This window comes from Clarias gariepinus, chromosome 14, assembly GCF_024256425.1.
Source record: "Clarias gariepinus isolate MV-2021 ecotype Netherlands chromosome 14, CGAR_prim_01v2, whole genome shotgun sequence".
NCBI classification, from domain to species: Eukaryota; Metazoa; Chordata; class Actinopteri; order Siluriformes; family Clariidae; genus Clarias; species Clarias gariepinus.
The window spans coordinates 6,571,372-6,713,480 of NC_071113.1; the positions used below are offsets into that span (position 1 = coordinate 6,571,372).

General features: G+C 37.5%; 12 protein-coding genes and 1 long non-coding RNA gene across 17 annotated transcripts; 6 read left to right on the forward strand and 7 right to left on the reverse strand.

The window, feature by feature from the left end:
- The first annotated feature begins 1,718 nt into the window (after positions 1-1,718).
- rfng (RFNG O-fucosylpeptide 3-beta-N-acetylglucosaminyltransferase) lies at positions 1,719-10,564 on the forward strand. Its single transcript, XM_053512312.1, has 9 exons — positions 1,719-1,992; positions 3,762-4,240; positions 6,841-6,889; positions 7,031-7,133; positions 7,321-7,474; positions 7,605-7,690; positions 8,455-8,620; positions 9,076-9,161; positions 9,322-10,564. The coding sequence occupies exons 2-9, from the start codon at positions 3,848-3,850 to the stop codon at positions 9,386-9,388; spliced, it is 1,104 nt and encodes a 367-aa protein (XP_053368287.1). The 5' UTR covers positions 1,719-1,992; positions 3,762-3,847; the 3' UTR covers positions 9,389-10,564.
- A 1,143-nt stretch (positions 10,565-11,707) lies between these two features.
- dcxr (dicarbonyl/L-xylulose reductase) lies at positions 11,708-17,443 on the forward strand. The gene is made up of 9 exons (XM_053511380.1): positions 11,708-11,845; positions 11,944-12,070; positions 12,184-12,281; positions 13,596-13,750; positions 13,832-13,874; positions 13,964-14,063; positions 15,476-15,540; positions 16,173-16,290; positions 17,178-17,443. The coding sequence occupies exons 2-9, from the start codon at positions 12,019-12,021 to the stop codon at positions 17,279-17,281; spliced, it is 735 nt and encodes a 244-aa protein (XP_053367355.1). The 5' UTR covers positions 11,708-11,845; positions 11,944-12,018; the 3' UTR covers positions 17,282-17,443.
- A 2,765-nt stretch (positions 17,444-20,208) lies between these two features.
- On the reverse strand, positions 20,209-32,229 carry lrrc45 (leucine rich repeat containing 45). The gene is made up of 18 exons (XM_053511381.1): positions 32,150-32,229; positions 30,107-30,402; positions 29,714-29,775; positions 29,465-29,535; positions 25,528-25,706; positions 25,190-25,318; positions 24,351-24,463; positions 24,199-24,257; positions 23,803-23,880; positions 23,521-23,656; positions 23,108-23,185; positions 22,908-23,019; positions 22,692-22,762; positions 22,516-22,608; positions 21,917-22,009; positions 21,579-21,752; positions 20,994-21,141; positions 20,209-20,738 (listed from the first exon to the last, which is right to left on the reverse strand). The coding sequence occupies exons 2-18, from the start codon at positions 30,336-30,338 to the stop codon at positions 20,542-20,544; spliced, it is 2,025 nt and encodes a 674-aa protein (XP_053367356.1). The 5' UTR covers positions 30,339-30,402; positions 32,150-32,229; the 3' UTR covers positions 20,209-20,541.
- Positions 31,557-42,050, forward strand: cabp5a (calcium binding protein 5a). Of its 2 annotated transcripts, XR_008365623.1 has the most exons (9): positions 31,557-31,745; positions 36,119-36,311; positions 36,480-36,561; positions 36,830-36,860; positions 38,859-39,002; positions 39,244-39,353; positions 40,801-40,948; positions 41,048-41,148; positions 41,193-42,050. XR_008365623.1 is itself a non-coding variant. In XM_053511382.1 (8 exons), the coding sequence occupies exons 3-8, from the start codon at positions 36,526-36,528 to the stop codon at positions 41,074-41,076; spliced, it is 498 nt and encodes a 165-aa protein (XP_053367357.1). In that variant the 5' UTR covers positions 31,557-31,745; positions 36,119-36,311; positions 36,480-36,525; the 3' UTR covers positions 41,077-42,050. The 2 variants fall into 2 exon arrangements, 1 of the variants encoding a protein (XP_053367357.1); XM_053511382.1 differs by having other exon boundaries at positions 41,048-42,050.
- A 2,425-nt stretch (positions 42,051-44,475) lies between these two features.
- Positions 44,476-54,533, forward strand: nif3l1 (NIF3 NGG1 interacting factor 3-like 1 (S. cerevisiae)). Its single transcript, XM_053511615.1, is given in 8 exon segments — positions 44,476-44,570; positions 46,602-46,702; positions 47,978-48,553; positions 48,656-48,812; positions 49,668-49,791; positions 51,143-51,281; positions 52,904-52,987; positions 54,244-54,533. Coding segments are annotated over 8 exon segments (1,461 nt in total). The 3' UTR covers positions 54,429-54,533.
- A 12-nt stretch (positions 54,534-54,545) lies between these two features.
- Positions 54,546-59,279, reverse strand: gdpd3b (glycerophosphodiester phosphodiesterase domain containing 3b). Its single transcript, XM_053510866.1, has 10 exons — positions 59,135-59,279; positions 58,918-58,960; positions 57,442-57,577; positions 57,311-57,356; positions 57,104-57,222; positions 56,924-57,013; positions 56,662-56,795; positions 55,105-55,164; positions 54,799-54,850; positions 54,546-54,724 (listed from the first exon to the last, which is right to left on the reverse strand). The coding sequence occupies exons 1-10, from the start codon at positions 59,277-59,279 to the stop codon at positions 54,599-54,601; spliced, it is 951 nt and encodes a 316-aa protein (XP_053366841.1). The 3' UTR covers positions 54,546-54,598.
- A 3,520-nt stretch (positions 59,280-62,799) lies between these two features.
- tbx6 (T-box transcription factor 6) lies at positions 62,800-67,270 on the forward strand. Its single transcript, XM_053512255.1, has 8 exons — positions 62,800-62,869; positions 63,642-63,852; positions 64,237-64,504; positions 64,654-64,797; positions 64,942-65,012; positions 65,098-65,162; positions 65,252-65,513; positions 65,659-67,270. The coding sequence occupies exons 1-8, from the start codon at positions 62,800-62,802 to the stop codon at positions 67,268-67,270; spliced, it is 2,703 nt and encodes a 900-aa protein (XP_053368230.1).
- Positions 67,271-70,172: 2,902 nt separating this feature from the next.
- prodh2 (proline dehydrogenase 2) lies at positions 70,173-76,012 on the reverse strand. Of its 2 annotated transcripts, none has more exons than XM_053512028.1 (11): positions 75,897-76,012; positions 75,343-75,697; positions 73,414-73,604; positions 73,192-73,318; positions 72,515-72,586; positions 72,333-72,413; positions 72,118-72,261; positions 71,713-71,879; positions 71,516-71,626; positions 70,988-71,076; positions 70,173-70,362 (listed from the first exon to the last, which is right to left on the reverse strand). In XM_053512028.1, the coding sequence occupies exons 2-11, from the start codon at positions 75,595-75,597 to the stop codon at positions 70,181-70,183; spliced, it is 1,419 nt and encodes a 472-aa protein (XP_053368003.1). In that variant the 5' UTR covers positions 75,598-75,697; positions 75,897-76,012; the 3' UTR covers positions 70,173-70,180. The 2 variants fall into 2 exon arrangements, with proteins under 2 accessions (XP_053368003.1, XP_053368002.1); XM_053512027.1 differs by having other exon boundaries at positions 75,343-75,708.
- A 1,367-nt stretch (positions 76,013-77,379) lies between these two features.
- Positions 77,380-91,290, reverse strand: eif3c (eukaryotic translation initiation factor 3, subunit C). Of its 2 annotated transcripts, none has more exons than XM_053511675.1 (22): positions 91,161-91,290; positions 90,482-90,599; positions 90,315-90,380; positions 89,969-90,158; positions 89,747-89,872; positions 86,044-86,095; positions 85,558-85,679; positions 84,744-84,868; positions 84,353-84,616; positions 84,116-84,257; positions 83,883-84,008; positions 83,002-83,095; positions 81,300-81,487; positions 80,960-81,184; positions 80,494-80,685; positions 80,184-80,355; positions 79,789-79,948; positions 79,294-79,359; positions 79,110-79,197; positions 78,849-79,014; positions 78,228-78,269; positions 77,380-77,792 (listed from the first exon to the last, which is right to left on the reverse strand). In XM_053511675.1, exons 2-22 carry the CDS (start codon positions 90,580-90,582, stop codon positions 77,716-77,718), a joined length of 2,784 nt encoding a protein of 927 aa, XP_053367650.1. In that variant the 5' UTR covers positions 90,583-90,599; positions 91,161-91,290; the 3' UTR covers positions 77,380-77,715. The 2 variants fall into 2 exon arrangements, with proteins under 2 accessions (XP_053367650.1, XP_053367649.1); XM_053511674.1 differs by having other exon boundaries at positions 83,002-83,098.
- Positions 91,291-93,236: 1,946 nt separating this feature from the next.
- On the reverse strand, positions 93,237-102,480 carry ppp4cb (protein phosphatase 4, catalytic subunit b). Its single transcript, XM_053511654.1, has 9 exons — positions 102,357-102,480; positions 99,734-99,940; positions 99,476-99,527; positions 97,551-97,601; positions 97,076-97,177; positions 96,538-96,711; positions 95,622-95,748; positions 93,729-93,918; positions 93,237-93,570 (listed from the first exon to the last, which is right to left on the reverse strand). The coding sequence occupies exons 2-9, from the start codon at positions 99,829-99,831 to the stop codon at positions 93,441-93,443; spliced, it is 924 nt and encodes a 307-aa protein (XP_053367629.1). The 5' UTR covers positions 99,832-99,940; positions 102,357-102,480; the 3' UTR covers positions 93,237-93,440.
- An 874-nt stretch (positions 102,481-103,354) lies between these two features.
- On the reverse strand, positions 103,355-119,742 carry si:ch211-136m16.8 (trichohyalin). Of its 2 annotated transcripts, XM_053511389.1 has the most exons (7): positions 119,378-119,742; positions 111,042-112,686; positions 105,763-110,897; positions 105,437-105,644; positions 104,289-104,377; positions 104,055-104,146; positions 103,355-103,614 (listed from the first exon to the last, which is right to left on the reverse strand). In XM_053511389.1, the coding sequence occupies exons 1-7, from the start codon at positions 119,432-119,434 to the stop codon at positions 103,551-103,553; spliced, it is 7,290 nt and encodes a 2,429-aa protein (XP_053367364.1). In that variant the 5' UTR covers positions 119,435-119,742; the 3' UTR covers positions 103,355-103,550. The 2 variants fall into 2 exon arrangements, with proteins under 2 accessions (XP_053367364.1, XP_053367363.1); XM_053511388.1 differs by having other exon boundaries at positions 105,763-112,686; positions 119,378-119,741.
- A 5,824-nt stretch (positions 119,743-125,566) lies between these two features.
- Positions 125,567-127,547, forward strand: LOC128541719 (uncharacterized). Its single transcript, XR_008365651.1, has 3 exons — positions 125,567-125,856; positions 126,614-126,668; positions 127,256-127,547. It is a non-coding gene; the product is annotated as an uncharacterized LOC128541719 (long non-coding RNA).
- An 890-nt stretch (positions 127,548-128,437) lies between these two features.
- Positions 128,438-141,372, reverse strand: si:ch211-180a12.2 (uncharacterized). Its single transcript, XM_053511014.1, has 13 exons — positions 141,290-141,372; positions 138,981-139,274; positions 137,356-137,655; positions 135,916-136,221; positions 135,595-135,705; positions 134,779-134,940; positions 133,205-133,480; positions 132,952-133,002; positions 132,607-132,864; positions 131,333-131,686; positions 130,366-130,632; positions 129,477-129,725; positions 128,438-128,649 (listed from the first exon to the last, which is right to left on the reverse strand). The coding sequence occupies exons 1-13, from the start codon at positions 141,339-141,341 to the stop codon at positions 128,624-128,626; spliced, it is 2,706 nt and encodes a 901-aa protein (XP_053366989.1). The 5' UTR covers positions 141,342-141,372; the 3' UTR covers positions 128,438-128,623.
- Between the last annotated feature and the right edge of the window lie 737 nt (positions 141,373-142,109).

Genomic DNA, 142,109 nt, shown 5'->3' on the forward strand with positions numbered 1-142,109 from the left:
ATGTAGATCTATATTTTAGTTAGGTACATTATTTTCCGCCAAAACAGGCTACTAGGCAGATTTGTTACATTACGTTGCCCCTATGTGTGAGTGTGTAAAGGTGTGTGTGCACAGTGCGTTGTTGTGGACTGGCTTCCCACCTAGGGTGGATCCTGTTTTGTTCCTGGTGTTAGGAAAGGCTTCAGACCTACTTCTACCCTAACCAGGATAAAGTGCTGACTAAGGAAGAATAAATTAATTAATTAATAGACTGTATTTTTTTAAACATATATCTACGCTATATGGACAAAAGTATTTGGCCAAACCGGCAATCCCCATTCCAGTTTATCCCAAAGGTGCTCGATGGGGTTGAGGTCAGAGCTCTGAGTTCGGGCCAGTCAAGTTCTTTCACACCGAACTCATCAAACCGTGTCTTTGTAGTCCTTGCTTTGTGCACTGAGGGACAAAGGGCTTCCCCAAACTGTTGCCACAAGGTTGAAAGCATAGCATTGTCCAAGATGTCTTGGTATGCTGAAGTATTAAGGGGCCTTAAACTGGGGACGAGGGACCTGATTAAAAAAAAACAAAAAAAAAACAGAATTCAATAATTCACTAATAACAGTTTGTGGTTATTAGTTTCCAGCGCATTTAAGTGGACTAATTTTTAATCCCTAGTACAGCTTGTCAAACATTATATCGCTGTTAATGTCACTATATCTTAGAACTTAGTGGCTTAGTGGTTAGCACTGTCGCCTTGGACCTCTAGGGTTGGTGTTTGATTCCCTTCTCGGGTTTGTGTGCACAGAGTTTGCATGTTGCATGTTGGTTGGTTTTCACCCACAGTCCAAAGACATGGAGATTAGCTTAACTGGCGTTCCCAAAATTGCCTGTAGTGAGGGGGCCCTGTGATGGATTGGCACCCTGTCCAGGTAACCCCACCTCATGCCCTAAGTCCCATGTGAAAGGCTCCAGACCCCTGCAACCTGTACACAGTATAAGCGATATAGATGATGAATGAATATCCATAAAAAAAATTTTTTTTACTGTATTTTTATCCAAGTAATGGTGTCACATAGACTTTTGGTCCCACGGTGCCCCCTGGCGGTCATTACAGCGTAGTACCAGTAGTGCTTTAGGTGGTGTTGGCAGAGATGAACTACAAATATGGGAGATAATGCAAAAGCGAGCTAAATCAAAATACTTTTAGGTATTCCATCAAATTTAATAAAATATCACTTATTATGATGAGCTCAAATATTTCAGAGGAAATTTATGTTTTTCCCATTAATATTAAAAACACAAAAACTTTCAAGTGTTGCAAGTTGCTCCTTTCTTTTAACTTTTCTGAAAACATTTTTTAGAATTTACCAGTTCTGATTTGCTGCTAAAACACCTATATATTTTCTCTAAAAAAAGAAATCTCCACAAATATATTTATAAAATACTATCTAATGATAAATAGAGTACTATAAATAAATAGACTTTTTTATTTACATTTTCTGATTGATATACGGTACGTGTACTACGATTGGCCAATCCTGACCCAAAAGTCTAAACTTAACCTTGTATGATTGGCTGATGTGTCAGATGATCGACATTCCGTCTGCTTGTCCCGCCCATTACTTTTCAATATGCTGTTTAAAAAATAGTGCAGTAAATACGGTAAACAGGGCTTCTACTGTTGGACTGCATTACCGGTACGATGTAGTATAAGCGCACGTGTATTCAACACAGAGGGCATTTAACACTCAAGAGGCTCAGAAATGAATGCCAGATATTATGTAGATACCGAGGGGTTTATTCGGTGAAGCAGGAGGTGTAAGTTTGTTACAGGTCCTAGCTTAAGATAAGAACAATAAGTAACCATTTCAAAGTCGACTTTTAATCTAAGATAAGGGATTTCTTTCAGTTCTTTTCCTCGGGCTTTGTTTTTAACTTTTTTTTTCGAGAGAGAGAGGATGAAAACAGATGACCTGATGAAGAAAACTGCTCTTACACACATGCTGTTTTGCGGTAAGGTTAACACTTTTTTTTAACAGTAATTATCATTTAAATTTATTTTAAGTTCTTTTCGTCAGCCTTTGAATTGTGAAAGAAGCAACTGCTAACTGGTTTAGCGAGAGTGAAAGGAGAATTGACTGGACGAATCCCAAACGGGATACACTCTTCCTGTTCACGTGCACTCTGTAGGGTGTGTTCTATAGGAGTTTCGCTCACTACATAGTGCCCTTGATGTCCGTTTAAGATTCCGAACGCACAGTTTAGGCGTTTGTTACTTTGTTGCTTTTGACGCGTCTGATCTCAGAAAGTTCTTTAAGATGATCTGGGTCTTTGCTCAGCTCGTGCACAGGCTCAGTTCCGCTTTATTTCAGCGTTACTTTGTTGAATCTGTTGTGCAATCCTTGTTTTCCTCTCGGCTATGACGGGTGCAGTCCCAGCACAAACGCTGCATCAGTGCTAATGCTCTCACTCAAACCCAGGTCTTCCCACATTTTAATATCAGTCGCAACAACAACAAAAAAAAGTGGAAACCGCTTCGATTACACTTTATGGCAAAAGCAGCCATGTTGATCTGACGTCACTTGCTGCAGTTTTTCCATTTCGGGTTTCTGAGGTCAAATCCAGCGTTACCTGTTTTTTTAGTATTATTTATTATTTATTTTTAGAAAGCCTCTAGTTGAATGCAAGCATTATTTCTTGGCCCTTAAGGAATCCAGGCTCTCAGTGTGCAGGGATCAGTTCAGGAATAACACTTATAGGTACACTATATGGAGAAAAGTATTTGGTTAATTATTGAATTGAGAATTCAGGTGTTTCAATCAGGCCCCTTGTCTCTAGTGAAAGGTAAACGTAACGCTTCACCATACCAAGACATCTTGGACGATTATATGCTTCTCCAACTTTGTGGTGACAGTTTGTGGAAAGCCAGCAGCACTGCGCCCAGTGCACAAAGCAAGGGTAATAAAGACATGGTTGATGATGAGTTCGGTGTGGGACGCCACTTCTCTGCTCCTTGCACTGGCTTCCTGTAGCTGCCCCCATCAAATTTCCAAACGCTGACACTCGCCTACAAAGCTGAAAACGGCTCAGCACCTACTTGCATTTTAGCTCTAATCACACCACGCACCACACCACGTTACCTTTGATTCTCCAGCAATCCTAGACTGGTCCCACAATCTCTAGACTGTTTTCTGTTCTGGCACCTTGGTGGTGGAATGTCCATACAGCCGAGTCACTGGCAATCTGTTTCTTATCCCCCCCCCCTCTCTCTCTCTCTCTCAAAAAAAAAAAAAAAAAAAAATATATATATATATATATATAAACTTCCTAACAGCTTTTGACAGATGATACTTGGTTAGCGACCCAGTAACCAGTGTAAGGAGCTATCCAAGGATGAAATCTTTAAAGCTACTCTGGATAGAAGCGTCTGCCAAATGCCTAAATGTAAATGTGTGGAAGAACTTGCCTGTCAGAGCCCTGACCTCAACCCTTATTGAGCTCCTTTGAGGTGAATTGGAACGAAGATCCCTGTCATCATAAATGCTCTACAGACTGAATGGACACAAATTCCCACAGGAACGGGCCAAAATCTTGTGGACAGCATTCCAAGAAGAGTGGAAGCTCTATATTAAAGTATTTGTATTTTGATACAATAATGTTATTGCAGGTTTCTTCAAAAAATACTTTTGTCCATGTATTATAGATAGCAGACACTTAGTTCTGCTGCATCCTAATCTGTAATAGTCATTTTCAATGTTATTGGTTTGCTTCATTTTCTACAGACTACGTCTCGTTATACTAAAGATGGGCACAGGAGAGAAGAGGTGGCCGAGCCCAGGTGGCTGAGCTGGCACTGAGCTCAGGAAGAATGCAGTTGTCTCCTGTTGGCACGAACAGACGTTGCTTCTTGGCCTCCTCGGCACTCTGCGCCATCGTGCTGCTCCTGATCCCGGCTCTCCAAACGACGCAGCGGCCGGGCGAGCTGCCCCGACCTTTTCCCCATACCAGGCCTGCCAGAGGAGAAAACACTACAGTGTACAAAGGTGCCAGTAACTCTAAGCACAGCAGAGTATCTGGGATAACATTTCCTAGGGACAAATCCCAGAGACACTCGATAGATGCTGACTATCGGGTCAGTTCACGGTCTAAGGAGCCGCTGGGACTGAAAGACATTTTTATCGCAGTCAAAACCACCAGAAAGTATCACAAATCACGGCTGGAGCTGCTTTTTCAGACCTGGGTGTCGAAAGCCAGAGAGCAGGTAGGATATAGACTCAGTTTAAACATGGTAGGATTGGACTGCAAAACCTAGAAGTGAGCAGTCTGCAGTGGGTGACATTCCATTTCCATGAGCTGCGAGTAGGAATGGAGTTTATTTGGTTTCTAGATTCTTCTTCTTCTTTTCTATTTTTTTGATCCATGCATGCCTTTCCTGATTTCCACTCCTGAGCTAAACACTAAGCTTTCTCCACAACTACTGATGTTCATTTGAATTAATAAAATGATTCAACGTTGGCCGGGACTGAGGCTGGAGCAGGATGAATACGGCACTTTTAAAGGTGCCGAGGGGGGGAGGACAGGCAGCTGTTGTTTGGTAGCTGAAAAAGTTGGGAGGGAGGGTTGGGGGTGAAAGGCCAGTGTGTTTGCTTTTGTGCAACATGTATCGTGTGCTACGACACCAGCTGGGGCACTTTTTATCCTGAGCAGGGTTTGTCAGTAGAATTGACTGTAGGTTTTTATTACTTAAGAGAACCAAATGATTGAACTGACGAATCAAACGTATCAGTTAGTCCCTAATTAGCGAACTGGTATAGCAAAGACTGTTATAAATGCCTACCTTGCCTGCAAACATTTGTATAAGTGGTCAGTGTTGAACATCTGCACAATCCAGAGAGAACTGTTTCAGAGAGAATCGGCTGTTTTTGAGAGAATCAGCCTCCTAACATCCAATTCAATTACATCAGCTTGACAAATACAAAGGAGCCTTTCATTGTTTTTTTTTGTTTTTGTTTTTTCCAGCTTGGAATGTCTGTTGGTTCATTTCGCTGTATAAAGTCCTTTTAACAATTATATCTATAATCAAAAACGTATTTCGTGTTTCATCTGAAGCAGATCTAGATGTGAGAAGAATACTGGCTCTCATAATGGTATTAATTTCCTGTAAAGTCTAAATCAAGTGCATGTCAAAGTGGCAGGAGGAGGCACTCTGAAAGAGGCTTTTGTTCAGATGTTGTTGTTTTTTTTTTGCCCCACAAAGAGTAATAAAATTGCCAAATGTGTGCAGACCTGACACTTATTTGTGAAAGAAAAGTGTTCAGGATTAAGGATACGTTGAACGTACTAGCTCGGACATTCCAATCCTGCCACAAAAGTTTCCATAATTCACTGCATGATGAGATCTCAGTGCTACACCACAGCAGCTCTGATCAAAGTTGCAGCAGCTAGATAAACTCCTGGTTTATATTAATGCGCTCAACAGAATACATTATTTAGGGACTCGGATGGCGGCGCCATCCACATAAGCAGATTAAAACCATTTGTAATTGTTTATCAGCACTTTGCAACAGTGAGAGGTGTAAAATTGTAACGTTGCGATTTCTCTGCTTCACATTGTGCCGCTTCTCATCACAGAGCTTTATTGGAGTGAGAGAACAATGTGAAAATGTTTAGTCCATCATTTATTAATAATAACAAGCCATTAAAAAAAATTGTGAGGTGAGCTGTGGTTGTTTAGCAACATAACAAGCAAAGTGAACAGAACAAATGCATAATAGTTATGTTGGTTTAAATTTGGTGCTTTCAAACATAAGACTTAGTGATGCGCACAGCGTCTACACCGCTTTATTCTGTATACAGGGTCAGGGGGGCCTGAAGGCCATCCCAGGATACTAGGGGTATGAGGCGGGGTAAACGCTGGACAGGTTGCCAATATATTGCGCACACTCTTACACTATGGACAATTTGTGACTGTGGGAGGAAACCCACTAAGTACAGGGAATACTTGCAAACTCCATGCACACACAGGCTGAAACCGAACCCGGACACTGGAGGTGCAAGTCGACAGTGCTAACCACTAAGCCACCATGCTGACTTCCATTTTCAAGAAAATAATCATTTTTTGAGATTGGAACACACAAACATATGTGCTTCACATTCCACACACTCTCTATATGATTAATCTCAATCATGTAGCTTTTACAGTACCAGACACAAGTTTGGATTTATTTTCTACATTCTAGAACCGTACTGGAAGTTCATTTCGATTTACCAGTCTCAGAAATCACCAATTAACAGCACCTCAGACTAGAGCCATTGGGAAGGCTTTACAGACCATAAGTAGCGGACATCAATCTTAATCCTAATATCAACTGTTCAGAGGAGATTATTGCACATTTTGGAATGAAATAAAGATCACTAAAGAGCATGGAATATGGAACAACAATATGGAAGTTGTGTATCACTAATTTCTAATCTGAGCGATTTCTTGCTCACTCAGTAAGAAATTTTGGAGAATCTTATTTTAGTCGGTGTACAACCAGGACATGGCCCACATATCAGGAGTGACTGTTGCATCTTAACACTTGTGCTGATCTACAATTTCTGATGATTTTCTGATGAATTACTATGGTGTCTTTCTCAAAAATGAAGTGATGCAGTAATACCAGCTGATCATGTTGAGATTTTTCAGTGACTGGTTTGAGCTGGCTGAATGCCATGGTTTGAATACCCAAGGCTTCCACAGCACTGAAATGTTAGAAGTGCCGTGGAAATGCTAGACAAGAACGTCTCGTCGCTCCGACACAGGATCTGAAATGTATTAAACACTATTGCCCTCTCTCTCTCTCTCTCTCTTTCTCTCAGACATTTATCTTCACTGATGGTGAGGATAAGGAGCTGAAGCAGAAAGCAGGTAACATATTAACCACACAGGGCTCTTTTTAAAAAAAATTTAAAATAATTGATAGCTAACTAAGAATTTAAGGCTCCAGTTTGGTTAGCGTGGAAATGTCATATAAAAGCTTCATAATACTGTGTGGTTTCTTCCTGTAAGGAGGCAACATCATCAACACCAACTGCTCAGCTGCTCACACGCGACAGGCGCTGTGCTGCAAGATGTCCGTGGAGTACGACAAGTTCATCGAGTCACAGAAAAAGTTGCGTCTGGTTATCTCTGTGCGGTATCTTGTTTTTATGTATAAATGAGAATAAGGTTAAGATGTATGGAGATGTGATTACCATCATAACATTTTGGATGTATGGAGTGTTCTATATTACAATGTGTAATTGTTAACAACATAATAGCAGTAATGTTGTCTTTATCCTCCTCCCTTTTCTCAATAGGTGGTTCTGTCATGTGGATGACGATAATTATGTCATCCTGCCGAGTTTGCTGAAGTTGCTGTCGTACTACTCCCACACACAGGATGTGTACCTGGGCCGGCCCAGTCTCGATCATCCTATAGAGGCTCCTGAGAGGGTCAGGAGTGATGGATCGGTGAGTAATTCCAACCCATGAAAGCGATGTGTAAGACTGTCAAACTTTTAAGAATGTCACTGATAAATGATTGAAATTGGAGCCATTATGGTCAGCGTCTTTTAACCATGTGTATAAATTTTTTTTCCAGACATCTGTCAATTTCTGGTTCGCTACTGGAGGTGCTGGTTTCTGTATCAGTCGAGGGCTGGCACTCAAGATGAGTCCGTGGGCAAGGTATTCAACAGTATAGTGTTCAACATTTCCTCCATGTTTATGCATGTACACCATCAGTCAAAAGTTTGGACAAATCTTTTAATTCCATGGCCTTTGCTTATCTTTATTTCTTTCTAAACTGTAAAACGATGCAGCAGAAGGTTAGTTTTGGTCTTGCTTTCCTCGGAAGGTCTTCATTGACCAGTTTCATCAGGGTGCTTCATGGGTTTTGCAAATGCACTTGACAATACTGTTCTTGCAAGAACTGTTCCAGAACAGCTGAACTTGAATAACAGTAACAAGTGACAAATTACTTAATTACCTAATGACATATTTCATGATTTTGGAAAAAAAAATTCAATAGTATTTTACAATGTGTTTTGGAAAAATAATTAGTAAACTTTTTACTGGTACTGTATATCCTCACATTTCACTTTATTGGGAACACCTGTGGACTTACCCTTTAATTTTTGGTGGTAAGTTTTAGGCAAACATGTGGCAGTGCAGTGAATAAAAATCTTTATCAAATCATAAAATCGTGTGAGATTGCACAGCATGTCCAAACTTCAGGTGGTTAAGTTCCAACAGCTGTAGACCATATCAGGTTCCACTCCCGTCAGCCAAAAACAGGAATCTCAGTCTACAGCAGGCAGAGGCTCACCCAAACTTTTTCTAACCTTAAGCTGTAAATCTTAAGTATCCTATGTATATGAGCAGGCATTCCTATTTATGTGACTGATGAGCCTGGAAGTATTAGCATTATTGATGATGTTTCATTGTTGCAGTCTGGGGAACTTCATCACTACAGCAGAGAAGATCCGTCTCCCAGATGACTGCACGATTGGTTACATAATCGAGGCGCTGCTGGAGGTTCCTCTGATACACAGCAACCTCTTCCACTCACATCTGGAGAACCTGCAGAGAATGCGTTCAGTGGACGTCCTTCAACAGGTCCTACTCGCACATTATTCTCACATTGGCTTGACTTTACAGATGTAATTATGGACAGGGAGAGGATGGGAGCTGATTACCAGATCAGTACAGTACAGATGCTAATACTTAATACAAAGCATCCCAGAACAGAAACTTTACAATGATTTGACTAAACAGGGTCAGAATGACGCAGCAGAATGCACATTAGTAGGTAATGATTATGTAATGATGACGCTTAGAGTTCTCTTAACTTTGCATTAATATTTTACATATTGACCTACCACTATAAAATGGGTAAGATAAGCTCCTTATTGGGTTGTAAAAGCACTGTGCAGTAACCGGAACAGTCTCTTTATCAACATCTCTTTTAATAAACATAATTGATCTTTCATAATCCTGCAGCACTTGCTATAAAAGCAGAGTAATCTTTCATTACATCTTTTCTCACTGCATTCGTTTGTTCAACGCTGTAGGTCACCCTCAGCTACGGTGGTTTTGAGAACCGGAGGAATGTAGTACCTATTGCTGGGGTGTTCTCCTTAGCTGAAGACCCTTCACGGTAACATTGTACAAGTTTGTTACTAGTAATTACTTTCAATAACAGAATCTGGAACATAAGTGTGTTACAATAAAAACAATGCTGATATTAGTGTGATTTATTTTGCAGTATGCTACTTTGACTTCTTTATGCCTTATGGATTTTTCCCCCCCTTCTATAGGTTTAAGACCGTTCATTGCTTGCTTTATCCTGAAACTGAATGGTGTCTTCGCAACAGCCGTCACTGACTGCATTCTTCTGGAGGCAAAGCATATTTGCATTGTATTTACGAAGCATGGAGACATAATTTCACAACTCTCAAGGCTTCTCTTGTGCATTAATGCAACTGACTAGCAGGCTGTAGACCATCTCATTTTAGCACATCCTGCAGCCTATAAATATCTTTTTTTTTTTTTTTTTTTTTTTTTTTTTTTAAACTTATCTCAGATAATTTCCATTTTTGTGGATCTGGTTTTATTCACTTTTATTTAAAGCCTTGTCAGCTCAAGGCTTTAAAATGCTGAACTGAGCTATACTAGTAAGCATACCATGCAAAGTGTAAATATCAGTTTAATCTGTATGAGGCGTCAGGTTGCACCTCCAGACAGACTTCCAGACAAAAATAGGAGCAGTTTTGAAGAGGTACATTTGAGTAACATTTCATGGTGGCAATTCAGACCAAGAGCTCGAAGAAGCCTGGAATTTAAGGCCAAGGATATCTTAAGTAGATTTTAGTAAGTAGTGTGTTCACAAATTAATGAAGGCTCTTTTTTACAAGGTTAAGTCAGAGTATGGATTTATATGCATCACCTGAAAACTGTAAGCAAAATGAACTTTTTTAAAAATTTTTTTTTACAAATAATCCCAGCCCTACTGTGCATTATACACAAATCAGTCCTAATATTAAAACCAGCTAACCGAAATTTATCCAGATCTCAGCCGAATATCTCCCTTTTCTTGAAGACCAAAGTCAAGCCAGGGCTCAGACAAACAGATACCTTTTGTTTCTTTTGGTTGGCCCATGGTTGTCACCAGTTTACCGGAGTATAGTTGGTGACTAAGATTGTTCACCTTGCCGTGGTGTTACATTTTGGCTGATCAGTGTAATTATGGTTGAAGACAAGATGCCGCAACAGTAATGCATTAAAAAACTTTTTTTCTATAATTTTTTATTTAAATCAAACTATGATGCATCTGCTCAGTGATGCACAAACATGCCTTTTCACTGCAGGTCAGTGATTCATGAGAACTTGCCAAAAAAAAAAAAGACTAAAGTATTACTTTAGTAGTTAGCAATGACAAAAATGTTGAAATGTGAATTGAAGAGTTTTGAGCAATGCCATGCTGCTACCAAATAATGTTGCTGTTGTTTGACTCTTATCCTGTACTTCTTTTCCCATGCAAATAAACCATGTTGTTGGTTATTTAAGTGTCATTTTATTGCAGTGGACATTTTGTCTTGTATTTAGTATTGACTGCATTAGTAGAGTGGAAATATTTTTGCCTTTAGAATAAAGAAGGCCAGGTTTGATTCCACTGACACAAATCAGTGCACTCTCGATGCCATTTCCAATAAGGGTAAAAAATTGGGAGCATTACAACGTGGAGGGCCTGTGCCAAAACCTATGCCAAATTAAATATGCAGGCATGGTGCTCGACTGTAAATATCCCTAATGGGAGCAACTGGAAGAATTACATTAGTAGTGTATTATATATCTGTGCTGGCGGTATGGTGGCTTAATTGTTAGCACTTTAGCTTTGCACCTCCAGGTTCTGGATTCGATCAGGATTAGTTATCATTGGCTTCCATGATCCCTAGTTAGACTACAAAGGTTCCTAGATGGATGGATATATCTATAATATGAAAAATACATAATTATGTAATATTAATTACATACAGTTACTAAGAAGTAAGTGTGCATGTAAACTTTTTGAGGGTCTACATACACACTTTAAAAGGAAAAACTCTACACCCGCTTATTTGTGCGTCTATCTAATCGGACAATATTGTAGCAGCAGTACAATGCATGAAAAACGTGTTTTTTTTTTAAGTCAACTGTTTTATTATAAACAATTTGGCACTTCTAACTGTAGCGACATTTTCAATATATTGTGACATTGGCAGTTGGAAGTGTGTGGTATATATTAGGCGCACGTGAACCTTTTTTTCCCCTTGAAGTCGAGGTGTTGAAAGCAGAAAAAATGGGTAAGCGTAAGGATTTGATGACTTCGACAAGGGCCAAATTGTGATGGCTAGACGGGTGAGTCAGAGCAACTCCAAAACTGCAGCTTTTGGGGGATGTTTCTGGTCTGCAGTGGTCAGGACATACCAAAGGTGAACGAAGGAAGGAAATCTGGTGAACTGGCGGCAGGGTCATGGGTGGCCAAGGCTCACTGATGCACATGGGGAGTGAAGTCTGGCCCGCGTAGTCTGATCTAATAGAAGCACTAGTGTAGATCAAATTGATAAAAAGTGACCTTCTCAATAATAGGTACAGTAGGTGGTCATATTGTTATGATTGATTTTTTAATAATCCTTAAACCAAACTGCTTGGTACCAACAACCATGCTAGTCTTATGACAGAGTGTGTTATATTTTATGTTATACTTTGACCCATGAACCTTCCCCTGCACACTGGCTTCCTCCCCCTGTATACACCCTGCTCTCCACTCCTCACTCCACAGCTCTCACTGCCAGAGGGAAGGTACTGTATACAAACCCCGTCCTTTTATACGTGGTTAATGCTTTAAAACATCCAAAAGCAGCGTAAACTGCAATTCTCTTACACTTTGTATACTGCAGTGTGTGCTTCCGTGACTAAGAAAGACGAAGAGTGAAGGGTTTCTCGGCGTCCATTTCCACTTTGAACTCGTAGTCATGGAGATCACGTTCACTGGCAAGCGCGCGCTCGTGACAGGAGCCGGAAAAGGTACTTCGTTTATTTATTTATTTATTTTAGGGTGCATGGACATATGTTGTCTTATTTACTTTAATGCACAATAAACTTATTTATCTGTCTGCAATGCACCGTAACTTTTCCAGGTATCGGGAGAGCCACAGCTCTGGCTTTAGCGCGCGGGGGAGCGGAAGTGACGGCGGTCACGCGCACGCAGGCTGACTTGGATACGCTCGTGCACGAGGTAAAAGGAAGCTGCTAGTCAAGATTAGCAAAGATTAGTCTTTATCTTCTCCTCACAGTTACACCTACTGCAGTCCTTCATATCATGTCACCCCCAAGGAAAAAGATTAATAGATAAATTATAAAAAATCTTATATAAAGCGCGTTTTATCCTATTTTTTCCATGTCCCTATTTCTCCCTGTTTACTTGTTGTTGTTGTTTTTTTTTTCATTTTGTCTTTTGCTTTCTTTTTTTTCTATTTGTCCATATTTTTGTCTATCTCGTAATCTCTCTCTCTCTCTCTGTTTTTTGTCTGCGTCCATTTTCTGTCATTCTTTCTTTAGTTTTCTGTCTTTGACTTTTTCAAGTATTATTTTGGTCAGGTACAGTAATCAGTCTATCTATTTATCTATCTATCTGTCTATTACATTTTTCATTTTTCCTTGATTTTTTTTTTCTCTTTCCTTCATTCTACTCCCCCCCCCTGCCTAATTCATACTTTCTTTCTCTCTGCCACTCATTTTTGTTTTGTCTTGTCCTTTTCCTGTCATTCTTCCTTTGTTTTTCTCTTTTTTAGATATCGATCTATTCTTGTCATTTTTCCTGTTTTCCTTTTTTCCTCTTTTCTTCTGTTTTTGCTGTCGGTTTGTCTCTTTCTCGCTGTTATTCTTTTTTGTCTGTCTCGCAGGCTGTTTTCTTGGTCATTTTTAATCTGTCTAATTCCTTTTTATTACTCATTCTTTCTTTGGTTTTCTGTCTTTCTGTCTTTTTTTCAGGTATTATTTCCGTCCATCTTGCTGTCTTCTTGCTCTTATTTATTTATTTTTCTTGCTTTCTGGCTGTTTCTCATTCTTTTTTTCCTTTTGTCTTTCTCTTTTTTTGCCAGTCCTTCTGTATGTCTGTTCTTTGATTCTGTCTTTCTTTCTTACTTTCTTGTTTTTTTCTGTCTCATTATTTTTTTTGTCTCTCACATTTACTGTCTATTGTCTTTCCCTTTTGTCTATCTATCTATCTATCTATCTATCTATCTATCTATCTATCTATCTATCTATCTCACAACACTGAATAATAATATTTTTATAAACTAATTATTTTTGTGTAGGAAATCATTAGTAGTTAAACATGTTTTTAGATTATAGTTCCACCAAGATAGTGAAAGATCTATGAGTCAGACTTACATCTCTATTCAGACTGACTTAAAGAGTTTATCAAGACATTAATATGTCCTCTTGACTTTTTATTCTCAAACATCACTTTTGTAATTCCTATTAAACCTAAAATTGTAGGGTTGCAATATTTTTCTCATCATCCATAGAAGTTATTTTTTATCTTCAGTGTCCTTCTATTAAACCTGTGTGTGTGGACTTGGCGGATTGGGATGCCACAGAGCGTGCGCTGAAGGACATGGGGCCTGTTGACCTTCTGGTGAGCAACGCTGGGTGCGCCATGCTGCAACCATTCCTGGAGATCACAGAGGATAGCTTTGATATGTAAAGACATTTTCACTTCCTTACTTTTACTTAAATATATCATTCTAAAATTGCACATGCTTTAACTGTAACTGTAAACAGGTCTTTCAATGTCAACGTGAAAGCAGCTCTTCATGTTGCACAAGTAAGGAGAGGGGAAAAACAACAAAATATAACCGGTTCTCGCACATTAAATTCCATATGTTGGCTTTAAATGGTGATTTTTAAATGTAGATTGTAGCCAGGGGCATGAAAGCCAGAGGAAGTGGCGGCTCCATCGTGAACATCTCCAGCCAAGCTTCTCACCGTGCCTTTAAAGACCACGCCGTGTACTGTGAGTAGAAAGGAGCTCTTTACTGATAGGTCCTTCAGTTTAAATGCTCATCGTATTCACCTTTTTCACAGACTAAGCATAGAATTTAAGTATGTTTCGTTAAATTAGAACTATAATAGTCATTGGAATATTTAATAATTAAAGGTGGGTTTGGGATTTGGGGTGATGTCGGTGTCCCACTTATGTAAAATAAAGGGGGATCACCCCCCCCCCCCCAGAAAAAAACATCCCATGCAACAACCTAATAATGAAAGGTAATATAAGGTGATGTACAGATTTAAATTCCTTGCTCAAGTTAAAGTATAAAAATACAATACAAAAAAAAACCTGATGTCTCTCTTAAATCACACACACGTATTCGTTATGATTGAGCTTGAGATTTTTACACAAGTCTGATCTGGTGGAGAACACAAATGTTATTTGCTATAGAATAAAAGGACTTTGTATCTAATATCACTGCATATCCTTGTTACAGTGATAATAGATACACAATAAATAGATAAAATTGTTTATTGAACAGAGTTATGGTTGGACTTAATCATAATATTATGATTATTTATAGCTCTACTTATTAGCCAATTATTTTATGGGTAATTAGGTACTACATTGATGTGTGTAATAAACCACTAACTTAGCATATTTAACGCTCAGTACATTTTAATGATTTTTAAGGGAACATTTCATTTCTATTTAGTAAGGGTAATTTGGTTAATTTAGGATAATGAGTAATAAGGCCAACTGTAGCCAACCCTGCTGCTGTAATGAGACCAAAAGCGGGTCCAGAAACACAGGTCCAGAAACAAAGCAAAAAAAATTAACCAAAAAATAAAAATAAAAATATGGCATGCTTGGGAAAACAAAAAAAAAGTTATGATTTTTAAAAATGTTATAAAAAAAAAAGCCTGTTAGGAATCTACAAAAAACGGCAACCAAAGCCACAACTACATAACGAAAATCACGACAGCAAAACCAGAACCTGTACAACAAAAAGCAAAACACAACAGCGACACCAAAAACATTACATTAGTTCAGAAACACAACTGCAAAACCAAGAACACAACCACCAAAACCCCAAACATGACAGTCAGTTCTGTGGATCTTCATATAAGCAGGAAATATAAGCTTAAATTTAAATAAATTGCTTCAACCTGCTTATTTTTGTCACAGAGATCAACATAGTGCTTTTTCTCCTATATCTTTTCAACTTTGCTCATCTTTAATATTATATAATATGCAAATACTTACACCCCACCCCCTCTCCGTCACAAAGAAAGCATAATCCAACAGCAACATAAGACCCGTCCTTGCCATGTTGAGTTTGTTTTGCTCCTGTCACATCCTTCTGTGTAGTTTTGAGCTTAGAAAACTATTTTAATATATCTCACAATGATATTTACTCACTGTTAATGAAGGTGCTACCAAAGGCGCTCTTGACATGCTGACCAAAGTGATGGCTCTGGAGCTGGCTCCATACCAGGTGAATTGTGGTCACCTCATTAATACATACACAGAGGAACTTGAACAGTAAACTTAACTAAATAAGTTGAGTATTTCCAAATATAATATTACAGAATAAAGAGGATCACCCAGTATTTATTCATGAATTTATTACTATAAATGCATGATATAATAAATAATGAAATGAATAATAAAAATTTACTAAAAACCAGTATTTATTAATTCCTTTAATTATCATTGAAAAAAAGTACATTGTGATCAGCAATTACTCCGTATGTCTTATATGGCCTTAAGGGTCCTTGTTCAGTCCTGGTCCATCAAGGCTAATTGTACTAGCTGCCCTTGTGATAACAGAATTTTAAAAAATTATTAAAAAGCTGCTTGATCTCCAATACCATTTAGAAAGTCTTATGTGATCCCAATTAAGCCAGTGTCATTTATGTAGATGAACAGTCCTCATACTGCAAGAGCCAGCCTAGTGATGTCCTGATTGTTATTATAAAATCATATCTCTTTCTCACAGTACACTGGGCATTCCACAGACATAATATACATTTTCTGATCAGATATTTTTTTTTGCCTTAAATTTGGATATAAATGTAATTTTTAATATGTGTCATTTATATTTTTTTTATGTTCAAATTTGTGCAGATCAGAGTAAACTCTGTAAACCCAACTGTAGTGATGACGGACATGGCAAAAATAGGATGGAGTGACCCTGTGAAGGCCAACGCCATGATATCACGCATCCCAATGGGCAAATTTGCTGGTGGGTTATTGTGAGATGTTTTAAGAGGGAATTTATGTACACAGCTGTATAACAAAATAATTAAAGTCCATTAGTTTAGTACAGTGTTTTGAAAAAGTATTTGCCCCTTCTTGATTATTATTCTTTTTTTTCTTTTTTTCAGATTTTTCCCACTTAAATGATTCAGGTCATAAAAAAACTAATTTTGATATTACACAAAGATAACCAGAGTAAATAAAAAAAAAATTTTGAAATTATGATTTCATTTATTAAGTCAAAAAGCTGTCCAAACCTATCCGGCCCTTACTGTTTATGCCACCCGTGCCAAGCTTTAGTTATAAGTGCCAATAAGTCTTTCACATCACTGTAGAGAAATTTTGGCCAACTTTTCTTTTCAGAATTGTTTTAATTCAGCCACATTGGAGGGTTTCGAGTATGAATGGCCTGTTTAAGATCATGCCTCAGCATCTCAATTGGATTTTATTCCAAATTTCACTTAGCTTTCCAAATATGTAACTAATCACAGCTAATTCATGCTTTAGCAAGGGTGCAATTACGTTTTTACATATGATATGGCCAGGCAGGACTGCTCGGACAGCTTTTTTTTTTTCCTTTAAAAACTGCATTTTGTATTTACTCAGATTATCCTTGTGTAATATAGAAATTTGTCAACATAGTGCACTATGTTTGATGATCTTAATTTATTGTGACAAATATAAAAATAAAAATCAGGAATCGACAAATACTTTTTCACAGCACTGTTTATAACATTGGCATGTCCTGTATTTTTACTTATATGGAATATGTATTAAAATAAGTTGAGTAGTGTTAGACTCAAAAAGTCATCTGGTCTTCACAGTACTACAGTACATCTGATAAAACTATCATCTACTGTTGTGTTTTTACAGAAGTGGAGGATGTGGTCAATGCCATACTCTTTCTGCTCTGTGACAAGAGCGCCATGACTAATGGAGCGTTCCTGCCAATAGATGGAGGCTTCCTGGCCTGCTAGGTTGGTGTCAACTCTCAGGATTGACACAGCGCGAAGGAATAATATTAAGTGCAAAAGACCTGTATATGAATGCCTAACAGTGCATGTGTACTCAAGTAACTGGTATTGTAAGCTCTTGCAAGTCTTTTTGGCCCGTGATGATAAAGTTGGATCGATAACTCATTTTGTCTTACTAGAAAAATTTTATTTTGACTGTAATGTTGGCATATATATATCAAATAGATTGACTGAATTCAGTTCTTCTCGGGGGGATATTTTCTGGTAATGCATTATTACAATTCAAACTGAAGAGCAGGAGAAATAAGGTCAAACACATAGAGACCCATTTCAAAGTGTACTTTGTCTGTCTTTTGTATACTATAGTCCATAACCCTAGTCTTATTTTATTTAGGCTTTTATTTTCTTTGGCAAGATACCACCCTGTGTCAGGACAGATGTCTAAATATTATAAATCCAAGGAATATAATTTTATAGCTTCCATGTTGGGCGGCACGGTGGTGTAGTGGTTAGCACTGTCGCCTTGCACCTCAAGGGTGCAGGTTCGACTCCCGTCTCTGTGTGCATGGAGTGTGTGAATGAGTACTGGTGTGTGCCTTGTGATGGATTTACACCCTATCCAGGATGTACTCCTATCTCGCAACCGAAGTCTCCTGGCATAAACTCCAGGCTTTCTGTGACTCGGTACAGAATAAGCAATATACTGTAGAGGAAAAGACAGCAGGACTTAAGCAGACAGTCAAAAAGGAAATAATTTGCTGCCAGTTTATTGAGTCAAGTTATGTTTCAGGTGTAATCCAATAAAAATGATTAAAGTGAAACAGAATTAATATAAAGATACTGGATTAAAGTTTGCTTACATAAAAAAGCAGAGATACAGGAGACTGAAACTGAAATCTTCATTTTATTTTCATCATATATTGTTGTCTAAGGGACAACTATACCATTAATTAAAAGATCTCTTTTTAGATTTTATTTCCCAACGGGATGAAAAGAGCATAATATAAATATTATGGGATCAAATGAGTCATTTCAAAGAAAACACACCATGTCGTTGTCTTCCTGTCCTGCTGTGGACCAAGAGCCAAGACTGACACATTTTCCATCCTTCACTAGGCAGTTAGAATACTGATAAGCACATCGACCAAAAGGCATTTCCATGGAGCTATGGAATGTGCTTGGAATTTTGCTATTGTGACACTTGATTTGTGTGGAATTCCAACATCTGACCCTCACTTCAAATCACTGACCATGTGTGAATAGTAAAGAATGAAGAGTGAAAGCCTGTCACACATTCCAAACATCATGAAACTAATTCTCATTTGAATTTGACCAATGATGATCAACTCAATAGAAGTCTTTCTGGTTTATTCGAGGTAACGCTAATCAGCATTCCTCCAAGCATGCTTAAGATTTTAGATTCCCGAAATGTTCATTTAAATTAACGTGAGTGCGCAGAATAGGTTTGAGCAATACTGATCTGTTCTGTTTACTGCCTGGATGTCCTACTGACCGGATCGTCCTATTTAATTTATTTAATATATTGTTCCTTCTTTTATTTATTTATATTTAATCAGCACTTCTGATCAGGGTTGCGGTGAATCTTAAAATTTATCCAGGGAATCGTTTATCCAGTGTAAGGTTGAAATACACCCTGGAAGGATACCAGTTCATCGCATGGAACCACACCACACACACCAGACACACAAATGTTTACACACATTTACAGTAAGGGTCAATCATAGGTATGCATTGGAGGAGGAAACGGAAAAAAACTCAGGGGACGCCCCCACATACATGTTGAAACTCAGCCACGGTAAACTGACCTTGGGATAAAAAAAACATTAACCCTGGAACTACTCTCAGATCAATAGGACCCAAACATAATTGTTATGATTTAAAAAAGTTTTCCATACTGATATTAAAGAAAGTGAGAGTTTGCAGTCTTCTTGAGCAGAGATACAAAATGGCGCTTAAGTAGCCAGTTTAATGTCTTGTTTTGTACATTTGTATTATATTATGTTTGTAGGCAAACACTTTACAGGCATCCGTGGCACAGTGACATGCTTCCGACCTGCCATGCAGAAAGCCTGGGTTTAATACCCAGCCACTGGAAACAGAGCATTCTTAGTGCGGGTCCCAAGTTTAGATAAACTGGGAGGGTTGCATCGGGCCAGCCAGTGTTAAACCTGTGGCAAGTTGTACTGTATCTGCAGGTCAGATGTTCTGCTGTGGCGACCTCTTAGCAGAAGCAGCCAAAAGAAGAACATCAGTATGTAAACACTGACAAAAAAAAAATGGTCATTTACTTTTGTCAACTTATTCGTACAAAGATTTTATTGTATAAAATAAAACCAGTCAATACAACCAGTACAAAATAAAGATGCACCAATACAGTATGCACCAAAATATACAGTACTGAAATGAAAAGACAAACAACCTTGTTGTAATCTGTGAATTTATTTCTAAATAAACTGTTGGTGTGTTGATTTACTATGGTATGCGTAATGTAAGTGTTTCGAAGTGTGTGTACACGGCCTCGCTGTAGACAGTGTTCATATCGTTCATGCAGATTCTTAACCCGGGTTCCTGGAACAAAGGTACTGCAGACTTCAGCGAAAGGAGACAATTTGCTTGCATAATGCAATGATAGCTCACAGTTGAACACACTCTCCTTGAACATTCCCCACACGTTGGCATCAGGTGGTTTTCAAACTCGGGTCCCCGTTCACGACCACATACTCAACTATGAATAATTTTTCCTCCGTGGAGAGACCCATTTCCAACATTAAATGCACAACACGACTTCCTTGTCACTACTGGGAACACGTGTGTCTGCAGCTATGCCCTGTTTACAAGCGCAAATGCGTGTCCATGATGCGCAAGTTTCAGTACTGTATATTTTGGCACATACAAAAAAAAAAATGTAAAAAAATAAAAAGTGTCCTGGGATTTACTACAATTTCCTGTTCCTGAGATACTAGAAGGCTGGTGTAAACAATTAATACAAAATAAAACGTTTGTTCATTCTGAATAAAATCATGCAATACCACAATGAGATACAAACATGCAAAGTCAGCTCAATACATGATATCTTTAAACCAACATGATTAGAATTTTAAAATCTTTTCCAGAGATTTTACTGTTGTAACTCAGAGGCGTGATCAAGGCGACAACATGTCCAAGTCTCCATTCAAAATGACCTGAATGACTGAAGACATAGTAAAGGAATTAAGAAGGCTAAATTATGGATTGGGTAAGGGTCATTTTTTCGGGCTGTGGTGTCCAAGAGGGGAACCTTGAACGTAAGTGAGGATGGCACTCTGAAGAAAACTAGCTCTCTGTGCCTCATCGTCTCGCATGCGTTGGATCTCCGCTTCCCGTGTGCGCAGGCGCTCGTGCAGAGACGAGATCTCGCTTTCTTTGTCCAGAAGAGCCTCTCGGTGAGTGGTGCTAAGTGCTGGTCCAAAAAAACAGTAACAAGAAAACTATATATTTCAGACAAATAGACATGCTGTATGTACACGTACACTGATGATTCTCAAAACAGGGTTCATGCCTGTGCACAGGGGTTATCATATAGCTATTGTCTGGTTTCTAGATTTTACTGCCAGCCAGATAATAGCCAAATTACTGCACATGTATGGAGTAGCATAAAAATAGCTCTTTTTATTAACAGCAAATATGATGAGCCAACTTTTATCTGATTCATTACCTTTTATCTCTCTCTCCAAAGCAGCGATCTTCTCCTTTAAGCCGCTCTGCACTGTCCTCTCAGCTTGCAAGTGACCGATCTGCTCCTGCAGCTCTACCTTAACCCTCGTCACCTCCGCCACCTTCTCCTGCTCTTTCCCTGCAAGCTCCTGTGGGCAAGAAGGGTATGGCTTTATAACACCTTATACACAGCCTTATATACAGACAGCAATGTTGTTCTCATTAATGTAATAACATTCATCAGGGTTCACAGAGTTCATTCATTCTAGCTTGATTAAACCCTCTTTATGTCAAGTAAAAATAAAACCAGAATGTTTTTCAAATATTGCCAAATATTTTGTCCTATTTAAGGTCCAAGATTTCTCTGCTTGCTGTTTTAGGTTGCAAGATAAGAAGAAAGCATAATACTGTGACCTACAGTGAACTCATTTAATTTAATAAAAAATAGCAAACATGCGGTGCTACCACCCATATGAAAAGAGGCTCGAAGAATCTATGCCAAGGTGCTATCAAGCTGTTTTGGTGGCCCTAACTAATCCACATCGTGTTGCTTTTTCCTTCAATCTGTAACCCGCCTGCGCCCCACCTGCTGCAGCTCATCTATCCTGCGCCGTAGGCCGTCCATCTCTATGCTCTGCTGGCCGACTCGACTCTGCAGCTCCGTGACGGTCTGCTTCTGTTGTGTGCAGTGGCTCTGAGCCTCGTCACGTGCCTGACGTAAGCTCCGTAGTTTCTCCTCCATGATATTTAAATGCTGCTGCTGCAGGAGTTATATACATATGGAAACATCTCATCAACGCAGAAGAAACCAGTAATACACTGTGAATACACGTTTAGATAATCCTATAGTGATTTTTTTTACATATTTAAAAATAATTTAAATCATCCATGCATGGGCCCTACATTTCTGACAAAGATCAATACCTCTTCCAGTCGTACTTGTGCACGCATTTTCCCAAGTTCTTCCTCAGCCTGAGCCCTCTCGGTCACCAAAGCAGCCTTCATTCGGCTTAGCTCCTAGCAAGTAAAAAGGTTAGAATCAAATTTCCTTTTCTCGTAATCGTTAAAGTCTAACTTCTTAGGTCTGAATTAAATTCCACTTGCGCTTCTTGACTTTATACAAACTTTCTGATGAAGAGCATTGAATGGACCAAAAAGTAGGGGGAGATATTAGACTAAATTCATACAACATTTAATAATAATTACAACACTGAGATCTTGTCAATATTTGTACATTACAAATGGCCTGGAAGATACATATCCTCAGCAAAAGTTTATTAAGTACTGAGAAAATCCACTTGAATTATTTTGGAAAAATAACTTCCAATGGACTATGTAAGATCTTGGGGGTGGAGCTTTGTGAACATGGATGTAAATCATTCAATAGTCAAATTAATCTAAACATGAAACACCAACTCTTTGCGGGAAAATTACCTTGGTTAATACACTTTTAATATCATTATAATATGATCAAACAAAACAAGGATTTTTGGATTTATGGTGTAAAGATGAGTCGATCGTACCTCCTCCAGCTGGAGCCGCTGTCCTTCAAGTTTGAGAATACGGTCTTGTAGGGCTCTCTCACTCTCCTCCAGGTGCTTATTGACATGATCGACCTACAGAAGGGAGAACACATTCTCATATAACATATTAAGAACACAATCATGTGTGATGTGAGTTCACTGTATGTAAAGAAAACCTCTTTCTGATGCAAACTGTCCATGTCTTCGAGAGCTTGTTTGGATCTTCTCTTCTCCAAGTCCAACCGTTCTATTTAACGTAAAAAAAAAAAACACTGTCAATGGTAGAGCTACAGAGTGTGTATATATGTGTGTGTGTGTGTGTGTTTGTGTGTGTGTGTTTGTGTGTGTGTGTGTGTGGGTGGGTGGGTGGGTGTGTGTGTGTGTGACGTTACGTTCAGTTTGGGAAAGGCGTAATTTCAGCTCTGCAGTGGAATTGGTCAGCTCCTGCTTCAGCTCAAAGATCTGCTCTTGTTGCCCTTTGCAGCGCCGCTCAGCCTCCTCTAGCTGTACACAGATGATATGGACATTAACACACACTCTACACTTAATGATATCTCAAGCTGATATCAGTGCAGCCTCTCAGGCAGTGTACCTTGTTTTTTAGTTGGTGGTTCCTCTCGGTTAGACTACTGACTTCCCTCAAAAGCTTCCCTTCTCGAAGAGAGCTGTCCTAAAAATCAAACATTACTAGAGGTGGGCTGTTATGTAGTGTGATCTGACCTTATGCTGTTGATTATTTTCCAATACCTGCAAATCACAATGGTTTAATTTCTTTTATACGACAGCACTTTTCTCATAATTAATTCTTTCTAATTTGCTGTGAATAAAAACCGCTGTGGAACATGATACTATACCTAACTATAACTAGTTTCTGTTATCAGTTACTTTATGTCAGTGATATATAAAAATGTATCCAAGAATTTTTAACCAATCAAAATTGAGAATCCAAATAGCTATGAAATAATTAGATTTAGCATATAAATAAAGCAGAAAAAACTCCAACACCTCTTGCAGCTTCTTCATCTCTCTAAATTGCTTGTCCATAAGTTCAGTCCTCTCAGTTTTTGTTTTTGTCAGTACATCTCCCAAGTTATTGACTTTCTGCTCAGACAGAGCCAAAGCAGCTTCGGTCATCTGTAACCTGAAAATAAACAGAAATATACATAACGTTACCTCTGAATAAATATTGGTGGTCAGAACATAAAAAAGAACAATGAAGTCTTATGTGCTTAAAAACTAAAATCTAGATATTTCTATATGCAATAAGGAGGATGCTGGCCTGCTTACTTGGCTGTGAGGGAGTTCACAGCTGATTTGCGTTCGTTCAGAGCTTCCTGAAGTTGCCCCAAGCGAACTGATGAAGTTCTGAATCAGATTTTTTAAAAAGTGTCAATTAGTTTAATAATAATAATCATAAAAAAACAGACAGTTAAACAAATACCTCAGTTCACACGATTCTACAGGCACTGTTTTTTTTTCTACATCCTTCACATGTTTTAGCATCGGTATGATTTGGGGAAACGGGAGAAAACTTGAGAGGAACCCAGATGCAGAACTTCAAATAGAGCTCAGAACTCTAGGTGTTCAGGTGCTCGAATAAAAGGTGCTCAGAACGCACCTTTTATTCGCTACAAAATGGACTCAGAGTAATTTAGAGTAAAAATCATTGAGGCAAAAACTAACCTGCTGCTCCTCCCCATCTCATCTCTCTGTTTATCTATGGTCTCCATTAGACCTAGAAACTAAACGAAAGCAAGAGAACATTTTTTTGATGTATACAGAAAAGTAAAAAATTTGAAGCCAGAGGATTTTTACTACTTCTTGGCAGGTCTGACCTGTCGGTTCTTTTCCTCTTTGAGGATCTGGATCTCCTTGTTGAGCACCTGAGTCTTGGTGTGGCTTTCTCGCAGGGTTGAAATCCTATCTGTATTGTGATCCATAGACTGCTCTAAAAAGAAATGTACTAAATTGAAATATGGACTCCATTGCAAACAGAATCACAATTATTAATATTAACATATTTAAAGGTGGCATCAAGTATCATCCGGGAGGCGTCTATGCGAATGACTTAGCCACTATTGTGCCTCCAACTTACATTGTAAATATAATATTTATAAGTATAAGTATTGAATAAGTATAAAGAAAATACAATCTGGTGCCGTCAGGCCATTGAGGCTCTGGCTGGCTGATCGGAGGGTAAAAGGTTTAAGCCACACCACCACCTGGTAACTACTGCAGGGTCTTTGGTCAAGACTCTTAAACAAAGACATCCCATAAAACCCCATAAAATTCAGCCCCTACATGTATGGGAGGGTTGTGACAAGAGGGGCATATAGCATAAAATCTGTGCCAGATATTGAACCACAAAAGAAACAAAGCCCAAAGAGACAAAAAAATAAATAAATAAAAAATAAAATAATCATACTTAATTGAACAGTCTCTTAATAATGTTCCAGGTTTAAAAATATTTTTTAATTTAACCCTAATCTTTAGCATTTGTTTAAGGTTTTGAGTTGTTTCTCTTATTTTGGAGTTTGAGAAAACACAAAAGAATGCTTATGTATGTAAAAAAATAAAATAAAATAAAATAATAAATACAAAATTCACTATATGCAGTTTTATTGACATTTGGCTTTCTTGCTGTATAAGAACTACAAAGATTCTGGTATCTGACCAATGGCTTTTAGGGTGTCACTAGGGATGTTGTTGCCAGCCATCTCGAGCTGAAGGAGAGTGCGGTTCTGCAGTAGAGCGTCTAGCAAAGCTCGGCCGCCCAGCAGGCCGATGTTATTCCACCGCAGGTCTGTCTCACGGCCATCCGACATGCATTCAGAAAAATGTAAAATTTTAGTTTATCAGAAACAGAGGAGATATCTCGACATACAAACAGCATAGTGCTGTTGTAGCTACCAAATCACTTTTTTTTTGTAACAGAATGGAGTTACTTACATTCTAAGAGACAAAGAGAGAGAGAGAGAGGAAATGATCACTGTGTCTACTGTCAACACCCACCAAGCTCTCGTAAGACCGAGTTCCTTTTTAAGGCCAGAGCAATCTCAACTGCTCCCTGGTGGTTGATCTGGTTGTTGCGCAAGTCTAGCCGGATAAGGGAACTATTTGAAGCGAGACCTTCGCAGAATACAGAAAAGCCTTCTTCCCACATTCCTAAAGCATTCCACTCCAACACAAGCCTGTAAATTAGATTATGAAATATAATATTTAAGCACTGCAAATAACAACAGAATTCACACAAAAAATCTTAGCATTTAATTCATAATTCTGTTTAGCAAAGACTTGAGTTTTTTTTAGTAATAGCAGTAGCTCTGACTATAAGCAAATTACATGTTTCTATTAAAGGACTAGTTCTGATATTTAATCATTACTATAGTAACAGCTCATTTACAGGGACCTGCAGATGCTCCACATAATCATAATAATTCAAATAAAATAGCCGATATGGTAAAGGTTTTAGTATTTAAAGAACAAATCTCCAATGTCAGCACTGTATAACAGGATTTTTTCCATTAAATAAATTTCAGGGCAGATGACTATAAATAAATGTTCATTATATTAAAACTTCTGTTGGCCTCCCTGTCTTATCAGCGCTTTCCGTTCAGGGCTATTGTCTTCCTAGTCACTGCTCCATTGGACTTCCACTTGTTTGGTCCCCTGAAATCAGCCCTATGAGGATGAATATTCACTACTTATCAAGAAGACAGCAGTGCATTTGTGGCTCACAGCTCAGCCTAAAACATTTTTAATGTGGGAAAATAAAAGCTTGTTGGCAGATGGACAAAGGGTAGCAACGCAAGAAAATTATGTTGAAAAATTAAATACAGTTAAACCTTGGATTGCGAGCATGGTTTGTTCCAGAAGCGTACTTGTTTATCAAATCACTCATATATCAAAGTAAATTTCCCCGTAAAAAAATCCCGATTCATGGAAAATCAGAGCCGCCGAGTGGCGCAGTGGTAAAGTGCTCGCCCTATCTTCTGGAGATCACTGGTACGAACCCCGGGTGATGCTGTTTTCCTCTCACAGCCAGAGGTCTAGAGAGAGCTGATTGGCCGAGCTCTCTCAGGGGGGAAGGGATGAGAGGTACTCGCGCTCCTACAATAATTACGGCTCTACAGCCAATCAGGGGCGTCTGTGAGCTCACGCACGCGGAAGGAGCGGCTAACGCTTTCCTCTGAGTGTGAGCAAGCAGTTCAAAAAGATGCGGTTGGCTGACGTCACGCGGTTCGGGGGAAACACGTCATAGTCTTCGGCCCTCCCGGCTGATTGGTACTAGTAGCCTTAATGTGGGATCCTCCCAGTGAAGGGGAGGAATTGGCCACGACTAAATTAGGGGAGAAAATTGGAAAAAAAATCCAAAGGAAAAAAAAGAAATCATGGAAAATCTCAATCCATAGCCCAAAATCATTCAAATAAAATCAATTCATGCAAAATATGAAGTAAAAATAAAACAAATTAACATGCACTTTACTTTTGAAAAGAATCGTGGCTGGTGTAAGACGAGAGAGGAGAGGAGGAGAGGGGCTACTGGACGACTTTCCCACACACACACGCACAAATACACGACCACATGCACACACTAATGGAAACAATGCTTTGTTGGCAAACTTCAACATGGAATCTGTCTATTGATACTTGCTTTTGCAGAAGATTTTGCAGAAATGTGATGTTGCATTGTTTTATTATGACTAGGCAAGTCCTCTTTAAGGATAACTCCTATTCCATTTCTTTTCCTATTCACACCATGGTAAAACAACTTGAACCCTGCACTTGAAAGCTTTTAGCCTTGCTACCTTTCCACCTGGTCTCCTGGACGCACAGTATATCCACCTTCCTTCTCATCATGTCAACCAACTTTCTTGCCTTCCCTGCCATAGTCCCAACATTCTTTGTCCCAACAAAGTCCATCCTGTCACTTCTAAACTCTTGCCTTTCTTCTTCTCTTTCTGCCTATGAACACGCCTTCCTCCTCTCCTTCTTCAACCAACAGTAGCCCAATTTCCACCAGCACCCTGTAGGTCAACAGCACTGGTGGCAGTCGTTGTTAACCCGGGCCACGACCGATCCGGTATGGAAGTCCTGTTAATGATTCACATCATTTGATTTGGAAAATGTTTTACGTCAGATGCCCTTCCTGCCACAACCCTCTGCATTTATCCAGACTTGGGACTGGCACAAGAAGACACTGGATTGTGCCCCCTTGTGGTTGCTTTAAGGATGCTGATGGAAAAGTACAGAGATGGTAATAGGGAGTTGCATTGTGACTTTGTAGATTTAGAGAAAGCATATGACAGGGTGCCGAGAGAGGAGCTGTGGCAGAGAAGTTTGTTAGAGTGGTGCAGGACATGTATGAGAGCTGTAAGACAGTGGTGCTGTAGATGTGACAGAAGAGTTCAAGGTGAAGGTGGGTCTGCATCAAGGATCGCCTCTGAGGCCCTACTTGTTTGCTCTGGTGATGGACAGGATGACAGATGAGGTTAAACAGGAGTCTCCATGGACAATGATGTTTGCAGATGACATTGTGCTTTTTAGCGAGAACAGGGAACAGGTGGAGGAAAATCTAGAGAGGTGGAGGTACGCTCTGGAAAGCAGAGAAATGAAGGTTAGCTGTAGCAAAACAGAGTATGTGTGGAACCCAAGTGGAACGGTAAGGCTACAGGGAGCAGAGTGGAACGGTAAGGCTACAGGGAGCAGGTTAAGAAGGTGAAGGTCTTTAAGTACAGTACTTAGGGTCAACGGTACAGAGGAATGATGAGTGTGGAAAGGAGGTGAAAAGGCGGGTACAGGCAGGTTGGAATGGGTGGAGAAAAGTGTCAGGTGTGTTATGTGACAAAGGAGTGTCAGCGAGAATAAAAGGTAAAGTGTACAGGACGGTGGTGAGACCAGCGATGCTCTATGGCTTAGAGACAGTGGCACTGAAGAAAAGACAGGAGGCAGAGTTTCAGGTAGCAGAGATGAAGATGTTGAGGTTCTCTTTGGAAGTGACAAGGATAGAATGAATTCATCAGAGGGACAACCCATGTTAGATGTTTTGGAGATAAAGTCAGAGAGGCCAGATTAAGGTGGTTTGGACATGTTCAGAGGAGAGATTGTTAGCATATTGGTAGAAGGATGTTGACAGTGGAACTGCCAGGCAGGAGGTCTAATGGAAGACCAAAGAGGAGATTCATGGATGCAGTGAGAGAGGACAAAGTCAGTTGGTGTGAGAGAAATAGATGCAGAAGATACGCTTAGATGGAGGCAGATGATTCGCTGTGAAGAAGAAGTGACGTTGCATTGTTGTTAAACAGATTCATCTCCTGCACTGATACAGAGTTTTAAGTTGCAGTACAGGACGGTGGTGAGAATAAACAACAGTCACTACACTTGGACAGAAAAAAAATTCTTTACACACGAACACACACACACACACACACACACACACACATGGTTACTAAGTAAACATTAAACGTGCGCACTGATACACAATCGCACTGCACAAGAGATAGAAGAACCATTAGCTCAGTTGTGATCTGATCACATAAAGCTCGGCAGACGAAGCGCATGTGTACTACTTATTTATTAAGTTCAAATTCAAAAAAAATTTTTCCTCGTTTTGCAAAATGCTTGCAGACCAAGTTACTCGCAATCCAAGGTTTACTGTATTTGTCTTGCCAGTATTGTAGCCAGAGTGCACATCATTTTGACTCACCCTCGAAATAAATGGATAAAATTACAGTAAATAAAATTCTTTAAACAAATATTTAGTTAAAATAATAACTTTTGTGTTGTAACTGTAACTCTACTTTAGTTTTGACCATATCCAAGGTCAATTTAATAGGTATATAATATAAAGTATTTTAAAAAATCATGTAGAAAAAGAAGAAAGGTTTTTCACTGAGATATGCAGTTAACTACAAAAAGTAGAGTGCCAAATACACATTTTTACACTGACCTTTGCAGCGTCTTGTTTCTCACCAACATCTTCCCCAAAGCCTCTGCTCCTGCACCTCTTAAGTTGTTACCCTAAAAAGCACAAAGACATGTTTTTTAAGATAATACAAACTGTTGCAGAGTGGCTCTACATCTCCTACTTAGTTTTAGGTGTGTTTACAGTTGTTGAAAATATATTACATGATGTGCACTGATGTTATATTAAGTAAAAGAATTATAACATTTTCTTAAAATCCAATTCTTACAGTACCTTAAGATCGAGAAGCTTTACCGTGGTGTTGGAACACAACCCCTTCAGGAGAAGCTTGATGCCTGTGATCAACAGCAAAGGTGTCATTTAGGAAAAACAACACACCATTAGCACCCTTAAAGCCCAAATGAATCAAATGTACATCATGCAATACACAGTAAAGTGCAAAAATCTGTACAACTGTACAAGAGGTGAAAACTCTGTGTGGCATTTCAGTTTTAGCTGCTTGGAATTTATTGTTGATTAAATAATAAAGGATCACGTTCCTTGTTTTAACCAGAAACCACTGCAATCTTACAACCAAGTATTAAAAGATAAATCCATATTCCAGATGGTATTATTAAGTATTAGAGATCACACAGATCGCATCACTTTCACCTCATCAGCACTCACCTTCCTCGCTAAGCATGCAGTCACTGAGGATGAACTCAGTGAAAAGTGTGTCATTCTGCAGTGTCTTGCCCAGCATGGAGCAGGACTCCACTGTGAGACTCTGGCCGTTCAGGTCCAGTTTGGCGCCACCGGCCGCAGCCCGGACCTCCTGCAGCTGAGCCAAGACCGACTCCTGGGGCTCCACGCCTGCTTCCTTACACAAACGCTGGTAGGTTCGTCTAAAATTCTCCATCACTGGATAAAGGAAAAGTGTCTTGGTGTGAAGTTCTTATTCCCTTTTACACCAACCCATGGACCTATAGAAGAAAAAAAAACACAAGAGATGGCAAGACAGTTTTGGTAAACTGGAATGCTTAGATGGTGACGTCTCACCACTTCATGACATGATCACTTGGGCCTGACAGTGCTGGTGCAACAGCCTTAAGATTCTGGCTCTTGGTTTAATTCAAGTTCACCCTTTTAAACACTACAGGTTCTCTATCTTTCTCTCACTCTTTCTCCTGCATCAAACTTTTTGCACTTTTATATTTTAGGCCTCAAGTGGATAATCTCACCTGGATACTGTAGGTTTGTACAGATAAAGCCAGTTGCAAAGCCATTCTACGCTGGGGAAATGTTCACTTCTTATGGAGATCAACTCAAGGTTGCCCCTATTTAACTTGCACCTAGTTTAGGACTATTCTTTTAAGTACAGCAGGCCATACCATGAAAGATCTATGTTTTCGAAAATGTCTCTTGTGACATAAGCACCACTTCAACATGCCTTAGGAAATAAATTTGATCTTTTCTTTGAATTGAATCTTGATCTTGGTATGCTTGCCTTCACCGTAAACGAAGCACAAAATGGTGATCATCCGATGGAGCCATGAGAACTGCTGCTGTAATCATATATGACAGGCAGTGTTCAAGTCACAGACCAAGTCAATACAAGATCAGGATAGGAAGTATTAGATTTTTTTAAGAAAGGCTAATCAGGAAGATTGGCTTTAAGAGGCTGGTGTTATAGTATGTCTGCACGACAATTCCTGCTATCCGGTATTACCCAAATGAGGATGGGTTTCATGTTCCTGGTTCCTTTTAGGGTTTCTTCCTACTACCATTTCAGGGAGTTTTTCCTTATCACCGTGCTCATCAGGGACAATCCGATCATTCTGATTTATACACATTTCCATTATTTTCTTATTTGAAAATGATGGTTGATCATTGTTCAAAGCGCTCTACAAATAGAATTGAAATGATATTTAATTGGAAAGATGAAGGAGAACGAGACCTACCTACTGGATTCTAACTGCATGTTAAACAGCAACAAAGAAGATGAAAAAGAAGAAGCTCATACCAGACATCCTTTCCAGAGACATAGTACAGTTTGTCTTGACATTTCTACATCGGTATGCTATTATGATTTATAATCTCACTATACAGCGTCACCCAGACGAGGACGGGTTTTTTTCTGAGTCCAAGGTTTCTTCCTCATGAGACAGCGTGCTTTGTTAAAAGCGATCTACAAATCATACTGAAGTGAACAGAAGATTGATCACACAGAAGATTGATCACAATGCTGATCAGGATGAAGCTCTTACTGAAAGCAGTGGATGGAGTGCCATGTTAGGAAGTCTTGTATCTTCTGGATGAGTATGAGGTTCATTGCAAGGCTTCTTAATATTCCTAAGAAACTTTAGAGACTTTTGTTTTCTTATCTTATCTTTTGTTTTCTCATCTTATAAGTTATTTGTTTTCTTATCTTATAAGTTATTTGTGATGTTTACTGTTAGCTTTAATGATACATTCGTGTTATAGTTTATACCAACAATTAGAAGTGAAATTTGTACTTCTGCATGAATGAAAATACATTCTTGTTTTTTTTATAGATATAATCTAATAAACAAGTGTTTACTCATGGTAATATCGACTGCAAGTAAACAAACACTTCGCTACGCTAAAAGCGAACAATTTACAAGATAGTTGAACAAGTTATGAAATTAAAAGTTGGTTAAAAACACATTCAGCAATTCAGGAATGTTTAGTTTTTAAAAGAAACCTTACCGTATATTATTAAAAGACATCTCTATGTTCGAGGAATCGTTTCTTTTGACAGTTGAAACGTAACCAGGAAGAGACGCGTTAATATCCGCAGCACGGAATTCTGGGAAATGTAGTACTAAAGTGTAGTCTGGCACTCGCGCTAATTATTTTTTGATATCTTTTACGCTGACTGGTTTATTACTTTTTTCCCCTTTTTTTTGTAAATATGCACACAGACAAAACAAATGTATCATTAATAATGACAAATATTAATTTAAAATATTCAATTTCATTTAAAAGTCTGCTGCTTCAGTATTTTTTTTACATCTTTTTGTCAGATGTTGCCATGGTATACTGAAATATAATTACAAGCATGTCATAAGTGTCAAAGACGTTTATTGACAATTACATTAAGTTTCTGGGAAAAGTCAATATTTGCAGTGTTGACCCAAATTTTTCCATTCTCCCTGACATGGTGTCAATCACCTTTGGGCCACATCCTGACTGATGGCAGCCCACTCTTGTATGATTAATGCTTAGAGTTTGTCAGCATCTGTAGGGTTTTGTTTGTCTACCCGCCTCTTGAGAATTGACCACAAGTTCTCAATGGGATTAAGGTCAGGGGTGTTTCCTGACTTTGGACCTAAAATGTTGATGTTTTCACTTTTGCCTCATGGTGAGGTGCTCCATCATGCTGGAAAAGGCGTTGTTCAAGTTCAAGTTCAAGTAGGCTTTATTGTCACTTCAACCATATACAGTTAGTACACAGTGAAACGAAACAACGTTCCTCCAGTACCAAGGTGCTACATGCAACATAAACTTACAACATAAATCAACAGAGAAGCTAAACTAGCTAACTAAGAGGTCTAGTTAGCTGGCTAGCAGAGACAAGACAGATAGTCTTCTTCTTTGTCTTTCGGCTGTTCCCTTTCAGGGGGCGCGTCACAGCGAATCATCTGCCTCCATCTAACCCTATCCTCTGCAACCTCTTCTCTCACACCAACTAACTTCATGTCCTCTCTCACTGCATCCATAAATCTCCTCTTTGGTCTTCCTCTAGACCTCCTGCCTGGCAGTTCCAACCTCAGCATCCTTCTACCGATATATTCACAATCTCTCCTCTGAACATGTCCAAACCACCTCAATCTGGCCTCTCTGACTTTATCTCCAAAACATCTAACGTGGGTTGTCCCTCTGATAAACTCATTCTTAATCCTATCCATCCTTGTCACTCCCAAAGAGAACCTCAACATCTTCAGCTCTGCTACCTCCAACTCTGCCTCCTGTCTTTTCTTCAGTGCCACTGTCTCTAAGCCATAGAGCATCGCTGGTCTCACCACTGTCCTGTACACCTTTCCTTTCATTCTCGCTGATACTCTTTTATCGCACAACACACCTGATACTTTTCTCCACCCATTCCAACCTGCCTGTACCCGCCTTTTCACCTCCTTTCCACACTCTCCGTTGCTCTGGACCGTTGACCCCAAGTACTTAAAATCCTGCACCTTCTTTACCTCTGCTCCCTGTAGCCTCACCGATCCTCCTGGGTCCCTCTCATTTAAACACATGTATTCCGTCTTGCTGCGGCTAACCTTCATTCCTCTGCTTTCCAGAGCATACCTCCACCTCTCCAAATTTTCCTCCACCTGTTCCCTGCTCTCGCTACAGAGCACAATGTCATCTGCAAACATCATAGTCTATGGGGACTCCTGTCTTACCTCATCTGTCATCCTGTCCATCACCAGAGCAAACAAAAAGGGGCTTAGAGCCGATCCTTGATGCAGACCCACCTTCACCTTAAACTCTTTTGTCACACCTACAGCACATCTTACCACTGTCTTACAGCTCTCATACATGTCCTGCACCACTCTAACATACTTCTCTGCCACTCCAGACTTCCTCATACAATACCACAGCTCCTCTCTTGGCACCCTGTCATACGCTTTCTCTAAATCTAAAAAGACACAATGCAACTCCCTGTTACCTTCTCTGTACTTCTCTGCCAGCATCCTCAAAGCAAATACTGCATCTGATGTACTCTTTCTAGGCATAAAACCATATTGCTGCTCACAAATGCTCACCTCTGCCCTTAACCTAGCTTCCACTACTCTTTCCCACAGCTTCATTGTCTGGCTCATTAGCTTTATACCTCTATAATTGCCACAGCTTTGCACATCTCCCTTGTTCTTAAAAATTGGCACCAATACACTTCTCCTCCATTCCTCTGGAATCCTCTCACTCTCCAAGATCTTGTTAAACAAACTTGTCAAAAACTCTACTGCCACCTCTCCTAAGCACTTCCATACCTCCACAGGTATGTCATCAGGACCAACAGCCTTTCCACTCTTCATCCTCTTCAACGCCCTTCTCACCTCACTTCTACCAATATTTGCTACTTCCTGTTTCACAACAGTCACCTCTTCTACTCTTTGTTCTCTTTCGTTTACCTCATTCATCAACTCCTTAAAGTACTCCTTCCATCTTCCCATCACCCTCCTGGCATCTGGCATCCTTACTGTCTAGCCTAGCATACAAGTCCTCATATGCTCTTTGTTTGGCCTTTGCCACCTCTACCTTCACCTTACTCTGCATCTCCCTGTGCTCCTGTCTACTCTCTTCAGTCCTCTCAGTGTCCCACTTCTTCTTAGCTAGCCTCTTTCCCTGTATACACTCCTGGACTTCCTCATTCCACCACCAAGTCTCAGACAAGAGACAAGACAGATAGTCCTAACATAAATTACAACATAAATTAACAAAAACTAACTAACGAAGAAAGACTATCTACAGGTTTTACAGACAACAGACAACATAAAGTGCACGTGCAAATGTGCAAACGAGCAACAACAAAGTGACAGTGCGACAACGACATATCCGAACATAAAAATATGGTGTTGAGGTAGTAAACACAGCAGCAAGATTTGAGGAATTAGTGCAAAAAGTAATGAATATTGTGCAAAAAGATAAAAGTAATGAATATTGTGGAAAAGAGATAAACAAATTTCATCACCAAACTGTTTTTTACTATTCTTTATTCAGTAGGTTGGTGAGCGCTATAATCAGTCCTGTGTCATGCCAACAGTCATGTTATGAATAAAGAAATGTACAAAAGACACCCTCCAAGAGCAACTTCACCCAGCCATCCAAGAACAGGTTGGTGATAAACAACGCCTTTTCCAGCATGATAGACCACCCTTACATGGTTAATATGTTTGTCCTTATCAAAACCTTGGGCCACGGCTGTACATGTTGGCAGATTAACACAGAAATTTTGTGGTTAGTCATGTGAGTCATCTCTAGGTTAGGGAGTATCTGTCATCGGAACAAAATGCAAAAAAAATTACATCTTTGACTACCACTTTTTTTCTTATCTCTTACCAATCCTTTAACATTTTTTGCATCAGTAGTTTGCATATAATACAAAATAATTCCAAAACCAGTATTACAGTCGTCAATGCCAAAAATAAGGATTAATGAAGTGTAATCATACATTTATAAAACCATGCAGGAAGAGTTCTGGCATATGCACACACACACACACACACACACACACACACACACTGAAGGTCACAGTAGAGGACAACACAGTGAGGTTTAGTCACGGTGAAGTACGTAAGTATGGAAAATGTGAGAAACAAACATTGGAACTGCACAGTCTCTGAACGCAGGACACCTCAGCGGTTGTTAGAGCATCTGAAAAGATCATCAAGGTCCCTCTACACATTATCACCACCTCGTACAACCACTGCATCCACAAAGCCATCCATTCCATTCCAACTCTTCAAACTCCTCTTTCTTTCTGTCTTCTCTAGGAGGAATAAAATGCCTTCTACACCTCATGAACCCATAGCAGGGCCTTGTTCAATTTTGTAGGTGTGCAATATGAGTAACAAAAAATAAACTGTGTGTCATATACAGTATGTACTGCTTGATAACAGGCCTTGTCATGGTGAAAGGTTTTTTTTTTTCCTCTCCTCACTGATCGGATTGTAGATCATGTCATCACGTCCCCTCCTCCTGCTGCTCTCCTATTTGCCAGAAACTCACATTATAGAGACACTCACAGGCGTTCAGCAAAGCAGAGACAGGAGAGACAAGAGGAGGACAAGGGAGGACAGTTCAGCGGAGAACACACAGCGGAGTTTTATATACATAAAGCTTCCGCAACAAGAAAGATAACATATAGGTGAGATGGATAAACTTTATTTTAACATATTATGTAATTAAGATCAACAATTTACAATGTACTTTACATAATAGTCATTTTACCTGCTAATAATGTATTATAGTATCTAAATTTAAATACTTGCTTACCTAAATTTTGGACATAACTACAAAATAATGCTTTATGCAGAGGCCAAGCCGAGCAAGTTTAGTTGAAGCCGAGCTTCTTCAATATCATGACTGCGTGCATCTTCATACGAGGAGGAAAGTTTGTAAGTAACCTCACATTCTTTAAACATTTGACGTAATAACTAATGGATTAACGATCCTGGATATGTGTATTTATTTATTTGATATCTGATACATATGTACAAGAATTATAACACTAATACAGAGTGTAGTTTTGAGACCAGGAAGAGTTTAGTATTAGTATTAATTAGTATAAATTAATTAGTATAAATATTGTACTTATACTATATGTATACTAATACTTATTCTGTACTATTATATCTACTTATACTATTATATTTTATTTTTCAGGAGAGAGCCCTCGCAGATGATGAGATTGCAGGTAAAAATCACCATGTTCAACTAAAGTAAAATAAGAACTTAACATCTACTGTACATATGTAACTACCAAATCAAACCTCTAATTCCTCCCATAAAGAGCACATTGATTTTAACTTACTAGTAAAGATTTGCAAGAGGTACTTTATCATTCTGTGTTTCCCAAACCGTTGCATTTCATGTATCAAGACTTATGAAATCAGGAGGATTTCTAAATCCTTTTAAATCCTCTATGTCTGCGTTTTTGATTTTACCACAGGGTTGGACATATGGTAAGTTTATTAGCTACCTTATGGAGTGAGTAAATGCCTGGAAGAGTTTATGCTTGTGGTAATGCTGTCGAGACTTGTTGTTGTCACCTGGAAACTTAGTTGATTTGGTTCTATGTTTATGGAATGTTATATTAGATTTTGATCTAGCGAACTAAGGGAATGAATACTTACAATATAGTGCAAAAATCTAAGTACATGTAATCCTATTATTTAATGCTACATGAGTTTCTTTTCTGATTTCTGCAACATTGAGTCAGTGCAAAAACATTTTATAATTCCAAGCATTAATTTAGCAAGAAGAATCAGTACAGATAGTTAAATGTTATGCATCAGACCGCTTTTCAGACAAAAATACATTATTCTGGGATAATTTTTGTGAAATATAAGAAAAAAGCGACTGCAACAGCCATGAAGGAACTATCACAGATTCTCCAATATGCTCAGTAAAACCTACCAAAAAATTATTTTATAAAGCTGCACAAATTGTCCCTGAGGCAAGTAATGATATTTTAATAACAAAAGATTATTACAATAAACATTTACAAGGGACGTTCAAGTCAAATTGGGACTTTTGATTATGCGGAATAACAGAACACAGTTTTGAGAGTAAAAACTCCCTTTATTTCTCTTATAATCCCCTCTATCACCACCAACTTTATACCATCAAGGCAGAAAGTTTTGATCACTTTAAGCCTGATCACTTTGGAGTGAGCTCAGGACTGTATGGAGGCAGGGGTAGCTCAGTGGTTAAGGCATTGAATCACAGTTTGGAAGATCCCAGGTTTAAACCCCTCAACCACCTCAAGTTGCCCAACAGTGGAACTTGGTTGAGCAAGCCCCTTAACCCTCAATTGCTCAGATGTACTGTATAATGAGATAAAAAATGTAAGTCGCTCAGGATAAGGGCGTCTGCCAAATGCCTAAATGTAGATGTAGATGTCAGGAGAATGTGGCAGTAACTCACTACTGAGTTTCTGTAACGTGCAAGTGGTGTTGGTGAATGATTGTGTGTACAGTTCCCACAGACAGATGCGTCTCTTCAGCAAGTTATCCATCGATTTTCGAGGAACAGGCATTTCACTCGCTAAATGTTCACGGGAAGGAGTGGATCCAGGATCATTATTTACAGATGTACAGCCTTCTTTAAAACCATTAAAATTTTTACTGCGGCTAAGATTCTCATCACTCTACCATACTTGAAGCATTCTGTAAATGTCGGTCAGTTTTACGCCTTCATGAGACATGGCCTGGTTTCACTTGAAGGCCCCTTAGTTTTTTATGGGTAGAAACAGTTTAATTGAATTATTATTCAGTGAACTGTTGTGCTGCGATGGATTGGCACCCGGTCCAGGGCGTACCCCGCCTCAAGTCTCCTGGGATAGGTTCCCGGCCCCCCTGTGACCCTGTAAACAGGCTAAAGCAGTGTAGATGATTAATTGTTACATTAGAGCATTTCTTAGCATGTAATTTTTTGGAAAGCTTCTGCCCAGTATTGTATATGACTGTGTGTTCTAAAAGTATATTCGCACACTTAAAAAACTGTCAAAAAGTAATTGACCATAATTTCACCTACCATTCTGTCCACACATCTCATCTTATCTACTGTAGTGTTGTCTTTTTTTACCCTATTCAACCCTGTTTTTTTGTATTTTATTTTAAAAATCTGTTTTTGTAAAATAATAATAATAATAATAATCTTTTTCTGATGTATTTGTGTGTTTTTTCTGCAGAGCTTCTTGAGGCCTTTGAAGAGTTTGATAAGGATAAGGATGGACTGATCAGCTGTAAAGATCTAGGCAATCTGATGAGAACTATGGGTTACATGCCTACAGAGATGGAGCTGATTGAGCTGGGCCAGACGATTAATATGAACCGTAAATTCTTTGGTGTCTTCTTGTGGCATGTTGCAAATAAATATCAAAAATATAAAATTTAAAATATCTGTATATCTGTATATATATATATATATATATATATATATATATATATATATATATATATATATATATATATGACGATTACAATTATACATTGATTATATGAAAATTATTAAATTATTATTATTGTATTATATTTTGTTGAATTCTAACTATAAAGTTTTTGTCTCCCTTGCAGTGGGAGGACAGGTGGATTTTGAAGACTTTGTGGACCTGATGGCACCAAAACTCATGGCGGAAACAGCTGGAATGATTGGCATGAAAGAGCTGAGGGATGCTTTCAGACAGGTCAGTAGAAAATCTGACAAAAATTCATAAGTCTATATGTTAGGTATGCCCGGTATGATCTTATACTACACTGAGTTAGAGCACATGGTCTGAACCTTCTGTCAATATTTATAAAGGGCAAGTTGGGTATGTTCAGAAATAGATTCAGCATCTGCCTTTCTGAGTCCAGCGTTTTGATCATGAAGATCACCTGCATGAAGTTCATAACTTCATGTTTTCCAGATTACACTTGCCTTTAAGCCCAAAACCATCAGGAACAGAAAATTAGAACTAAAATCTATTTTTTCAAGATGTCAATTTCAATATAATTAAAAAATGTAAAATGTAAAATACTAATGTAATGATATACAATGAGATATGATTGTAAAAATAGCAAGCATTGAACTAAACATCTACTCTGTATGTTTACATAGTCTCAGTATATTGCTGAATAAATAGTAGTATAAGTAATCACATTCATCCTGAAAAGTTGGTTTAATTTAACTCAATTTAAGCTTATAAAATAGTCTTTAACTTATTTATGACACAAATTAATGACCAGAAAGAATCACAATAAATATACTATCAAGATATGTATTTAAACAAGTTGTAAAGAACAACAAATTACTACAAAATATGTGCAATAAAATCTTTTTTTTCCTGAATATTTCTGAACATTTCTGAACAGTGTGCTTGGTAATGTGACTGGGGCTCATTATAATATCTGAAGAAGAAACATGGCACAAAAAAGAAAACATAAACAGTTACATATTCTGTGAAGAACTGAAGCAAAGTGTCACAAACACTATTTAATCAAAGTAGAGCTCAAATAAAAGGGCAGTTTAAAAGATGGCCAGTGTGTGATTTTTTATGCAATTTTTATAAATTCACCATAATTTCATTTTTGCCAATATTTCCAGGTTTGTTTTGTTTCGCTTGTACTTTTATATGCTTATATGTTTTTTTATACTGTTACTTTTCCAAAAAGCATTTGACGTATCTTATTCCATGCATACATGTGAAAAAATCTTATATGGTCTAAAAATCTGTAAGATATGCCTTAAATAAATCCATGACACCATACTGTGCAGCCAAGGGCTACAATATCTTGTGCATGGGATGTAACCTATTTTACTGAATGTACTGTACAAAACCACGCTGTGAAACAAATTCAAACTGTCGAACACCGGCTCTAGTCGATATTACACAAAAAAAAGATCCTGGTTTTTTTTTTTTTTTTTAAGTCCATTCCATGTCCAACTCTCTCAGTAGTATTTAAATCTGTGACTGCATGCATGGGCGAATTCTGAATACCGATGTGCACATTTTTTATATTAAATTCCTCTTAAGCATACCTAAATACAGTGAAGCCAGCCCACTCTATACTTGACACCTAATAAAATTCATTAGAAGTTGTAGAATGGTTTATTATTTATTCAGTTTTTTATTTGTTGTTGTTCTTCTGCAGTTTGACATGGACGGTGATGGGGAGATCACGACAGAGGAGCTGAAGTTGGCCATGAACAAGCTGTTGGGGGAAAACATGAATCAAAAAGAGATTGACGCGGTGGTTAGGGAGGTCGATAACAATGGTGATGGAACTGTAGACTTCGAAGGTGTGCACCATTGCTAATAATCTTTATCATAAGAAATAACATTTCAACTTTTTATTTATTTATTTTCACATTATGCCCTAATCTTTGCCTTTTTTGCAGAGTTTGTGAAAATGATGTCAAGCTGCTGAGAGGTGCAGAGGTGGAACATGATGACGTACAATTACTTTGATACTGTACTTTATTTGGGTTTTTAACCGACTGTACCGTTCTTTCATTCACTTAATAATGTTCAAATTTATCCTTAATACATTTTCAGACTACATCGCTACAGTCCTCCGTAATCGTACACAGGATTTGGATAATTAGAATTAAAATTCATAACAAATATAAACTTAAGCATACTTAACAGTGAGAATAAAACCAAATCATCAATATTGTAATTTATCTGTGATCTACTATAGACTGATCAGTCATAACATTAAAATGCAAGACAATATGCCCAAGGTTCCCCCTTGTGCCACTAGAGTAGCCCTGGTCCCTCGGGGCATGACTCCTACGCAAAACCTGTAGGGATGTGCTGTGGTGTCTGGAACAGGGACGTGGCGGGGTGTGGCATCCATGGATCAGGTTTGTTTTTCCGGCACATTCCATGGATGCTCGGTCAGATTGAGATCTGGGGAATTTGAAGGTGAGATTAACAACCTTAAATTATTTCTTCTGTTACACCCCATACATGGCAGGCTGTGATACACTGGCTGTTCCGGTGCCTTTCTGTAATGGTCAGCATTAACTTTCCTGTAATTTGTGCTAAATTAGCTTTCCTGTGGGATCGGACTGGATCCTTGGGTGCCTATGTCACCTGTTAACTGGAATATAATTGATAATCAATATTAGTCAATTCACCAGCCAGTGATGTTAATATTGTGTTTTTATGTTAAAAAAAGGTATCATTAAAGTATCATTATTGCAATTCAACTATCTTTAACATTAAACAATTAATTATACTAGTTAACATTTGAGAGATTGAAAGTAAAGATTTTTTTCTGCATTCCTTGGTTACTTTATGCTTAAAAAACATAAATTTCCAACAAGTAAATGAAATCAGAGTGCGGCTTGAGCTAGATTTTGTTTGTTTTTTGTAAATCTTTCTTGTACTTTCATACTTTAATAAAACTTAAAAGATTAAACTTTTCTACTTTTACTTGAATTAAGAATTCGAAGTTTTACATTTTTATCAGATAATGTGTTGTATTGCACTTTTACGTCTAGTAAAGAAAGATCTGTGCAGTGTGTATTTAAAATAAAATACAATATATAGGAATAGCACAAATTAATTGACATATTCGTAGTATATATACTGTACATATAGGGATAACAAAATTATATATAATAACAACTGACAAGAATCATGGTTATAATTGGCTAAAACAAAATTACAGTGCTGTTCACCGCTATCTTTCCTATAGAGCTAAATCCAAATCCTACTTTAATCATTTCTCTTTTCATGACTCTGAGATGGGTACAGGTCAAAGGTTTCCTTTAATCCTAGCAGACAAATTTAAAATACCAAGCGATAGTCAAAAAAGAAACAGGCAAATAGTCAAGCAATGAGCAAGGTGGTATAAACTGGGCTATAAAAATATGCATAATAGAACAGTTGCTAAATTGAGAATTAATAAGTTGTCAGGTCTCAGAGAAGGGGAATGAGTATGGTTAAGGCTCATTTATTAGAAAATAAGGTTGTCTTTTTTTTTGGCTCACTGGAACTGTAATATAGTCCACCTGGCCGTGTCATGGAATAAGACTGCCGTGAAATTCCCACTGAAAGGTCATCCATGCGCCAATAATGTGTCATCTTGGTCTAAAATCCTTTGCTGAACCTGTCTGGAAACATTGTGGTATTTGTATTCATATTTTCAGTTTTTTTTTTCAACACACTTTTCACTATTCAAAAGTCTGAAAATGTCTGGATTAGTGTGTGTTTTTCTTTTATAATTATTCATATTACACAATGATACAACTTGTGTACCGTACAGTATATGAGGCTCAAAGCATTATGTATTATACACTCAATGATGACAAAACACTGTGTTTTGGACATGTATTAATAAATGCATTGCTTTTAAAAAGTTGAGCATCAGCGTTCTCACCTCGAGTTTAGCTTTTTCCATCAGGCAACAGATGTTAACTGATACTGAGACTATTCATACCACTCTACAGTAAGCACCTCAAATTAAACTGCAAAAACACTTTCTATATATACTGTATGTATACAATTTTTTTTTTTTAAATATGACAATTTACTGACTTGTTTATTTTTATATATGAAGAATACAAACAGAAAATACACAGAAGTCATCCGTGATTCAGGAAGGAAGGTTATAAATTTAAATAGCTCAGGTCAGCCATGAACCGTCTGCTAGCTGCATGGAGTCGTCTGTTAGGGTTCACTATATTAAGATTGTGTCTGTTTTAGAAAGTCTGTTTTAGTAATTTGATTAATATAGAGACCACAAATTCAAAACACACTAAATACACAGCCAACACCTCTGATCTGACGCTCTGTTAAATCACTGTCTGTTAAATATTAGATCTCTTGTATCTAAAGCAGTTATTGTTAATGAAACTCACAGATTAGGAGTGTTAAACAGAAACCTGGATTAAAGAGAACGAGTATGTAGGTCTAAATGAAGCTAGTCCCCCTGGATACAGCTACACACAGAGGAGGAGGATAATCTGACTATCGTACAAAAACACGGAAACAAATTTAATGCATTTGAAGTTGTATATAGTACCATAAAAAGTGTACCTACAAATATAAAGTCAGCTCAGTCGATCCCACTAATTGTCATTTACAGGCCTCCAGGGCCGTACTCTGAATTTCTCTGTGAATTTGTCGGTTTTCTCTTAAACCTGGTCATTTCTGTAAACAAAGTGTTAATTGCTGGAGATTTTCATATTCCTTATTTATTTTGAGAATCCAGAAGACCCTCTGAGAATAGCATTTATGTCTATACTGGACTCAGTAGGAGTAAATCAGTTTGGATAAATGTTTTTGCAGCTGCACTGAGAATGTGAGACTAAAACCAATAATAAGACATATCTGATCCCAATCTGGACAATGATTAACTAAAACGTTTTTATGCTGTAATGCTTAAATCTAAAATCTAAACACATATGCTGTAGTAAACGTTGTGTTCTATTATTTATAGTACATCATCCGGACACGGTTATCAAATGACCGCAGATTAGATAAGTACAGTACGTTTCAGGATTTAAAAATAATAATACTGGTGACAGTGTCTGCATTTGTTTTGGGTCTCATGTCCTCAATCCAGGACATTTCTGTTCTGTCTCTCAAACTCATTAATCCAAATTAATCCGCCCTTGTCTCTGTCATGACCTAGCATCATTCACAGATGCAGCGCAGTGAGAGGCAAGCTCTACTGTGTAGTGACCCTTTTCCCAAGCAGTTACTCTCCTAATCTTCTTCTGAGACATGATTTGATTCACAGAAACTTGGCACATTATCTGTGCCAAATCCAAATCACTGGCTATGATTCCACAACCATGAAAATCAATTTAGGATGTGGCTCGGAGACTTGAGGAATGACCCTGATGCTAGGGTAAAAGTGTTCCTAAAGAGGATTGAGTGTAACAGGAAACTGAGAAATCTGTCTCTGTGAGTATAATATAAGTGAAATCTACCAATAGTTTGTTATATTGATTACAATTCCGGTCTAAATATAAAAATGCACAATTTTGGTAATAAAATGTATAAAAAATCCAAATGCGATAAAGTACAAGTATTAAGTACAACTTCAGTTATCCATATACAAGTGTCATGGGTGTCTCTTTCACATCTGTCATGCACATTTGTCATGATCCATCCAGGATGTTCCTGCACTTTTCGTTCTTTATCTCATTAATCCAAATTAATCTGCTCTTGCCTGTCTCATGACCCCACGTTATTCAGCAGCACAGCAGGTTCAGTGTCACGCATCGCTCTCAGATATATAAGATGAGTAGCGCAGCCACACACCATCAGTACACCATCACATTAGGGGCAGCATGTTGCCTTGTGCTTAGCCCTGCCAACTCACACCTCCAGGGTCTGGGTTTGATTCCCGCCTCTGTGTGCATGGAGTTTGCATGTTTTCCCTGTGATAGCTGGGTTTTCTCCGGTTATTCCTCCCATAGCCCAAAGACATGCAGATTAGGCTAATTGCTGTTCCCAAATTACCCACAGGGCATGACTCTCTGGAGACCTCTGGGGGTGTGCTGTGGTGTCTGGCACCTGGACGTTGGCAGGGCCATGGATTGCGGCGTGGGGCCTCAATAGATTGGATGTGTTTGTCTGCCGTATTCATTGGGTGCTTGATAGGATTAGAATCTATAGACTTTAGAGGCCGGGTCAGCAGCATTGGGCTTTTTGCCTGTCGGACGCCGGGTGTGTGGTGCACTGGGTGTTCTAATGCCTTTCTATCATGGCCGGCGTTTACTTTTTTGGTGAGTTGTGCTGCATTAACCTTTTTGTAGGATCAGACTGGACAAGCCCATCCGCCCATTATCCTGTCACCAGTTTACTGCTGTATCCAAATACCAATTCTCCCAAAAAGATTCTACTGCACTTCTGTGGTCAGAGCTGGTGTGAGAATGAGATGAATCCAGCATAAAAAAAATTAAGTTGAAGCCCGCTTCTTTCTCAAACTGAAGCTTGTCTGAGCTCCTAAGCATTTCAGTAAATCACACAACTCCACGTACTGGCCATGCACAGTGCTACATTAAGGATTCTCTCTCTCTCTCTCTATCTCTCTCTCTCTAAAGATTCAAGATGCAAAGTTGCTTTACTGGCACAACAAATATGGACATTCATGTTGGCAAGGCTCCACTGTGAAGACTGTTGCTTCACTGTGGTACACATAAACCCAAGTTTCATCACTGATGATGATCCTCGACATGAAGGACGGATCATTCTCGGCACGTTGACAGAGTTCTTGACTTCTTTGGCAGCAACACTGGACATGTTCAAGTCACACGTGTGTATCGCTTGGACTGTTCTGAATGACACACCGACAACTGCAGCAATGTTGTGGATTGTTGAAGGTCTTCCGATCTCTTTTTGATCTCGTCCTCTAGTGATATTCTTCTGCTCTTGAAGCATGCATGGCACTCAAAACACCTTAAACGACTTGCAGTATCGCCAGAAACTTGACGAATCATGTCAAATGTCTCTGTGGCAGATTTGCTCTTTGTTATAACTTTAAATTGCATATCTAGTAATGCACAGTTACCAGTTGCACTGCTCCCAATGTACTGTACACAGGACGATGTCTTTTGGCACACTGACTTATTAATAAGGTCGGTGCTCCCAGGGACTGTGCCTTGTGCTGCCATCTATTGGCGTGTTACAAAACTAGTCTCGAAACCTTTTGGTCTTATATATACACAAATAAATAAATATGCTTATTATCCTGTTACAATGTTGATAATATTAAAAAAAAATAGGAGAACCAGGGTAATAATATAATATAATAATAATTAGAACGCTCTCTCTCATTTACACACACACACACACACACACACAAACACGCCAAACGGGAACAACAAATACGGACGATGAAAATACAAAAAAAATATATTTATTAATTAATTAAAAATAATGAATAAATATTAAATGTTTTTTGTATAAATGGATGAATTATGAATAAAGGAAAACAAGAGAGAGGAGGTGGTGCGCGTGCATTCGTCCAGTCACAGTTGGTGTTGTTTAAAATAAAACGCCCACCGGAAGTGTTAGCAGCGTCACTGCCGGTAAGATGGTATTGTCATAGTAGTATTTAAAGCTGTTTAAGTTTTAGATTGCATTTAAACATGCTTTAACTGTAATACTAATATGAATCCATGTTGTGTGCGAACAGACTGTTAAACACTCGCTTTATATGAGGCTAATGTTAAGCTCGCTAACGGATGTTAGCCACCGTGAACTCGCGAGCTACTGAAGTACGGGCTCGATGACAAATCACTGTGTACTTCTTGTGCACGTGTACTGCGTAGGCGGCCATGTGCACTGCTTTTACACTCTTCATAGTGCACTAGATATTCAGTAGGAGACTAAATGGCATCCAGCTACCCTTATTCATACCTTATACATGTGTGTGTCGTCAGTCAGTGAGTCAGTCCTGCAGCTGTTTTGATGGTTTTAAACAATATAAAAACAGTGGTCATGTTGTATATAAAAAGGCTGTTATATTGTATGTTTAAATAATTTTTCTTCCTGCATTATTTCTAGTAAGACAGATCCATCGTAGTGTAGTTTAAATACACTGATTAGCCATAATATTATGACCACCTGCCTAATATTGCCATTAAAACAATAATGACCTGTGTGTTCTGACACCTTTCACCTATTACAACCAGCATTAACCTTTTCCTCAGTAGCTCTTGTATTGGATCGGAGTGCACGGGCAAGCCTCCACTCCCCATCAGTGAGCCTTGGCCACCCATGACCCTTTCGCCAGTTCACCGACTTTCCTTCCTTTCTTGAATCACTTGTGGTATGTCCTGACCACTGCACATCTGAGAACATTCCACATAAGTCATCACAATTTAGCCCTTCTCACAGTAGCTACATTATCTATATCTTGTTATAATGACGACGGGAAGTGGTTGGGTTATATTAGACAGCAAGTGAAACTTTTTCCTGAAGTTGATGTATTGAAAGCAGAGAAAATGGACGAGTGAAAGGATTTGAGTGATTTCGACAAAGGGCCAAAATTGTGGATTAAATCAGAGCAACTCCAAAACTGCAGCTCTTGTGGGATGTTCCTGGTCTGCAGTGGTCAGGACATACCAAAAGTAAAGGAAAACCGGTGAACAAGAGACAGGATCATGGGTGGCCAAGGCTCACTGATGCACATGGGAAGTGAAGTCTGGCCCATATAGTTCGATCCAATAGAAGTGCTAGTGTAGATCAAATTGATGAAAAAGTAAATGTTGTGTCAGATAGTAATAATGTTGTGGCTGATTGGTGTGTGTAACTAAATATTTCTTCATATTATTCCCTCATTGTTTCCTATTTGTCCATAGAGGTGTCTGCATCCATGATTACTAGCTTTATGAACATCTCAAGAAGATTCTTCACGTTGAACTGCAGCTTGATACGGTTTAATCTCCTCCCAAACACTGCCCTCAACAGAAAACCTCATTACCGAAAAGCAACCTTTGCTCAACATTCTTCCATTTGTCATCCATTTCGCATCCCTGCTTCTGTTCTTTCTTCTCGTTTTTTCTCACACCCTCCTTCCTCCATGGATTTAAAGACAGTCCTGGATGTTCTTGAGCGGCTTGCACCACTCTCCTTGGCTGAATCTTGGGATAATGTTGGCCTCTTGGTGGAACCGAGCAAACAACGTCCAATCAAGACGATCGTCCTCACCAACGATCTCACAGCTGACGTTATGGACGAAGCTGAAGCGGCGATGTGTGACCTCATCGTTTCATATCACCCGCCTCTTTTCCGTCCTTTCAAGCGACTTGTACAGAAGGACTGGAAACAGCAATTGGCCATCAGAGCTATAGAAAGCGGTATAGCTGTCTTCTCTCCGCATACGTCGTGGGATAGCGTGAAAGACGGCCTGAATGATTGGTTGATAGAAGGCATAGGTTGGTTGTTTTGATTAAAATCTTATAATCTTGTGATTACAATAACATGCTTATTTCTTTCTTCTTATTCATATTAATTATTGATTAATTTATTATCTACAGGTAGGGGACAAGTGACGGTGTTAAGACAGGCTCTCTGTAGCGCATATCAAAATCACAGACTGGAGTTCTCAGCAAAAAATCAAGAGGAGCTTGAAAAAATCTTGACTGAGTTGAGAAAGACAGAAAATAGTGACACCTTTCAGTACAACATACTTCGGTATGTGGGCATTCAATTAATATTGTTAATTTAATTATCATATTTAACATTATATTTGGTAGAGACAAGGTGAAAATCAATTAAGGGATGTGTTGTGATTCCTTTGTGTAGCAATTCATGTATCACCACATTTTTTTACCTTTTTATTTTTATTTATATATATTAGCATGTGAGATTAGGTAAATTGTTGCAGTTCTTTTATAATCCTGCAGGTGGTGCACTCTATTCACATACTATTCACACACTGGCAGGCAGCTCAGCATGCTGCGTGGCAGAAGTAAATAATTTGTCAAGTCCAAAGACATGCATGTTAGGCTGTCCAGGGTGTACCCCGCCTTGTGCCCTAAGTCTCCTGGTATAGGCTCCAGGCCCCCTGCAACACTGAATACAGGATTAAGCGGTATAGACGATGAGTGAATGAGTGAGTGAGTCACTCCTCAAGCTGTTGTGTGCTGGAACATTAAGATGATTGAGTGATTTGAGATCTAAGAAGCCGAGTGATCTGCACAGAGCTCTGACCAAAACTCCTCGGTTATAGAGTGAGCATTCGAGTGTGAGGGCCATATAGTACATTTAACCTGATTTAAAAATTCATTCTGCATATTTAGCGTTGACCATGTGGTGGCCAGTTTATGTGTGAAAATGGTTCCTCGTTACTTTTGCTATTTGTGACCTGGAATACTGTATGTCTGTGCCATCAGGAAAGAAAAACTAGATGTAATAACCTGGTCATTCAGGTCAACATAACGTTGCTAAGTCTTGACCTGAATCAAGATAGTTCAATAAATACAAATTGGAAACAACAAATACAGTACAGTACATTTCTGTAAAGGATTTGTTCATGTGTGTTTTCAGGACTGAACGAGAGCTACAGCATGTGATCCTGAACTGTCCCAGCTCAGAACTGACACCTGCTGTTCAGGTCATATTAGGAAATGCTACAGCCAGCCAGTCTCTTAACATCACACAGCCCCAGCAGGTAAAAAGACCTCTTTACATCATATACTGTATACTCTGTTAGGTGCTTCTACCCACTTGTGCTTTGTAATAATCCTTAAAACATTTATAAGACTGATGCACATCATCGTCAGGCTGTTTTTGGTCACAGAAGTGAAAAACATAAAAAAAAAAATGGTTTTGTTTGAAATAATAATTATAATAATAATAATGATAAATAAGTAAGCTCAAGCTCCGAGCACTGGGTTTTAAGCGTTCTTTTGTGTGTAGCGCCCCTAGTGGCCAATTTATGTCCTATTATATAGAACAGTAGTGGTTGGCTATGGACATACAATTTATGTTTTGTAGCGATTGCAAGTTAATTCCCACGACTGCATGCTGCAAGCTGATTGGCCAATGCAGGCAACTAATGAAATCACTTGTGGAAATTCCAGTGAAAGTTGTCATCCGTAAAATAGAGGTTATAGTGCCTCCTACTGAGATATTTTGAATCGGTAACCTCCTTAAGGGTTACAGTATATACCGTACATGTGCAGTAAATTTGGTGAATATAGTGTTTTTATGGTCATATTCATGGCCCATCTGAGACAAATGGTTTTGAGGATCTCTAATTCAAAGTGTATGTAATTTACAGCAAGGTTTTCTGTGTTTCTTTTTTGAGTTTTTTTTTTTTTTTTTTTTTTACGTAAAGCAACAGTGCAAAGCAAAGGGATGACACACTGATACATTACATGGATGCAAATGTCCCTCAACACAAAGGGGTTTGTATGCTTGCGGTCAATATTTAGGTTAATGTAAAAACCAGTGGTTATCAAATCAGTTATTGTCATCAATAGTGATGACAGCCAGTAAACTGTTTTGGTTTATTTTTCGTCAGTAGCCTTAGGGCACATTTGTTTAATATCAAACCTAAATAAAAAAAAATATTTAATGTTATTAAATTCTGCTTTAATATAGAACATTTAAGAAATGTGATTTTTTTTCAATATGGATACTTGGAGCAGTTTATAGTGTACTAAAAAGAGATTTTTTAAATTGTTACATTTCACCAAATATTAAATGAAAGTATATTTTACATAAATAAAAACTATAATACAAATTGTTAAAGGTGTGATCCGCAAGTATAGTTGATTTTGATATTAATAGCATTTGATATTATCATGTTTTTATTAAGTGCATGCAATTTTTTTGTATATTTACAAAAAACAATGCATGTATTTTGTCTTGAAAAATGACGGCATTTATTGTGATATTTACTAAAATACTGTAGTATAATCTTCTAAGGGATGTATTTAGATTTTTTTTACTAATGTACATATTATCATGTGGCCAGTGGGATGAGAAGCCGTCCCTCTTATTGTGTTTGTCTCTAGCCACCGTTACTAGGCTGCGGTCAAGGTCGGCATGCTGTGTTGGATGAGCCGATATCTGTAGCTGAGGCGCTCCAGAGAATGAAGAAACACCTCGGCCTGCCTTACCTTAGACTGGCTCTGGGAAATCACAGAACATTGGGTAATAATGATGAATCATCATTCATATTAATCCTTTATTTAAATTATTATTATTATTTAGGTAATGTCTTTGTAAGGATGAAACAGTGAGAAGAGACGGTGAAATTATGACAAATATGTGTCATTTGTGTTTTTACAGGCAACCTTTTAATATCCTTTAAACTTGGTCTTGATCTAAATAACTCGTTTATAAGGAATTCTTCAAGCAAAGTTTGCTCTAAATTTATTGGATTTTTATGTTAGTAATCTGTACTAGTCGTCACTTCTTTGAAACACCGAAAAACCCTGTAAGAAATTATACAGACTGTAGCACTAAGTATGGCTGCACGATTCTTGCCAAAATATGAATCGTGATTTTTCCCCATGGAAATTGAGATCATGATTCTCTCACACAATTCTTTTCTTCTCTCTCTTTCTCTCTCTCTCTCTTTTTTTTACTTGAATCCAAAACATTGCACTCAAGCAAAAAAAAAGTGCAGTCTACACAGAACTGTCTACTCTTTTGTATTAATAAAAGTTGCTTTTCGCTATTTGAAAGTAAGTAACACGAATAAGCTGTGGAACATAAATAGAATGTAAATAAATACTATGTACAACAGTATGTACACTACCGCAAAAAAAATTTGGGATCACTTGTAAATTTCTGTGTTTTTGTTTAGTAGTTTATTTTCTACATTCTACAACAACTAAAAAACTATGAAATTAACCCATTAGGTTATTATGTAACAACAGCAACAGTCAGGTGTTGCAAGAACAGTATGTCAAGTGCATTTGCAAAACCCATTAAGCTCCATGATGAAACTGTCTCTCATGAATACCATCGCAGGAAACCAAGACCAAAACTTACCTACTGCTGCAGAGGAGAAGTTTATTTAGAGTCACCAGCCTCAGAAATCATCAATTAACAAACAGCACCTCAGATTAAAGCTGTTATGAAGGATTTACAGAGCAGAAGTAGCAGATGCATCTCAATCTCAACTGTTCAAAGGAGATTAATGTGTATTTTGTACGCCTTTAATGTAGAAAGAAATAAAAATCAGGAGCAACCATAAAGTTAGAAAAGAATCCTAGACTTTTGAGCGGTAGTGTATTGAAGTTTTTAGTGTGTGTGTGTGTGTGTGTGTGTGTGTGCATGAGACATTTGCCGTATGCTGATAAAAACAATACCGATATAAACTAACACATGCAATGATAAATGCAACAACAGCAGAAAATGTAAAAAAAAAAAAAAAAAAAGGTTTGCCACATGTCCATTGAGAGGCACAGAGCGTATCGAAAGGAGCTAATCAGAAACAGGTCATGAGAGTGTACACTATTTCAGCTGATCTCTGGCGTGGCTTCGTCTGGTGAATTAATAGTGTTTCTGTGTGAGTGAGCAATGAGTGTAACTGATATAGCATTTAGGAATTATCATCAAGTGAATAAGAGAACGAGTGAATGCAGTGTGATCTAAAGGCAGTAAAAATATGTGTGAGAGATGTATTAATCAAGTTTGTGGCTTTTTTTTATGTTTTTTTTTTTATTAATCTTGCAGCTGTAGCACTGTGCTTAGTCTGTGTTTGGTTGTTACTGCCTAGAGAGACTGTGTGGATTTATTTGCCTCTATGTACAATATTTCCCAAGATTCTGAAGTGAAGAGTGTAGCTGTGTGTGCTGGCTCAGGAGCTTCAGTCCTGCAGGGTGTGAAAGCAGACCTCTACATCACTGGTGTGTATACTCTCACTCACACACACACACACACACACACACAATTTAGTTTTGTAACAGCATTTATTATTGCCATATAAATGCGAATTTTAATAAGAGAGAAAAAAATAGAAACAAAGAAACCGAAGGGATTTAATATTGCATTAAAATTTTAATGCAAGATGGGTGGGGCAAGAGATTTTCTGTATCTTTAAATCCTCATTTTGGGGATCTAGAACTGATTTCATTGACTATTTTAACAGGATGATGTCCTTAAAGGTGAATTTGGTGAGAAGGCTGAAGTGTGAAATTTATTTCTTCTCTCTTGAAGAAATTAATCAGAAATGAATTATATGTTGGAGCATTATCCATTTGTGTGTGTAAATTTTTCAGATTCATCTCCACATTTAAGAACGATTAAATTTATGAAATTGTAAAAAAAAATTGCCACATTAACCAAGATGAAGCAAAATAAAGATATATACTTTAAGGTGACTTTATAGATAAAAATTGTGAAATCCAAGTCTCAAAACAAACATATGCATATTTAACATAGAAACAAAGAAACATAATATTCTAGAGGTCTTAATTTTAAAAACTAAATTTATAGCATAATAAGATTTGGGGTGGGAGGGTTTCCTTGGTGTCCTTCAAACGCTGTTTAGAACAATAAAGATCTTTTTTTTGGATTGGACCCAGACCCTGGTGGTGCAGGGCAAGAGTGTTAATAACTAAGCCCAATGATATCATTTATTATTAGTATTATATAATTTATATTTAGTATTAGTATGGAGAAGTAGCAAGATTAATCCATGCTTTTTGGCCAAACAACCCCAAATGGACTTTTAGCTTCAAGCACTTTTAATTTTTTAATATTACAATGTTGGGGAACTGTTGTATTCCAAGTACACTAAATGGGTGGAATAATTCAATTCAGTTAAATTCAATTTTATTTGTATAAACTTTTAACAATTGCCATTGTCCCAAAGCAGCTTTACACAATCAAAATAATTATTTAATAATAATAATAATAATAATAATATTGCCGAGCTCCTGCACAAATGCAGCAAATCAGGATAGCGATAAAATCTAAAAATCAATCAGTATGGCATAAAATTTTGCATTAGAGTGACATTTGGAGTAATAATTAAAGTTAAATAATGAAAATTTTATTAATTAATTTAATTTAGTTGTCCTGAGACCCACTGAGTATTAAACGCTAATAATAAATATATAAACACTATAATGAGTAATAATGTGTAATCTGTTTCTCTTAGGTGAGATGTCTCATCACGAGGTGCTGGATGCTGTCTCTAAAGGCACAAGTGTGATTCTGAGTGAGCACAGTAACAGCGAGAGGGGATTTCTCACTGTGTTTAAGGAGCGTCTGTCTGCACATCTTACAGACTCCGTCACCATAATCATCTCAAAAAAAGACAAAGACCCTCTGCAGGTCATGTGATCGTATTATGTCATGCTCATCACACTGTGCAAAAAAAAGTTGCACCTTTTCAGATAAGTACACTGCGATTTCTGGATTGCAAAATGATTAAAAAGAAATAAACCTGATTCCTATTCGATACTGGAATGTTGTCGTGTTTTGGTTCTCAGATGATTTGCTATATGAAACTTTTAAACAGCTGGATGTTTTTTCAAGTAGTCTGATAGGATGGTGGGATAATCAGACATCACTCCAGTGGCTCCGAATGCGAAAGCCTCAGCCATGTCCTTCTCGTTGTTGCACACGAACAGATGGACCTAAAAGTTTACAGAAAGTATTACGTCTGTATGATTTAATCTTGATTAAAGAGGAAAGAAATTGACAAACATACCTGCATGCCTCGCTTCACCAAGTGCTCAAACAAAGACTTTCTCATAGTCAGTCTGGAAAAAGGAAACAAAACACCTATCAAATACTTCCTTTTAATAATTCATCCTCAGTAAGCTCTTTTTTCTGGAATAGAGGTGGAATAAGATGCTACCCCATCACAAAACATCATACATAGAGACACACAATCATGCAGTCATTCAAACATTTAGAGAAGCCATTGCACTGGAGGAGGGAACCTACACAGACACATAAGAGAGCATGCACAGAAATTCCACACTGGATAACCAGGATAGAATTTATGACTTACTTTTCAATGAGATAGACTGCAAATCTGTTCTTGAAAATAGCCTCCTCTGGTATATATCCCCTGTAAAAGTATATACATTTGGCATGTTAGCAAAACAGACTGTACACATTTTTTTTGCATGTGTGTCCTGTATATAACCATCACCCTTTTTTTGAACATTCCATTCCATTACAAAAATTGTACTACTACATTACACAAATATGTTCTTAAAATTTTGTGCGAACAGTTTGGGGAAGAACCACATACAGTATAGGCGAGGTCATATAGTGTATCCATCATCCATCCATCTAGCAACCTCTGCAGTTCATCTAGGGGCCCAGTAGGCCAATGGTGACCGTTGTATTTATTCCTCTGGTCAACATTCACATGCGCATTCACACTCTAGGGGCAGTTTTGGAATGCCAGTTAGCCTAGGCTTTTTTCCAGGTTTTTGTGGGATGAAACCGGAGTAACCCGAAAAATTCCGCCAGGCTCGGGGAGAACATGCAAACTCCATGCACACACACCCCGAGGTGGGAATCAAACCTGGGCAGCAGAGGTGCAAGGTGACCCCCAAGGCAACGTTATTCTATGGTAAAAGCTTTTCTATCCTGATGGTTGTGGTCTATGCTTGGATGGCTCCACCCCATCTATGAGGGGCTAATACAAGGTGGTGTTTACAAGCTCTGTTTTTTTTTGTCATTTTTTAGTCGTGGAGACGCCATCTTCCACTGTGAAGACTGTTGCTGTAAAGACTTCCACTCAGAGTCGTACCTGTACACTCAAGTTTCATCACCGGGTCATCCACGGCACGCTGATGGAGTTCTTGGCGGACTTCGACGCAATGTTCCTTTTGCTCCTGGGTCAGCAGTCTGGGGACAATCTTGGCAGCTAAACACAGCGCATGTTCAAATCACATGTGAGGATCACTTGGACTGTTCCGTATGACACACGGACAATGGCAGCAATGTTGTGGATTGTTCTCTGACAAGCATCATGCACAATTTGCCGAATGGTTTCAACATTTTCGAGGGTTAAGCTTGTGGAAGGTCTTCCTGATCTCTCTCGTCTTTCAGTGATGTTCTAACGCTCTTGAAGCAGGCATGCCAATCAAAACACCTCAAATTACTTATTGCAACATCACTGTGAACTTGATGAATCATGTCAAACGTCTCTGTGGCAGATTTTTTTCAGTTACATGCGCAATTTCATGTTCACTCTTTGTTCTTGCTGTCCATGATGAAATAGCCGACACGGTAACACGCATTTTCAGAATATAACCAGTTGCACAGCTCCAAAATGTACAAAGGACGATGTCTTTTGGCACACTGACTTATGAAGATCGGTGACTTCATGTCAGCCTTGTGCTGCTATTTATGGCGTGTTACAAAACTAGTCTCGAAACTTTTTGACAGCTCCTTGTAGGTGAAGTATGTTTATTTAACAAAGATATTTTCATTACTTTGCACATGCTAGCCTTAATGCAATCCCATTCAAGTTTTCTGATTATTGGTTTACACTAATTCAGATCTTCAAAAAAAAAAGGCAGCTAGACAGAAGTTTTTAAGAGCTACTGACCTGTTGATTACACTGGGTAGGTAGAACTGCAGTAGGCTCTCTCCCAGAGGGCAGAAGGGCAGAAGGCCTGTGTAGTAGAGTACTAGAAGAAGGATTCCTCGTCTCGGGGTGAAGCTGTATGGCATATAGGGGTTCTATGCATACAATTTCAAAAGTCAGTGAATGGAATACTAAATCCTTTATAAATCATTAGAATCACTGTTGTTTCAGATATAATTGTAGGCTCATCTAGGTCACAAACGCATAAAATGCGGTGATGTACCTGTTTTCGGCATTTTGCCATGATTTCAGAATCATCAGAGGCCCAGACAGTGATGGTTTCCCTGTCATATTTTTTCACCAGATCAGAAACCTAAATAACACATCACTCTTACTTTAACTACAGGTATAGAAATATCATTTATCTTTTGTTAATCAGCCAAGCAGAGTGTGGAGTAAATACCTTTTGTACCAGCAGGTCATTGTTTTGTTTAACCTCGATGTTGATTGGCACTTGGGGGAATTTCTTGAAGACGTCCTCGAGCAGGGCAATTCTCCTGTCCTTCCCTGTACTGTATTGCCCTGATGGAGATTTTCAGGTGTTCATGTTTTTATTTACATCTACTATAGAGTCTAACATTTTATTGCACTGGATTCTGAACCAGCTTACCAGCACTGAATATCACCTCAAGCTTCTCTTTATAGAGTGGCAAGTCCTAAATAAATGATTAAACATAAAAATAAAGCTGTGTCTTATTAAATATTTATTAAAGCAAATAAGCATATTTCTGTAACACCTACCTGAAACTTAACTGAAGAGATGTTCACATCAGATCCTGTCAGTATTTTAAGGTTTTTGTCATGGCACACCACAACATAACCGTCTAGAGTTAAATTACAGTCCAGCTCCAGCATCTCCGTTCCCACTTGTACTGCACTGGTGAGGAAATCAGATGACTTTTTATTATGACTATTATTATTATCATTATACTATCTTCTCGTCTAGCTGTTCTTTGCACAAATACTATTATCTGCACTGTTGTCATTTTGTCGCGCAAACAATTGCACATCAAGGTTGCCCTGCATTTAACTTCATTTAATGTTTTTTTTTTTTTTTACTTGTGACTCATATACTTTAATTATATGCTTCTTATAGTTTCTTAGATTTTCGTTTTTAGCATTGCACTTGTAACTTTTGGTCAGTTATCATATTACCCTGTGTGCGTGTCTACTGATTATATGTAAGATATACCTTTGTGCACCTACAACCAGTCTTTGTCTTACTGTCTCTACTGCTGCTGGATGTCTGGAATTAGATTTAGGATCAATAAAGTGTCTGTCTGTCTCTGTCTGTCTGTCCGTCCGCTTTCCTTTCCACACAATGCAATATTCTGATGCTGTATAACTGACTGCTTCACCTTCACATCTTTAATACTATGGCTTTCAGCAACTTCCTCTTTCATCAATCCTTCAGTTGGAGTTCATTGTTTCATTAAAATCCCACCTGTAAACTCATTAAAAATAGTTTGAACTTTATACATGCTTCTGCTGCCTGCTGTTGCTATAAATAAATAAAAAAACTATAGTTAAAAAAAAATCCAAGGCCTTTAGTGGATTGTGTAACAACATAAAGGTATTATTTAAGCTGATAAATTATAAAAATAACAAATATAAAAAGTCCACACAGGTTGAAATAAAGTATCTTAATGCACTTAGGTAATGTAAAGGATCTAGATTTTCCTAAAATATAAACATGGACACCATTAATTAAAGGGTTAAAAAATGTAGCACCGTACTTTACACTATATATAATTTATTTATGTTGTGATAGACAATATATTACATACATACTATATCTCAAGTGTGGCCAAAACATGAATACACACTTCAGAAAAGACAAATAGTATGATTTATACTATAATAATATAATATTCATAATATTATCATACATATCAATATATAATGTACAACAATACATTTTTACATGTTAAATTATTTATACAAGTTTTTCTTTTCCTGAAGTGTATATACAGTAATATAAACAATTCATTAATAATTATACTGTATATTGGTTGTCAACAAACTAAATACGTTTATGTCATGTAATGTAGTTATAAAATTGTGTTGATTAAACCAACTTCAATATTATAATATATAAAATTTCTTATTTAAGACTGTATATTTCATTTCATCATATTATATTTGCCAACACATAGGTTAACACATTTAGTCTAAGAGAGAGAGAGAGAGAGAGAGAGAGAGAGCTGCCTTACGTACTGTGTAAAAGCCTCCATAGTGTTTTCTATCCTCTCACCTGCACCTGGGTAAAAGAATAAGAAAACACATCTAAGCACTAATCATTGTGATTAGTATTGTCATTACAAAATGTAATATTATGAATTTATGGAGAAAGCAAAAACTACTTTTTTTTTTTATAATACTATCGTTGTTCATCAAATTCATAATGGAAAAAGGAGAAATCAGAATAACTCACCGCCTCTGTGAGAAATGTGCCTGCTGTAAAAGGCTAAAGATTTTTTCTTATGGAGAAGAAGTGGGTTATGTAGCAGATAAAGTGAGCTCGCGATGTACAATCCTACAGCCACGACCACCACTCCGACTCCCAGCTCAGCCTCCATGGTGTGCACTGGTACGCTGTTTTGTTGAAATGATTCTGAAACGGCTCAGTGGGTCAATTTATCTTTACTGGTCTCCTGGTCTCATCACGTTGTTCATACATGACTAAATCATAGGAGTATGCATATGAGGGAACATGTGAGTGTATGTGGGTGTGAGGGAGTGTCAGAAACGTCTGTATGGTCAGGGATGAGATGATTGAATCACTATACTGGATGAAAGTATAATGTACTGTAGTACAACAGTGATTAATAGAACAACAATATGACCCGCTCAGTGCTGTGCGAGACATAGAGATGAAATAAAATATAAGTAGAAATAACCCTGTAAACTTTGTAATTTTGCGGGAAAAACATCTCCATAGTCTTGAGCTTGTGCTGAAAAGACCAGCCACAAAATATCATTTTTTTAACGAGACGTCACATGCTGACCTTGTCGTATCACTGACATCACTGTACGTATCTGTGATATCCTCTTTCTAAGCATGTTCTGGACATATCGTGGTGTCAGTGTTTGGTACTGTGTGTCACAATGAAGACCACAAAGCAGCTTATGCTTCCCAAAATCACAAGGACTGAAACTAATCATGGTATAATACAGATCACCTTAAAAGGACTTCCTCAGCTGAAATAGTTTAGACGGATCAAAAGTACAGTCCGTACACTGATATTATATCCTGATCTTATTCACAGGAACGACTGAACAGGTATTTAGCACTCATGTGTTATATGTAAGGTGTTAAAGTTTTAGTTTGCAGTTAAGCACACTGTAAAGACATTTAACTTTAGCACAATTCGCTGGTCCGCGGTATAAAAAAGACCCACAGCTCATTACCACTAATATCATCTAAGTGTGCCTGTACTGCTACTGGTTCCTACAGTGGGACACCTGTCCACTCGTAAACACATTAAAGGTCATTACATTTAACAATCCCTGATCCCACACTCCGTTACACACACACACACACACACACGTGGGTATGTAATGACCTTAAGCCCAGTAGACCAAACTTTAGGAGGCAGAGCATTCACACCTCAACTTCCTCTCTTGCCCAGTTTGTCTTGCATAACCCCCCATCAAGCAGCAAATAAAAACGACAACTACAACAACACTGGGCTTAACTTTAACCCGTGTCAAAATGGAGAAGCTGCGTGTAACCAGAGGGGGTCTTCCTAAGATTCCTCCTTCCTAAGGAGGTTTGAGCATGTCAAGGTCAGCACATCTGAACTTGTGTTGGCAATTCAGTTTGATTTGTATAGGGGTTTTTAACATACAGAGTAACAAAGCAGCTTTATAGAAATCTAGCTAAATCCTACGCAGACTTCTTTGTATAATCTCACATTGATACTGTAGACTTGTACCTAAAAACTTATCATGTAATCCCTTACTCATTTACTCTTTATACCGCTTATCCCGTACAGGGCCACAGAAACTCTGGAGCCTATCCACGTGGACTTGGGAACAGCCTGGACAGGTTCAGGGTATAAGCATGCACACACATACACAGTCATTCACACACCACGGGTAATTTGGAAACGCCAATTAGCCTACTCTGCATGTCTTAGGTAACCGGAGTATCTGAAAGAAACCCACTAAGCACAGGGAGAACACGCACACTCCATGCACACAGACTTGAGGTTGAAATCGGACCCCTCGACCCAGGAGGTTAAAACTATAATGTTTATACTGAACATTCTTAAAAAGCATATATTTTTGCTTGATTTTATAGTATAGAATCATTCACAATCACATTATCTTGCCCCTCGCTACCATACTGTATGCGAGTCTTGTGCCTCTTGAGTTCTCTTCCTCATTTTCCTTGCCAGTGTCACCAAATTTGGATCAGGATTTTTCATTTTTATTTAAGCTGCTTTTGACAATGTCACGCCTTGCACCTCAAGGATCCGGGTTCAATTCCCGCCTCGTTCTGTGTACATGAAGTTTACATGGAAGGAAACAAGTATATTTCATTGTACTATAATTGTTATCTGTCAGGACAATTTTTTAAAAAATCCTGTTTACTCCTTATTGTGAGAAATGAGAATTAAATGCACTAACAACACACACCAAACTATTCACCTGACTAAACAAACTAAACTATTAATGCCTTAATGGCTGTGGGAAGTTGTTATTTCATCCAGCACCTCGGTGGTTGTTACTCTCCAGCTCCGTGTTATTGTAAGGCTGTTTCTGAGACATGTGTCAAGCAGTGTGTCTGAGCTGCAGTGTTTACCTAGAAGACCAAACTGCAGCAATAAGACCAAACTGTGCCACATGCTTGAACCTCAAACCCCTGCCCTCCACACCTCCACCGGAGAGAAGGAGAAAGACAGAAAGAGTTGCAAATGATGTTATTCCTGTTTTGCCTGATTTCAGATATTTGGCATTTGTCAGAACTTGACATGCTAAAGGAACATTTTATGGTAAAATACATATGGTATATATATACACCTTATTTGAAAAAAAAACAAACATCAATGAACACAATGAACTTTTTTTTTTGGTTGTTAAACAAAGGAACATTTAACTGTGAAATAAACTCCAAACACTTCTTGTTTATTTTATGACCATGACCGAACTATTTAGATATTACACTTGTAATGTATAATATAATATTATATTGTAATATGTATACAAAAATTATTTGCCTGTTGATTGGAACTATAGTTTTTTTTTAATCCTGAAGTTTCTACACCCATTACATAGAATACACATTAATTTAGATTTTTTTAAATTGAATAATAATTTTGATGATTTAAATTAACATTATTTGTTTTTGAGTTTTTGATTGATTCTGTTTGTCTAATATCACTAAGGACTAAAACAAAGCTTTAACAAAGTACTTTACAAGAAATTTACAAGCCCCTGGCTTTGCTTCATGAACCATTCTGACCAGCACTGATGTACACACTCCAATCATACGGTCCATTTCCAGGTCACGTCTAATAGCCAGAAGCACACATAACCTCTATATTGTCACCAAGGTATCTATTTAATCCACATTTTAAAAAAAATTTGACCACAAATTAGATGCTTTTTAAACAAGTCAGCTGAATTATGTTACCGTCCCTATTATAGAACGCACTTACAGAGTTGCATATCTGTATAACATTAATTACTCCATTTATTTTTTTCTTGTTGGTTGTTTTGGTATCCCCAAAAAGTGTACAAGGATTTCGTTTGTCTCAATAGAAATTTGCATGCATGTGCATGTGAATGGGTATCTGTTTGTTTGCTTAAACTCTATGTGAAGGACAGGAGTGTGGTCCTTACAGGCCTGATGGAGACTGAAGGTATGGGTGGGAGTGTGAAAACTTTGCCATTTGGTCAATATGCTAATATACACTCACCTATATAACACAGAGAGACAGAACCACTGGCTGTAAAAAGAAGTAAGACCAGACCAAGAGAATAAGTTACTGAAGCTGAAGATATATTAAGACATTCAGGATAAGACTGGACGATTTGGAACAAGAGAAGGATTTACTGAATTTGTGAAAGGAAACCAGGACAGGGAAAAGGATGTTGGGAGTAGAGATGTACCCCAGTTTAGCTCTTGCGGCACAAAGACTTGGAGACTGCTGTTATCGAGGTAAGAGACAAATAAAGCCTTAAAGCCAGAAATAACCATTGGAAGGTTTATACTGTAATTTTCAGAATCAGTTGTGCGAATGAGTCAATGAAGAAACTGCATGTGCAAAAAAATTTACACGAAAAGGGAAATTTCTGCCACATGCTCCCAAGTGTTTCATTTGTGCATATTGGTTAAATATCAGAATATAAGAACTGAGATCAATTTATTTTAAGTAGGATTGTACAGAAGTAGAAGTGTAGAAGTAGTACAGTATATTTCTATTTCTATTTTTAGTTCTATTTTTCCTAGCATATTTCTATTTTTATTTTTAGTTCTATTTTTCCTAGTTTAATTTAATTATTCTATTAAATTTTTCTATCGTATTTCTTTTATTCATATTTATTTCTTATTGTAAACTTTAATTCTCTTTTAGGGTCACTGGCAGTCGTATAAGCATTTCACTACATTTCGTACTGTGTATGACTGTGTATGTGACAAATAAAATTTGAATTTAATTTGATTTGCAAGTTAAGACTTTTTAATAACAGCTTGTTAACACTTTGGGCAAGGAAACACTACTCTTTAATAATTTCCATAATAAGCTGTATGAAGACAAATAACCCACGGCAGTCCTGTAACACTAAAATAAGAATCCTGTGATGCTCTTCATTCAGCTATTTATCAAATTATTTCTTAAGAACAAGCCATAAATTTGATAATTTCCTGATTTACATGATTAAAATGTGCCAGATTTGAATGCATCATATATTATCATTATTCTATCCTCCAGATCGAGAGCCACCAGCACATATGCCCCTGTACCCATCATCATGTGACACAGCAGCCCGAAGCCTGCCTCCTCGACTTCTACCCCCGCCCCCGGCAAAAAGAGATACTTTTGGGAAATCTGAAGACAATATAAAGATAGAGCTGGAAAATGTATCCCTGTGGAAGCAGTTTAGCACAGTTGGCACAGAGATGATTATCACCAAGAAGGGCAGGTAGTGCATTATTTTTTATTCGATGCATGAATTGACATAAAAGGTTGTTTTATTAGTTAGTGGAGTATAGTTCATTTTAGCACCATGAGAAACAGACTTTTATTTCTAGAGCATAGATATTTTACTTTACTTTACTTTTTACTCTGTAGTTTTTGTAGATTACTGTTTAAGGCCAATTTGTTAATATTTGAACTCTTTCAGAAATACATAAAATGGCACTGAATTCATTTAAATACTTTATATATCTTCACATAGAAATGTGTGCAAAGTACTTTGCATGATTGTAAAAAAAAAAAACCTGGTAAGGATTTAATGCTTACTGAAAATGAATAAATAAACTTGGTAATATGATATATTTATATAATCAATTTTTTTTTCAATCAGACGGATGTTTCCTCAGCTAAAAGTGAAGGTGTCTGGCTTGAACCCATCTCTGCGTTACATCCTTCTGTTAGACATCATTCCTGTAGACTCCTTTCGCTATCGTTTCCAAGATGACAAATGGCAGGTAGTGGGAGGAGCTGAAGCTCGACTTCCAGACAGGGTGTTCATCCACCCAGACTCCCCTGCAACTGGTGAACACTGGCAGAACCGAAGCATATCCTTCCACCGAGCCAAACTGACCAACAATACACTGGATGGACAAGGATATGTGAGTATATACTGTACATGCTCATCATTATGAATCTAAATTTTTTCTATGAATCTAGTCCTTAGTAATTAAATAAAATGTGTAAAAATTTAAACTGTTCCATGAAAAATCATTTTGTTTTCCTTTGAAATCTCAAATCTGTCCACAAGATCATTCTTCACTCCCTGCACAAGTATCAAGCGCGGGTACACGTGGTTGAAACGAGAGATGTAATGATGTGGGGTGGAGCCCAACACACCTTCACCTTCCCTGAGACACAGTTCATCACTGTTACAGCCTACCAGAACAACAGGGTATACATATTTTAGGAAGTTGAATGTTTAAGGACCACAAATTTTATGTTGACTGTAGAAGTGTTTTATGACATGTTAAGGTACAGTACACATGTAGAGATGGTCTCACTTTAACAATACTTGATTTTTCGGTAATTTCCTTAGATAACTGAACTGAAGATTAATGCCAATCCGTTTGCCAAAGGTTTCAGAGAGAATGGCATGAACAGCAAGAAGTAAGTTAATATCCGTCTCCAGATAAGCATAACAAGAACATGCTTGCGGAATACCTTATTATTAATCATATCCTTTATCTTTCAGACAAAGAGAAGCAAGGCAAAAGAGGAAATTGAACCATCCCAATCAAGAGGAAACTTTAGACATAGGTAAACAAACTTACTTAGGATTTATCATAACAGACTAGAAATGGCCTGATTAGATATTTCTGTAACTCTGTGTTCTGTCTTTCCACCAGAATCCTGTGACCCATGTGATTCCACTGAGGTGTTAACACAACCCATGCAACTGGAAAGCACCAGTCTGTCTCTGTCTGATTCGGGTTTTTGCTCTGATGGGACATCTTTACCAGAGCAGACCGTACAGCAGCATAGCTCCGGTCAAGCATTTCTCAGTTCCCAGATGACCCAGATGCCAGATATTTCAGAGATTCCCAATTCAGTAGAGAACCAATCTCAGTCTACCTCAAATAATGAGGTGAACAATGGATTGCTTAATGGGTGAGTCTTATACCTCTACAATTAAACCATATGTAATCCATATATAAGATGCAAACTATAGTTATAAACTACTTTAAAACATTTTAATAAATTTTCAAAATGAAAACACTCCCAATAAAATGTCAAAATTTCTGTGTTTTTACAGGTCTAGCCAGATGATAGGACTTTCTTCATACACCTCATTTCCAGATCCTTCAATTACACCCTCATCTCATCTACCAGTGTCTCTTTCACAGCCTTCATCTCTCTATTCCACTCAGACTGATCTACCATCCCATCCCAATCCAACATCGGTGCAAGATTATTCTTCCATAGCTTCATCCCACTACCCTCCCCTACATTCATCTTCTCCAATCACATCTTCCTCAACATCTCTCCAAAATTCTACACATACCTCCATCTGTCATTCATCCTCTTCCCCGCAAATGCCATCTTCCACCTACCACCCCATTCTTCCACCCGAAGAAAACCTAAGCCCTCACACACCTACAAACCCACCCTTTCATTCTCTTTCTCAACCTCCTTGCCAGTCCATCAACAGTTGCGCTTCTGGTCATTCTGTTGATACAGCTCAAAACCAGGCTATGAATGGTTTGTGTTCATCCAGTTCTACACCCTCTGCTGTCCAAGACTCCACTCCAACTGCATTCCCCTTCCCTCCAGTGCAATCCTCCAACAATCCAGATTCTACTACACCCCCATCCCAAATGCTATCCCAAACTGCCTTTCCCTTTCCTCCTGTGGAAGATCCAAATGGTCAAACAGATCCAAATCAAATCCCTACAGCTTTCACATTTAATTCAATGCCAGAATCCACCTCCACCCCTCTAAATACCCCGTCAGATCAGGATGGCAACACTACTGCTTTTTCTTTCCCACCACAACCGGGCAATACAAATTCTTCAACTTCCTTGCCTGTACAAACCCTAGCACCTTACTCTTTCCAAGCATCTGCAAATTCTCATATGAATCCATCTTACCAAAACCTGTCAAATTCAGCAACTGGATCCTATACGCAAATGTCTTCGAATTCTGTAAATGGAGCCCGTTCACAAATTTTTAGCAACCCTATAGTCAACCCCTTTCCTGCTTCTTCTCTGCCTACATCTCTGCCTGCACATGTAGTGCCTGGGTCCATTTCTAACTCTATTCAATCTACTCACATATCTTATGGCTTGCCCCCTTCCATCCCATCTGCTCCTCCTCCCCTCCAGAATGTAGCAATGCCAACTCTTGGGTCTTCTCAGATTATTCCAGCACTTCCAAATATAGCCCAGGTCCAGCCAACTATGCCCCAGTCATTCCCATCCTCCACTTTTTCCCATATCCCTCCCCAATGTGCAACTTCTCAAATCCAATCGCAGCCTTTTGCCTCTACAGCTTCACTCCTTTCACATTCAACCCTTCAAAACCACCCCATGCCACCTGGATCAACCCATACACAGTACCCTGCCGCTTCCACTACATATCCCCCAGTAGCTCCATCGGAGATAGGATCCTTTTCTCAGCTTAATCCAACTGCCCCCTACCTTCCTGATATGGTATTGCATCCTTCTCTTCTCCCCTCTTTAGATAACACTCTGTCTTCTTCTGCTACTTCTCTCTACAACCCATTTCCTTCTTATCCTCTCCGCCTCTGTCAGGACCCACGATCCACCTTTCATTTACAGCTCAGACACCTTTACAGGCGGCCCCAACATGTACATGCTAACAACCAGGGGTCGTACCTAGATCTTGGAGGAAGGCCTGCATTTTGAAAAGTGATATAAGTAGCCATAAATTAGATCTATTAATTTTTGCTGAAATCAACACATTTAGAAGTTACAGCTTTAGAACTCTATGTGATAGATTTGTTGTTTATTTTTGTAGGATAGCTTAATCAAAATCAGTATAATTTTTGATGTATTTGAAAAACAATTGTATACTGAATCTAGCAAATAAAGTGTTTTTGTGAATTCTGTTTAACATTTTCTTTTTGACTAAAGAATTACTTATTATGAACTCAACAAACAAAAAAAACATATGAAATACTTTTATAAATGTACTTTGAGATAAGGGAAAGCAATTCTGATGTACACAATTAACTTTATTTGCTTTTAAACAATTTTATACAGAAAACAATTAACATTCTTTCAGTTTACATTAATATACAAAATTTAGTAACACTATTTAAATCATAATAAAAATGTGATACCATAAACATTGACAAATAAAAAAGTAAAATATTTGCACAAACATCATCTATTCAAGTAGATCATTTCTGCAGATTCTGCAGCTGAGCACTTCACAGCTTCAGGGTTTTAAATGTTTCCACCAGATTCTCCAGTGTCCTCCAAGCTCCTAAAAACACAAACAAATTGACCATGGTGTTAATGTGTAAGTGTTTGTGTAAATTTGTGTAAATTGTGCCTTGCGATGGTTGGCTTGCCATCCAGGAGGCATTTCCACATCACACACATTGTTCTCAGGCTACTCTTCATATCCACTATGACCCTGACAGGAGTGCGTACTAATAATAAATAAATGAATGAATGCTCCATGACTGCTGTGAATGTTCTCACTTAATTTTTAGCTTGTAAATTTGTCTAAAAACAAATGTCCAGAACATTTCCACAGTTTTCAACTAATTCACTGTAACTAAAGAGGCCTCAAAACCTGTTCCAGCAAGCTCCATGAAGAGGAGGGGTCAGGGGTAGCTCATTGGTTATAGCACTGGATTACGGTTCAGAAAGTCTTCAAACCCCACAACAACCAAGTTACCACTGTTGGGCCCTTGAGCAAGGCCCTTAACCCTCAACTGCTCAGATCTGAATAAGGGTGTCTGCCAAATGTAAATGAAGACCAGATTCTGTGATCACCCAAATAAGGATGGGTTCCCTGTTGCGTCTGATTCCTCGCAAGGTTACTGGTTCTCACTAATCTGGAATGGGATGTTCAAAAAGCACAAATGATTGTTATGATCAGGTATCCACAAGCATTTGGTCCTATGTAGTATCATTTCAGATAATTTCAATTGAAATCCTCCTATTTATAATATACAGTATGCAAATTAGAAAAATAACAAAATTTTTGGAATGCATCAATTATGCTAAATATTCAGTGGTGTAAAGATGTGTGAGACCACTGAAACTGAAAACATAAAAAACTAAAAATATATAGAAAGTTAGCATTTCTGGGGGGAAAATGTGGCAATTAATTTGCACATGGATACTAACTAACTATATTTTATTTTCACTAGTGCTCTCAGACATTTGGGTCCCATGTGATTTTTTTTTTTCCTTCGGAGAAAGATGCTTATTTGATACAGATATTAGGATATTGCAGTGACGATGCATATTTCATTGATGGACCAAAAGTTGGGAAACTCAGAGAAAATGTTGCATTTTTTCCTGTACATTTCGCAAAGGTCATGTGTCATGTGTCAAGTGAGGGTGAGTGTACTGGAATGCTCCGGGCTAGCTATAAAATTGCTCCTGTGTATTTTTGTTCATTGTGCAAAGTGTGTGAAACCTTAAATCATATATTGAGATTAACATTTTGAGAATAGTGCATTCCGGATTATATTGGATTATTATTTAAGATTCAGACTCAGAATTATTTGAGATTCAGAGGAGTTTCAGTTCCCTGACATGGGGGTGTCAAGTAGAGATTGCCCGAAACAGCACTCACACAATGTACTGAAAGAACTGTTCGCAAGGTTCGGATGTCCTTTTTCTGTTTTAGCACTGTTTTTACTTTTTTTAGATTTTGGTCTCCCTTAGTGTAAGTAACATTGACAAAATGGATAATTTTGCATTTTGTCCCCTCTCCTTCATCATCAGTATTTTTGTTATTCTGCAGAGTAATAGAGTATGTGGCCATTTGCCCAAGAACAGGTTTTCAACGGGAGTGAACTGGCTGGCTGTAGTGCTGAAATTCATTAAAAAGGTGATAATAATTGCAAACCCCTCCTCTTTTTTTCTCTCCATTTGGTGATGTAGTGGACAGGAGAAAAGTCAAAGGCTAGGTAAACAAACCCTACTACAAATTAATTATCTTCGAGGGGAAAAAAAAACATTCAGAGGCCTGCAAGCTGAAGAAATACAACACATGAAAATACCTCAGTGAGTTTTTTATGTGTTATGTTACATTACATTTTACAACCATACTTATGCAGTCTATTTTGTTTAATAAAAAATATTGTTTTTTATTCTTTTTTAAGATATTATTTCTACTTCTGTTGCTTTTACTTTAACTCAAGACTTAGTTACTCTAACACACAATCAAAAACTAATAGTTTTCCATAGATACACTATATGAAGAAAAGTATTTGGCCAAACCTAATAATAATTGGATTAAGGTGTTACTGAAGTAATGTTATTTGATTAAGTGTTAAGGGCCTTTAACCCTGACCTCATAAATACTCTACAGAATTCCGCAAATTTCCACAGAAACACTACAAAATTTTGTGGACAGCCTTCCAAGCAGAGTGGCGGCTGTTTAAGCTGCACAAGGGGGACAAACTCCATATTAAAGTAAAGATATTTGGATACAAGGTCATTGCAGGTTCGGCCAAATACTTTTGTCCATATGGTGTATGTCATAGTTCCATATTTGTCAGATATCTATGTGTAACTATCATAACTTCCATAAACCACATTCACAAACCTTTATCTTCTCTCATTTGTCTACTTGGCTCGAGTGATCTTCTCCCGAACTCTTCGTCGTAGCTCTTGCCTCAGCAGGTCTCTCTCTTTGCGGATCCCCTGCAGCACGGTGCGGTTCTCCTGAGCACGTCGAACCAGATATGGCAGCGTGTCATCCACTGAGCCGTAAGGCACAGACTTGTACACCGAGAAACCCTGCTGAGCTGAGGTAAGTCCCATAGTCAAAAAGAAATATAAAAGCATAATAAGGATATACAGTAGGCAAAGATTTGCGTTTAAAATATCTTTCAAATATGACTAGTCAGAAAATAGCAACAGAAGAATAACAGAAGTGCCATGTGTAATTCAAATTTTTATTTTATATATATATATATATATATATATATATATATATATATATATATATATATACAAGATTTTGAATTACACATGGCACTTTTGTTATTCTTCTGTTGCTATTTTATTAATGTGTTTAATCTAACATCATATAAACGGACTTGTATAAATCCATATAATGCATGCTTAATAATAAACAAAGTAAAATGTGATATAAAAACATGATTTCTATAAGGAGCCTCCAGTGTCAATTTGTAAAAATGGGAAGCTGCTTGTTTTCTGATGTCCCCTTACATTAAAAAAGTACAAAATGAAAATAAAAGTCATATCATGTCATTTTGTAACTAACATATTAATATTGTAATTGTTGAACCTGCTGTAGAATAAGAGAAATAAATCACTTAAGAATAACTTTGGTGTGGTAACAGTAAAGAGTTTTTAAATAAGCACTGGGTGTTTTCTTACATATTAGAAGTAAATGATGATATTTACCCAGAGTGAGAGACACATGATCACACATCCCAAGAAGTTGACCAAAACACACCGAACCCCCATCTCGAACAATCTCTAACTCATTCATCCTGAAAAAGAAATTAATTTCCTAATTAAGTAATTTTTAAAGAGACAGAACTTAACATTTTTATACTAATTATAAATATTGCTTAATCAAAATCAAAGCACTCATTCTCTTTAATGCTTATTCAGGGTTTTGGGATGCCTGGGGCCTACCCCAGGAGACTGGGTGCACAAGGCAGTATACACTGTGGACAGAGGGCCAGTCCAAAGCAGGGCACAGGCATGCACACACTCACACATTACTGGTAATTTGGAAATGCCAGTTGGCCTCATTTGCATGTCTTTGGACTGTGAGACCTGACAAAACCTGAAGGTGGGACTCGACCCTGGAGGTGTGAGGCCACAGCGCTAACCACTACGCCCAACAAAAATGCTGACTATAGTTCGTCACTCTAGCAAGAGACATCATACATAGCCTCTTAACAACCATAAATCATGTCATACCATGTCACAGCCTTTCTAACAGATTCTTCATTGTGCGTTGCTACAATGATCTTGTAGCGGTCAGGCTGCTGGGAAATCAGGTTCAGCATCACTTCCAGAGACTCATTGTAACTGCATAAAAAAAATATAGCATGAAGACAAACCAGTTTTCGGCACATTACTGAATTCTCAATATTCTGACTGTGTCATCCGTTCACCTGTCATTTGTGTGCTCCCAGGACTGGTGAATGGGGTCCGGTCGTCCTTCCTTGCTTGCCAACTTTCGCTCCTTGTCCATATATGCACCTCGGACAAGTTTAACCCCAAGGCAGAAAGACTGGTCCACAGACAATCGGATAGCATCAAACAAGAGTTCTCTGGACTCCTGGTGGGAGACAGAGGATCATTCATTCATTCTATCATTTTCAGTAAGTGCTTTAAGCCTGTCAGGATCATGGTGAATCTAGATGGCATCTTAAGGACATTGAGGATGAGTCATGGACACAACCTGCGTGAGATACCACCAAGCACACACATTCAAAACTACTTTAGTGGAATGTGTGGAGGAAAAAAGGAAGATCCAATATGTGTGTAAACTGACCTTGGCATACTTGGCAACTAACCTTCAGGTAGCACTGGTACGTGTTCCATATCCAGGCGGTATCTCGATTGAACTTCTTCATCATGGCCATAGTGACGAGCGTGAGCGCAGGATTCATATATGTGTACTCGGCATCCACTAGAACTCTGACTTTGTTAATACTTGCCTGTTGACAAAAAAAACAGTTATTCAGTTGTAATTTAAACAAAGACAGGTTAACATCTGGATCTTTGATACCTCTCCAATTTGGTTTAGTCTGTTCAGTCCAAGTAGAAAATGTGCGTTTTCAGTTTTACTAAGTCCAGGAAATGTAATAACCTGGTCCAAAAACATAAAACATTAATCAAATGATTATTGGCCTCGAAAATTTCTTGTAAATACGGAACAAGAGGAAGAGAATACAAGGAAAGCCTTTATACCTCTTTGTCCATTGCTCTAACCAAGAGGTCAAGATCATAATGTTGGCTCTTCAGCAAGGAAGTCAGCTTAACCTAAACGTTGTCACAACATTCAAGAATGCAGTAAATAGTCGATAGCGAGGCTGAGATCTTCCATCTACACTATCTAATTTGCTGTTAGCGAATATTGTGAATTATTATTTTTCAGTAATCAGGAACAATTACATCAATTATTATAAGAAAACATGCACATACAGTATAAAACACAGTCTGGTCCCTACTAGTTTAAACCTATACTGAGACTTTGCTACAAGGCTAATCCTATGGTTTTATAATCTCAGCAGCAAGTAGAATTTTTCGTAGTCTCTCTTTCAATGTTAAAATCAGCCATCTTTGGTAAACATGTGCAAACATCATACATAAAGGAAGAACTAATTAGGGTAGGGGTAGCATTAACTAGGGCAGATTAATTGGGGCAGAGGTAGCTCAGTGGTTAGGGCATTGGATTAGTGATTAAAAAGCCCCAGGTTCAAACACCTTTCCACTGTTGGGCCCTTGAGAAAGACCCTCAACTGCTCAGATGTATAAGGAGAAAAAAAATGAAGTCTCCCTGAATAAGGGTGTCTGACAAATGCCCTAATGTAAATGTTGATTGGTTTCTTACTAACATTAAAATCCGATAACAGTCAGTCACCTACACAAAGCTCGGGGCTGACCAAGGCAGTGATCTTCAGTTGCATCATGGGATCTTTGCTCCAGGCGTTGCTGTGAGACATGCGCACACACTCCAACATGGCTGCCAAGTTGTCATCGTACCTCTTCTCTCTAGTTACATTGGAGCAATACAAATATTTAGGCACATTCTTTCATAATGGTAATATATATATATATTGATGCATTATGTAAATTTAGTTTCTAACCCAGAGCTTTCCCCTAGATCCTCTTCAATGGGAACAGCCAACATGGGACGTAGTCCTAGCGAGTTCATCTTCTCCATAGATGCTGCAATTTCAGTTTCTGTTTCCCCAGCAACAAACTGAGCATAAACAAATGGCCGAAGGACCATGGCAAAACCTCTTTTGCCCAGGATGGACCGTGTAATTGACATAAGCTGAAAAAAGGAGGACATGCACGTGTGTGTATGCATGACATGTGCCATATCATAGACTTTAAGGTATCAAAATGTAGGTGTTGGATTCCATAGATATACATCATACTATACTGTATATCTATAAACCTGCGTATGTTTTGGAACACCATGGCCCATGTTATTATTATTTTACTATAAAAAGCCTGGTTTGAGATCAAAAGATAAAACAGTATATAAAACAAAAGATCAGAAAATCAACATTGATTTTTTTTTTGCCTATGTACAGCTAGATGTGTCTAAAACCTTCTGTTTAAACTTATCCACTTTCTAAGAGATGAAATGTCAAAGCCTAGTGTTCTGTCTGCCTCATTAGATTAATCGTTTAAACAATTAATAGCTTTATGTGTCTATATACTTTATACTAGAGTCTATGTGTCTTGGCTACATTTGAAAGATATACTACCATAAAGAGAGCTGTCTATGCGAGAAAAGGAGGCATGAATTGGCCATGCTGTCCCAAAATTTTTAGCAGAGAATATATATTACACATACATGTATAAGCAGGAGGGGCATATCTTAAGGAGATACATCAGGCACAATAACATTTATTCAGGGATGTGTATGCATCTTTGTGTCAGTGTACATTTGTGATGCCTTGACGATGTAGTGATTATTTAAACAGTACATAGTATACAATATATACATATAGTATACAAAGTACATTCATAAAGAGGTAGGCAAAGTAAAACAATAATCTTTGTTATGACATTTGGGAGAAAGCTGGATTATTAAAAAGAAAAAACAAACTGATCAGCCATGACATTATGATCTCCCACCTAATATGGAGTAGGTCCCCTCTTTGCCACCAAAACTGTAATGACCTAGTATGTGTTCTAACACCTTTCAATACGAACCACCCTTAAACTTTTTCTCAATTTGATCTACACTAGCGCTTCTATTAGATCGTACTACATGAGCCAGCCTTCACTCTCCAAGTGCATCAGTGAGCCTTGGCCACCCATAACCCTGTCACCAGGTCATCAATTTTTCTCCCTTGATTACTTTTGGTATTTCCTGACCACTGCAGGCCAGGAATATTTCACAAGAGCTATAGTTTTGGAATTGTTCCGACCCAGTTGTCTAGCCATCACAATTTGGCCCTTCTCACTGTAGCTACATTTTCAATATCTTGTCACAATGGTGGCCCGGAAGTGGGTGGGATATGTAGGGCAGCATGTGAACCTTTTTAATGAAATTGATGTATAGGAGGCAGAAAAAATGGGCAAGTGTAAAGATTTGAATGACTTTGACTAGGGCCAAATTGTGATGGCTTGACCCATGACTGGGTCAGAGCAACTCCAAAACTGCAGGTCTTGTTGGATGTTCCTGCATACCAAAAGTGATCCAAGGAAGGAAAACCAGTGAACTGGTGACATGGTCATGGATGGCCAATGCTCACTGACGCACATGGATAGCAACGAATCGTCCGTGTAGTCTGATCCAATAGAAGAGCTACTGTAGCTTAAATTGTTGAAGGTTAATGCTGATAGTTTGTGATAGAAAGGTGTCAGAACACACAGTGCATCACTATTGCACTACAGCACTAGCATTATTGATATGTTCATTCATTTAAGTTGAAGATGTTGTTCTGCAGTTTAGCCTCTATTAAGATCCAGTGTGCTTTAGCCACAACCATTTTTAACTGATTGTCATTTCAGAGAGATCGATGCAATCATAACTGAGGTGTAGCAACACTCACCTTGCCACAGTTATTGACCAGCACAGGGTAAGAGCAGAGTCTAAAAACTCCAAGCGCTCGTATGAGTTCCCACCCACTCTTGGACTGAAACGCTCGTGGATCCTTAAATGTTAGCAGGGCAGGTGGAACCGGTTCCCTGAGCTCATGATTCGAGAAGGATGCAAACCCCACACGTTCTGACGACAGTGTCCTTACGCTTATTATACGCAGTGCCTGGAAATTATGTAGCATACTCGAGCGAAAAACAGAGGACATCTTTGTGGATTTGGCACAGGATTTTCTTTTGCAGACTTTTATCCTCAAGCTGAAATTTAAATCACTCCAAATCAGTTGTCTTGTACAGCGTTCCAGAGATCTGTACATGAACTGCATGTTAAGTGAAAGAATTGGTAAACTGTACAGTTACATATTATGATAGATACAGTTTGAGTAACAAAAACTTTGCTGTACAAATCTAACAAAACACTTATTTGAAATACAATTTTACTTATTTATTCATCTATAAGTCACAATAATCAAACAGATTTTGACGTTTCTTTCATTAAAGTTCATACCTTCTCAAGACCAGTTACTTCCAGAAAGTCCAGTAATTGTTTTGTGAATGCTGTAACTAACCCTGGAAAGTGGGTGAATGTTCAATGAAACAAAACTTCCGATGAAAGAGAAGAGGATGGAGGTTAGGGGTTTATGTTGGGTCTCATGGTTAATTACTGACTAACAGAATGAACTTTGGGTCGAGCATTGGGGAACACCTCAAGCAGCGAAACCTCGGTCTTGTAATTTTGTAAATTACAATTATATATAAAAATGTATCCAATCATGGTGTAAAAGTTAAATGCACTTTAAAATAACTGAGAAAAACTGTCTTCTCTGACCCTTTTACAGCTATATTCAAATAAACCTGGTAGGAGAGAGAACGTCAAGGGGGATGCAAGTATATTAAATAAAACTCAGGCTTCAAAATCAGCTGAAGCCATTGATTCCACAAGAACTCTGAAGTAAATCTTCCCATTATAACCTTTTTATAATTTGGGGACTCTGTGGATTGGACTTGTTTGTCCTGCACCTCTCACAGATGCTTGTGCAGATTTGAGATTTTAAAAATTTTAGAAGCCAAGTCACCACCACAAACCTTATGCTCCTCTAACTATTCCTGAACAATATACTATATTGCTGAAAAAAGGCTACTATCATTAGGGAATACGGTTGCTGTGAAGGCACACACATATGCATGCTTGTAATCTATTAGACCAATAAATGTTATATTCACATGAGTAGTTTTAATATTATGGATGTTATCAGTGCATACTACTGCAATAAAATATTTTCAAAAGGTACAAAATTATATAGGTAGGTATAACTGCCTTAGAAAAACAGTAATCATAAAATCTGATTACCATAAAACCCAAAAACCCAGGTTAGACAATATCCACAGAACAAGATGAATCCAATTGTAGACATAGACTTTGATCCAAAACTGACCCAGCAAACAAACCTGGGGCCAAAAATTAACTGAACTAAAAAACATGATCAGACTGCCCTAAATAATTTAAAAATGTTTCCCCCAAAAAAGTTTTAATATTAAATGATATATTGTAACCTCTGGGAGAATTATATCAAATACAACTTAATCCTTCATCCTAGATAAATGTCTGTAGCCAACTAGTTAACCATCTAGCTAGACAGTGAGGTGGACAGGATTTACTCTATTTAAAAACAGAACATAATAAATTTGCTTATATACAGCTGTGCTCAGGTAATGCTAATATGGTTTCAAACAGTTGCTGACTCTTGATTTGCACACATGGGTCAGTTGTAGAGGATTAGGCAAATATTAAACATATTTGAACTCTGTGACATGCACAGTGACCTACGTGTGGCAAGAGTTCGGCTACATGCAAGTAGTGCTTACTGTTTACATGGGAATGCCCTCAAATAAAGAAAACAGCTAATACATTTTTCACAAACGTCTCAACTAAAATCAGGTGACAAACATAAATAAATCAAAAAAACCTACAACAAAAATAAGCACACAGATTTTTCAACTGAACAATATTTATTTTGTCATTTGTATTGGGCATCACAGAGAAAAAAGAAAGAAAAAAACACTAATGAAATGCTTCCCTGTGCCATCTTATTTTTTTTTTACTATTAAATCTGCTCCACCCTTAATGCATTTAAATCAACTAAGGTGAAGGAAATCTTGTTTGAGGATAACTTTAAATATCTGGATTGATGTTTAATCCAGCTGCAAACCTGCGCAAGAATAAAAGCTGTAAATAAGATGACATTACTGCTGTAAATACTAGCGCAGTGAAGATGACGGAAGTGCACAGAGGTGAGAATGGAATGAGAGATTTGCTTTAAATGAACTCAGTAAGAGCCTTGGTTCTGGTTCCGGTAGGATCCTCTCTGGTAGTTTTGTTTCTGCTGGTAGGAACCTTTCTGATCTAAGGGGTCATAAAAAACAAACATTTAGCAATGACAGCAAAGTCAGAGTTCAGGTTAATGCTGCCACACTGACGTTCCTGATTATGGGTCACAACAGATATTCTTACCACTTAAATAAACACTGTTGTAGGAAGGTAACCCACAACAGATGATCAACTATGCTTTAAGTCGAAACTTTACAAAGGCTATATTTATACATACATGTACTTTTCTGTGCAAGATCTCATGCAACATTTAGATTAGCCAATCTACAATTGCTAATCAATTCTCTATACGACTTATCCTTTTGGGAATCTATTAAACAGAAGCTCAGGGCACTAAGCCAAGGTACACCCTGGACAGCACGTGCACACACAATTGGGAATTTGAAAATCTACAACGCTGCCCAATTAACATCCAAAACACAATGCCACATTCCGTCCAAATACACCCACCTCTCTGGTAGCCTTGCTTCTGCTGGTAGCCACCTTTTTGATCTGTTAAACACAACAAGGAATTATATTCAAGTGTCTTGAAATGTCACAGAAAATCTCACTTCCCATTCATTCAAGCAAACAACTTGCATTACGATCTCCAAACGTATTACATTTTGCTGCTAGTCAAGACCTTTTCCGATGAGAAATTAAAACCTAAGCAATTACACATGGACGCCGATTTGATACGATGCATAAGATACATGCACAAAGCATTTAATCAGAATAAGTTTTTTTTTGACGTATGCAAACAGGTTGTGTGCTGTGAAGCATTTTGTCTGACCTACATATATATATATATGCGCATGCATTGGACTTGGTTGTCCTCTCACCGATGCTTGAGCAAATTTGAAATCATTAGGATTGAAAAATTTGAAGGCTAAGTCACCACGTTCAAATCTTTCATGTTGCTCCAACTGTTCCTGAACAGCTGTTGCAATGTGCAGGGTGCATTATATATTAATATTATTATACCGTATTTATTAAAAGTGCCTTAACTGATTTGCATTTATTATGATCAACATGAATTCTGTTTGACATGACCAAAGCCTATTTAAGACAAAAATGGAATTTGCTTCTCACCCCTGTTGAAGTAGCCTCCATAGACCCCCTGTTTAAGATCAAAGACGCGTTCGTTGTTTTCTACCAGGCCGCCCAGCTTCTCTGCCAGCTGCAGTGCCATGTTCTGCAGGCATGTGGGCTCGGTCCTGTGCATCACCACCGTCTGAGTTGGCTGGTCGAGAGATGCCTAGAAGAAGCATGAGGCAAAGGTGTAAAATTTAACCTAAACGAAAAAAAAAAAAAGAGCAAATCCATGATAACACTAAGCGGTCTGGGTTTTACCATAAGCTCTTCATTGATGATCATCTTGCTGATGATGCTGTGGACCATTGGCAACTCGAGCTCAAACATCTTGGATAGGGTTGCCATGCTGTGGAAACAAACCCACCAGCAGATGTGTTATGTAGCATCATCAACACAGAACACACTGAAATTTAGTTGGATAGATGATTTGCTGTAGCAGTACCTGATGGAGTCATACACACTGCTGTAGGTAAACAAGTAGGTACGTAACGATTCCTCCTGAATTTTCCTGCAGGATTAAAAAATTATTGAAAATGTTAAAAGATGGCTTTTTATTGTTTAGAGGCTGATAATGCAAATTAAAACAGGACCAAACTTGCTTCAAGAAATTAAATGCAACTATAAATTGATAGTAAAATCATTTAATACTGGAAATTACCAACTTTTTTTCTTTTTTTTATGTTAGTATTGTGATAGAAGTAGAATAAAACCAGTTAAAAAAACAGAAAAATAATCAGTTACTTCAGGCTGGTAAAAGTTACTTAAATCAGCCTGCACCACAGAACTCTATCATCCATTATTTTCCTTAAACATTATGCCCATAAGCACTTTATTGTATCTTGTCCCATCTTATCTACCTATCCAGCTGGATATGTTTACGCATGTGACTGATGCACTTTATCTTGTAGGCCATAAAGCTCATGAATGTAGTCTTTACCTGACGAGCATTTCACGTACACGCTGTGCCTCGGGGAACAAGTCCCACACTTTACTGTTCATCTTCTCATTAATGATAAAGGAGTGGCACGTGCGCCAGTCACCCATCTTCATGGCTTTACTTGCAGCCACGACGTGCTCCCTCATGCTCTCAGGGGGTCCTAGAGATAGTCAATGGGTCTAATTTTAGTGGTAACGCAACCTTTTATTTCTACATAATGTATATGTGAGGATGTACATTATGTAGAAAAAAAGGAATTAAGATGATTAAGCCTTCTGGGAGTGTTAATGGAAAACCTGTTACACAATTGTATTCTAACTAGAGCACTTTTAAAATACAAAAAATAAAACAGCAGCAGCAACACTCAAGAACTCAACATGCACTCGGGTGCTCACCGAGTAAGGGCTGTCTCTCTCCCACACGCAGCTGGTGGTGGAACTGTTTGCTGATCATACGGCGACGGGCATCAAACTCGTGCGCTGCCATGTAGGGGATCTCTAGCAGCATGGCTGAAACCAAATACACACACTCCAGCAGCTCCAAGTTGATGTGCATGTGGAATGGCACCTGAGAAGAAATGCAAGAAATAGAGGAAATGTTATGCCCAATTTTGCTAATCTTGTCTTCTTTTTTTCTGAACAGGTCAGTAAATGTCTATTTCTACAGTAATAACTCATTCAGAGAGAGGCGCCATAATAATCCTACCTGTCGCCTCTTCTCGATCTTCTCTTGCTCTGCGTTTCTCTCCTGCATGTTTCTCATGAGCAGACCCTGACCAAGGAGCTCCTTCGCTCTGCCGCTTGACTGGATGTCTAGCAGAGCATTGTGAGCGTCTTTGATCATGCCCTGGCGAAAGGCGCAGATGCCCAGCTGCACCATGGTCCTATTGTAGAGGATCTGTGGCGCAAAAAAAAAAAAAAAAAAAAGAAGAGCTGAATAAATCAATCGCAGTTTTTATTTATTACATTATGTCTAATAATTTTATCATAAAATGATTGCATGATTGACTGGTTTATCTGGCTGTTAATCTTTAATTTACTTTCAAACATCTCAAACACTGTTCATATGCCAGACCTGATTATCAACATTTACCATCTCAGCAGTTTTTGCACACTGAAACTGCATGTTGTCCTATCTATAAGAATTTATTTGTGTGTGTGTGCGTGTGTACCTGTACAGGAGGGTCAGCATGCTGAATGTTATCCTGCAGGTGACTCATAAGCATGAGGTCACGAGCCTGGTACCACCGGCTGTGCAGAGCATGGTGGTAGATGTGACACAGAATGGCGCAGGTGCGGATTCGGTCAGTGCGGTCCTTGGCGTAGATGAACTTGCACAAGCGGTCCATGAGGACCGCACTGTCCTCTCCCTCGCTCTCTTCCTGGTCCTGTTCAGACTGAAGAAAAAGATTAGTTTAGTCATAATCCAAGGACTAAAAATGCTTTCTTTAACTTTGTGTATGAGCTGATCACAATGCCAGGGTATTTATATAAAAAAATCTGCTCACTTACTTTGCTCTCCCCCTGCAAGCCCAGGCTGCGACGGTGAGCCTTGTAGTCAAACTTATAGTAGGTGTGCATGATGCGGCGCAAGTAGACACGGCACACTTCCTCTGTCGTGCCTTTGGTGTCCAGGTACTGCACCAAGCGATCGATGATGGCGCAGACTCGCCCCTCGTCTTTCAGGTTGTCCACATACTCTGGAAAAGCAATGACAGTGTATAACTCTAAAAATGATAAAATGTTTTGCTGCTGTAAAGCCAGAATAATTTTTTTTTATATATAACGTATCGTTAATGTAGTAAGGTTAATAATAGGTGTGATGACCCATTGCATAAAATCTAGTTGTGGGTATAATGTGTGCAGTTTTATTAGGAAACTAGCTGCTTAGTTTTACTAAACATCCTGCAGAACCAGCCGCAGTTCTTCTGAGGACTGTCATACCTGCTCCTTTTTTTTCACGGACGTAAAACCCAGAAGTTTTTGTTTTGTCTAAAAACATTCTTTACAGATATTTCTGTAAAAGTATTTTTTTTTTCTGCTGAAATATTCATAATATTTACAATATAATAAGGCTGCAACTAACGATTTTAATAAATCAAAAACAGAACTAAAATCTTTAGAAAATGCACAAACATGTTGCTCCTTGAGCTGTTATAATAATAAAATAAAAATGGGGTAGCACAAAAAACAGACATGTATGCTTTATATCTGCCAAATATATACAGTGGACCTTTGGATTACGAGCATAATTCGTTTCGGAAGCGGCTCGTATTCCAAAACACTCGAAAACCAGATTAAATTTTTAAAAACACACACTAACTGAATCACTGCTGTAAAGTAAAAATAAAACAAATTAACCTGCACTTTACCTTTACCTTTACTCGTAACAGAGCAGTGTTTGTGTAGAACAGAGAGAAAGTGCGTGCGTGTCTGTGAAGGGGAAAGTAGGAGGGGTCTGTGTGTGTGTGTCCAATGGCATGTGCGCGCACACAGCAGCCTAAGCCTTGAGCAGAGAGATGAAATGGATTTTTAACGTCTCTAATGAGACTTGCTTTTGCTTTACACGCACGTTGTACACACACGCATACAAACACATACATGTTTTGTATGTGCACACAGCGTTATAGTAAACAGTACACGCATGCATGGATGTTGATAACGTCTTTGTTTGGATGTTGATAGGTTTTTTTTTAAATAATCAAATGTCTCCGCGTCTTCGTTGTTGCAGCCCTATAATTTTCTAGTCCTGTCACCCTTAGAAAATCCATCACTTACTTTACTTGTCTTTCTTCTCCCTTTTCTAAAATAAACCTTTTCAAATTCTGACAACGACCCAACCTGCCATTCAAATACCATTTTCAAACTGAGTTGAATGGTGAGTGAACATGGACAGAATCGAAAAGAGACTAACAGAAGAAGTTCATAAGTATGTATGCTTTATGATTCATCATTGGCACAATAAAGACTTGGAGATGGCAGCAGATTTGTGCCGACTTTGGTTTGGTGTCTGTTATTTGCTTAATAATAATTTCCTTAAACGTAACCGTTCTTGAAGCTCAAACTTCAATAGAAGCTATGGGTTTAGAGTAACACACACCAGCCTACAAGTATAAATGCTCATAACTTTGCATAGACTACAGCATAGGTTCTGTGTAGACTTGAAACAGAAGGATAAATCAAGCTTAACTGCATGTTAAAATAATTAGCTCACCCTGGGAATGGGGGTCTGTGTTCTGCATAATCTTTGTGAACTCCTCGTCCATTCTCTCCACAAGTGTCAGGATGCAACCACGAACACGGAATGGCTGCTACATAAAAAACAAAAAAAACAAAAAAAAAAAAACATGAATTTGCATACTAGTCATGTCCATAATGCTACCAACTAGGGATAAAAAGCCTTAACCAGATTTCAAGTAAAACTAACAAAAATGATACAATTTTGTTTTTTTGTGTTATAAAGAAAGCTACTTAAGTTAATGCCACCCCACCACTAACAATTTATGCAGGCTAGCTTGGATAGAACCTTACCACAGTACGAGTTCTACGTCCGGGAACAAGTTAGTAAGTCTAATTTGTTCTTAGGTCTGACAAAGTGAATCTTGTATGCCTTTGACACGAATATAGAATGTAAAGCATACCAACCCCCTTGACTAAATCTGTTGCCTATCCCCACACGTAATAGGGCCTATGGAAACAGATCTTACAGTGGAATTTAACAGAGTTGTCTCCAATTTTCCGAAATTAGCATTATTCCCCATTAGGACAGCCTTACAGGACAGACATTTTCTATCATCGTGCTTCTGGACTGATTTATTAAAACCGGTGAGGCCGATTTCTCCCGCACCCCCACACAAAATATCAGACATTTGATATATTCATTTACACACAAATAATATTGCCATCTAGTGCAATGCAGTGTCTGTTTTCTTTGTACAATACACGCGAGATACTTCTGTGATTAAACTGGAAGTAGAACCACGGTCCGTTCGTATCTGCGGAAATTAGTACCTCAAATGTTTTTAGGTTTGGGACTACCTGTATTTGTTTTTCCAGGACCTTCTTGAAATAAGATGAGAGAAAAAAAAAACTGACCTGGTCAGAGACAGCCAAGCTCTCACTGTCTTCAGCGATGTTTTCGCCAATGAAAATGTTGTTGTTGCCAAACAGGATGTCCAGCAGCTCGTCAATGCAGTCCAGGCACTTCTTCCACATTTCCGCCTGAGAATGGAACAGACTTTAGAAAAAGGAAAACTGCTGTACACATGTCAAACATAAAATCAAACTTTCCTAGACACTGAAGTAAAGCAAATGTAAAAACCCCTCACCTTCATGAAGGCAGCCAGATTGGGGTTGTAGTCGTATAGGGAGGCAATGATGTTGAACTTGATTTTAACCATGATGCCTTGACCCAGGTTGTTCTCTTCAGCGATGCCCGCAAGAGCATGGAGGAGCTCAATCTGAGCAGCTCTGATACACAGGTGTACACACATACCATAATGAATCAGTATAAAGAATTCAACAGCACTGGAAACTACCATGTGGAGTAAAAAGACAATACATACCTGTCAGTTCCCTTCTTTCCTCGTGCCTGAAGGATCTCGTTGAGTTTCTTCACAACCACAGCGACATTAATCTCTGTGCCTTTGGCGAACATCTTGGGCTTCTCCTTGACCAGAGGAACTCCTCCCCTCACCTGCTTCCAGTCTCCTTCATCACCTTCTCCACCCTCCTCCTCTCCTTCATCATCAGCACGCTCCTTCTTTTTGATCTTTTTCTTCCTGTCGTCCTTTTTGCGGTCACCCGACAGTTTATCTCCATCCTGCGCCCTAAGTAACACACCTAGTGTTTACAACTTTGGCAAAAAAACAAACAAAAAAACCCTACAACACACTAAACATACGTTTAGATATTAAATAAGTCGAAAATGAATTTTATGATGCAAAAAGGGTATACTTTTTGAGGAAAGCCGTGGCCAGGGATGCAGTGTTGCCTTCGTTGTCGTCACTCACACTGCTGCCATCCATGGAGTCACTGCCCCAGTCTGCATCATCCTCGTCGCTGCTTTCCGATTCATCGTCCTACAGCACAGAAAAGTGGGGTTACACTGGATAACTCCACGACTGTGCCTCAAGATGTGTGATTTTAGTTAGAGCCGACATTAAGACCAAAGCTACTATTAAAGAAAATTAAAAAGGGGTTTTCAGGATTTTTCCAAGTCTGTCTTAAGTTAATTACCAAAAAGGTCTTGGTTATTTAAAATTTTCCTGTTCCACAGGAACTAGCCATATAGGTATTTAAAATAAATGAATCATGTTTGTACTAGATACCTTTATTTTAAAAAATACCAACTCCTTGTAAAACCTTCATAGGAGTCTCAGGTGAACTTTGGAATGCATTTTTGCATGGAGACAAAAATCGTGGAATTTGGCCCCAAGCACTCATTTTCCACTCACCTTGCGGGAGATGAACTTCATGGCACCGTTCATGGTGTCCAGAGCAGGAAAATTTATAACGACCAAAAACTATGGTAATATACTCATATGCACCTCAGTTTTGATTTTTAGACGCAAACCTGAACGATCCCCCTAACCAATACTTCTGACCAGAATTCAATCGCAGTGGCAGCATGCACTTAACAGCACTCATTCTCTTGGTGTCTTTGATCAGAACTTCTAAAATTTTTATTATACATAAAAAAAAATTAAAAAAAAACTATATATGCTCTTGTATTAGCTCTTATGAAATATAAATAAGGTCACTGGCTTACAGCAACTGCCCCCTTGAGGAACTTGCTGGCGTCAGGAGCTGGCTCAGCTGCAGGCTTCTTCTTTAAAAAACTCTTTGCGACACTTTTCCCTGCTCCTTCGTCTTCACTGTCCGATGACATGCCTGCACATCAGACACACACACACACACAGAAGGTGTGTGCTAAATTTTAGTCATCACATAAAATCAGGAACATTAAGTTTGATGATGTATTGAACACTTAAATTTGAGATGCTGATTTTGGAAAACTATTGCTGAAACTTAGATGTTCATGATATCTAGTCAATACAGTAAATCTATTACCTGGAAAAACAATTCAGTTTTTTTTGGCAGCAGGAGAACTGACTGTCACATTTGAAATATAATCTAATTCATATAATATAATACACAAGATGATTTTCCAAGCTGGCTAACAGTTTCTCCATGTGTGGCAGATGATTATTTCATATCCTGACCAAAACAGGCAGATTCCAGCTTCATGACATACCAGATCCAGCTTCCTCCTTCTCCTCCTCCTCATCAGCAGACTGTTCAGGGTTCTGAAGACAAACATAATCAAAAAAAAAAAAAAAAAAAAAAAAAAAAAAAAAAAAATATATATATATATATATATATATATATATATATATATATATTATATACACACACCATTATTAAAAAAAAACACTTAGTACAGGTAGTCCTGTCTTAGGAACAAGTCCTGTTCCAGAAGCATGTTTGTAAGTCAGATTTGCTCTTAAGTCTGACAATGTGAGTCATACGCCTTTAACACGAATACACAATGTAAAGCATACCAATCCATTTGATAAATCACTGTCCCCTTTCCCCACACTGTGGGCAAAAACCTAGCCCCTAAGTCAAATGCAACAGCCAATCGTCTGTGGCTTTAAATCGCGGGGAGAATCCTGGGTGGCACTTTGCCTCAGAGCAGTTTTCCACTGTATGGACTATGAACCATGTTTTGAGGATTTTCTGAATTAAGGATTATTCACCCTCAGAACAGCCAATCACCGTGCTTCCTGACTGATTCAATTTCTCCCTCGACCACCCAAAAAAATAAATAAAATAAATGCATAAAACACCACACATGGAGCAATGACGTGATGCCCCCTTTTTCTGTCCGGGTAAATTTTATTTTGCAGAAAAAACTTGTTATACATCTACTTGTTATACCTTCTTTACCTACTAAACCACTCTAACTTCGTCAAATTTTTAAGTTTTTCATCATTCTTCTGCTATCCGAAGTGCCTAAACATCATATGGGGCGACCGTCCGGCCTTGACTTTTGTTAGGAAAACTGGTTTAAAAACACTTTAAATCAACTTAAATATCTCCCTTTTCCTAGTTGGCATAATTTCTAACATGTTTTACATCCACTGAAAAAACTATAAAGCATCTGCACATATATTTTTATCATGATATACAAACGAATGTTGTCCGAATTATGTTGGTTCTATCCATATCATCCGGGGCGACCATCAACAAACCACAATTTTGGAACCTTTATTTAAAAAAACATCCCAAGGATGGGATACTGCATCAGCCAGACACAAGTGAAGACCCCCTGGAAACAACTGTAAGTGTATAACAGTCTCTCTCATATAGTAAGAAAAATCTGTTTTTTAACTGCTGTAATGTCGTAGTCACTTTTGGTCATCATGTGGGGCGACCACCCCAAAACTGAATTATAATTTTTTCCCCACAAATCTATATTTTGATGATAACTTTGAAAGTGCTTTGTCACTAGCAGAAGCTTGTTTGGTTTCTGAGGCTAACCGTTAGCCTGTTATACTTGAGTAAACTTGAAAACATCATATGGGGCGACCACTGCTGAGTGTTTTAAATGATAGATATATGTCCTATATTTGTAGTTTTCATATTCTAAACATCAATTATATACATAGAGTTAATTGTTTATGCATAATTATTTGTATATTTTATCGTTTTCCTTCTAAATTCAGCCATTTCCCATTCCTTTTATATGGATAAACATTTATTTTTTTGTTGTAGTACAATCCTACAGGAAAAATGTAAAAAACAAAACAAAACCCTACACTGACATTCTATTTATGTGACTATACATGTATTAGTCATTTAAAACAAGTTTTAACCTATTTTACCTATTTCCTAGATGGCACGATTAACAAGCAAAGAGAAGACTGCTCGTCATAGACAGAAAGTCAACTCCGACCCTGCAGCAAGAGCAGAGTATCTTGCAAGGAAAAGAGAGAGGTAAAGAAAAAAGAGCATCTGTAGCAGTGAGCTAGAGGTCACAGAAAGTAGGAGACCAGGGTAGATCAAATAAACAGTTTAGACTGTATGCTACAATGAGCTATTAAACATTGGTCACCGAAACAGCTGTTCTCTAAATAGAGTAGATTCAGGATAAGGAGGAAAGAGCACAGGTGTAGAATGTTTATCTTGTTGATAAAAAACTCTGTACACTATTGTTTTAGCTACCAAAAAAGAAAGCATTAGGGGAAGATTCCATATGTGAAGTCAGATGAGTTATCAGAGAGGGAGAGGAATAATCTGAGAAACAAGTGGAAGGCTGCATCCAGAGGATACAGGGAGAGAAGAAAGATGGAGAAGGCAATGTTGGACCTGACACCTCAATCCATAGAGAACACTCTGTCAGATCCAACAGGTGTAGAAGGAGTGGAGGGGCAGCAAGAGAGTCCAGGGGGGCGGGGGGGGGGGGGGGGGGGGGGGGCATAAATCCACTGTAGTCACGACAAGTCGTTTGCTGTGTTCTGTAGCTTCGGTAGGTAACAGTTACAACAACTTATTTTACTGTATCCTTTAGCTTACAGTATCACGGTCAAAAGCTTGTGTTCTCCCCACCTTTCTGTATCCTTCCGTGTCTTAACAACTTACAACTAACGTGCGTGATAGACATGCAGCTACACAACTTGTGGGATGATGTCACAGAACAACTTGTGGGATGATGTCACAGAACAACTTGTGGGATGATGTCACAGAACAACTTGTGGGATGATGTCACAGAACAACTTGTGGGATGATGTCACAGAACAACTTGTGGGATGATGTCACAGAACAACTTACGAGTATAATACTAAATGCTTAAACTAATAAACTCAACGGACTTAATGTATAATGCCTAACTAACAAATTAAAATGAAATAAACACAACAACAAATTACAAGAATGAAATATAGCCCTTACAATGAGAAAAGAAAAGGGCCAGAAAAAGAAACTTATTATTTGTGATATTTGAATGTTAAATGGTTAATTGAGATGCAAGTAGTGTTCATCCTTGTCCAATAAATCAAAAAGGTTCCAAAAAAGAGATTCTTTACTCAGCTTTTTAAGTTCTTGAAGCATTTATTGTGTTGCAATAAAAATTATATAATTTGTTAATGTCCTTCTGATTTGTTATATTTAAATGTTGAAATGTTATTTGAATAAAAAGAGTTAAATTTTCTTTCGTCTTGAACTCGTGTACATTTTAACTGAAATTTTTATACCTGTGGTTTTCTTATCATTTGGGGCGATCATATGTCATGTGGGGTAACCAACAAATGGCAATAATTACACTACATTCATAACCAAATATCCATCAGTTTAGCCTCAAATATTAATCAGTGGTATGCTATTGTTAAATGAGTAATTGCTAATTCAGTTTTTTTGCTTTTGAAGTAAAAATCAGTACTGTAACTGGTACTTACAGTTACAGTACTGGTACTGAGGGAGACTCTGATATTATAAAATAAACTTGTAAAATGATGGTTTTCATAAAATGTAAGGGCACTAAAGTTTCTTTCTTCATCAGTTTATCTACTTACTGATACGAGTTCAACTAGTCTTAATGATACATAAAAATGTGAATTTTGAGATATAATACGGTCGCCCCATATGACTTTTTTAAGGCTATGTATTATTAACTTAAGTGTAAAAACACTAAAATGTCATTTTTTTTACTTTTCTTTATAAAGGCATGTGTACACTACATTCCAAATGTTTAGAAAATGGCCAAACATATCCATATTTGTGGTATTTTAAAATTGTCTTATTAAAAAGTCTTATCCGTCAATGACCCACATACAATATCCCAGACTTAAGACATAATAAGACATGCACAGTCCGTTCAAATGTGCGGAAATTCGTAACTTAAATGTTCCTAAATCTAGGACTTATTGCATAACCATAAGAAACTTTTGAGAACTGACCTCCTTGTAGGTGTTGATCTCCGTCTCAAAGTCACGGTTGTACTTGCGGATCTTCTGCCGCAGCGTGCTCAGAGCTTTAGCATTGTTTTTGTTCATCTTCTTTTTACCCTCCTTGTCCTCCCATAGCTGCAACAGAAAACCACGTTTCTGTTATAGTCTCAAAACAAAATGGTATTAAAAGAAATCCATTCTGGAATTAAAACTGAACTAAAAATCTCGTACTTGGTTGAGGTAATCCTCCAAGTCGGCCAGCAGGCGAACGTAAAACTTGGGAACTCCCTCTTTATCCACAATTGCTTTGCTCTTGAAGAACGCTCGGCATAGTTGCTCGAACTCCTCCAGACATTTGGCTATGTCGCGAATTTTCATGGCATTGCGGATGGTTGTAATAAAGTTGGTCAGCTCCTCAAACCTAAAAGCAAAAAACAAAAGGATTCAACAAAAGGAATAACTGTTTGAAGTATATTTACACCATTACAAAAAGCATGCTCAAAACCAAACACATTTTGCCCAACCATACACTCTCTACACCGAAGGGCATTCTTATACACACCAAACAGCTTCTCACCTTTTATCCTTGGCGCTGCGAACCACTCTTTTGGTGTCTTCTTCATCATCGCTCAACAACAAGGCTCTGAGAAGAAGAAGAAAACACAAATGTTAAAATAAAAATTAAATCAGAAAAAGTGTTAGAGTTAAATAAATGAAGTAAATGAATATAAATAAAGTACTGACTGTTTGTTGAAAGTAGTGCCGGTCGCTTTAGGGGCGAGCTCGTCCGAGGATGAGGACTCTTCCGACTCGCTGTCGGATCCGGTGGCGAAGAAACGGGACATGGCAAAGGCTGTTCACGCTGTATATTTGGGAGTAAAATGAATAAACGTTACATTAGCCATAAGGTTGTGGCCTAACCTGGTATTTCATTTGATGAACACAAATAGGCAAAGGTGTTAAACATTATTTCAGAAAAATTGTACTGTCCCCCTGAAATAACGTGATAAATGACTGTATATGTGCGGGCAAAGAACAAGTGGTTTAAAAAATTTATAAATAAGTGACAAAATATGAATACCTCGTTAAAAGTTAGTAAATTAACCCTGCAATGTGTCACCAGACAATCTGCTAATCTTAGCTAAATAATCTAACTGGCAATTAACTGGAACAAATGTCCTTCCTGAACTACATCTAACTGCAGAAAAAAAACACCTCTGCGCCTCAGGGGTAAACAGGCAATAAATATTAACAAAAATACAGCTATTAAGGCGGCTTGGCTAAGCTAAAGATCTGCCGCTAAGATAACTAGCATGCTAGCTAACGCACGAGAGACTGTGACGACACGACGCCGGCTAATTTTTGCACACGAAAATGAACCGCGGCATATTATACAAATTGATCAATCGACACAGGATCTTACCTGTTATCTGATACAACAGTTCGAGTCCTGTTTTGTGAGGTTAGTCTGACTGAATTTAATATCCAGATTGGCAAACTGGTCAGCACAAATGACGGCGTGCTCGTGAGCCTTTTTGGCTATTTCCGGCGAGAAAGGAAGTGACGCAGCGTAGCGCGCACTATCTGGCGTGGCGGCGCGTGAACGATTCCTGGAGGAGTTTTTTTTTTTTACTATATATGTTGAAGGTGGAACTATTTAACAGATCATGGCAACTTTTAAAGACACATGTAAAGGATAATTTTAATATACAATATGGCCAAAGGAATGCGGACACTTGGTCAATGGTCATTACAAATCCTTAGTATGGAGTTTGTCCCCCTCTTGTGTCCTAAATGCCTCTCCCCTTTGTGAAGAACGACTGTGGGGATTTGAGTACAATCAGCCAGAAATCATCAATCAAGCTGATTCCAAAAGAAAAAAAAAAAGAGGGTCGTGTTAAGGTCAGGGCTCTTTGTGCAGATCTTTCAAGTTCTTCCATTCCAACCTGGTCCAATTTACTCACTCACCTACCATCAATCCACTTTATCCTGTCTACAGGGTCCAGGGGTCTATCCCTGTAGCCTTATGGCACGAGGCAGGGTACACCATGGACAGGGTGCCAATCCATCACGGGGCACACTCACACACTAGGGGTAATTTTGGAAGTCCAATTAGCCTCAACTGCATGTCTTTGGACTGTGGGAGGAAACCAGAAGGAAACCCACCAGGCACAGGGAGAACATGCAAACTCCATGCAGACACAGACCCCGAGGGGTTGTTTGAACCCGGACCCCAGAGGTGAAAGGCGACACCACGCCACTCCTTAATTCCAGTAAAAGCAAACTTTAAGGCTAAATTATACAAGGACAGCCTACACATCTGCACGCTTCCAATTTTGTGGTAAAACTTTAAGGAAGAGGCAACACGGTGACAGTGGTTAGCACTGTCGCCTTGCACCTCCAGGGTCCGATTTTACATGTTGACCCTTGGCGAGTTTCCTCCCACATGCGGATTATGCCAATTGGCATTCCCAAATTGCCCGTAGTGTTCGAGTGCTCTGTGATGCATTGCCACCCTTTCCAGGTGTACCCTGCCTCGTGCCCCAACTCTTGGGATAGGCTCCAGGCCCCCAGCGACCCTCCCATAGGATATGTTCAGTCTCTAAATGTGCAAAATTTGCTTGCAAACTGTAAAATTATTTTACTGTGTATATCACTCTTACACTTTTACACAGTAAGGGAACAATGTAACAAAATGACCATGCTCATGGATATAACTGTTCTGGGTGCTTGTGCGTACTTGATTTGTATTTTATTATTATTTTTAATTGGCTAATTTCATACAAATAAGCAGTTGTGTGTGTGTATATATATATATATAAAAAATATATATATTAGAATGCATAGGGCAAACAGCAACACAACATTAAGTTCATACAAAAGTACAGTTTATTGTCACAAATAATAATAAAAATCAACATATCTTCTATTGAGAGAAGTCTGATGAAAGGAAAACAAAAAAAAGTATTTTGCCTAAAACAGTTTGGTTTTGTTCCAATACTTTCCAGTGTGGCTGTTGATCACTGCAGGGAATGCAGAAATTCCTTCACAAAAGTCAATATCTGTAAGACTAGGGGGCTTGAGAATTGGGGGGGTATAAACTACAACAATGGGCAGTAGTGTCACTTTTGATCGCCCACATTTTTAAACTAAATGGTATGGAACATGAAATGAGTTAAAAAAAAAAAATATATATATATATATACCATAAAAAAAAGAAAAGAAAGTTATGCAGATATCCGGGAGCTTTCCTTTAACATAAATGAAGTCCTTGTGACGAGTCTGCAAAACACCATATCGGTCTTTACCTCCATTCCATTTCCCTGCTGCTTTCAACTGACCATAGTGCTATTCACATTGGTTAGAATTGCGTACAGCTACAGTGTATGTATGAGAGCAAATGACTTTACAGCAGCAAGAGGAACTACAAAGCCAGTCTTCTGTGTATGTGTGTAAGAAACAGAAGATTAGCTGACTGTGTGTGTGTGTGTGTGTGTGTGTGTGTGTGTGTGTGTGAGAGAGGCTAAAAAGAGAAAATAAGCAGAAAAGACAAAAAAGTAGAAAAGTCTTTTAAAAAAAAAAAAAAGAAAAAAAAAAAGCACAATTAAGACACCTGGGCAGGGAAAGGTGGGAGAGAGAGAAAAATACAGGTGAATATATGACGACGCTTTCTTCAGAGGGTGGCGTTTTCTTTCCTCACAGCTCACAGGAAATAATCGGCCACTGGCTTTTTCGAGGGAATGCCTCTGGTTTCCTGCGGGGCAGCTTCAAATATAATAAACTCTTTCTGCAGGTGCTCGTCCAGCTCCAGGATGGCGGCTACGTTTCCACACCTGACAGGGAGAAGAGAAAAATTACTCGGCATGAATAAATGAGAGCAGGTTTATGCATAGCACAAATGTTCTCTTTACACACACACATTAATATTGACCTTGTAAAATGTGAGTTTGTATGTAAACAAATAGAGATGCCTGTATATGAAGACACATACCTATAGCAGTAATTGGGTGCAGACCACACAGTAAGCACAGTCTCATTGAAGTGCCACTTGTAGCCCTCCATGACGAGCTGGTGGGCTCGACAGATCATATCTATGTCATTGGCGGCATTGAACTGGGCCACTACATCGCTACCGAACAGATATCCGGCTCCTCTTGGGCTCACTCCCCAGCCTGTGGTATCTGCACACAAACAAGTCAAGTCAGAACATTTATGCAGAAATTGTAATTGTACGTGCATGTTATTTACAAGTTCTGACGCGTGTCTTTTGTTACACAGCTTCACTGACAACCCCAGACGTTTCGTTGATTTCTTTGTCTCTTGTTTATTTTCAACATCAAAGTACAACGGTTGTCACAGTTTCTTGCATAAATCCACTGTAGTCACGACAAGTCGCTTGCTGTGTTCTGTAGCTTCGATAGATTACAGTTACAACAACTCTTTTTACTGTATTCCTTTTAGCTTACTGTCTTACGTGGCTCACGGTCAAAAGCTTGTGTACTCCACACCTTTCTGTATCCTTCCGTGTCTCAACAACAACTAACAACTACCGTGTATGATAGACATGAAACTACATAACTGTGGGATAATGTCACAGAACACTCATGAAATGATGTCACAATACAAATTATAAGCATGATATTTCAGTTTATTATTTAAGCATTAAGTAAGATAAACATAACAAATCACAAGAATGAAATATGGCCCTTACAGTAATCTTTGAACATGTAATTGAATCAATCTGTACTATAGTTTAAAATAAGGGATTATCATTGCACACCAGCTATATTACCAGATTTTTTTTCCCCTCACGCAACAGCTATGATTTCAATGATTACCAGTGTTACTGCTATACAAAGTGTATTTTAAGCCATTTATAAATGTGGAACACCCACAAGACTAGTTAGTTCTCCTTATCGCTTATAGAAGCTATAATAAGTGGTTCCTTTTTTTTCTTTTTAAGTTAATAAGCTAAAAAAAGGAAACTTCTCTTTTTTTATTAAAAAAAAAAGCATGTAACAAATTATTTCTCTTTATCTCTACTCCTCAAGTATTTTCTAAAACTTTTCTTTCTGAGCAGTTAGTCTACATGAAAGTTGCATTTAAAGTTTGTGGTATTATTATTATTATTTTTTATAACGAAGGAGGAAAAGGGCTGCAAACCAAATCACAGGTTTAGATTCATGTACATTTTAATACATAGCTACACAGCCGTGGCCAAAAGTAAAAAAATAAAAAATAATAATCTCCTGACTGATGGCAACCCATTCTTGCAGAATTGAGTTTTTTTTTGGCCACCTGCCTCTTGAGGATTGACCACAAGTTCTCAATTGGATTAAGGTCTGGGGAGGTCCCTGGCCATGAACCCATGTTTTTTTTGCATTAGTCCCGTGTCATGCCAACAGTAAAGCATCCTGAGGCCATTTATGTGTTCATGCACAATCTTGCCTAACACAGCCATTGATAAAGAATGGTACAAAAACATCAGAGAACAACTTCTCCCAACTATCTAAGAACAATTTGGTGACAAACAATGCAGTTGCCAACATGACTGAGCACCTCGCCATAAGGCATAAGTGATAACCAAGTGGCTTAGGCAGCACATCAAAATTTTGGGTCTATGGCTGGGAAACTCCCTAGACCTTATTTCCATTAAGAAAAGAAGCTGATTGACAGCATGCCACGGAGAATTTCAGAAGTTCTAAAAAAAGAAGGTTCAACATTAAAGCAGACAACTTTGTAAAAATCAATATCTGTGTTATTCCGAAAAAATTTGGAGACGGCTGTACGTACAGGTTAACATCTCAACGTTACTGTACTCGGACTCTAAACCGAAATCCTAATAAAACTGCAACTGCTGTGACTCTAAAAAGTACCAGCTTACCTTCAGGGTCTGACCACAACAGGTCGCACATGGGCCCGTCATGCGGCACCTCCTGTTTCCTGTCGATGGTCCGGATCTGGTCCAAAGTCTGGATAGAGGGCGAGAGGCCGCCATGCACGCAGAAAATCTGCAGAGTAAACCAGAACCAGAAAATTGTCCATGACAGGTTTTGGTGAGTTATTATCGACGACTGATAACAAATGCTAAACGTTCAACATCAAACTAAACACCTTCTGTAAAGTAAGGTATAAGCTTTTATAACTCAGCACACTGTAACTATTATGTTTATCAATTAAAGAAAACACAATAAATTAAAGGTGATGTAAATAGTGGTTAAAAGCAACAACAATAAATAAAAGGTGATAGACAGTGGTTAAAAGCTCTGTCGTGTAAGCTGTTGCACAGTGGAAAACAAGCAAGTCATGCTTTCCTCTTGTGGTAAAAGCTGTGTCTCAAAATGTCTTTACAGTCTGTTCAAAACAGGTAATGGCTATGTTTGTGTTGTGCTTCTGTGTCTTGTTTAGTCTAATGTTGCATTGGAGAAACAAACTGCAGCTGTGCTATTTTATAAACAGGACGCTGAATCTGGCATGTTTCTTAATCACCTACCCACACACATTTTAATTTAATTGTTTATGCACAAAATCAAAATTATTTATTGGCGGTTACTGGTCTAGACTGTTCTCACTGTGTTCTTAAAATTAACAGCTGGTTAACATGATCATACAAGTATAATTATATTGTGATAAACTGTGACACCAAGAACAATTTTTGGAAAAAAAAGCCAATAGTGCTATCCCAAATCCTCCAAAGTAAAAGCACATCTTTACTTCTCTTTTCACCCTTTGCTGTCACAAGCTGTTTTACCCCAAGAACACCTTTATAAAGCAAGCTAGCAATGTACGTTTAAACTGACCTTGCCGTCGATGATGGCCGAAAGAGAGAGGTAGTCAAAGATCTCAGTGCAGTACCTCCACACCGTGACAGAGCCATACTTTCTTAAGCATTCGTCGTAAAAGCCGTACACCTGCGTGATCTGTCTGGACTCGTGATTGCCTCGGATCAGTGTGATTCTGTCGGGGTATCGCACCTGAGGTGTACCATGACAAACGTTACAGTGAGAATTCATTTTAATCCTTCACACAGGGATTTCATTAACCTTATTAATTAATTTCTAGTTCTTAGAACTATTAGAACTTTATCTATCTCTCCCAGCACATAAGCATGTCGACACTAATGCATGGATAGCTTTTTCTAATTCTTGAGAAAACTTGCGCAACACCATCTCAGTTGCAAGATGTACATTTAAATCCCTTTACTGCCATAGAACCCCTGGCTACTTAAGTCTGTAATCAGAAACGCCACTTCTTCACTTTCAAAAACTTTAGATAAATGCTTAAGCAAAAAAACACCTCTTAACTAAACCAAAAAAAAAAATAAGAACAACTACAAACCTTTAGAGCCAGAAGCAGCAGAAACGTCTCAACACTGTAAAAGCCTCGGTCCACAAAATCTCCCATGAAAAGATAGTTTGTCTCTGGAACATCACCTCCCACCTGGAGAGAAAACAATTTAAACATGCTTCAAATGTTAGAACCATGCAACAAGACTTAATAAAAAAATTAAAACTAATTTCTATTTTTATACATCTTATCTATCTTAACTCTAACCTTACAATAAGTAGATATAGTTCATATTTCAGGGAAAGACAAAAGAGTTAAATGTTGGATAGACTATAAGGAAAGCAAAAAGTCTTTAGTGTCTTCACTTGTATGGAGATTGTATGTTGTGTTTGCATTACAGTTATATATTTTTCCAGCTCTCGAGCATTTTTTAGTTGTTTATAAAAAAAATAAACAAAAAAATAAACAAATAAACAACAACAAAAAATTAATAAAAAAAGGTGCCGTGTTTGTGAAAAAGACTCACCCTGAATAACTCCTTCAGGTCATAAAACTGTCCGTGGATATCACCGCACACCTGAGGGAGAAAAGATCATAAGACTTTACATGAATCTGCATGATTATACAGGCACAACAGAAACAAAAAAATGTGATCATATACAGCCATGAGCATAGCATTATTCAAAGTTTATCTGAAGAAATTCTCAAAATATAAATGTTTTAGTCATAAGACACAAACAAGAAATACAAGCTGAAAGTGGCATTTGCAGACAATAGCATTTTACAAATCCACAGAACGAGTTAGATCTGATAAATTAGTGACATTTTAAAAACAAGCTTAATTTGCATGACTGCACGATTTACCAAAAGGAAAGCAAAAAGTCTTTAGTGCTTTCACAAACTATTAAAAGTTAATGTTAAATCAATGTCTGTATTGTTTTTTTATATATATATATATCCACCATCAACAGCTAGCGTATTATAAACCCTGCATATTGGGCTATGAACAACGGTAGTGCTGTTTTACACAGCATGGCATCTTCATGATATTTATCACTTTTTTCCACACAGTCATATAAAACCACACTTCCAGGTACCTCTTCGATGCAACCCAAACGTCTTCTAAACCCAAACCTGAGGCACAACAATTTTCTCCAGTGTTACAAATGAGTGCTGTCATTGCTGTGTTTTATCACTATGGTTACCGCAGCATTACAAATGTCACAGAACATCTGTGAGACAAGTTATTTCCTGTTAATAAACAAACAATCTCTCATCAGCCTCTCTCTTTCTCCCTCAGCTAGCATTTTTCCATCCAAAATAAAAAGTGTAGGCATTTCATGGGGAAAAGACGACGCATCAGATTGGGCATTCTACCGCACAGTGGTATAAATGGAGTTAGACATTTAATTTAAAGATTGGACAGTATTTAATACCAATACAGTGTTCTAAGTGCTTCAGAGCTTTTACTCAAATCAAGTGTTGAGCAAATCAACATGTCTTCTACAAACATCAATAGTAAACAAAGTCTTGCTGTACAAATATGTGAAATCAGCCACTTTTTTTGCAAGCTGCTACTGAAGCTATTTTACTGGGCAGCGTAATGTAATCAGAAGAAGGTGCTATCTGCCCACATCTGGGAACTTGAGCCGAAAGACGAACATTACTCATGGGTGGCAGTGACATTATTGGGATTTAAATAAAAAGTCTCCTAACAAAATCCTGAATGCATTATGGTTCGATTAATTAATGATTAACGTATCGCCACACTAACTACAAACTCGAATATATTTATAAAAAAAGATAAACTGCTCGATCGGCCAGTGACCATAATTGGCTGTTTTTCGGTTTGATTGTCTGCAAGCGGTCATCGGCCCCTATCAGGTGCCACAGAAAGGAGAAACTGCACGCTAAACAACTCCAATCTGCTCTTTTCTTGAGACTCTGTAAGCGTATTAATCTCAAATCCATTCATTACACACGCTTACATCAGTCTCAAATCACCTGGAGCGCAAATTAATATTGGAAATTGTGTATATTAAAAGCCGTATGAGCCCAAATGCTCAAAGCCACTCAACCCGCGCGCTCACGGCCAAGTTGAGTTTTGAGACATTTGAGGAGATAAAATGTCACTGCTTTTTAATAAGGATGTCACACATTTTAATCCCGTGTGTAGGAGTGAATTATTAGTTTTTTTTAGAAATAATAATTATGACGGCTGAGATACATTCTGCTCAGTAAAAATTTTGCTTTTTTGCTTAATTTAATTTAAAGTTAAATCCGAAGTCTTGTACTTGAAGTTAGCTCGTATTGTTTAAATGCTGCCTTAGTGAGAAAACTAATGTTAGGGTGCACGAAAAGAGTGAGGTCATGTCAATAATCCAGTTGCACAACTCATTAAATTCCAATGAACCATTCATCACAATGATCAAGATGATTCCCTTTACTTACTGTAACTGGAGAATCCACCCTCTGTACATTACTCTCTTCTACAAGAATTTCTCTAAAACAAACAAAGCAAAACAATATGACTAAAATGGAAATACACACAGAGTGCATACAGGAAATAAAGCTCTCTTATTTTTAAGATACACGCAATACAATGTTGTTTATCTGCACCAGCATAACTTCGACCACTTCGCAGCTTTCTGTTATGATGCACAGCATTGCATCACTGCTTAACTCAGCAACATGACTGCAGTTTATTACCTGGCTTTGGCACACAGGGCCTTGACCTCGTTCTCCTTGATGAGCTCACATCTCCTCAGCTGGTCGATCTGCCGGTCCAGATCACTGATGTCACCCATAGTGAAGCGCACAGAGCAAGCTGAAACGTTTCTCCTCCACACACACACACGCAAACACCCTCACACGGAGACAGCACCGGGAAGGCAGGGACCCTGATGGTGAAGAAGTCTTTCAAAAAAGAAAAAGAGAATAAAACCATTACATTACAGTTAAGGACCAGGTTAATACGCATGTCATCCGTAAGTGTGAACTAGTCTAATATTCAGGTCATAGAAAAACAAGAAATAGTGCGTTTGCTTCTATGAGCACAACAGACATCAATAAAGCCTGGGGGGTAAAACAGGTGTTGAGTTCAGCATGTAATAGACAATACACACCACATGTCCACTACCAACTTCACCAGGGCCAGTCTCTAAAAGATTTCCTGATGGAAAGAGACTTAGACTAAACTATGCTCCAGAGCACTCTATACGGCACTATGATAGATTTTTATTTAGGCTACTTTCCAACCCTTTCCTAGCTGTCTGTCTCAGATAAAGACGCTTAACAAGGAGGAGTGTAACAAACCATGAAAACCTTTCTTGCCATTTTGATCTCAGAGTAAATGTCAGAGTGTAAGAAAAAATGCCTGTGGCGCTTATGTGCCATCATATCAAAACAATGATAAGCACTTAGACACACTGTCTAGCTGACACCAGAGCACATTTTTAAATGACAAAGACATAAATACATATTTAGAAAACAGAGCAAGAAAACAATGTGTCTAAACACAACGTTTAGACACTGTTTAAAACTTTGCTTCTGGTTATGATAATATGGAAGAGATAAGATTATACAGACCAAGTTATATAATGTATTATAACATCATATAACCACATTCTGTACTTTAATTTAAGATAAATTAAAGATTAATATAATAATAATAAAAAGAAATGACAGACCGGGCTATTAAATCAGCTGTTACGTGACTAACCCTGATGTGCCATAATCCCCTGTCTGACGTAATTGTAGTTATGATGGGAGTGTACTGGGTGTATTGGATTCAGCCCAGGACTGCCTAACATAACACTTAGGCTTCTCAGGAGGAGAAAGAAACACTACTACTTTGTCTTTGTATGCACAAGAAACAAAATCACCCAAATCAGGATGAGTTCCCTGTTGAGTCTGGTTCCTCCTAAGGTTTCTCAAGATTGCCATCCCAAGAGTTTTTTCATGCCCATATCGCAATCGGCTTGCTCACCAGGGACAATCTGATAATTTTGATTTTCACATAATGCATTTCATACTCATTTTCATAATTTTCTTTTGATTCTGTAAAGCTGCCCTTTGCGACAATGGATGTATTATAATGGAAGGTGTCATATAAATAAAAGTTTATTAAAACATAAGGTTGAAACAGAAACTCTCTTTTATTTTATTATTAACACCGCCGTTTTTTTCTCCTTCGTATTACCAGAACGCTGGCAAATCGAATTGATACACAATTATCTTGTGCCCTTATCTCAAGAATACTTGTGGCAAAGAGATTAATGCAACTGTTTCTTTAAAAAAACACACTAACTAGATTAGAAAAACATACCACCATACTGTTTTGCCACAGGTATTATACAGATTACATATGCAAACCCATAAAAATTAAAAGATTATGGGTCTAAGTCATAAAAACGATAATTTACAGGTAAAGAATTACCAAGTTGAACCCTGAAATGGATTTCTGAAGAAGTAAATGTACATTTGTCTCTCAAAAGACGAGTAAATTAATTTTACAACACCATAACTTTACATATAGTGCACTCGCTTAACTTGAAAGAAAAAGACTATTTTTTTATCCGCGAATCTGTTGAAACGCGTAAAACATTTCAATAACCACGAAAACAAAATGTACTACAAAATTCGACATTACTCATCTTAAACAACTTTTATACCAAATTAGTACATTTTACAATAATATTAATCACTTATTTTACCTAGTATTAAGAATTACAACGTTAACCAAACACGAAAGTGCTTGCTAGTGATTGCTAGAGTTGTATGAAAAACCAGTTCCAGCCAGCAGAACCAAACTGACGCAAACACTAATAATTAGCATGCTAGCTTAGCACGCCTATGCCTTACGATGGAGACCAGATACGCGTTCGCTATCAATTCACACCCGTCGTATTTCATTATTTATTAAGTTACATGGATGTATAAGGATAAGGATGGATAATTATTAAATTAATTTGTTAAAGAATATGCGATGCTAACCGAGGCTACTCAGAGCCATGTTAGCTTACAGAGCCAACCTTATAAGACAGGTTAAAAACGTTCTAACGCGTTCCAGACTTTAAAACAAACACCCTGCGTGTTCTTCACGACCTGCAATTATTTTTACATAAGCCCAAAAGACACCAGACGTTATAGGGCATACACATATGAAATGTCGGCTCGTGCGCTTAAGTAAAGGTTGTGTTAGCTTAGCTTAGTTTAGCAGGGCCTGGAACATTTTCACGACTACGGTACTTCGGTTAAAATCAAGACCCGCGTAACACCGAACTCAACACGATTACGAAAAAAATTGATTCAAAATGGTCGCTTATATTACCTGAAACACTTTACTCGGATTTAGGCGAAGTTCAGAACAACCGAGTAAACTTCTCCCCGTGCAAGTCGTTCTCTTTCAGCCGGCTCGCCGTTTTTTTTCATTCGACACCATCAACCGGCGCCTAGCCCCGCCCCTCTCCCTCTACCGTCATCACTATCACCGTCATCACCCCGCCCAGACCAGGATTACATCCCCTACTGGACATTTTAGTATATTGCAAATGTTTTTTTTTTTTTGTTTTTTTTTACTCCGCCCGTGTGCATATTGCAACAAGGAACACGACCTTTCTCAGGATTTCTGAATTTAAATTATTGCGGCACGGTGGTTTAGTGGTTAGCGCTATCGCCTTGCACCTTCAGGTTCCGGACTCGATTCCCACCTCGGGTCTGTGTGCATGGAGTTTGCATGTTCTGAGTATTCCGGTTTTCTCCCACAGTCCTAATTGGTGTTCCCAAATTGCCTGTAGTGTGTGTGTGAGTCTGCATATGTGCGATGGATTGCTACCCTGCCACATGCCCTAAGTTTCCTAGGTGACAAATGACCTTGTATCCAAATACATACACTTCAAATTGTGTGGTTCAGTCATGTTCTTTTACACAGAACTCATTAAACCAAGTCTTTATAGTCCTTGTTTTGTGCACTGGGGCACAGTCATTTCGGAATAGAAAAGGACTTTACCCAAACATTTGCCACAAGTTAAGAAGCATGGAATTGTCCAAGATGTCTTGCTATGCTAAAGCTATAAGACTGCCCTTCACTGGGGATAAGGGGCCTGATTAAACCAGCTGAATTTAATAATTAACTTGTTTGGCCAAATACTTTTGTCCTTATAGTGTATATGAGGCTCAGGATTGTGCAGTATAGATTGGCATATCCTTTTTTTTTTCAGCACAACATGGCAATATGATGAACTAAGTTTTATTTCATTTTAACCAACTAATCTAAACTTCACTGAAAATATAAAAATGGGTCACATAAGCAAAGAACTAGCACAGATACACACAATCACATGCCTGATCTATTGTATTTATGTCTTTAATTCCAGTTCAATAGGGTACAGTATATAACTTAAGCACATAAAGGTATTACATACATTGTATCTTTTTTAAAACACAAGTTTATTTACAATGCACAGATGTGACATTAAACTTCATCATCCTTTGGTATTTTATTATTATTATTATTATTATTATGTTACTCTTTTGCTGGTTTTCTGAGTTTGCTCTTCAGCTCTGCCATCATCATTGGGCTGCCCATCCTGTGCACACACCACCAAACAGAACATTTGTTGAGTCGAAAAACAGTAATTTGCACAAGAAAGTCTATTTTTTAGTCTTACCAGAGATGTTTAATTTTGTGTATTCTTTTTAGATAGATGACAAAGTTAAGTAAAAAATAAACAAAAGAGAAAATTATTACATATAATTATTATTATATTTTTACAATTTTAGTAACATTTGACTATAAATAACCTTAAAATTTTAAATCTTCTATTTATTTTTTGCTAATTTTTAAAAAGAAATTATAAATAGTTTTAGATAGATTTAATATTTTCATAATATTATTAAAAACTTATTATATTAATATATTAATAATTAATATATTACTAAGATGTAATTTGTTTGCAGTGGAAGACACCTATTTTTATTTTTATTTAATTTGTCATCCATCTATACAAATTAAAATAGACAGCTCTACCCAGGTTGTCTCGGTGGTGTCCATTTCGGTTTCGGAGGCAATGTCTCTTGCTTGACATTATCATCTGCTGACTGTGAGCTTGAATCAGACTTCTGCATAGTAAACAGTGAGTACTGAAGTTATAATAATACTTCAACATCTAGTAATTTAGATTCGGTAATTTACCAACAGTTTGTGTACATGCAATATATAAGTTGAAATTTCATGTTTTTAGGTTTATTTTTATGTCTGTACCTGTGATGTTGCACTCTCTGTGTCTTCTCCATCTCTTATTTTTTTGCCAGCTTCTGTTTTTCTTAGCGCAGGGAAGCCAGCACCCAGACCTCATGAACAGAACGAGAAGTCATTATTTCACAACACCAAAATTTGCTGCATACCCAAATGTTTTATTTTTGCAATATAACAGTATATATATATATATATATATATATATATACACATATATATATATATATATATATATATATATATATATATATATATATATATACAGTATATATATATATATATACAGTATATATATATATATATACATACACATACACCTGCAGTTGTACTAGTTCACATTAATATGTTAATGTGTTACCTACCTCACCATCTGGTCAGCTTACGTTTTATTAAATATGCCTTGTTTAGTGCTCTTAACAAAAATAATTGCTGTAAATACAGCTTTACAAAAATCCTTGAATTGCACTGTGCATGATACAACCAACCACAATGTGGATTTGTGTCCATAAATGCATTGAGTAGATTATAATCGAACAGTAGCTACAAAATTTGAATTTGAATGTAAAACTGTAAGCCTCAATGTGCCTCATACCAAGATTATACAATGCACCTTACTATTCAGAAAAGTAAGCTATTTTAAATGCTCATCGTTTATTGCTGGAACAGACATTTTTGGAGACAGACATTTTAGACTTGAAAGAACCTCAGAACTCAACCTTCACACACACCTTCACGCATTACTTTAAAAAGAACATCTGTACGCCATCTCTTTCATGCAAGTATCCAGTAAGCCAGTCACATGGCTGCAATACAATGCATATAATCATACATGCGTTGTGCAGAGACATGACAAATTAATGTAAATATTGATCAGAATCACAATAATTATTTAACTGTGGCATGGTTCTTGGAGCTAGTTGACCAGGTGTTCCTAATAAAATGACCTGTCAGTGTTTGTCTAACAGGGTTTGTTATATTTGGTTGTACTAGCACTTTATCATCAGGTAATCTCTACAGTATGGCTTGCAAAATTGTATGAATTTTCATTTGTTTGGTTTGTTAAAAGACATTAAAAGTTTTAACAAAGCTTCAGACATGTTTACTTAAACTAAATGTTTATTAATACTTATCCTTACTGTAGATATTTAACTCACCAGGGAGTTTGAATCCAATCACACCTTTTGGTATTGATGCACCTCCTAAAGGACTCTTTTTAAGGAAGCTGGGTTGTGTAGGTTGAGGAGGTGTCAAGGGTTCTACAGAAGGCATGTTTATAAGCATACGAGGGTCTTTAGGAGGTCGAACGAGAGGATTTTTTACAGCAATCTTCGACTTCTGGACTGTAAAGTCCAAGGATGAAGCCTATGATGGTGAAATCAAATAAAAAAAAAGCAGTCAACTCTAGCACTCAACTAAACTATATAGAAATTCCAGAAATCATTAATACATAATACTTGAAGTGCATTAATTAAAATTTCACCTCTGATAGAAATAAAAGATCTGTTAATCCAGATGGTTTATCCTTATCCTTGTCTCCTGCCACATTTTCGAACCCTCTCTTCTGTCCAGATCTGTCTCTTTCTTCCTTGTACTCTTTACTGTCCATTACTGATTCTCCATGTTTAATTTCTTTTTTCAGTTCTTTGCTAATTTCCTTTGATGCTGTTGTTTCAGAAAAGACCAACTGGCACTTATCTTTTTCTTCCTTAGTAATGGGTTCCTGTGTTTTTTCCCCTGATTCCATCTCCCCAATTGTTGAAATGCTTCCTATGCTTTCAATATCTGTCATTTCTGCTACGAAATCTATTTTACATTCCTTTGTGTCACTTAGTATCTCTACGTTCAAGTTGCTCCCTGACATTTCTTTGAGGTTTTCAACCTCACTTTCATGATCATTTCTTCTTTTATCTAATTTCTTTGTCAAATCACTTATTATTCCCTTCATAACTCCAAAACGCGGTGTGACATCCTTTATTTCAACTAATAATCCAGGCTCTGCCTTATCGATCAGCTCTTGTTCTTCTGTATCTTTCAGTAAATTCTTTGGCATCTCGAGTGTTTCCTGTTCTGATTCTCTCTCCGGTAAGCACAAGCCCTCTGAATATCCAATCTCACGTTTAAGTGATAAAACTTTGTACTTATCCTGATTTATTTTATCCTCTACTGGGTTGTCACCAAAAATTGTCTTTTCTACAAGGGAAAAACTGCAATTGGGTTGAGCTTGCTCATATGTATGTTCACCCCTGCTCATAAGGGTTTCTTCACTGCGCGTTTCAAAGTCTTCGGGTGTCTGACCAGGAGAGCTGGATATTGCTTTTATTTTAAATGCAGTTTCACTGGAGCACTCCTCCTGAAATGAAGAACTTTGCATTTCATAAATAGACTCAACTGCAGGTTTATCTACCCTTTCCAGACTAACTGATTTTACTTCACTAAGTGGTGCTTCACACAACCTCAATTCATTTATTCTTGTATCATTTGGTTCTTCTAGCAAAGACCATTGTTCAAGAAAGCACTGGCCTGTTTTTTCTTGTACAGCCACCTCTTCTCTCTCTATTGGCTGCTTGTATGAGCTTGTATCTTTCTCAGTCGATTTCTTCACATCCATTGCAGCAGCTTCTGCTCTGAATTTTGGTGTGGTTTTGACAGTTTCCGTTTGGTTTCCTGTGCCTGTTTCTGGTCGTGTAATGACACCCTCAATGTTTTCTTCAGTCACTATAGCTGGTTGTTGTATTTCTGAACTGTTTTGATCACAAGCTTTATCATCCAACTCTTCGAGATCTATATTCAAGACCATCTCTGAATCAGCTTTTTGTGCATTACTGGCCTCAGACATTTTTGCCGTTTCAATCTGTGCCATCTCCAATAGGTCAGACTCAATCACCACAATTCTGTCAACAACGTCAAATTGTTTCAATTCCGTGCCACAGACTTTCTGTTCTTCTACAATGCCAGTGTCTGTAACATGTTCACATCCTGAGAACTCTTCACGATGTCCATCGTTCTCTTTTTCCACGGTCTCTTGATTTGTTTCCTCATTGTGGCCTTCAATTACTTCCTTTTCATGCAAAACTGAGGTGTCATTTAAAAGACTCCTTAATTCCTGTGTTGAGTCCAGCTGAATAAACATGCCTTCATCCACCATTTGTGATTTACTCACTTCATATTCATGCTCAGTTCTTACATTTAGCTCATTTATGTCCTGATCATAAACACATTCTGTTATATTCTTCACTGAGACCAATGGGGCCACTGCTTTATTTTCCATTTCACACACACCTGCCTGTTCTTCAGGGTCAAAGCTTTGGTCAGTAAAATCACTTTTAATTGGTTCTTTATCATGTTCATTATACTTTTTAATTGAGATTTCTTCAATACTTTCCTTTTCCTTTTTACTTCTCTGCTCCTGGTTTTCATTCCTCTTCGCATTCAGATCACCTTCCTCAGCCAGTAAGCCTTGTTTGATAAACCCACTTTTAATTGGTTCTTCTTCACCTTCATCATACTCTTTCATTGAGATTTTTTCAATGCATTGCTCATCCTCTTCATGCTTCTTTCTCTGCTCCTGGTTTTCATTTCTCTCAGCATTTACATCAGCTTCCTCTGCCAATGAGCCTTGTTTGAAAAACTCACTTTTAATAGGTTCTTCTTCACCTTCATCATACTCTCTCCTTGAGATTTCTTCAATACTCTCCTCTTCTTCTTCAAGTTTCCTTGTCTGCTCCTGGTTTTCATTACTCTTAGCATTTAGATCAGCTTCCTCAGCCAATGAGACTTGTTTGATAAACTCACTTTTAATTGGTTCTTCTTTACCTTTATCATACTCTCTTCTTGAGATTTGTTCAATACTCTCCTGATCAAGTTTTCTTCTCTGCTCCTGGTTTTCATTACTCTCAGCATTTAGATCAGCTTCCTCAGCCAATGAGCCTTGTTTGATAAACTCACTTTTAATAGGTTCTTCTTCACCTTTATCATACTCTCTTCTTGAGATTTGTTCAGTACTCTCCTCTTCAAGTTTTCTTCTCTGCTCCTGGTTTTCATTACTCTCAGCATTTAGATCAGCTTCCTCAGCCAATGAGCCTTGTTTGATAAACTCACTTTTAATAGGTTCTTCTTCACCTTCATCATACTCTCTCCTTGAGATTTCTTCAATTCTCTCCTCTTCTTCTTCAAGCTTCCTTGTCTGCTCCTGGTTTTCATTACTCTCAGCATTTAGATCAGCTTCCTCAGCCAATGAGCCTTGTGTGATAAACTCACTTTTAATAGGTTCTTCTTCACCTTCATCATACTCTTTCCTTGAAATTTCTTTAAGACCTTCCTCCTCCTTTTCCAGTTTCCTTCTCTGCTCCAGGATTTCATTCCTCTCAGCATTTAGATCATCTTCCTCAGCCAATGAGCCTTGTGTGATAAACTCACTGTTAATAGGTTCTTCTTCACCTCCATCATACTCTTTCCTTGAGATATCTTCAATGCATTGCTCATCCTCTTCAAGTTTCCTTATCTGCTCCTGGTTTTCATTTCTCTCAAGATTTAGATCAGGTTCCTCAGCCAGTAAGCCAGGTGTGACAAGCTCACTTTTAATGGGTTCTTCTTTACCTTCATCATACTCTCTCCTTGAGATTTCTTCAAGACCTTTCTCTTCCTTTTCCAGTTTCCTTCTCTGCTCCAGGATTTCATTCCTCTCAGCATTTAGATCAGCTTCCTCAGCCAATGAGCCTTGTGTGATAAACTCACTTTTAATAGGTTCTTCTTCACCTTCATCATACTCTTTCCTTGAGATTTCTTCAAGACCTTCCTTCTCCTTTTCCAGTTTCCTTCTCTGCTCCAGGATCTCATCCCTCTCAGCATTTAGATCAGCTTCCTCAGCCAATGAGCCTTGTGTGATAAAATCACTTTTAATAGGTTCTTCTTCACCTTCATCATACTCTCTCCTTGAGATTTCTTCAATTCTCTCCTCTTCTTCTTCAAGCTTTCTTGTCTGCTCCTGGTTTTCATTACTCTCAGAATTTAGATCAGCTTCCTCAGCCAATAAGCCTTGTGTGATAAACACACTTTTAATAGGTTCTTCTTTACCTTCATCATACTCTTTCTTTGAGATTTCTTCAAGACCTTTCTCCTCCTTTTCCAGTTTCCTTCTCTGCTCCAGGATTTCATTCCTCTCAGCATTTAGATCAGCTTCCTCAGCCAATGAGCCTTGTGTGATAAACTCACTTTTAATAGGTTCTTCTTCATCTCCATCATACTCTTTCCTTGAGATATCTTCAATGCATTGCTCATCCTCTTCAAGTTTCCTTCTCTGCTCCTGGTTTTCATTTCTCTCAAGATTTAGATCAGGTTCCTCAGCCAGTAAGCCAGGTGTGACAAGCTCACTTTTAATGGGTTCTTCTTTACCTTCATCATACTCTCTCCTTGAGATTTCTTCAAGACCTTTCTCTTCCTTTTCCAGTTTCCTTCTCTGCTCCAGGATTTCATTCATCTCAGCATTTAGATCAGCTTCCTCAGCCAATGAGCCTTGTGTGATAAACTCACTTTTAATAGGTTCTTCTTCACCTTCATCATACTCTTTCCTTGAGATTTCTTCAAGACCTTCCTCCTCCTTTTCCAGTTTCCTTCTCTGCTCCAGGATTTCATTCCTCTCAGCATTTAGATCAGCTTCCTCAGCCAATGAGCCTTGTGTGATAAAATCACTTTTAATAGGTTCTTCTTCACCTTCATCATACTCTTTCATTGAGATATCTTCAATGCATTGCTCATCCTCTTCAAGTTTCCTTATCTGCTCCTGGTTTTCATTTCTCTCAAGATCTAGATCAGGTTTCTCAGCCAGTAAGCCAGGTGTGACAAGCTCACTTTTAATGGGTTCTTCTTTAACTTCATCATACTCTCTCCTTGAGATTTCTTCAAGACCTTCCTCATCCTTTTCCAGTTTCCTTCTCTGCTCCAGGATTTCATTCCTCTCAATATTTAGGTCAGCTTCCTCTGCCAGTGAGCCGTGTTTGATAAATTCCATTTTAATAAATTCTTCTTCACCTTCATCATACTCTTCCCTTGAGATTTCTTCAATTCTCTCCTCTTCTTCTTCAAGCTTCCTTGTCTGCTCCTGGTTTTCATTACTCTCAGCATTTAGATCAGCTTCCTTAGCCAATGAGCCTTGTGTGATAAACTTACTTTTAATTGGTTCTTCTTCACCTTCATCATACTCTTTCCTTGAGATTTCTTCAAGTTCTTCCTCCTCCTTTTCCAGTTTCCTTCTCTGCTCCAGGATTTCATTCCTCTCAGCATTTAGATCAGCTTCCTCAGCCAATGAGCCTTGTGTGATAAACACACTTTTAATAGGTTCTTCTTCACCTTCATCATACTCTTTCCTTGAGATTTCTTCAAGACCTTCCTCCTCCTTTTCCAGTTTCCTTCTCTGCTTCTTCGAACCTATTAACTCACTTTTACTAGGTTCTTCTTCACCTTCATCACACTCTCTCCTTGAGATTTCTTCGATTCTCTCCTCTTCTTCTTCAAGCTTCCTTGTCTGCTCCTGGTTTTCATTACTCTCAGCATTTAGATCAGCTTCCTCAGCCAATGAGCCTTGTGTGATAAACTCACTTTTAATTGGTTCTTCTTCACCTTCATCATGCTCTTTAAGACCTTCCTCTTCCTTTTTCAGTTTCCTTCTCTGCTCCAGGATTTCATTCCTCTCAATATTTAGGTCAGCTTCCTCTGCCAGTGAGCCGTGTTTGATAAATTCCATTTTAATAGGTTCTTTTTCACCTTCATCATACTCTTTCCTTGAGATTTCTTCAAGACCTTCCTCCTCCTCTTCCAGTTTCCTTCTCTGCTCCAGGATTTCATTCCTCTCAGCATTTAGATCAGCTTCCTCAGCCAATGAGCCTTGTGTGATAAACTCACTTTTAATATGTTCTTCTTCACCTTCGTCATACTCTCTCCTTGAGATTTCTTCAATACTCTCCTCTACAAATTTCCTTCTCTGCTCCTGGTTTTCATTTCTCCCAGCATATAGATCACCTTTCTCAGCTAGTAAGCCTTGTTTGATAAACTCACTGTTAATGGGTTCTTCTTCACTTCTCTCATACTCTCTCCTTGAGATTTGTTCATGACTCCTCTCTTCCTTTTCCAGTTTCCTTATCTGTTCCTGGTTTTCAATATTTTCAACATTTAGGTCAGCTTCCACTGCCAGTAAACTTTTTATATCCTGGCTGCCTTCAGTCTCTACATTTAGATCAGCTTCATTAGTTAAAAAGCCCTGGTCATTAAACTCACATTTAATAGGTTCTTCATCATTTTGATTATTGTCTCTTGTCAGAATTTCATTTCCAGTTTCAATCAGTCTCGTTATTATTTTATCACTATTTTCTGCCTCTTCATGTTTTGTTCTTTGTTCCTGGCTGCTTTTACCCCTTTCAACATTTAAGGCAGCTTCCTTTGTTAATAAAGCCTGTTCAACAAACTGACTTTTAGTTGGGTCTTTTTCAGGTACTTCATTTTCTCTTTTTATAATTTCATCAACGAGTTTGTCTTCCTCTTCTTGTTTCCTTTTCTGCTCCTGACTGTTTTCATTTCTCTCAACAGTTATATCAATCTCATTTGTTAATAAGCCTTGGTTAATGGACTCATTTTTAAGTAGTTCTTTTTCATGTTTATCTTTGTCTTTCCTCATTATGTCAACATCTTCCTCCTTCTGTTTCCTTGTTTTCTCCTGACTCTGTTCTTTTTGAGTTTCATCATTCTCTTGCCTCATAAGTTCATCAACATCTTCCACTTCTACATGTTTTTCTGATGCCTTTTCCTGCTCCTGGTTCTTTTCACTTCTTTCAACACTTAGATTTGCTTCCTTGGTCGATAAATTCTGGTTAACAAACTTGCATTTAAGGTGTTCTTTTTCAGTGTCATCATTCTCTATCATCATGGTTTTCTCTTCTTCTTTCTTTTCCAGTTTCTTTGTCTGTTCCTGTTCACGCCTCTCAGCATTTAGATCACCTTCCTCACTTCCAGACAATGTACTGTCTCGGTTCTTTATACCTGCATCAGTGTAAGCAGAGAATTTTTCTTGGTTTTCGAAAATTTGCTCATTATCCGACTTTGTCTGTGATTTCTTGTTTTTCTCTTCTGAGCTATGGCAAATGTGTTTGCTTTTGTCTTTTACTTCATGACCACCATGAGCAATACTTTCCCACTGAACAGCAGCGGCCCGTACTCTAACCCCAGGACACAGCAAATCATCTCTTGTCTCATTTAACTTTGTTTCAGTTCGTTCTTTTCCCTCTTCTTTTTCTTTTAACTCTATAGAACTCTTACTGATCGCTTCACTGTCTTCTTGCTTAAAGTGCAGATTGTGGGCCTCTTCATTCGTAACCTCCGGTCTGAGATATCTTCCTACAGTTCCTCTAAGGTAACCCTGTTTAGACACAAAAATTAAAACAAGCAAACAACAAAGTCAGTGTAAGAACTATGTACAATGTGTGAGAACAGTTTAAACAGTAGTATCAATTATAGGTTTACTTACTCTCATGATGAATCTGAATGTCATGGCAATATTTTGCTCTTAATAATTTCTTTGAACGGGTCTTTTTGGATAATTGTAAAAACATACACTCACCTAAAGGATTATTAGGAACAACATACTAATACGGTGTTTGACCCCCTTTCGCCTTCAGAACTGTCTTAATTCTATGTGGCATTGATTCAACAAGGTGCTGAAGGTATTCTTTAGAAATGTTGGCCCATGTTGATAGGATAGCATCTTGCAGTTGATGGAGATTTGTGGGATGCACATCCAGGGCACGAAGCTCCCGTTCCACCACATCCCAAAGATGCTCTATTGGGTTGAGATCTGGTGACTGTGAGGGCCATTTTAGTACAGTGAACTCACTGTCATGTTTAAGAAACCAATTTGAAATGATTCAGGCTTTGGTGACATTACCCTGCTGGAAGTAGCCATCAGAGGATGAGTACATGGTGGTCATAATGGGATGGACATGGTCAGAAACAATGCTCAGGTAGCCCGTGGCATTTAAACGATGCCCAATTGGCACTAAGGGGCCTAAAGTGTGCCAAGAAAACATCCCCCACACTATTATAACACCAGCAGCCTGCACAGTGGTAACAAGGCATGATGGATCCATGTTCTCATTCTGTTTACGCCAAATTCTGAGTCTACCATTTGAGTGTCTAAACAGAAATCGAGACTCATCAGACCAGGCAACATTTTTCCAATCTTCAACTATCTAATTTTGGTGAGCTTGTGCAAATTGTAGCCTCTTTTTCCTATTTGTAGTGGAGATGAGTGGTACCCGGTGGGGTCTTCTGCTGTTGTAGCCCATCCGCCTCAAGGATGTGCATGTTGTGGCTTTACAAATGCTTTGCTGCATACCTCGGTTGTAACGAGTGGTTATTTCAGTCAAAGTTGCTCTTCTATTACCTTGAATCAGACGGCCCATTCTCCTCTAACCTCCAGCATCAGCAAGGCATTTTTGCCCACAGGACCGCCACATACTGGATGTTTTTTCCTTTTCACACCATTCTTTGTAAACCCTAGAAATTGTTGTGCGTGAAAATCCCAGTAACTGAGCCAATTGTGAAATACTTAGACTGGCCCGTTTGGCACCAACAACCATGCCATGCTCAAAATTGCTTAAATCACCTTTCTTTCCCATTCTGACATTCAGTTTAGAGTTCAGGAGGTTGTCTTGACCAGGACCACACCCCTAAATGCATTGAAGCAACTGCCGTGTGATTGGTTGATTAGATAATTGCATTAATGAGTAATAGAACAGGTGTTCCTAATAATCCTTTAGGTGAGTGTATATTTTAATAGAAGAAACCCCTAAAAATCACAGTCAAACTTACACATCCAAATATTAACACAATCCAAATGTCTTTTTATTTGATAAGCCCAAAGTATTTAAAATTTCTATTAGTGATTGTGGCTTAATACACTTGGTAGCTTCTCTGTGCTATATAAAAGCAGGAAAGATTTATTTTACTATGGAGTGAAAGGCTGCCATCCAAGATAATGCCCCTGCTCCAGAATCAACACCTTTGAGTTTGACTAAAATTTGCCACTAACCACATGAAAAAGACAAAGCCTTCTGGAAGGTTTTAACCTGGCGTAAGTTTGGAGTCATATAGAAAAGGCATTTGAGACATCCATGGTGGTGGTAGCATCATGCTTTGGGGCCACTGAAACTGGTACATTGCACAAAAGCGAATGGATTAAAAAATAAAAACCACAAAATTATTTAAACCTCAAGTTGGCAGTAAGATGAAAGAAGACTAATTCTAAGCTTTTTGAGCCTCGGTCTTGTCAAATAAATTAATAAATGAATAAATTTGTGGCCCATGCGTAACATTTGGGTCCATTTCAGGTAAGCAACAAATTTAATTAAGCACTACCAAGTCTGCCAAGAGAAAAGAGGTCAACTATCCAACCAAACTTCTGTCAGAAGCTTGTTGATGGACACTAAAAGTGACACATTTTCAAAGTGGTATTAAAAAGTCTTGAGAATAGCTCTGTCTACAAGAAAGTACTTTGTTTATATACATTTACAAACTATCACGTTCAAAATAGTTCCCTTGCACAGCAATACAGTGCTCTCAGCGTTTCTGCCACTTCTGGAACATGTCCTCGAAGCCTTCTTTTCGAAGCATGTCAAGCGCTTTCTGCGATTCATGCTGGATATCTGCAATGGTGCCATACCAAAACCTTTAAGCTGGATCTTCATGCAGTCATGGTACATGGTAGCGGATGTAGTCAGAATAGAACCAGTTGCACTCTCGATGTACACAGGACGTTGTCTTTTGTTACACTGACACTGTCACATCAACTTTTGTCAAACTGTACAGTATGAAGGTTGGTGCTTCCTGTGACTGTGCAGCCTTGTGCTAGTCTCAAAACTTTGATACTATCTTATATTTATTTTGCATTTTATAATGTATTTATATTTTAATAATGTATTGCTGTAAAAAAAAAAACCCTAATATAAATAAATGCTTTGCTCTGAATTCTTTGTATTTTCTTATGTATGTTTTAGAATTGTTCTCACTCTTACCGCCTTAACAGCTTAATCCTATATACGGGGTTGCAGGGAGCCTAGAGCCTATCCCAGGGAACTTAGGGTGGTTCACCCTTGACAGAGTGCCAATCCATTTCAGGGCATACACACACTACAAGCAATTTGGGAACACCAATTAGCCTAATCTGCATGTCTTTGGACTGCAGTAGGAGGGAGTACCCGGAGGAAACCCACCAAGCACAGTGAGAACATGCAACCTTTATACACACAGAGGCGAGAATCAAACCCGGACGTTGGATGTGTAAGGCGACAGTACTAACCACTAATTCACTGTGCCGCCTCTGTAGACTTGTTCTTTTTCAGGAAAAGACCATTTTGACAAAATTCAAAATAAATGAAAGCTCAAAATTGCCATCACATTCATGTTCATAATGAGGATGTGCAAACTTCTGACTGCAACAGTACATACACAAGTGAAGCAAACTGTACAGTGTACTTTAGTTCAGGAACACTGTTATTTTCAAAACGACATGCACGTACAAATTAGTGACAGCTAAAAGAACTACAGTACACTATTGCATAAACTAGTTAAGTGAAAAAAAAGAAGTGGTGAAACATTTAAGATGTGTTCGGGTACAATTTGCTAACAAAGTTCTATGCTGCATATAATTTCTTACCTAAACTGGGCATATACAAAAATTTGTTTACTTACAGTCCTGAAACCCCCTGCCATCCACTGTTTAATATTGTTTCTACCAACACAACCCAGGGGTAGCTCAGTGGTTAAGGCATTGGACTACAGTTTGGAAGATCTCAGGTTCAAACCCCACAACCACCAAGTTGCCACTGTTGGGCCCTTGAGCAAGGCCCTTAACTGCTCAGATGTATAATGACATAAAAAATGTAAGTTGCTCTGGATAAGAGTGCCTGCGAAATGCCTAAATGTAATGTAAATGTAGCTCAAAAGAAGCATTTGGTGTATATTCAGATAAAGAAAATTTTTTACTGTTTTCAAGGCAGGGGGTCATCAGGACCGGCTTTAAAAACCCATGCCCTGTAGAGTGCTGTAGTAAGGAACAATGAGTATGGTCAGCACATACTGTATAAATTTATCATCAAAGTCATCATGTTACATCTGCAGTAAATCTTTTAAAATAACTTGAATCGTTTAGGTTTGCTGCTATGCTCTAACAAAGAGAGAGAGAGAGAAAGAGAAAAAAAAAATTTGTGCAATGCATGATGGGAGACACACAGTAGCAGCTCTCAAAGTCAAACATTGAACACTTCCCTGCAGAAGTGGGGCTTTTTAATCAGCACTGTTATCTAATAGTAGTATTCAAAACAATACTCCAAAACATTTGGTTCAGCGTTGACTATTAGAGTCCGGAAATGACTTTTCAAGCGACACAAAACCTCACTTTTTTTCCTTCTGTCAGATAAGGAAACAGTGTTAACCATATGATATAAATAACTATTTATGTATCGAATCTACAGTTCAAGTATATGTGCTGCAGTAGTGTTAAATGGTATTGCTAGAGTAAAACCTGCTTATTTTATACCGAAACACATCTGTCCCTTCTATGATTCTTTCTAAATGTCTTCCCTGCTCATGATCCATTTAGCATCTAAATGTGCCTTCTCACGTTCAAAATATCATACTGTACTGTGCATGGATTCAACTCCTTTTGTCCCCAAAAATAATAATTATTCTTTGTTTTTCTGGCTAAGCATAATTTAAGACAGTATAAATAAAGTCTATCCAGAATTCCAGATTAAGTTCCCCAGTATTAAACGAGTGGTGACAGTGCTATGGAAAATATTTGACAAATATGAGGAAGAACCAAAGAGGAACAAGATTAAAAATGGACCCTGGCCTCTTCTATGTGATACTGGGTGGTGAGATTATTAAAACACATAGTATACAGGTGTAGTATACAGGTGTAGATATTTAAACAAAGTAAAATCTTGGTGGAGTGACCACATGAAACCTTGACCACACGTGGTTTTCCTTTGTTTTCATCAATCCAGAATTATTCCAACAAAGAACATTTATATAAAACTATGCTAAAAGCTGGCAAGATGTCGATTTTGGAGATTTATTTCTATTAGAGAATTACACAGATAGCCTACGTAAGAGGTAGTCAAAATTCTGCAGGCATTTAAGTTACTAAATGAGGGCAGGCGTAGCTCAGTGGTTAAGGGATTGGACTACGGTCCTGGAAGATCCCAGATTCAACTCCACCACCACCAAGTTGCCGCCTTTGGGCCCTTGAGCAAGGTCCTTAACCCTCAACTGCTTAGATGTATAATGAGATAAAAATGTAAGTCGCACTGGATAAGGGCGTCTGCTAAATGCTGCAATTGAAATGTTAATGACTTTTTGGGTAAGTGTTTTGTCCTGGTTACGGTTAAGGTAAATATGGAACCTATCCTGGAAAGGCTGGGTGTGAGACAGAAATACACCCTGGGAGTTATCAGCAGTGGCAGGTTATCAAGGGACACCATGCAACACACACAAACACTCAGTCACACCTATCGATAGCTGTTCTTAGACAATCCACCTACTTATATGTTTTTGATAGGTAAATAAAAATCAAGAAACCTGGTAGAAATCTATGTGGACTTGGGGAGAACACGCTGAGAAACTCTGTGCAGAGTGTTTAATTCTCAGCAAACATGAGCTCAAGATGGAACCAGGGACAGTGATTCTGTGGGGTGTGTTCCACTCTACACACTACCTCTCAGCACTGCTTTATGAGCATAATGTCACTCTTCAAATAGGAAGCTCATTATTTAAACATTTACAATAATGCAAATATTTAAACAATTGTGCCACACCTCAAATGCTTTATACTGAATGAAGAACTGGATTGAATTAACACAGACACATACAAAATATGTACACAGATCATTGTCATACAGCCTAAAGGTTTTGAATGTCTGCTGCTGTTTGTTAATTTTTTTTAAGTATTCTGATGTTGTCCTTTTGCATTCTTGAAATGTGCTTTTTGTAAATCCCATGCAGATTCATTCCTAGTTTTTCATTATAATAAACAACACTTTTTTGAGAAGGCTTATCACTAGGTTTTGGAGCATGGCTGTGGGAAATTTTTTAATAATTCAGCCACAAGAGCATTAACATTAGGGTTTCCTGGCCTGATGCTGAGTCAGCATTTAAGTTTATCCCCAATGTGTTTGAAGGGTTTGATGTTAGTGACCTATGCAGGAGCTTTGTTATATGCTTTAAGACATTGCCATAGTGGAATAGTTTTGGGCCTCTTAGTAACAATGAAGAGAATCCTAATCCTACAATTGTGCATTTTCAATTTTTGTGTCAACAGATTGGGGAAGGAACGCATATGGGTGTCCACATACTTTTGGCCACAGCCTGTACACAGTGTGTATACTTAATGTATTTCAGAGACATTTTTTGCTATCTATCTATCTATCTATCTATCTATCTATCTATCTATCTATCTATCTATCGTGTATACTGTATAGATAGATAGATAGATAGATAGATAGATAGATAGATAGATATGGAATCTCTCTACCAAGCCAAAAAATGTATACAAACTATAATAATTATTAATATAACATCAATATAATATACAGTATATCATACTATTTTTATTTTCTGCAGTGTGTATACATGTTTTGCCTGACTCTGTGTATATCACTTTTTATTCTTGGACTTTACACTACAGAAAATATTATGTCCAAGCTGACATTGGATTTAATGCATTAAATTCACCCAACCGGTATAAATAACAGCAAGAATAGCTTTAGCATAAATGTACCAATAACTACTAAATGTCAATGATAAATTTAATAACACTCATACACACACGCACAAACACTTTCACAGTCAATCCTATTTAACTGGAGACTAACTTCAAACTTAAAAGTAAGGGAACATAAAAAGAGAAAAAAGGTAGTTTAAACACATCTAATGTAAAGTTAATATTCTCACATGACTTGAGGAAATGTTTTATTAACACAAATAACATGATTTACCGGTTAAAACTGAATTAAACTTAAAAAACACAAACAAACATTCAAACAAAAACTCACCCAAACAGTCCAGATAGCACGCCCAAATCTGTTTATTGCACTTTCAGAGCCTTCCATCTCTGATAACTCTGAAATAAAAAGGTTCAATAAAATACTCCAAAATCAAGAAGCCGAGTCTTTAGATCTGTTACTGAAGTCTTTAAACTACATGCAGGTCGTCAGTCCTGAGGTTCAGAAGCTGTTGTTTAAAGAGGAAGGAGAAGAATAGAGCAGGTTTGGTCGAAGAGAAACATATCACCATAACGGAACATAGCGAAGGACGTGTGTGGGCCTGTGGTTAAAAAAAAAAAAAAAGTGGTCCGCTTTACTGACAGGCAGCTTCTGTAACACAAGCATGGGCCCACTTCCCTAACCTTCATATTAAACTACAATAAACCAGGAAATGAGCGGGATGTAGAAATAATAGACTAAGAGTGATGTAGCCTGCTGTAGCCCAGGGTGTTTTGTGATAAGCAGACATGTGAATCAGCAGCTATTGTGCAAACATTTAAGTTTAGGTTGTGAAAAAAAGAGTCTATATTTTGGTCAGGAAAATGTTTACAACTTTTTTTTATGGGAAAGTGTGAGGCCACACCCTTTTTCACGAGGACAGACAGACCATAAGAAGGTTATCACATAAATTTGGACAAATTATGTAGGACAAAAAAATGTTTACAACTTTTTTTTTTATGGGAAAGTGTGAGGCCCCACCCTTTTTCACTAGGACAGACACAGCATAAGGAGGCTATCACATTAATTTTTAATATGTACTTGGTTTAGGTACTGTGGGTAGATTACAAAAGGATAAAAGGCTTAATATAAAAGGCCATAATTAATTATATTTATCCACAGAAAGTGCTCACAGGCATTTGAAATGTGAGCAGACATTTTGATCAATTGAAACAAACAAACATCCATTCATTATCTATACCTCTTATCGTGAACATGGTCACGGAGGGCCTAAAGTCTATCTCAGGGGACTTTGGGCATGAGGCAGGGTACACCATGGACAGGGAGACAATTCACACACACTATTGGCAATTTTGGAATGGCAATTAATTTAATTTAGTTCAAGAGGAGTCCTGATGTTCTGAAACACACTCAGTTCCTGCTTCAATTTGTTTGCTGCGAGTACCTTGGTTGTGTTGGCATTTAAAGTATACCATCTTTTACAGTTTTCATCAATGATTTCATTCAAAAAATCCACACCAAATAATAGCAAAATACTTGCAACAGAGGTAAGCTACGTAAAACACTTACCACAGTTAACATTCAGCTTGCCACTGTTGGGTCCTTGGGCAGGACCCATAACCCTTCACCCCATACATCCCAGCAACTGCGTGCAGAGCTGGTCCCAAGCCCAATTAGAAAATTAGAGTTTTGTGACAAGAACAGGCATCTGGTGTAAAAACTCATGGAGAAATTTGTAGTTATCGCTTATCAGTTATCTTTCACAGAAGACAGAGAAGATTGGAGCATTAGAGAAGTATATCTCGTCTTTAGAAAGGAGTTTGAATTCTTCTGACCTTGGCATTAAAGCACTTACAACAGGGCAGATGGGTCATGACTAAGCAGAAAAATCGTGCCGCCAAAGCTAACACAGAGGCTCAGCCACGAAAGCACCGCTCTGAATTCTCTACATAGTGAAACTCCTGCTGAGAAACCCCAAAAAGCTTTGGTTATAGGAGACCCTATCCTAAGGCATGTAAAGTTAGCTAGGCCGTTATGTGTACCAGCAGCTTTAATCAGGTGTAAACATCCCACCTTTAAAAGGTGTAAACATCCCACCCTGAAAACCTCAACCCAGCTTAGTGACACACATCCACGCCTACAAATAGAATTTTTTTAACCAATGATTTAAAACACCAATTGAAACTGTTATGATATTTGCATTTATTTGAGGTTTTAAATTCTTTTGCAAACCTTCTTTGTATTGGGAAGTAGATTGTTTGGCAGATTTGAGCATCTTGCCTGAAGTCTCAGTGTTATAGCCATCTGTATAATTAACAATTAATTTGTTAATTTTGCAAGATTGCAGATACACGAGTGTTGTGTGAGTCATCTGAGTTCTAAATTCTGTATTAATGTGATGCACCACCCTGAATTAGAATTACAATTAGAATATGGCAGCATCAAAAGCAGCTCGAGTAACTGTCGGAATCCTTTGAATCCCAACCGCCCTGTGCTAAATGTCATGTAGGAGCTCTCCGACACACTGATCAAACTTGTAGAGAATGGCACTTTTAAAAAGTCAGCTTGAATTTGGCAAAATATTGGGTGATGTTATGCAGAAGCATGTGTATGAAGTAGTTTTATTTGGGGGTCTTTCAGTCTCTTTTGCATATGATATGTCTTCTGTTTCTCACTCTTTGTCTACTAAAAATTTTTTTTACATTGGTGGAGAAGATTTTCCAAACCTTTACTTTAGAAAGCCAATGTGTAGGACAATGTTTGTTTTTTTCACCAATAGCCCAATCATAATAGAAGTGCATCTTGTAAGCACCTCAGTCTGACCACATGTAAAAGAATTTTTATTTGAAGTGGGAAGACTGGTTTCAAAATAGCCACATTTTGCTTTGATGTCAGCTTTGCATACACTTGGCATTCTCTCAGTCAGCCTCATGAGATAGTCACCTGGAATGGTTTTCCAACTATCTTAAAGGAGTTTCCAGAAGAGTTCAGAGCAAGTTGCCTGGTCTAGTCCAACTCATCCCAAACCGTCTCAATTGGATCTAGGTTGGATTTTGGATCAGGTGATTGTGTATACTAAAGGAAAAGGTTTGCAAATATATAATATATTATTATTATGTATAAAATAAAATTTTAAATCTAGTAAATATATATACTATATACTATATACAATATTAGATTTTCACTTGTAAGGATAAAACCTCACAGTTTGTAAAACTTCATTTGCATGTCAAAAAAAAAATATTCTGATTAAATAGTTTGAACGCATAAATGAACATCTTATTGGATCAGCATTTATGTAAACAGTTAAGCTGGAATCTTTAATCAGAATGATATCAGTTGGATAGAAGGGATGTTGTCCATATAAATGCAGCTCCTGAGAGCACCTTAGTAGCAGTTTTGGCAAAAACAGTGAACTGCTGGATTGAATAGTCAATGCTGTAAATAGAAAGTGTCTGTGTTTTCACTTTTGATAACACAGAGTTGTTTTTGCCAATCAACACTTTCTAGCTGTTATGGCTAAATGCTACACAATTAGACCATTCATGCCATTTTTATGCATGGATAATACAATGCAGTTACATTTGTTTTCAGCTTTGGCATCATTGCGCTGTGGCACGTCTACAAATCAAATGTTGACCTTATCCTGTCTTACAAATAAAATAATTGCTTTCATCAACCAAAATAAGACATGGACTTTTTTGTTTGGATGAACTTGTACAGATCATCTGAACGTTCTGGTTCCAGAGAGACAATTACAATATGCAATTACATAATTGGTGAGAAGGTATAGTTTTTCAATAGCCTATTTCTAAATCAGGAAAAATTTTATTTAATAGCTTGCCTGCTTCTGACCCAAACATACCCACATACACTATCTTCACCTTATTTATATCCCATCTCTTCCTAATTCCACACAGTAAACTGTTAACCTAACTTTGCAGCGTGGCTTTCCTTCAGGCTCATACCATTGAGATACTCGTGCAACAAGTCAGGACATAATATCACACCATGGCTCTGCCTTCACATGCAACATACTTTTTTTCTTTCTCTCATCCCTTCGGTTGACTGAATTCTTTCATACATTAGTTGCAACAGGTGCAATAAATAAAGTTCAACTTAAAGTTACATTGCTAGCTAGCTACAAAGGCAGAACGATTGGACTTTTCTCTGAAGGTAAAGTCACATAGGGTCAATTTTAATTTTCAATATTATCTCTACAAACTTCAGTAAACACCCAAGCTGCTTTATGTAAAATTCAGCTATTTGTCTTGATAAACACCTACCCTTGTTGTAGTTATTATAGAAGTTACTTTGCGGTAAGTCATTGGGTTTTATGGTTCCCTCACCTGCCAAATCCCTCCTTAACCCCTAGTCATAATCCCTATATAACGGACATTAAGGGGTCAGGTAGGGTAGTCTGTTATATCCAAAGTCCACTATAATCAGAGTTGATTATTCCATGCACAAGGAAACACCTACAATGCTCATTAAAATTATATAGCATTTTGGCAGATACAGTAAGTTAGTGACTTTCTATACGAGTATCTCAATTTATTTATTTTATTTATTTACCAAGAGTTAGGCCAATTTATAGCAATATGAGTCAACAGACAATCTTGCACTTCTGACAGTTTTCAACACACACACACTTTCTGTTGGTGATCTGGCAGCAGCTTTAAAACAATCCTGTTTCATCAGTTTTGAAGATTTTACATCCATCAAATCTGTCTAGCAGCTGTAGTTTGTTTTGCAGCAAGGCATTAGCCCATTCTTGCAGTACTGACTCCAGTTGTGACGCTTTAAATCCAGAGTATTGCTTACAACTTTGAACTAGCAGATTTAGGTTATTTTACACAAAAAGTACATGCACTTTCACTGTTATGTCTGCCCAAGAGTAGTTAGCAAAGGGCATTTGTGACCTCTTAGTTCAAAGACAGTTTATGGGCTTTGGTGAGCTATCCATGGCATGCACGCTACTTTAAACCCAAGCTCTGACATTACTTGGAACACAGTAGTGCTCCTGCTGTTTGTTAGATCATAGCTATTTATAAACTGTTACAGTTAATCAGTCAAAGCAGTGCAGAATACAGCATGAACTGCTAGTTTTCCATTGTAATCAAATAAAATAATTACGTCTGTCAGCAGTCACAGGGACCTAATTATTACTCCAATATAATGTCGCTTTCAATCTACTTTTTTTCCCCATTTATGTGGATTTGTGTCCGGGACCTGCAAACCTTATCTGCTATAGCTGAGATCCTATTGTAACCTAGGACATTATAACAGGATTATACTGTATTTCAGAACCAGGAACTATTCAGAAAAAAATAGCAGATAAACATCTGCGAGTCGTCTCTGCTAAATTCTACTAAGACAGTGTTTAAGTCTTGGCTGAAAACCTGTTTGCTTAGTCTTGAGTTAATGTAAATGTTACATGAAAATATTAATAAAAAGAAAATGACAGAATCAATAGGTTAAACAAGTAGCAATATCCATCATAAAAGACCGAGCACTTTGCAAGACATGTGGCTGCATCACAGTGGGGCACATTATATTTAAATGTATATAATATGAAAAATGTTGCTTTTATTGAATAGTTAATGAACATGCCATTAAAGGGTTTTGTGGGGTGAAGAAAGACATAAATTTATATAATAATATAAATATATATATATATATATATATATATATATATATATATATATATATATAATAATAATCTTTTTAATTTTATTTTAATAATTATCTTTTATTAATTAATTATTGTCACTCCTGTGCTTATGTACTGTAGCACCACATTCCATGATACTGGTACAATTCTGTCATATGAATTAGAATAAAAGACTAAACATGGGGTTTAATTGTAAACCTTAAAATAAATCTTATAAAGCTTAACATGAAATCAATGTCCTTCCTTAAAGGGGTTAAAAATTCCTAACTTAAGATATCATTAAGCATGATGCATAAAAAGTCGTAAGAGTGCCCTTAGCCAAGGATTTTTCTAAATTATGGTATTATAAATTAATAATTCTAATAATTACTAATTATGGTATTATGAAATTGCAAATGAAACCAAGTTTAACAATAGCTGGGGAGTGCTGGTAAAGACAGCTGGTAAAGTTTTCCTTTTCAGAAAACTTGACGGTATTACTGAGATTCACTGCATGCCCTGTGGTGTGTACTGTAGTGCCCCAACCACTCCCCCCTCCCCCCACCGTAATGATACTGTCTTGAATTTTGCAAATTATCAAAACTTTATTATAACTAACATGTCATATCCCCACAGACATTTATACAAAAGTGTTACACAGTAAGACATAACACTAATGAACATTATTATTACAGCAGATGAAGATCTCTGTCTTGAATCCTCTTCAATTTGTCATGCCATTTTGGCATGTGATAAATTCATAAGTCTACACTGAAAAAAATGATTTTTTGGTGTGGTAAAATTTATTAAATTAACCATCATAATTTTTACATTGTAAAAATACATTTCAAGGAGAACTAGAATTTTCTAAGTAAAAGTTTAAATACCTACACATTTAATTCATGTAATAAATTAACTAAGTGGAAAGAGTTAAATATTATTATGTATTTACTTGTAACATTTACATGTTTTATAGTCACTGCACATAAACCTAATAATATTAAGTAAATTTTACTTTTTAAGTTTAGTTTAAATTTCAAATTAAACCGCGCATGTGTGTTTGGAGACGCTGTACCCGCGCTGTGGATCAGTCGGTTGGGGATCATCACGGAGGTACAGCACGGCGTGGCTGGAGCTGGAGTTTGGCGTGTTCGAGGTAAGTTTACTTTTCTGTTTTGGATGTGATTCTCACTTTCATGACCCCCAATTAATGTTCATCTTAATCTCAGGACGTACAATTAGCAATATTTCAGTTTTTAATAGTGTGGAGATTCACAAAACACTGTTTTTCGTGTAAAAACCTGAACCTACGGAGCCCCACAGGGGTCCTGTGGTAAAATAAATAAATAAAATAATAACGAACCGAGTGCGCGGATTAATAAACCGAGATGCGTGTTTCTTACCCTCACCTCTCGTGTTCAGAGAAAGGCTCGCCAGTGAGATGTCCTTTCTGAACAAACTGAGTCAGGTGTGTTAAAGCATTAAATGGTAAAAGAGCACTAGCAATAAACATTTTTTTTTTTGAATCCGAATTTTATTAATAAGTTACAAGTTAAATTTCAACTGTAAAGAACCTGTACATATGTTCATACAGTATTGACAGAAGCTCTAATTTGTCCAAATCGCATTGCAGACAAGAAAAAGAAGTAGAGTCATCCTGTGACCTTGCATGCTTCATCTTTCCACATATGATTCTTGCTTCTCACTTTTTCCTTAATCCCTCACTATTCTATCTTGTATTTTTCTAACAATGTCAGAAACGTTGTGTTAGTAGCACTGCTTGACATGCTTGATGCCTTTCTCTTTTGTAATTTGCTTTGGATAAAGGCAAACTTACAAAAGATGAAGAAATGGCTAAATGTAGTTGTACTAATAAAAGATTATGTAATGATACAATGTAAATATTTTCACAGAAACAAAGCGTAGAGCTGAGACGTGAATCTGAAGAGGATCTCTGATGATTGCCTGGTAAAGCATTGTTTTCTTATTAATTATACAATTTAAAATGTTAAATTCACTACAAGATAAAGTTAGATGAAGGGGTGGACATTTCCTGCTTAGTGATGACCATCCACAGTTTATCTAGCTCAAACCGTAGAGCATGGTGCTACCAATGCCAAGGTCATGGGTTTGATTCCCAGGAAAAGCAAGTAATTGTAAATTACAAGTTATAAATAAAAACTTGTACCTTGAATATAGTGTTTGTTGCATTGGACAGAAGCATATACCAAATGCAAATGCATACATAAATCTGAGTAATGATTGAAAGAATTTTCATGTTTGGACTAACCCTTTAAATAGAAACTCAGCAGTCATCATAGGATTTCCTTACACTGTAAATCTCATCCCATGTTTTAGAATGTTTTACTGATGCAAGATTATTGCTAAAGCAATTTAACCCAAGTTTAACAATCTGAAGTATATGAAGTGATGGTCATTTTTTTTATTATTTTTTCTCTGTGATAATGAAGTCATCACAGGTGATTGAAGCAATTCAGATTTTTTTGTTTCTCAAAATAATTTTTTTAATTTATTTACTTGTAAATTTTATGCAGGAGGACAGACGAAGTGATGCCAGTTTGCACATTCTTAAAATCCTTGTTGTCCGTGTTGTTGAAGGGGAGGAACCAGTTGGTGTATCCATAATCCTTGAAGGAAAGGAAATTTTGCAAGAATGTGGCAATACTGCAAATGCATGTGCACTGCTTATGGGAATAATTTATGCCATAAACCTTGCAGACCCCCGAGCACTGCGCTACACATTTGAGCTATTTCAGAAAGTTCTTTTAGAACTTGGTGGGATTAAGCTATCACCAAAAGTGCAAGCTTTAAAGATAAAGTTATCATCTTAAAACATTTGATATGGCTTGACTACTTGTCTGAACATGTTCAGTGTTTACATGTTCAGCTTTTAAAATGTTTTAATGCGTTAAGTTTCAATGGAATACTTTTAAGTGCACTAGTCCAGAGTGCTGATTTGAATGTTGCAACTTCACTGCTACAGAGGGCTATTAAGTTTTAAAGTTTATTCCACAGTTTGTTTAATGTATTTTCTGCTGTATTTTATTTCTAAATGAATGCTGTATTTTATTAATTAATTAATTAATTTATTATTATTATTTTACACAATTTTGTTTAAAACAAGTATTTCAGGCCCTGGTGCTGTGCAGATGTTCCTATGGATGCAAAATTTATCTGAATGCACATTTATTGAAAAAAAAAACTTGTATCTAGACTGTGAATGTCAAAAATATTTGGTAATGTTGGTGAATAAACTGTTTAATTATATTTTAGTTGTGTGATTTATGAAAGATATAGATTAAATAATTACTTAAGTTTCTTTGCAAAACATAAATTAGCAATGTGTACATTATTATAGGGAGTAATATAAATTAATCAAACCAAGTAAGGGAAAATCTCATAAAACAAAATGATAGTAAGATTTACTTAATAATTTCATAAAATCAAGGTTCCTGCTGATACAACAATAAATTAACTTTACTAGATTATTTTAAATAAATCTAACTTGTGCATTAAATATAATTATGTAAGTTTTACTTAATTTTTTGATTGTTAATTTAATTGTTAATTTAATTGTTAAGTAGATTTTACCTGACAATTACGGGTGAGTTTTATTTAATATTGGAGCAATAAAATTTACTTAAAATCTATGTGTGCAAATTGTTACGAGGATTTTATTAAGTAAATCTTACAAGTTATTTTTTTCAGTGTACAGCACAGAGCATTATAATTTATAAACACAAAAAATAAACAATTTTTTAAATATAAATTTTTAATTTATTAGTACTAAAACAGAAATGCATAGTATTATAAGTATTAACTTATAAATAATAATAATATATGAGTAAAACTTATGAGTGAAAAAAGCAAATTTTTAAAGAGCATTTTACTTTATTACTCTATTAGGATTGTGCTCCATCTTCAGGCTCTGTAAGGATAGCAAACATAAAAAAAACATAAATTGCATATTTAAGAGGTCATTTTGAATATATAAGAAAAGAAAATGTTTCATATATACACTACCGTTTAAAAGTTTTAGAACACTTTCTAACTCCATGATGTTTCCTAATTTTTATAACATTGTAAAGGAATGCTGAAGGCGTCCAAAAAATGCTTTAATCTCCTTTGAACAGTTGATATTGAGATGTTTCTGCTACTTAAGCTCTGTAAAGACTTCATTACGCATCTAATCTGAGGTGCTGTTAATTGGTCATTTTTCAGGCTGAAACCTTTGAATGAACTTCTCGTCTGCGGCAGAGGTAGGTTTTGGTCTCGCCCTCCTGGGATGGTCTTTATGAGAGCCAGTTTCATTATGGTTTCATATATTTTGCAAATGCACTTGACAATACTGTTCTTGCAAGAACTATTACAGAAAGCCTGACCTCTGTGTCCTAAAATAACAACTGTTGTTTTTGTTGTTGTTACATAATTACCCAATCCTTTATGTGTTATTTTATAGTTTTGAAATCCCCAGTATTGTTGTAGAATGTAGAAAATAAATCACAAAAAAAAAGAAATTTGCAAGTGTTCTAAAACTTTTGAACTATAGTATATATATATACACACAGTGTGTGTGGGGGGGGGGGCAGTATATATCACAGAAATAATATTCAGCAATTTTGTACAATTTCAGACTGAATATACTGCGTAAATTGACATTGTTATGAATCCTATCTATAAATTGATATAAATTTCACAATTGAATAGATACGATTGATTATAAAATTATGCTTAATTTTGTCATATGTCAGTTACCTGTCCAGGTGCAGTAAACAGGAAAGTGAAATGCAGGATGAGTAATCTCCACTGTGACTCTCAAACATTCTCCTTCAGCCCGTCTTCCTTCCTTCCCCATGTGCACTGGATTTATATACAATGACTCAAGTTCATTTTGTTCCCGTGTGCTCTCCTCTATGAAGTCTGGTTTTACTGCAGCCCCTTCTGTTTGCTTCTCTCGTCCTCTTTCACTGTTTGTAATCCCATTTTCCTCTTCACTTTGCAATACTGGAAAATGAGAATCTATTTAACAAGGCTGCAAGCAAACTTTCTATTATGATTTGCTTCTACTATTTTTTTTTTTTTTTTGCTTTTAGGATTTGACAGTCACTGGACTTGTTTCTCTTATGGACTGCACTAATTTACTTTTAGTGCTTCTTTGTGCTGTTAGGTTTAAACTTATTCTGTTGTTCTGTCTAGTCATGTGAAGTGTGTGTGCATATATATAACAAAATTGACCCACATTAATAGAAAAAAAATATCCATATTACTTTAAGCACACTTTAAATGCTAAAGAAGGTTATTGTTTTTGCAAACCTATTGTACTTAATTACAAACTGATGTTATGGAAGCATAGCATTGTCCAAGTTGTCTTGGCAAGCTGAAACATTAAGATTGCCTTCGACTGGAGAAAAGGGGCCTGATTGAAACACTTGAATTCAATAATTAACAGGTTTGGCCAAATACTTTTCTCCATATAAATATATTTCTTGCATACTTCACTACAGTATGTTTGACTTGAAACAAGTAAGTTTCTTACTTACTTATTATTGATATATTTATCTGATATTTAAAAAAAAAATACTTGACAGACATAATTAACCCCATGACCTCTCAATTTATTCATGTACAGTATATTCTTACTCACAGCATGGTTGACCATTTTGGAGATAAAAGTTGGCTTTGCGTTCTTGTAGTACTGCAGATTTCACCAAAGCACAGACACTATGTATCTCTCTTCCCCCTATGTCTGTCACTTTTTCTGTCTCTCTGGAGATAAGCGGGGTGAGAGTGGAGCCTCCTGCAGCCCAAATGAGTTTGGGATTTGGAACACCATCAGACAGACACAAGGAAAACACCCCTACACCATCAGTATTCCAGTTAACAGCAATGGACTCAGGGATGGAGGGAGCCACTGGACAGGAAAAAAAAAGATTTTATATTAATGTTTGTGGTGAAAGAAAAATACCATATACATATGATGTGATGCATCAATATGACCCAAGACGCATCTGTTTCTCCAGTACTTGGACTCCCGCCCCCCCCAAAAAAAGCCTCTTTCCAGTTGTGTTGGACTAATGGCACTTAGTTATTAACCTAGTTAACCCAGTGTAAGTATGTATCCAATGATGTAAACATTACAAGCACTTTTTGTAAGTCGCTCTGGATAAGAGCGTCTGCCAAATGCCTAAATGTAAATGTAAATACCAGTGAATTACATACAGTAATGATTCATGCTGAGAACTATGTTTATTTTCTCCTCCTTATCTAAATACTGGCTTTGGTGCATAATCCCAAGCACTTGATTTAGGTTGTAACAACACAAATTGTGAAAAGGTTCAAAGAGTGTGAATATTCACGAAAGATAACTAATTAGTTATACACTACTTTTAAATTACTTGTAGTCTCATTTAAAAGAAAAATGCATTTACTATTTTTTTTCCTGACATTGATATATTGCACAGAATGTTAGCTGCCGAAATCCTCCAATTATTAGCTTCATGCAAACATGTGTATGACTCTTTTTTTCATAACTGATCAAATTATAACACACTGCACATTTTCTCAAGCCTTTAACTCTTCTTACATGTGAATGTGCATTGAAACTGTCTTACCAATGCGAGAGTTTGTCCAGACTCGCTCTATTGGTGCAAGGAGGGAGCAATGCTCAACTCTGCACACAATCTCTTCATCCTTATCTATGTTCTTCAGCCCGTTCTCCACTTCCTTTAACACCGCCACTGCTCTAAACATTCTTGACTGCATCTGGATCGGCCCCCGTATTTCCCCCAGCCCTTCCTCTTTCTTAACTTCCATCTCCCTGTCATTGCATCGCTTAAGCCAGTTAACTGCAATGTCAGGAGGGTAGAAGCTTGTAATGCTACAGGACAGTGTTAGAAGTCCCGGTTGTGGACTTGATGGGAAACGAGTGCAGCTGATTTCTGATACGGTGGGCTTCTTTATGAACCCTAGTACAAGCAGAAAGAAAGGGATTATAAATTACAAGCACATTTGTATTGTATTCATTTTTGTCATTAGCATGTTTATGGTCACCTTTCTATGTTCTATTCTTTTTGATAGTTATGGCAAATTTACATTTGTATACACAAGTAAAACAAAGACATATGTTTCGTACACACTACTGAATTTATGTCAAAAATTTTCCACATAAATATTAATTAAATGTAGAAATAGAAATTAATGCCATTGACATGCCACTGAATATATGAAAATATTATATGTTAATATTTTATATTTTAATGTAGTAATAGTAAACAAACAAACAAATTAGATAATGTTTACACACTACTAAATAAATGTAAAATATTTTTTTCATATATAGTAAATGATTAAATAAATAAGCAAATAAAAAGAAAATGTTCTTTATATTCCAATGAATATTTGTAAGAAGTTTGATGTGTAAATACTAAAAACAAACATAGATAATGTGTTCCTTATAAAATAATTAATGTACAGTACATGGGCTTGTATGAATGAGATTTAATAAAAATAACTAAATAAGTAAACAAACAGACATAAACAAACGTGTACACAAATAATGTGTTAATTATACAGCAATGAATAGACAGTATGCAAGAGGTTTTAAACCTTAAATAATAAATATAAATACTTATAGACAAGCAAATAAAGAAAGTGTAACGCATCCATGGATACATGAAGGAGGTTGTATAAATATACTTGACAATGAATGAATAAAAGAACGATTTAATGAATCAATCAAAAAATAAATGTTCTTTGCACAATAGTGTAAATAAAAGTTTAAATATCTAAATATTAATTATATGTAAACAAACAAACAAACAAATAAAATGCATTGTTACAGTATATATCTACAGGACATTGTTCTGTAGCTTGCATGCCCCCTCACCTCTGGTCTTTCTTTTGATAGGCTGTTTAAGAGACATGTGATGGATGGTCACCCACACCGCAGTTTCTCCTCTCTCCAGCTCGGCCTTAGGTAACCTGCACTGGCTCCGGGCTGAAAAGAAGCCTTGGGCATCGGGACGTGGTGCTGCAAGGGCTGCTGGGACAGCCACGGGACACAGCTCCCCCCCCTCACAGAACCAGCGGAAGGTGATGACGTCTGGGTGGAAGTGGGAGGCCTCGACCAACATTGTGACTATACCTGGAGAAAGGTACAGTATGTCTTTGTGTTATTTGAAAAAGGTTCTGTGTGTGTTTGCATGTGTGTGTATGTGTGTGCGCCTTATACCTGTCTCTTCATTTGGCTCCGAAAGTTGGATTTCTGAGACCTCAGGTGGTGCTAGTCAACATGAATTGTTTTATTATTGAACAATGACGCACATAGCTAAAAAATAATAATATGTATTTAAAGTATACTATGTATAAAAAGATAATATACAGATAAACAATTATAAAACTTATCATGTTTGTTTAAATAAAAATATACATTGTAGACAAAAACATGCAATAAAAAATATATAAACTGTAGTAAGATTCCTTACACAGGATAGTAAATTTCTCTGACACTCTCTCCATCACTATCTTGTCTTTCCCTTTATAGGAAATCTGGCATTTGAAGACTGACCCTTTATGAACAGACAGGTTAGGGATGAAGGTGAAAGAGGAAAGGAGCTGTTTGTTTGGGCCAGCTGACTGCAGGGGCTTCCTCGTGTGCAGTTTGTAATAACCTAGAGCAGTAGATGGCAGCAAAGCGTTTTTTTCTGACAAAATTGATACACGAGATGCCCTTGGAGTGTGACTTCTTGAGATGTTGCTTTCTTCTCCACAGTAAGAGAGACAGACAGAGAGAATGGATAATGGTCTGTTGTTAGTCCCAATATACAGTATTTATACCAAATCAATATTTTTTTTCACAGTGTAAACATTAATATGATTTATTAGTTCATGTATAGTAACTGAATTATCCTGGGCAGGGTCATAGTGAATTTATCAAAATGAATCAATATTCTGCATTCACAGTTCTTTAACATGGTTATTCATAAATATTAAGTCATTCATTTACATTAACATTTAGGTATTTGGCAGACTTACAGAAAGTGCTTAAGTTTCCATCATTGGAAAGATCCTTACTAGATTAGTAACTATGTAGCATCAGTCAAACACTGTTTTTTTAATGTATTAACCCAAGTATTAGAGAAACAGACATGTCTTAAGTCATTGTTTAAAGATTTCCAGTGACTCAGCTATGCTGACATCTAGAAGAAATTCAATCCACCACCTAGGTGCCAAAATAGATGCATAGTCTAGATGCATGTCTTCCTTGATAACTGAGAGATGGTGGGACCAGCCGAGCGGTGGTGGATTATCGGAGGGAACGCGATGTGGGGTGTGATTAGAGCTGGGAGGTCATTGGGTGCTAGGCCATTTTTAGTTTTGTGGTAAAGTGTCAAGGTTTTGAATTTGACGGAGGCAGCTACCAGAAGCCAGTGCAGGGAGCGGAGAAGTGGGGTGGTGTAGGAGAAGTTTGAGGTTTGATGACGAGCAACATGCAACTGCATACTGGATCAGCCGCAGACATGACATTTTCTATACCACTTATCCTGTACATAAGAGGTATAGAAAATTAACAGATGTTTATGTATGTGCCCTTTGTTGGATTGGCACACATGCACATACACACTATAGGCAATTTTTTTGGTAACACCAATTAGCCTACTCTACATGTGGCAGGATACTGTAGTACCCGGAGGAACAGCACCAAGCACAGGGAGAACATGCAATCTCTATGCACACAGACCCAGGGCAGGAATTAAACCCTCTACCCTGGAGGTACAAGGCAACAGTGCTAACCACTACGCCACCCTTCCATCTGGCAAGTCAGCTAAAATACATTTATAATTAAAAAAGAGTTAAAGTAATTTAAAAGTCTACAAGAATGTAAACACATTTGACAATCTCAGTAATAACTGTTGACCTGAATGAACTGATCTTCGAGTGTGTGTGTGTGTGTGTGTTTTTTGCATGCTATTTTACATACATGGGCTCACACTTTATAATTAAATTACATATTAAAGCTTTATTTATCTCTATCTTTTAAAGTAGTGGTAAGAGGTACCTGTGTAAGATGTATCTACTAAAAGAACATTGTTGAGAAACCAGGCAGTTTGGACTTGATCTGCTCTTCTGCCTTCTATGCTGATGGTGACCCGGCCTTTCTGTCCCACAACCACTCTTGGGGGCAGAATGATGCAAGACACACTTAAACTTTTTTGCTTCTCTACAAAAAGAAGAGAGATACAGTACCAATTAAGTTTTGATTTATTTTCTACATTCTACAACAATACTGGACATTTTTTAAAGTATGAAATAGCACATATAGCATTAGGTAATGAGGAAACAACAACAACAAACAGTCAGTTGTTATTTTAAGACACAAGGGTTCTGTAACAGTTCTTGCAAGAACATTATTATCTCATGAAGACCATCCCAGGAAAGCAAGACTGAAACTTACCTCGACTGCGGAGGAGAAGCTTATTTAGAATTACTAACCTCAAAGACCACCTCATAAATGGATGCAAAGGCTTTTCAGAGCACAAGTAGCAGACACATTTCAATATCAACTGGTCAAAGGAAGTTATGGCATATTTTGGACGTAACAATATAGAAACATATCAAAATCAGGAAAGACCATGGAATTAGAAAATGCGTCTAAACCTTTGACTGGTAGTGCACGCACGCACGCACGTTTTGTTCCAGTAATGTGTTCTGTTTGACAATTCTAGTCATAACAGTCCAACCCAAGATATCTAATGTTCGAATTGAATAATAGCAAGACAAAACTCTATAATACTATAAATAACTAGGAAATTGTTTATTTAGTTTTCATGGTTTTGTAACGTTAATGTATGTTTGTATCTCTGTGCTGCCTCACCATCTCTTCTCTTCCAAGAAAAGCCAAAACAAAGCAGAAGGATGAGAACCAGGGAAATGATCATCATCGCCACTGATGCTTTTGCAGATTTAGTCAGGACTAGCTTCTGCACTGAGAGAATGAGACAGTAAAAAAATTGGATAACAAGCCAGCTCTTTTACTTATTAAACATTACAATAAAATAATAAAGCATGAATAGGCTTAAAAAGCATCCCATGAGGTGAGTTTTAACACTGTTTTCTGTAATGATGTTTTTGAAAAATCAAGACAAAGTTTATTAAGTAAAAATTTCTAAACATGCAGTATATTTATAAAAGTTACCCAACGAATCTGCAGCTGATAGGTCAATGGAGCTCAAAGCTAGATTGGATACATGAGATTGTTGAGCCACACACTGCACTTGTCCAGCTCGCTCTCTCTCCTCTACGCTGAGGGTGTGAAAGTGACGCATTCTATATGTTCCATCATTGTTCTGTTGAATCTGATGGGTCTCAGGCAGGACAGTGCCGTTTCTTTTCCACAGCACAGACACATTCTGTGGGTAGAATCCATTGATTTCACATGCTAAAGTGAGTGGGGATGAGCGTGAGGTGGACGGCACGACAGACACTGTGACTTTGGGGAGAACTAGACGATAAGAAAAGAAAAAAAATTGAAAGAAGGGAGATCAGTCCAATTTTATTGTCATGCCATCCCGAATAAAATTATAAATGAACATCTATATATAATTTAAGATCACACAAAAATAAAGATAATAGATAATAACAGGAACCAATGTGTCGTGAGGATGTTCTACAACATTGTTGAAATGTTTAAAGTTTAAAAGATTGACAAATCAATGTGGTATAAATGGAATCAAACAGAGCATTGACCAATAACATTCCAATAAAAGCATATGCAGTTCTTTTTTTATGTTTTTATAATGTGAAAGGTCCATGAAACAGTTATCACTTGTTATAAAAGATAAAAAACAGTAGTTCCTTTAGTATCTTTTCTTATCTCTTGAAGTTACAAAGACAAAATGAAATTCAGACTCATTACTCAGAAACTGTAAAAAGCAAAGAAACAGTCCTTGGATGCTCTCCTGTCTCCCACAAACCATAAAGGGATTGCTTTGTTTATATACAGTACTATTTTAAGCTGTTTAAATGACGTATCTGATATATAAGTCCTTGTGGAAGTTGTTACTAGAAATTATTTGTTACTAACAGGTTAAGATTTGCTGTTTATTCGACATAACACCTTATGGCACTCAGAATTAAGAATCGAGCAATGCTGTGATTAATGATAATAATATCACACAAGTAAGGGTGCGCTTATATTGAATATACATTCAATATAATGAGAATGGATTTATACATTCTCATTAAAGATTTATGATATCTCTAACTCCACTGAAGTAACAGTTTCAGTGGGACTATTGCTAGAATTGCAATTCTATGTAGCAAAAACAGCAAAAATATATATATATATATATTTTACTATTTATGATATTTATGATATTTTATAATATAGTATTTAGGCTAAATACTGTATAAATACTCTTCAAATGCTCCTTTTCCTTTCAAATGAGTGGACTGGAACTGTTGCTGACTATAGTCTATATTAAGTGTATCAATTTAAGGGATTAGCAATGTACAAGAAAAAAAAGGCCCTGCAAAAGATAAATAAATATGTATATAAATATGTAATGTAAATACATGTAATATAAATAAAGTGACAACTCAAACATATAGTATATAGTCCGGTGACAAAACTCACTTGTGAGATTTATTCTAAACTCTCTCACAAGTGGTTTCTCGAGAGTTTCATGGTTTACCGCACAGGTATATGTAACATTTCGATCAGCAAGTTCAGGAATGAATACCAGCTGGCTAAAACTTTCATATAGACCATCCTTCGTGCGGTTTGTTTTGGATTTTTTAGGAGCTCTGATCTCTTTGTCTGCTCGTGTCCAGGAGAACGTGATGTAAGAAGGGCTGAAGCCTTTCGCCCAACAATCTACTGCACTCTCTTGCCCCAACACTACCTCTGGGGAAGGCACAAAAATGGACGGTGAAACTGTGAATAAAGAAGAATGAGATTTTTTTTTTAATGTGTTCATCCACATTCAAAAATTCAGACAATCAGCAATTTTAACTGTGGCATGGTGGCATGCTGGCATGCTGGTGCCAGACTATTCTCTCTAATAGTCTAGTTTACACAGAATGGTGTAAAAAAACAAACAAAGAACAAAAAGTTAAACTACTGAGCAGGTCTTTGATTGCAAACATCTTGTTTATCATAAGGGTCATTAAAAAGAATAGATAAATGAATTCAAACTGGCATAAGGGCTAAAGTAGCTCCACAGTGATAGTAATCATTATTTAAAATTGTGGTAAACATACAAAAAAACATCTTAGAATACACAACTTGTCAAACATTTACGCTAATGCACTATAACAGCAGATTATATCAGGTTCCACTTCTGTCAGCAGTAATCTGAGGCTTCACTTGGCTCATGCTGGCAGCTTAAACCAGTCTGGACAATATTCTCTTATCAAAATAGCTTTTACATCAATGGAACTACTCTTTACTGGATAACAAAAAAAAAAAAGCTAAATTAATGCTCAGTTAAATATACCTTTTTGTCAATAAGGGGTTTAATGTCCAGGTCATTATACAGTATACTTACTTTATAATGACCTGGATGTAGTAGGGCAAATCTAAAACTGATGAAGCATCTCAGTATAGTCATAAAACATATTTGTTTCCCCAGTTGTTCTACCAGTAGTCAAGTCACCATTACTTACTGCTGCCAAACAATATGTTACATCTGTTTTTTTTCTTCTTAAGATGCCTTGCAGAAATGTGCAAATATGTATTTAAAATATATTTAAAAGACAATTTTTTTTTACAGTCATCCAATACAGATTATGGAGAAAGTACATTGTTATGTTTGATGCCTGAACACATTCACCCCTATGAATCATAAGACCAAGAAAAGAATAAAAAAAGGTCTCACATTCTTTTTGACTAATTTCCAATATTGTGTAAATATCGTGACTGCCAAAGTCACTTTAAAGGTGCAACCCTTTTATCCAAGGTAGTAAATGAAACATTTCAAATATGTTCTTATTGTCCTAATTCTATTAACACTGATGCTAGTTAACCACATTTGGTTATTTTGAACATTTGTAAATTCTAAGCTTATTTTTTAAGATAATAAAGACACTGTCACCTTGTAAAATAATATTGCTGCCTGAGACACGTTTTTCTATGTTTATTGCTGAAAATTAATGAAAATAATTGTATGCAAAGTTATTTAAGTTATTTAAATATTTATAAATTAATAGTTACAAGGCACCCAAATCATGGCTTCATCCTCGAGGTCTCATGTAACTTACCCAAAATGATCAGTGTGACATTGCTGAAGTAATTGGTTAGATTGCTCTGTACATGGCACTCATATACTCCCTGACTGTGCGGAGTAGCATTATACAACGTCAGGGGAAAAAATACATTGGATCCAGTGGCTGACTTGGTCAAGTAATGTACACTTCCTGTTTGATTGTTGGATGCAATGATGGATCCATTAAAGGACCAGGTGGCATTGAGGAATTCATCTGTGTCTGGGAGATGGAACGAACAGGGAAGGACAACAGAGGAGCCCAGACGCACAGATATCTCTGTGGGAAATACTGGGAAAAAGAAGACAGAAATGGACAGAGGTAATTTACCACAGTTACATACAAACCAGAAGTTTGCAACAAATAAATTACCAAACTTTACAACAAATACAAGAAGAGAATATTTTGGGTAGATAAAAAAAAAGCATTTCTCAAGTAAACCTTTTTCATCGTTTATGTTACATGAAAACAAGTTCTATTCAGTCTACTATTAGCCATCAATATTCTGTAGACTGTAGAGTAATAGCCTAAGGAAAAAAAAACACCATAAATGACTTGAATATCAATATTCATAACCAATATCTCATGCCGAGCATGGCAAAAAGATTTATTTTATGATTACATACAAAAATTGATTTAACCGTTGGATAACAGTTTCCTACATTACCCACAATGCTTTTTGTAAACATGCTGGGAGCCATTGGTTTATCTATACCTGAAGAAAGTGATGCAACATAGTCAACAAGTGATGCGTAGGATTTATTGCCTCGAAATATATACTGATACTGCTGTCAAACCCATGTCACTGGACATCTTTTAGAGAACCAACTTAATTTAAACCGAACCAGATCATGAGCTGATAATGATATGTCAAATTTGATCTCAGGTTGTCTTTATCTAGCACATGCAAACAAACAAACAAAAAAACAAACACACACACACACACACACACACACACACACAGACACACACACACACACACACACACACAAAGACTGTGATCATAAATACAAAGTAATAAAAATAAGCTTCTTCTGCACACAATCTGATTTACTATTCCCTATAAAAAAGAGAAGTGTCTGATGTTTTATATACATGTGTGGAAATACAATGATATTTGCACACTATACAGTACAAGCAGTGACTTTCATTGTGTCGTATTAACCAGTATCAAGATAAGAGCGCCATTAACCCCTCTCTTTCCATCACACATTGTTAGTATTTTATCATTTAATAAGGGGAATTCTTTGGCTTGGTGCCAAGTGCAAATCACACTGTTATGCTCTTTTGTCTTAACAACAAATATTTATTGTTATGGTCATCTATTAAACTAATAAAAGACACAATTTTTTATCCGGAACTATATTTATTCTTCTCGCATTGGTTAAATAACATTTGCTATGCTGATCTCGTGTGTAATTTAAGAAAGACGTTTAAAGAAAAAACTGGAAAATTCATTATTTTACATTAAAGTAAAACTTTCAGAAATCGGAGTTTGTAAGTACTCTTTTAATTATGAGCTCAAGCAATAAACATTTACAAGTGAGAGTAATTTAATGGTGTGTTGAATAACCACTGATAAGCAAGTCAATGAAGGTGCTGCATACCAAAAATTAAGTGAACATCAGAAGACTACAGTACAATGATACAATCAAGTGGCAACACAGATCAAAAATGACCAGGAAGAATTCAGTGAAAAAATACAATAGAATAAATTGAAGTTACATTCTTTCTTGGCTTTATGTCTGTTAAGAAAACATACTGAAAGCAATATGTCTATGTCATAGACTCATAGCCACTGCCTTTAGACAGGTCTGGAGAAAAACACTGTATGCCTTATTTAAGCCAGGTTTACTTAAATTATTCTTGATAGTTAGCTAGCAAGATGATCAATCAATCAATCAATCAATCAATCATTACAATGATTTATTCACCCATCCATCCATCCATCCATCCATCCATCTACACATACATACAGTACTGTAGATATATACATATATAATATGTTTGCCTTTAATTGCTCACAATATTATCTGTCAAAAATCATTTATTTACACTTACAAGATCTTATGGTTAAATTGGATACAAGTTCTATATATTTACATGGTTAAATTAGAAAAGATTAGTAAACATGTACATTGTGCTCTGTGCATAGTCACTGACTGGGATTAACTAAGAACTGAGTGCATACTAATTGTGCTGCTTTATGCTAATTTTCATATTGTGATTTAGACACTCCTTCAAATTTCACCTGTTACCTGTTTGATTTAACCAGAACAAAATGATCACTGAAACTGAATACTCACCATGTTTCACTTGGCTCAGGACAAAGAAATACAACAGGACTTTAAACTTCATGGCTCTTTACTGCTCTGAGGACACATATCTTATCAACAACTTTTGTACTCCCTCTCTTAGATAGTGACACCGCTTTTATAGTGATTTGAGACAGTGGGCGTTTTTTGAAGTGGGCAGAGAATCCCAACCTCGAATAGAGGAGTGAACAAACTGCAGAGAGGGAGAGGGAGATTTTAGAACAGTGGTCAATTAAAATTCAACATGGCCGCTATCCAGTGTTTTAGGATACTTTATATTCACGGCATAGAGTGGCCCAGCTGAAGTCTTCATTCACTGGTGACCTCAAAGTAATTAATTACATGTCCCAGTAGAGCAGAAAAATTACTGTAAGTTCCACGAAGGCTTGAACAAGGAGAGAAAAAAGAAGATCAAAGAAAGTGATCTTAACATGATTCACAAGTCTTATAATAATAATAATAATAATAATAATAATAATAATAATAATAATATCTATAATAATCTATATAGATAAATCTATATAATAATAATATAATTATCATTGTAAGTTTGTAAACATTGATACAGGGTGTGCATGTACAGTATGTGCATTTGTACCTGCGCAGCCCCTATCTCTCTCTCTCTCAGTCTCTCTCTCTCTCTCTCTCTCTGCCGGTCTGCCTCTTACAACTGTGGTATGGTTAATGTTCCACATAGATTATTAATTAGTAAGCTATCAGATAAGGTTTAGTCATTCAAAAATGGTTTTCAAGTTAATTTTAAATATTGTTGGTAATCTGAACTATTGTGCCCATTGCCTATAGTAAGAGT

Coding starts and splice junctions, on each gene's coding strand:
- rfng (XM_053512312.1), top strand. CDS start 3,848: ATGCAGTTGTCTCCTGTTGGCACGAACAGACGTTGCTTCTTGGCCTCC. Junction 6,890..7,030: donor GGAGCTGAAGCAGAAAGCAG/GTAACATATTAA, acceptor TCTTCCTGTAAG/GAGGCAACATCATCAACACC. Junction 7,134..7,320: donor TTCATCGAGTCACAGAAAAA/GTTGCGTCTGGT, acceptor TTTTCTCAATAG/GTGGTTCTGTCATGTGGATG.
- dcxr (XM_053511380.1), top strand. CDS start 12,019: ATGGAGATCACGTTCACTGGCAAGCGCGCGCTCGTGACAGGAGCCGGA. Junction 15,541..16,172: donor TGGAGCTGGCTCCATACCAG/GTGAATTGTGGT, acceptor AAATTTGTGCAG/ATCAGAGTAAACTCTGTAAA. Junction 16,291..17,177: donor CCCAATGGGCAAATTTGCTG/GTGGGTTATTGT, acceptor GTGTTTTTACAG/AAGTGGAGGATGTGGTCAAT.
- lrrc45 (XM_053511381.1), bottom strand. CDS start 30,338: ATGGAGAATTTTAGACGAACCTACCAGCGTTTGTGTAAGGAAGCAGGC. Junction 23,020..23,107: donor ACCACCAACTAAAAAACAAG/GTACACTGCCTG, acceptor ATCTGTGTACAG/CTAGAGGAGGCTGAGCGGCG. Junction 22,609..22,691: donor ACAGTTTGCATCAGAAAGAG/GTTTTCTTTACA, acceptor TCCCTTCTGTAG/GTCGATCATGTCAATAAGCA.
- cabp5a (XM_053511382.1), top strand. CDS start 36,526: ATGACTGCGTGCATCTTCATACGAGGAGGAAAGTTT. Junction 36,562..36,829: donor TCATACGAGGAGGAAAGTTT/GTAAGTAACCTC, acceptor TTTATTTTTCAG/GAGAGAGCCCTCGCAGATGA. Junction 36,861..38,858: donor CGCAGATGATGAGATTGCAG/GTAAAAATCACC, acceptor TTTTTTCTGCAG/AGCTTCTTGAGGCCTTTGAA.
- gdpd3b (XM_053510866.1), bottom strand. CDS start 59,279: ATGGAGGCTGAGCTGGGAGTCGGAGTGGTGGTCGTGGCTGTAGGATTG. Junction 57,014..57,103: donor ATGACCTGCTGGTACAAAAG/GTATTTACTCCA, acceptor TGTGTTATTTAG/GTTTCTGATCTGGTGAAAAA. Junction 56,796..56,923: donor TGGCAAAATGCCGAAAACAG/GTACATCACCGC, acceptor TTGTATGCATAG/AACCCCTATATGCCATACAG.
- tbx6 (XM_053512255.1), top strand. CDS start 62,800: ATGTTGGGAGTAGAGATGTACCCCAGTTTAGCTCTTGCGGCACAAAGA. Junction 62,870..63,641: donor TGGAGACTGCTGTTATCGAG/GTAAGAGACAAA, acceptor TCTATCCTCCAG/ATCGAGAGCCACCAGCACAT. Junction 65,013..65,097: donor AATGGCATGAACAGCAAGAA/GTAAGTTAATAT, acceptor TTTATCTTTCAG/ACAAAGAGAAGCAAGGCAAA.
- prodh2 (XM_053512027.1), bottom strand. CDS start 75,705: ATGTACAGATCTCTGGAACGCTGTACAAGACAACTGATTTGGAGTGAT. Junction 73,605..75,342: donor TGGTCAATAACTGTGGCAAG/GTGAGTGTTGCT, acceptor TCCTTTTTTCAG/CTTATGTCAATTACACGGTC. Junction 70,363..70,987: donor TCATGTGTCTCTCACTCTGG/GTAAATATCATC, acceptor GACTTACCTCAG/CTCAGCAGGGTTTCTCGGTG.
- eif3c (XM_053511674.1), bottom strand. CDS start 90,582: ATGTCCCGTTTCTTCGCCACCGGATCCGACAGCGAGTCGGAAGAGTCC. Junction 90,381..90,481: donor GGCACTACTTTCAACAAACA/GTCAGTACTTTA, acceptor TCTTCTTCTCAG/AGCCTTGTTGTTGAGCGATG. Junction 80,686..80,959: donor ATGCTGACCCTCCTGTACAG/GTACACACGCAC, acceptor TTTGCGCCACAG/ATCCTCTACAATAGGACCAT.
- ppp4cb (XM_053511654.1), bottom strand. CDS start 99,831: ATGGGTGACATCAGTGATCTGGACCGGCAGATCGACCAGCTGAGGAGA. Junction 96,712..97,075: donor TGCTGCTTCTGGCTCTAAAG/GTTTGTAGTTGT, acceptor GGTACACCTCAG/GTGCGATACCCCGACAGAAT. Junction 95,749..96,537: donor CGGCCATCATCGACGGCAAG/GTCAGTTTAAAC, acceptor TTTACTCTGCAG/ATTTTCTGCGTGCATGGCGG.
- si:ch211-136m16.8 (XM_053511388.1), bottom strand. CDS start 119,434: ATGGAAGGCTCTGAAAGTGCAATAAACAGATTTGGGCGTGCTATCTGG. Junction 104,147..104,288: donor CAGAGAGTGCAACATCACAG/GTACAGACATAA, acceptor TTTACTATGCAG/AAGTCTGATTCAAGCTCACA. Junction 103,615..104,054: donor ACACCACCGAGACAACCTGG/GTAGAGCTGTCT, acceptor GTGTGTGCACAG/GATGGGCAGCCCAATGATGA.
- si:ch211-180a12.2 (XM_053511014.1), bottom strand. CDS start 141,341: ATGAAGTTTAAAGTCCTGTTGTATTTCTTTGTCCTGAGCCAAGTGAAA. Junction 139,275..141,289: donor CCTGAGCCAAGTGAAACATG/GTGAGTATTCAG, acceptor TCTTTTTCCCAG/TATTTCCCACAGAGATATCT. Junction 133,481..134,778: donor AGTAGATACATCTTACACAG/GTACCTCTTACC, acceptor ACTGTGGAGAAG/AAAGCAACATCTCAAGAAGT.